Source organism: Caretta caretta, chromosome 21 (assembly GCF_965140235.1).
Source record: "Caretta caretta isolate rCarCar2 chromosome 21, rCarCar1.hap1, whole genome shotgun sequence".
NCBI classification, from domain to species: Eukaryota; Metazoa; Chordata; order Testudines; family Cheloniidae; genus Caretta; species Caretta caretta.
In genome coordinates, this window is record NC_134226.1 from 17,982,885 (window position 1) to 18,119,859 (window position 136,975).

The 136,975-nt window shown below is 48.4% G+C and overlaps 2 protein-coding genes across 2 annotated transcripts; one reads left to right on the forward strand and one right to left on the reverse strand.

The window, feature by feature from the left end:
- The first annotated feature begins 10,559 nt into the window (after nucleotides 1-10,559).
- On the forward strand, nucleotides 10,560-65,521 carry GNAI3 (G protein subunit alpha i3). Its single transcript, XM_048826670.2, has 9 exons — nucleotides 10,560-10,792; nucleotides 47,992-48,034; nucleotides 48,152-48,293; nucleotides 50,321-50,478; nucleotides 57,878-58,006; nucleotides 61,406-61,535; nucleotides 62,131-62,284; nucleotides 64,037-64,235; nucleotides 64,342-65,521. The coding sequence occupies exons 1-8, from the start codon at nucleotides 10,675-10,677 to the stop codon at nucleotides 64,225-64,227; spliced, it is 1,065 nt and encodes a 354-aa protein (XP_048682627.1). The 5' UTR covers nucleotides 10,560-10,674; the 3' UTR covers nucleotides 64,228-64,235; nucleotides 64,342-65,521.
- A 3,934-nt stretch (nucleotides 65,522-69,455) lies between these two features.
- On the reverse strand, nucleotides 69,456-89,679 carry GNAT2 (G protein subunit alpha transducin 2). The gene is made up of 8 exons (XM_048826671.1): nucleotides 89,450-89,679; nucleotides 84,740-84,782; nucleotides 80,780-80,921; nucleotides 79,560-79,717; nucleotides 77,857-77,985; nucleotides 77,407-77,536; nucleotides 70,164-70,317; nucleotides 69,456-69,646 (listed from the first exon to the last, which is right to left on the reverse strand). The coding sequence occupies exons 1-8, from the start codon at nucleotides 89,565-89,567 to the stop codon at nucleotides 69,456-69,458; spliced, it is 1,065 nt and encodes a 354-aa protein (XP_048682628.1). The 5' UTR covers nucleotides 89,568-89,679.
- Between the last annotated feature and the right edge of the window lie 47,296 nt (nucleotides 89,680-136,975).

Genomic DNA, 136,975 nt, shown 5'->3' on the forward strand with positions numbered 1-136,975 from the left:
TTACAGCTGGGGCAGCGAAGACAGAGAATTGGTGGCGTGGCAGCGAGCTCATAGCAAAGCCGGGAATGGGACTCAGGAGTCCTGCCTCCTCATCCATTCACCCAGCCGCCTGCACAGGACCCTGGGGGGCAGAGAGCTGCTATTGGCTGTGAGCTCTGGCCCTGGCTCCTCCTGGAGCAGTGGGACGCAGTGATGTTTCCTGGCAGGCTACTGGGCTCCCCTGAGACCACCCCAGTGAAATGTGCCAGGGGCTGTAGCCCCAGGACAGAGGAAGAATCATAGAATCTCAGGGTTGGAAGGGACCTCAGGAGTCATCTAGTCCCACCCCCTACTCAAAGCAGGACCAATCCCCCACTAAATCATCCCAGCCAGGGCTTTGTCAAGCCTGACCTTAAAGATATTTAAGGAAGGAGATTCCACCACCGCCCTAGGTAACGCATTCCAGTGTTTCACCACCCTCCTAGTGAAAAAGTTTTTCCTAATATCCAACCTAAACCTCCCCCACTGCAACTTGAGACCATTACTCCTCGTTCTGTCATCAGCTACCACTGAGAACAGTCTAGAGCCATCCTCTCTGGAACCACCTCTCAGGTAGTGGAAAGCAGCTATCAAATCCCCCCTCACTCTTCTCTTCTGCAGACTAAATAACCCCAGTTCCCTCAGCCTCTCCTCATAAGTCATGTGTTCCAGCCTCCTAATCATTTTTGTTGGCCTCCGCTGGACTCTCTCCAATTTATCCCCATCCTTCTTGTAGTGTGAGGCCCAAAACTGGACACAGTACTCCAGATGAGGCCTCACCAATGCCGAATAGAGGGGAACGATCACGTCCCTCGATCTGCTGGCAATGCCCCTACTTATACATCTCAAAATGCCATTGGCCTTCTTGGCAACAAGGGCACACTGTTGACTCCTATCCAGCTTCTCGTCCACTGTAACCCCTAGGTCCTTTTCTGCAGAGCTGCTGCCGAGCCATTCGGTCCCTAGTCGGTAGTGGTGCATGGGATTCTTCTGTCCTAAGTGCAGGAATCTGCCCTTGTCCTTGTTGAACCTCATCAGATTTCTTTTGGCCCAATCCTCTAATTTGTCTAGGTCCCTCTGTATCCTATCCCTACCCTCCAGTGTATCTACCTCTCCTCCCAGTTTAGTATCACCTGCAAACTTGCTGAAGGTGCAATTCACGCCATCCTCTAGATCGTTAATTAAGATATTGAACAAAACCGGCCCCAGGACCGACCCTTGGAGCACTCCGCTTGATACCGGCTGCCAACTAGACATGGAGCCAAGAGCTGCAACCCTTCAAGCAGATTCCCAAAGGGACTTAGGTGCTTCTGTAGGCCCGCACAGAGCTGCCCGAATCCCAGCACTCCCACAGTGAACGACCTGCTCAGATCCCTAGCAGGATTCTCAGACTAGGCATTCCCCATCTAGCTCACCTGCAGGCATTTGACCCGGACCCTTCTCCAGCCTAGCCGAGGGCCCATACCCCTGGGCTATACAGTCAGTCTCTGGCCCAGTGAACACCAAATTATTTATAGGAAGTGGAACAGCAGACAGCCGCCATCCAGTGTACCCTGAGGATTGGGGCACTCACCTGCCAACTGGCAGACCTAAGTTGGGCTCAAGTCCCGGCTCCCAATCAAGCAGAGACGAGACTCACCTCATGCCAGGTGAGTGCCTGGGCTGGAACGGGGTGGGGTCTCTGCTTGTTCCTAAGAAAGGCTTGACTTGCTGGCATGTTTAACTCCCGCAGGGGGCTCCCAGCTGGGGATCCAGAGCAGAGAGGGGCTCCTCAGTCAAGCACCCAAGGCCCAGATGAATGGGAAGTGTGAATCTTGGCTTAAACCCTGCCCCTCCCCTCTGCATGTCACCTCGGCTGGCTTAGGCAGCTCCCCACTCAGCGTGCTGGTTTCTGAGGCTCTCTCCCCACTCAGCGTGCTGGTTTCTGAGGCTCTCTCCCCACTCAGCGTGCTGGTTTCTGAGGCTCTCTCCCCAAGCATTCGTTGTTCAGGGAGCCTGGGGACTGTGACTGCACAGGACACCTAGGAGCTAGGTCCTGCCTTCGGAAGGGGAGTTTTGCAACTGACATCTGCACGCTTGGTAGCCAGTGTCCAGTAGCCACACACAAGGGATAATCAAGAGGGAAGGCAATGGTCTCTAGTGGTTAGAGCAGGGGAAACGCTGCCCTAGTTTCTCTGGGTGAGTCATGGCCCTCTGTGTCTTTGTAACAATGGGCAGTGCCCCTCCAGGGGCCTAGGCTGTAATAGCTGGGTCTCATTTCGGGCATTGGGTGATGCTGGTGGGCCGGGATACAGGCGCTTGGACAGTGGTCTGGGGGTCCCCTCTGGCCTGGACTGCCATGACCTCAGAGCTCTATGACTCATTTACACACCTCCCCAGAGTGGTGAGCAATTCAGTCAGTTGGTCTAGCACCCAGGAGTGACATGGGCACTAATGAGTGTGAAGTACTGTGAGACGCCCAGGAAACAGGCCTTGGTGTGAATGATTGTGACAGCGGATAGTGCAGACAGACAGAGACACAGGCAGAGGCAGCTCAGGCCTGGGGATGCAGGGCAGCTGTGTTCTAGCCATGGCTCTGCTACTGGCTCACTCTTCTGCTCCCTTCCCCCCCGCCATCCACGCTGTTTGAGGCAGGGGCTGTATGCGCTGCACCCAGCATGATGGGGCTGTGGCCTCGTTCAACTAGGGGGAAGCTTTTCTTGACCTGCTGCTCACAAACCGGGAAGAATTAGTAGGGGAAGCAAAAGTGGATGGGAATCTGGGAGGCAGTGACCATGAGTTGGTTGAGTTCAGGATCCTGACACAGGGAAGAAAGGTAAGCAGCAGGATACGGACCCTGGACTTCAGGAAAGCAGACTTCGACTCCCTAAGGGAACGGATGGGTAGGATGGGTAGGATCCCTTGGGGGACTAACATGAAGGGGAAAGGAGTCCAGGAGAGCTGGCTGTATTTCAAGGAATCCCTGTTGAGGTTACAGGGACAAACCATCCCGATGTGTCGAAAGAATAGTAAGTATGGCAGGCGACCAGCTTGGCTTAACGGTGAAATCCTAGCGGATCTTAAGCATAAAAAAGAAGCTTACAAGAAGTGGAAGGTTGGACATATGACCAGGGAAGAGTATAAAAATATTGCTCGGGCACGTAGGAATGAAATCAGGAGGGCCAAATCGCACCTGGAGCTGCAGCTAGCCAGAGATGTTAAGAGTAACAAGAAGGGTTTCTTCAGGTATGTTGGCAACAAGAAGAAAGCCAAGGAAAGTGTGGGCCCCTTAATGAATGAGGGAGGCAACCTAGTGACGGAGGATGTGGAAAAAGCTAATGTACTCAATGCTTTTTTTGCCTCTGTCTTCACGAACAAGGTCAGCTCCCAGACTGCTGTGCTGGGCATCACAACATGGGGAATAGATGGCCAGGCCTCTGTGGAGAAAGAGGTGGTTAGGGACTATTTAGAAAAGCTGGACGTGCACAAGTCTATGGGGCCGGACGAGTTGCATCCGAGAGTGCTAAAGGAACTGGTGGCTGTGATTGCAGAGCCATTGGCCATTATCTTTGAAAACTCGTGGCGAACGGGGGAAGTCCCGGATGACTGGAAAAAGGCTAATGTAGTGCCAATCTTTAAAAAAGGGAAGAAGGAGGATCCTGGGAACTACAGGCCAGTCAGCCTCACTTCAGTCCCCGGAAAAATCATGGAGCAGGTCCTCAAAGAATCAATCCTGAAGCACTTACATGAGAGGAAAGTGATCAGGAACAGTCAGCATGGATTCACCAAGGGAAGGTCGTGCCTGACTAATCTAATCGCCTTCTATGATGAGATTACTGGTTCTGTGGATGAAGGGAAAGCAGTGGATGTATTGTATCTTGACTTTAGCAAAGCTTTTGACACGGTCTCCCACAGTATTCTTGTCAGCAAGTTAAGGAAGTATGGGCTGGATGAATGCACTATAAGGTGGGTAGAAAGTTGGCTAGATTGTCGGGCTCAATGGGTAGTGATCAATGGCTTCATGTCTAGTTGGCAGCCAGTGTCAAGTGGGGTGCCCCAGGGGTCGGTCCTGGGGCCGGTTTTGTTCAATATCTTCATAAATGATCTGGAGGATGGTGTGGATTGCACTCTCAGCAAATTTGCGGATGATACTAAACTAGGAGGAGTGGTAGATATGCTGGAGGGCAGGGATAGGATACAGGGGGACCTAGACAAATTGGAGGATTGGGCCAAAAGAAATCTGATGAGGTTCAATAAGGATAAGTGCAGAGTCCTGCACTTAGGACGGAAGAACCCAATGCACAGCTACAGACTAGGGATCGAATGGCTAGGCAGCAGTTCTGCGGAAAAGGACCTAGGGGTGACAGTGGACGAGAAGCTGGATATGAGCCAGCAGTGTGCCCTTGTTGCCAAGAAGGCCAATGGCATTTTGGGATGTATAAGTAGGGGCATAGTGAGCAGATCGAGGGACGTGATCGTCCCCCTCTATTCGACATTGGTGAGGCCTCATCTGGAGTACTGTGTCCAGTTTTGGGCCCCACACTACAAGAAGGATGTGGATAAATTGGAGAGAGTCCAGCGAAGGGCAACAAAAATGATTAGGGGGTCTGGAACACATGAGTTATGAGGAGAGGCTGTGGGAACTGGGATTGTTTAGTCTACGGAAGAGAAGAATGAGGGGGGATTTGATAGCTGCTTTCAACTACCTGAAAGGGGGTTCCAAAGAGGATGGCTCTAGACTATTCTCAGTGGTGGAAGAGGACAGGTCAAGGAGTAATGGTCTCAAGTTGCAGTGGGGGAGGTTTAGGTTGGATATTAGGAAAAACTTTTTCACTAGGAGGGTGGTGAAACACTGGAATGCGTTGCCTAGGGAGGTGGTGGAATCTCCTTCCTTAGAAGTTTTTAAGGTCAGGCTTGACAAAGCCCTGGCTGGGATGATTTAATTGGGGATGGGTCCTGCTTTTGAGCAGGGGGTTGGACTAGATGACCTCCTGAGGTCCCTTCCAACCCTGATATTCTATGATGATTCTATGATGATTCAGGGCCTCCTGGTTTCACTGTATGACGAATAATAACTCCAGGGAGCTGCAGGGCTTGAGTTGTGACTGTGCTGCCTGCCAGCAGAAGCCCTCCATGCCCAGCTGGGGATCCCAGGGGAGGAAGATGTCTGAGGGACTCAGCTTTCATCTCCTGTTGTTGGCTGCAGCCTGGGCAAGTGGCCTTTTCAAAAACCAATCTTTGCCCATTTTTGCTCAGGGGCCTCACATGGGGGTGGGGGCAGCAGGCACCAAGGCCTCCTGCTCCCCTGAGCGCTTTCTCTTTCTGCCCAAATGGAGCCGGGCGCCTGGCCAGGAAATATCAAGAGGCAGCAAAGTTCCCCGACAGCCAATGCAAAGGAGCTTTTTCCCCCAAGCCAGCTACTGTCTGAGTCTCTGCATCCTTTACTCCCACAGGCGGGTGGGAGGGGACTGGCTCCATCTGTGGGGCCTGAATCCCACGTGTTCCACATACACCCCTGGAGCCTTTTGTTCTCCTCCCCAGGCTAGCCTTGCTGGGTCTCTCCGGTAGAAGGTGCCTCTGGCCCTGCTGGGGGTCAGGCTCTGAGACCCCTGGCTCAGTTCTGCCCCTTGGGGATCAGGCCCCCTGGCCAGAAATGCACTCAGCGAGCACTGTGTTTGCAGCCAGAAAGCTGAACCCCAACCGCCTTGTTCTGGCAGCTCTGCTCTTGGGATCCCTCCTGGGGAGTCTCCCTAGGGCCTGCAGGCCGAGCCACCCCACATACGAGTGAGTCCTTCCTGAATGGAGCATGGCTCTGGATGCACCAGCCCAGGCACTGTTCACATACACGTGTGATCTCCTGCACACACTCCCAGCACCTCCTGCACAGTCCGTCCTCCCCGCCTCCCCCTCATCTCCTGCAGGATCCTGCAGGTCTGACCTTTCAAGCTCTTCGGAGCCTCCCTGTGCACGTGGCTCACGCGCTCGTCCCTTGGAGCCTGGAGCCCCCAGCAACCGCTCCGCTCTGAAGAGCGCTTCCCACACCTGGGCAGGGCGGAGCAGCAGCCCTAGGAGAAAGCGCTTGTGTCATAAGCTGCTCTATGGGTAATGGAGAAACATGGCAAAGGGGCACGGGAGCCACGCCGGCACCAGGCTCTGCAGGTGCAAGGGAGCAGCTCGAATCTGGATGGAGTAGCTTCTCTTAGGATGCCTGTGGAGTTTGGGCCCTCTCCCCTTTCCTCCTCCCCTGGCTTTCCTAGCTGCTCTGCCAGCCTGCCTGAGCCCTGCGTGGCCACCGCTCGCTCTCCATCCCCATCTCGCCATGTGATGTTCCTGCCTTGGGGACTGGAGTTTTGCTCATTTCTAGATCAGGAGCAGCAGGAACAAGAGCCCCACCCTTCCTGTCCCCCAGCACCTCCCTGCCATGGAGTGAGGGGGAGTCCGGCCAGGACTGGGCCCCTCTGAATGGAGATTGCCGAGTGCCACAGGGAGTGTCCCTGAGCCCCCCAATACATTTCACTAGCCCACGGACTGGAGCCTACAATCCCGTGGCCAGTCCCCAAGCCCTGCAGCACGCACCGGCTGTGTCCGATTGAGTTCTGTGAGGCTGGAGAGGGTATAAACTAGGGCTGGCATTGCCCCCTCGGGTGTAAAATGCATTTGAAACCTACCTCCCAGTACCATGCCGGCTGCTGGCAGCTTTCTGAACCAGGGAGGAAATGGGAGTTAACCACTTCATTACTGAGCCAGCAGGGGCAAAAGGGATGTCAGGGCTGCCTCCTGGGCCACTTACCTCCACTTTGCTGAAGCACAGGGTGGGCCATCAGTCCTTCACACATGGTTGTTGCTGAATGTACTGCTTAACCCTTCCTGTGCTGACAAGGTGAAAACACAGGTTAAGTTCCTTCCCTCTCCCACCCTCCCCAACTCTCCTGCAGCCTCCGGCTCTCTCCTTCCGCTCTCTCCCTGGCTACCTTAGCCGAAGGTCTCCCGCAGCGCCCCACCTGGCACACGCATCCCCAGCCAATAGACCCCTCCTGGGCTGGAATTTTACTGGCCACGGCTAAACCGGCGAGCCTTTGGTTAAGCCTCTACACAAATGCCTGGTTATCAGAGGGGCTCCCATCTAGTTACACCAGGGGTGCACCACGCCCATTGTTGGTGCGCCCCTAAACGGCACCCCCCCCCCCCGGCCTCTGATGGAATCCAGAGACCAGCTTGGGGTTTTCTTCCTAGGGCACTGGGTGTTATGGAGAGTAACAGGCACAAGAGGAAAAAGAAAAGGAGTACTTGTGGCACCTTAGAGACTAACCAATTTATTTGAGCATAAGCTTTCGTGAGCTACAGCTCACATCGGATGAAGTGAGCTGTAGCTCACGAAAGCTCATGCTCAAATAAATTGGTTAGTCTCTAAGGTGCCACAAGTCCTCCTTTTCTTTTTGCGAATACAGACTAACACGGCTGTTACTCTGAAACCAGGCACAAGAGGGCGGCAGAATGCCCTTTATGGTGACTGCTCTTTCTTTGGTGAACAGATTGAGGAAGGCCAGTGGCAGTCACAATATTTCCTGTGTTTGGCGGCTGTTCTGGGAGCAGCTGCAAGTGTCCCCCCGTCTGGGGAAGAGACAGGGGCTGCGTTCCGTCCCCTAACGCGGAGCCGGGCGGGTTTATACGTCGGGACTGGGGAGGAGTTAGAAGTTCTTGCCATCCTAGCTTGGTGGGCAAACACCATCAGTGCTAGCTGTTGGCAAGGGGCATTGTGCTCCTTGCTTGGGGGAGCACGTGGCTCAGGGGTGGGTAATGAAGAGCCGTTCGCCTCAAGGTCACTGCCTGGATGCGTCCATTTGCAGTGACTCAGAGCGCTCTGTCGCAGGGTGGCTTTCTTCTCCAGGAGAGGGGAGTTTGGTGGGTCTCAGGCTGGCTCCCCACAGACAGGCGTCTTCATCAGAAAAGTTGGCACTAGGCTTGACACTAATGGGTGGCAACTTCAGCACAGCCACCAAGGACTTAATAGAGACTGAATACTCCTTTGGAGGGCATCCCTTGGGTTAGGGCTGAGACATGTGAGCACGGGGCACTGTGGAAGAGTAGCATGTCCTGGGGCATTGAGGATCCCATTGCCAGGGGCTTTCAGGCTGGGCACTAAATTCATACCAAAAATATAAGAGTCCATCCAAGATGTAACATCTGCAGCATGTTACCTGAACGCTCCACAAGTTTAAAAGTGGGAGAAGACAATTGTACCTTCTCTGGGCACATGGTCCCCACCGCCACCCCCAGTCCTCCAGATGCATTTGCAGCCTGCTCCCTCTTCACTGTTGGTAAGGATCTGGCTGTGAGGGGTACCCTATAGGAGCTTAGCTAGATTGCCACAAATGGGGCCCTGCATAGCAGCCAATGTGCCATCAGCCCCTGGTGCTGTAGGGAGGCTGGGCCCAGCACAAAAGCAAAAAAGCGGCCTATTGGCAGCCCCGGTGACAGCTGCTCTGGCCCTGCAGTAGTCTGTCCATCTCATGCCCCCTGATCCAGCTTGATTACTCCTTTCTGTCCATCCTTTTCAGGGCATGTAGAATCCTGCAATGGGGTAGCACTGTAAGTTAGGAGATGGGCCTTCTGGGTCTTCCCTTGCCCAGATTCTTCCCTGTTCATGGGGAGGGTTTATGTCTGCTTCACTCCCCCCACCTTGGGGTTGGTAGGGGAACCCAGGCTATGCCAGCCCTCTTCACCAGGTTCCAGTCCAGGGAGGCAGCTAAATCCTGTGCCCAAAGTGCTACTCTGCTACCTCCCTGGGTCGCTTCCTCACCAGTCCCGTTTCCCAATGATAAAACAATAACCATGAAATAACTGGTTTCCGAGTGTTAACCGTGTTAGTCTGTATCAGCAAAAACAAGGAGGAGTCCTTGTGGCACCTTAAAGACTAACAAATTTATCTGAGCATAAGCTTTCCTGGGCTAAAACCCACTTCATCAGATTCATGGAGTGAAAAATACAGTAGGGAGGTATAAATACACAGCTCATGAAAAGATGGGAGTTATCTTACCGAGTGGGGGGGGGGGGGGGTCAGTGCTAACGAGGCCAACTCAGGGTGGATGTGGCCCATTCCCAACTCACACCTTCTTGTCAACTGTTGAGAATGGGCCACATCCACCCTGATTGGCCTCGTTAGCACTGACCCCCCACTTGGTAAATTGGCTTGCACTAATCCTGGGCCATCTAGGCCCAGATCACCTGCTTAACCCCTTCCTTACCAGTGTGGGGTTTGTATACCCTTGTCACACACTCCAAAGGGAAACAATGAGCTGGGCAGACAAAGAGCAAGCAGCAGATGATGTTTTGTAGCTCAGAGCCCTACTTTGTGTTGAGTCCATGGCCCATGTTGGCCGCAGTGCTCGGTATGCAGGTGCCTGAGGTAAAAGGACTAATGCACATCCCTTGCCAGCTGAGTAGCTGGAGACTTCATACATTCCAAGGCCAGAAGGGACAACTGTGATTGTCTTATCTGACCTCCTGTATAACACAGGCCAGAGAACTGCCCCCAAATAATTCTAGAGCAGAGCTTTTAAAAAAAATAGCCCATCTCAATTTAAAAATGGGCAGTGATGGAGAATTGACCATGACCCTTGGTAAATTGTTCCACTGGTTAATTACTCTCACTGTTAAAATGTGTACCTTATTTCCAGTCTGAATTGTCTAGTTTCAACTTCCAGCCATCAGATAGTGTTAGACAGTAGTTCTCAAACTTTTGTACTGGCGATCCCTTTCACACAGCAAGCCTCTGAGTGCAACCCCCCTTATAAATTAAAAACACTTTTTTATATATTTAACACCATTATAAATGCTGGAGGCAAAGTGGGGTGTAGGGTGGAGGCTGACAGCTCATGACCCCCCATGTAATAACCTCACGACCCCCTGAGGGGTCCCGACTCCCAGTTTGAGAACTCCTGGTGTTAGACTTTTCTCTGCTATATTGAAGAGCCCATTATTTGTGCAGTTTTACACCTATCCCCTAGCGGTGGTGTAACCATTGTAATGAACTGAGGTGGGTGCATGTACTGGAGTGAGCTACATTTAATATTGCTGTCTGCGGGATGGAATCAGCACCCACACTATTTGCCATAAGCTCCATGCTGCCAGCCGTCAAGGGCAATTTGCTATTAGCGCGAGCAGCAGGGATTTGGGCTTTTGGAGCTGGGTTGTCACTGCCTGGTTCCAAGTGGGAGTGGCATGCAGCACAGAGCCACCGGTGAGTTCTCGGTGCCCGGAGTGTACAGTGGAAACCTAGTCCCACGAGAGACACCAGCCCACAGGGGATTGCAGCCCCCTGCTTCAATCCTTCGCCGTGCACACAGCCCCCCAGTGCAGACCGCGGGCCGGGCCAAACGATGCTCCCATGCAGCACATAAGACTACAAGTCCCAATATGCAACGCGGCGGGGGCGTCTCCGGACAGATCCCAGCATGCAACGCTCTAAACCCGTGGGCCGTGGCTGATGGTGCGCATGGAGAACTACATTTCCCAGAGTGCGCCGCGCCCCCAGCCGCGGCTCGCGGCAGGCGGCCCCGGAGCGGATATCCGGCGCCGCCTCACACAGCGCCGCTCTCGGGCCGCCGGGCTGAGGAGAGCGAGAGGCGCAGCCCGGAGCCCCCCGAGCGGTGCGGAGCGGCCCGGCCCGGCCCCGCCATGGGCTGCACGCTGAGCGCCGAGGACAAGGCGGCGGTGGAGCGGAGCAAGATGATCGACCGCAACCTGCGGGAGGACGGCGAGAAGGCGTCCAAGGAGGTGAAGCTGCTGCTGCTCGGTGAGGAGGGGCCGGCGGGGGGCTCGGGCCGGGCGCTGCCGCCGCGGCGGGGGAGGGGCGCGGTCCCGGGGATGGGGGGCGCCGCCGCCCCGCTCTCGGGCCGCGCACGGCGCTGGGCCCGCGGCCGAGCGAGCCCCCGGGGCGCGCTGTCCTGCCGCCCGCTCCCGGCCGGGGTCCCGGCTCCAGGGCTGGGGCGGGCGGCGGCGCGGGGCGGCGGGCCGGGGCGGGCTTTCTGGGCAGGCGGCGGGCTGGGCAGCTCGGCTCGCTGGGGGAGCGCGCGGGCTTGGGAAACAGGCTCTGCTCCGGGAGGTGGCTCTGCCCGCGCCCCGCGCCGGGGCCGAGCGGCTCCGTTTCACCGGCAAAGGTGCTCGTGCCCGGCAGCTGGTGGGGTCCCCAACCACGCTTGGTGCATCAGCCGAAACAGAGGCCGGCTCCTGTCGTGACGAAGGCTGTGTCCGCGCTAGTGCTTCTGTCCGCAAAACCTTGGTCAGGCGGGGTGTGAAAAACCCGCTCCCTGGCCGGCACAACTGTCACCGACAAAAGCAACGGTGTGGCCGGGAGAGCGTCTTCTGCCAACACAGCTAATGCTGCTCATGGGGGATGGTTTAATTATGCCGCCAGGAGAGCTCTCCCCCGCCGGCATAGAGCGGCTACATGAGAGATCTTGCTGTGGCACATCTGTGTCGCAGTAAAGTCCGTAGTGGAGACATGGCCAGCTGGTCTCCACAGTGCTTGCAGGAGTGAAGTATAATGTTTTCTTGTCACCAAAGTCAGCGCTCTGGACATGTGTAGGAAGCATATCCTCTGAGTAAGGAGATGCTATTTTTAAATATGGTCACTTTTGTGATGGTAACATTTTAAGGTGCTTCCATTCAGTATTTACTTATTGGAGATCGCTGATTTGTGTGTTTTCAATATAGTTCTTTGAATAGATAAATATTTTGGGGCTACAAATAAAGTGCCGTGTTCTGTCTGGTTTTTATTAACCCTATTGGAGGCTTGTGCATAGGGGTAAAAGGAAGCAAATGAAAATTAAAGATTGCCTATTAGGGGAAAATTGCTGAATAGTGAGCTGTAGCTCACGAAAGGTTATGCTCAAATAAATTTGTTAGTCTCTAAGGTGCCACAAGTACTCCTTTTCAAAGTGAAACAGCGGCAGTCCCATTCCTTGAGTCATTTAAAATGAGCTAAAGAATCAAGTGTGAGGAACAACCTTGCATTTATTGGGGTGGAAGGTAGATTAGCTGATTTCTATATTTCATAATCAGTTGCTTTGTGAAGTTTGCAGTTCCAGTTAGAGACATGATATAGCTCTGGTGTGTGTATTGATCTACTTAGCGTGTACTAAGTGAGCTTCTCTCATTTGTGTGGAAAATGTTACACTAAGATTTCTTTCAATGTGCTAGCGGTGTTAGACTGTATCAGCAAAAACAACGAGGAGTACTTGTGACACCTTAAGAGACAAATTTATTTGGGCATAAGCCCACGAAGGCTTATGTTTTTACTAAGATTTCTGGTTTCCTAATGGGAGGCAGCCATGGGAATCCTAAGAGCAACATGTGTATTGCTTAACTTATTTTTCACCTGTATGAACTGTGTGAGGCACTGAGGTTCGTGGTTCTTTGTGTGCATAGAACATTTTTTTTGATTGGCTGTATGTGGTGATAAGTCTTCCTCCTTGAGGGTTTGTTCCTTTGTTAGTAAGTAGGAGTTTCAAAATGGGATTAGTAACCTTTTTGATACTTTTCAGAGGAACAGCCGTGTTAGTCTGTATTCGCAAAAAGAAAAGGAGTACTTGTGGCACCTTAGAGACTAACCAATTTATTTGAGCATGAGCTTTCGTGAGCTACAGCTCACTTCATCAGATGATTCATTCATCTGATGAAGTGAGCTGTAGCTCACGAAAGCTCATGCTCAAATAAATTGGTTAGTCTCTAAGGTGCCACAAGTACTCCTTTTCTTTTTGATACTGTGTACGTGGGGTTTTTTATGTGCCATGGTGCTGGAATACAGCTTACACTAAAATACCAAGGAATTGGCAGTGATGTCAGCAGTTATGCCTGTACACAAGAGCCCTAAGTAATATACAGAAAAGCTGTCCAAATAATCAAAACACATAGCAATGTTCACACAGAGTGGAAGAGACTTTTGAAAAGCATGAATGGTGGTTATGCACCTAATTTCTGTTAAAAGAAAAGGAGTACTTGTGGCACCTTAGAGACTAACCAATTTATTTGAGCATGAGCTTTCGTGAGCTACAGCTCAATTTCTGTTGTCTTTCAGTGGCTGTTAATTGGCCTAACGGCAATTTGTGCTTTCAAAAATGTCTCTGTATAACTCATATTTTAAAAAAATCCGAGCTTAGTAAGGTCTCTGAATTAAAGGATTCTACAAAGATATTTGCTCTCTATGTATTTGGTAACATACAGCTAAAACAGATCAATCAATTGCTAGGATAAAATGCATGCTTTAGTCATTTCATTAAAATTTCAGAAAGCTAGATGAATCGCATGTGAATTTTAAACAGTTTGAGATAGCATTTTTCTTTAAAAAATTAATATAAAAATATCTAGGTTGAAGCAACGTAGCTCATTTCATTAAATTGTAAGAGACCTTTGGAGTGTTTAATAACTGGAGCAAGGCACTCGGTGCCGCTACAGAGTAGTTGAGAAGAAATGTTGCTTTATGTAAAGTCCAAACCCACTCTGTAATCATCTTTTTAAAATTCAGAAATACTTTGAATGAAGGTGAGAACACTCCATATACATCTTCCCAGCATCTCTTCAAATAAGTGGCCTAGTTTTGCTCTTCTCTGCAGAATTATGTAGGTTGGGAAAGCTCACATAGGCAAGGTCTAGTCATTTTCCCCTCCCTCAGTCTTTTAACAGAATCTTCAATATTATGACACTTCTAAATTACTACATTGTTCAAAATGTGGGTTACACCATATCTCAGGATTCTAAATGCATTTGACTTCTTCCCCGCCCCTTTTAAAAAGAGTGATTCTAGAATTTTTGGACTAGCCTTTTTTCAGCTACACTTCCTGTTACTACAGGCCCTTTTTGTTCCTCTGGGTTTCTACTTTTCTTTTCTTTTTTGCAGTTGCTTTGGTTTTGCCCTTCTTGAGAGCAGCCCAGAACTGGAAGAAAAATAGGGTTCTAGGTTGTCTGGTCTTGCTCACTAAGCCCTTTCACAGCTGAATTATATAGCCATATTTGCATTTCTGTAGCACCTTTCATACAAGGGTGTCCAATTACTTTACAAATAATGCTTGTTTCGCAACCCTGCCTGTTAGGTAGCAATGTGTTACACCAATTTTAGACATAAGGAAATGTGAGAAGAGTAGTGACTTGCTCAAGATCACACAAGACCTTGTCTGCACTAGGTAATTGTCCTCTTGCTGACTTACTATTAATGGGTCTTTTTGAACCAGTGCTGAAAATGGCTTTAAGTGGTGGTGGACACCAGTCTTCAGCAACATTATAGAAAACATTGTTGACATCTATTGTCGACAGCTGATCAGTCTCCTTGCATATGGGAGACTGTGGAGAACCTGTGGGAGAGTAGGGAATAGAATCAAGGAGTCCTTGCTCAGACCTCTGCTCTAGACAACACTCCCTCCTTTCTATTAGTTTGTAACCAGTTCCTCCAAGAAAATGCTACTGTGCAGGAACAGACATACAATTTAGCTGCCGTATAATTCTATCGGATTTTCCTGTGATGATGAGCAGCAAAGTGTGGGAGGGTATGGAAATTGTATGTTTTTTACCTACTCAGTTTAACTCCTACCATGTGCTGTAAGTAGGGCCCTTCATTTTCAGTTTTTGTTTTATTTAATTTTTCCTGGGAATTTATCAGTGTCTATTACCACAACAACAAAAACAGGTGAAAATGTGTGTGAAAAACTATTTATTTTTGGGGGAGTAAATATCAAGGTTTATTTTGGTGTATGGAAAGTATTCAGTAGATTAATGCTTTGAATTCCATTCATCAGTGTGGTTTGCTGCAGAACTAAAACAGAACAAAACCTGAGTTTAAGAAAACAATGTATCTCTAATCCACAAATAAAACTTTTTATTTGAATAAATAGTTTATTATTGTAGACTTAGAAGTATTAGCCTATAAATATTTACATTTAATAATTGGGTCACACCATTTGCAGCACATACACTCAACTTCATCCTTTTCTCATTTTGTGTTTTTAAAACTTTTGACTAATTCCTTGAGTTCTGAAACTTATTCCAATACAGATTTTTGTTTTCTTTCCATTTTAGTGTGTCAGATCTTTAAATCGTTACCTGCTAACAGCTTGAAATGTGGATGTGGTGAACATCAGATTCATCAGTATTTTCAGATGCGCACGCACTTCCGAGCTTGCGTGTGAGCCTGTTTGTTGTGTGTATCTTCTAAACTAATACATAGCCTTCCTTCAACAGGCAGCTTTGCATATACACACAGACGAATATATTATCGTAATACAGATATCTCATGCAATATATTATATGTTCCTAATAAAACAAGTTTATTATATTTGAATGACACAAGAGTATGGTGAAAATTGGAAAAAACTGAATACTTTTTGTAAAACCTGTGAAATTTTCAGTAAAAATGGGTTTATACTGAAAATGAAGGGGCTTAGCTGTAAGTTATGCCATACTGTACATTTCAACACTTTAAATTTACTGTATTGCTGCTTTTTTTAAAGAAAAAAAAGCATTCATGCAATATCAAGTGACAAATACATTACTGGCTGTAGAAGGCAGTTCCATTGTTGAATCCAGTCAGTATCACTTCTCTGAATGGAACATTCTGCTAGATGGCATCTTTGCCGACGCATCCCCTGTTTGAACTGTTCATACATAACATGCATTTTACCCGTCTTTTTTCCCCCTAATTCCGTGGTACTTGAACATAATTTAAAAACACATACAAAATAATTGAAACAGAAGCCCATCCTAAAAAACCCTGACCTACGTAACCAGTTAACCAAAGAGACATCCTACAAAACACCCCCCACCTTCTCTAGGGACCTGAGCCACCAGTTATTTCTTAGCCCTTCCCTGAACTCAAGATAACAGGCTTTGTGTTGTGCCATGAAGTTCAACAAGTTTGGGCTATTTCTAACCAAAGGGCTGGAGGATGAATTCCAAGGGTGAGGGCCATTCGTTGAAAATGCCTTGCCACTACTTCCATGTAAACTAGGAAGTCAAGTGCTTTAGTGCCACAGCTGATCAGCTCTGGACAGTGCCTCAAAAACAGGGTGTCTAGGGTTTCACAGCGCAAAATTCTCAAACTCCGCCTAAAACTGGAGGGCAGACAGTGGAAATTACAGTGCACTAATGTAACAAGGTCATCTAATACAAGTTGGGTTTCTATACAATACCTAAATCTCAACCCAGATTGTGAGGAGGCTTGTCTAAGGCATTCTGTTTCATGAAAGTTCTTCTTACACCTCCAGAACTTCGTTGAGTGACCCAGGGAATTGTCATGTCCCCTCCATATTCTCTCTTCCACCCTCTCCCGCCAAAAGAGCTGAAGTATTTACCTACAAAACATTTACTCAGTCATCACAGTGTGAAAGGCTTTAATCCTCTTGAGGTTGAGGAGAAAGCCCTGATCCATCAGGCTTTCTGCCAGTCAGAGTAAATCTGCTGTCAGAGACTTTATGGCATAAGAATAAAAAAAGTGGTGGTCTGTGAGCTTTGGAATGAGACTTGTGCCATGGTGCTTTGCAGTCTTCTCTCTTGCTTCTTGGGTCATCTGTAAACCATTTGTGTGGAAGAGCTAAGATGGACATTTCTGGGGTCATCATCATATTAATAGCTGAGGACAAACAATTTGTAAAGTACTGCTTAACCATTGGTAGATCGATATTTCCTGCCCCTCAGAAGCTTTCTGAGCATGCTTGCTCCATTAATCTTCGAGGCATAGCATCAAACAGGTTTTGTTCAACTAGAAAGGGGTGCCCCAAAGACAAGTCCTCTTCTCTGTAAGTTAAACAAATTGCTACCAAGTTAATCCCCTGACAGAAAGCATTTTATATTCCTTGTGTATGTAAGATTCAAAAGCAATCTCATAATGATTTTAAAAGTGTCTACAATTTAAATATTTACAGGTAGTTGGTATGCATTCTGTTCTATAGTGACTTTGCTATGTCCCATTTCATAAGTAGTACAATGGGGACATTCCTGTTGCATCCAACTTCCTCAATTTTTAATGTCATAACTTTCTGCTGTTTGCATCTGATTTCTAATCTTATTTCAGTGGTTAAACTGGTCACAACCCCCAGATTGGCTCGTGAAAGACAATCCGGGTGGGGAAGGTCACAAGCATGGAACGCTTCATTAGTCTGTGGCCATTACACTGGGCTGCTGTAAGAGTGCTCATGTAGCCATGTTATGCCGATGGGAGAGTGCTCTCCTGTTGATATAATAGCTACCACCGGTCATTGAGCTGGTTTTATGTCCACAGGAGAGCTTTTCCTGCCAACATAGCGCTGTGCACACGAGAGCTTATACCAGCAAAACATAGGTCACTCAGGGGTATGGTTTTTTCACACCCCTGAGTGACAAAAATTTTGCCAACATGAGCGCTAGCGTAAACATGGCCTAAAGCAAAGAAAATCTCCCTCCTTTTCACACCATGCCCTGGTACCTTTTAAAGATCAAGTCTTCTGTCTGCTCTTATAACAGACACAAATTATATAGGCTTAGCAATGCATTGATGATTTTGATACCATTTATTATAAAAATAGAGTAAAAAAATAAGGGGCTTGTGAATTTTTTTTACCTCAAATGAGGGGTTGCCAACCTGAAAAGATTGAGAATAACTGCTTTATTAGAAAGAAGAAAAGGAGTACTTGTGGCACCTTAGAGACTAACCAATTTATTTGAGCATGAGCTTTCGTGAGCTACAGCTCACTTCATCAGATGCATACCGTGGAAACTGCAGCAGACTTTATATATACACAGAGAATATGAAACAATACCTCCTCCCACCCCACTGTCCTGCTGGTAATAGCTTATCTAAAGTGATCAACAGGTGGGCCATTTCCAGCACAAATCCAGGTTTTCTCACCCTCCACCCCCCCCACACAAATTCACTCTCCTGCTGGTGCTAGCCCATCCAAAGTGACAACTCTTTACATAATCAAGTCGGGCTATTTCCTGCACAAATCCAGGTTTTCTCACATCCCCCCCACCCCCATACACACACAAACTCACTCTCCTGCTGGTAATAGCTCATCTAAACTGACCATTCTCCAAGTTTAAATCCAAGTTAAACCAGAACATTCGGGGGGGTGGGGGGTGTAGGAAAAAAAAGAGGAAACAGGCTACCTTGCATAATGACTTAGCCACTCCCAGTCTCTATTTAAGCCTAAATTAATAGTATCCAATTTGCAAATGAATTCCAATTCAGCAGTTTCTCGCTGGAGTCTGGATTTGAAGTTTTTTTGTTTTAAGATAGCGACCTTCATGTCTGTGATTGCGTGACCAGAGAGATTGAAGTGTTCTCCGACTGGTTTATGAATGTTATAATTCTTGACATCTGATTTGTGTCCATAGATAGGTTTCAGAGTAACAGCCTTTCTTTTTGCTTTATTTGATCTGGCTGTCAGAGTATGAGTGTATGTGACTACTACATATGGCATGTTTAGGTTACTTCAAGAATGAATATTTTTAATTTAGTTCTTATGTCATTCAATAGAAAAAAGCCTTTGTAAAAGGACATTAAGAGGAAGACTTTAGTCATATGATTGGGTAGATGTTTGAAGTGCTTCCAACTAAAAGATTGACTAGGGAATGCTGCAACATTTTAGTCCCTTTCATTCTCCTGCATATTTAAGTATGACAGCAGGGCTTGATGTAAACCTGTGTAGGTGAGAAAGAGGCAGCTAAAGCAGTTTACCTGGGAGATGTTTGTTTGCTCGCTCTTTTGTCAAACAATATGTTTAGTGCTTTTCATGACTATTATCAATAGGTGTTTTGTGCTCCATGTTGGTAACATGGGTTTAATGAGCTTTAAATGCTCCCAAGGCTGCAGTGTGAAGTGCTGCAAAAACAACTACAAAACAAAAAGGCAAGGATGATGGTGGTATTATGCATAGTTCAAGATATGTAGAAGTGGTCTCTAATGCTTTAGTTGTATTAAAAAAAATCTTTCTCTGGAGAAGAAATGAGACCCTGCTGAGATTTTGCGAGCTTATGGTTTTGCTGTTATCGACCAGGGACATAACTGTGCTCGTGCAAGCCCCTAGTATAGATGGATACAGCTAGTATTTGCACTGGTGGAGCTTATGCCAGTTGGCCACTGATGGCTGGAATTAGAGCAAACCCTGGTGTGGATAAGGCCCTGAAATCCCACGCACTTGAGTAATAAGGCTTTGAGCAATCTATCAGGTTTGTGAAGGCCATTCTTTACGTTTGGGCTTAATTTTGTGTGCTGAAGATGTGCTCCATTGTCAATATTCATGTGGAAACTAACAATTCTGCTATAAATCAAGTTTTATCTATTTTCTACTACTATCTGTTGGATTCAATCTTCTTGCTGCCCATACCTAATCATTATGGTGTGTTGCTAGTGATGGTTAGTAACAAGTTCATACTGCTTCAGTGATGAATGCTGCAATTTGAATAATGTTGCACATAGTTTTTGAATGCAGAGAGCCTTCCAGCATAATCAGATATCCTGTTTTTGCTGATATGCTCATAGGCTATAAAGGGAATAAGCAACTTTACTATGTTGCAGAACTTTAGAGTGATCCTCTGAGAATCATGGAAGACTATCTACATCGGAGATCCTGTCTAACTGTAAAGCTGAACTGGTTAGAACACAATTGTTCCTTAACCCCATTACAACATGGCCAACAAGTTGTAATGGAGCTAAGACCTTACTTTATTCCCGTAACCATGTTGAAACCTCTAGGCTACAACTTTTAGTGCTTTTATAGCTGAATCTGGAGATGGACAGTTCTGATCCAGTTCCGAGAATTGGTTAAAGCAGTTCCACAGAAGACTTAGATTTGAATTAGGGATAATACATCTTGTTTAGACACCCACCCACCCCAAAATAATTAGTTTCCTCTTCTGCAGTTTATCTAAAAATCTATTTATAATGTTAATTCCATATACCAATATTTCTTTGCCTGACCTTTAGTTAGAGAGTAGGTTCTCTAGTCCACCCTTGTATTTTCTAATTGCTAAATCAAGTTTCCTAATCTGTAATGTCCTGATATGTCTGTAGCCTTTTTTGAAAGGCTTCTGTGGATTTTACTTAAACATTATGAAAGGTCACAAGTTGTAATATTTTTCACCATGTATAAAGTGTAAATTTTATCTATATCTTTGAATTCAGCATTTTTCTGCTTCCCATTGGCCATCCTGTCTTAAAGTGACCTCATTTGTGAAATAGTATTACATGGAACTCTTAAATAAGTTTCTAGCCTGTTTTTATGCTGCCCTGGACAGATTGGCTCTTGTTCTATTTAGTTTATTTGGGTTTTTTTTGATTGGCAGGCATGACCATTGCGCTCAAATATAATACACAATAACTATGCCAAGTACTTCCCAGTTTTCCTACAGGGTACCCTCTCAAGTATAATGTCAAAAGCCTTGAGGCAGTTGTTACACATTCAGTCCCTTAAGTAAAAAGTAGGTTAATACAACAGTGCCATGAACATTTTAAATGCCCAAAAGTAACAGTATTTTGAATGTTAACTTTAATGTCTTTGATACATATACAGTGTAATGGTTCCATAACCTGGTTTGTGCAATTAAAATTGAGATGGATTGGATGACCTAATAGTATATTGCTATATTTAACTTCTGTGCCTAATATTAACTCTAATTACTTTGCTGCTGTGAATTTTCAATGTGTTATATGAACTTAAATTATTGTATTTAATTTCCTATCTTTGAAAAATCTGTTTCCTGCAGAAATAAATGCACATGATTATCTGCTTCAATAGTTAGTAATAGGGGAGATGCACAAACTGTTTGCATTGGGCCATCTTTTAACCTAACGCTTTTACAGAAGAGGAGGTGGTGTCTTGTTATCCCACAGGAGGTGGATGTAATATTTTTGCCTTTGGCTTCTGACTTAAGAGGCTATCTGACTTAGAGATATGTTGGTGTGATGAATGCATCCTGTTATATTGTGATTAACTTCCTTCCTTCGTAACAACCTCAGCTTTTAATGGAGCAGCATGGGTGTTAGTTTGACACAGTGGCCATCTGATTAGCCCTTTTTCTAAGGGTATGTCTACACTATAAAATTAGGTCGAATTTATAGAAGTTGGTTTCTAAGATATCATTTTTATATAATCGATTGTGTCCCCCCACACAATCCTCTAAGTGCATTAACTCGGCGGAGTGCTTCCACAGTACCGAGGCTAGCATCGACTTCCGGAATGTTGCACTGTGGGTAGCTGTTCCTGCAGTCTCCGCAGGAGTCAACTGGGGGGGGAGCTTTTCTTGACCTGCTGCTCACAAACTGGGAAGAATTAGTGGGGGAAGCAAAAGTGGACGAGAATTTGGGAGGCAGTGACCATGAGTTGGTTGAGTTCAGGATCCTGACACAAGGAAGAAAGGTAAGCAGCAGGATACGGACCCTGGACTTCAGGAAAGCAGACTTCGACTCCCTCGGGGAATGGATGGGTAGGATCCCCTGGGGGACTAACATGAAGGGGAAAGGAGTCCAGGAGAGCTGGCTGTATTTCAAGGAATCCCTGTTGAGGTTACAGGGACAAACCATCCCGATGTGTCGAAAGAATAGTAAGTATGGCAGGCGACCAGCTTGGCTTACCGGTGAAATCCTAGCAGATCTTAAGCATAAAAAAAAAGCTTACAAGAAGTGGAAGGTTGGACATATGACCAGGGAAGAGTATAAAAATATTGCTCGGGCATGTAGGAATGAAATCAGGAGGGCCAAATCGCACCTGGAGCTGCAGCTAACAAGAGATGTCAAGAGTAACAAGAAGGGTTTCTTCAGGTATGTTGGCAACAAGAAGAAAGCCAAGGAAAGTGTGGGCCCCTTAATGAATGAGGGAGGCAACCTAGTGACGGAGGATGTGGAAAAAGCTAATGTACTCAATGCTTTTTTTGCCTCTGTCTTCACGAACAAGGTCAGCTCCCAGACTGCTGCGCTGGGCATCACAGCATGGGGAGTAAATGGCCAGCCCTCTGTGGAGAAAGAGGTGGTTAAGGACTATTTAGAAAAGCTGGACGTGCACAAGTCCATGGGGCCAGACGAGTTGCATCCAAGAGTTCCAAAGGAATTGGCAGCTGTGATTGCAGAGCCATTGGCCATTATCTTTGAAAACTCGTGGCGAACGGGGGAAGTCCCGGATGACTGGAAAAAGGCTAATGTAGTGCCAATCTCTAAAAAAGGGAAGAAGGAGGATCCTGGGAACTACAGGCCAGTCAGCCTCACCTCAGTCCCCGGAAAAATCATGGAGTAGGTCCTCAAAGAATCAATCCTGAAGCACTTACATGAGAGGAACGTGATCAGGAACAGTCAGCATGGATTCACCAAGAGCAAGTCATGCCTGACTAATCTAATCGCCTTCTATGATGAGATTACTGGTTCTGTGGATGAAGGGAAAGCAGTGGATGTATTGTTTCTTGACTTTAGCAAAGCTTTTGACACTGTCTCCTACAGTATTCTTGTCAGCAAGTTAAAGAACTATGGGCTGGATGAATGCACTATAAGGTGGGTTGAAAGTTGGCTAGATTGTCGGGCTCAACGGGTAGTGATCAATGGCTCCATGTCTAGTTGGCAGCCGGTGTCAAGTGGAGTGCCCCAGGGGTCGGTCCTGCGGCCGGTTTTGTTCAATATCTTCATAAATGATCTGGAGGATGGTGTGGATTGCACTCTCAGCAAATTTGCGGATGATACTAAACTGGGAGGAGTGGTAGACACGCTGGAGGGGAGGGATAGGATACAGAGGGACCTAGACAAATTGGAGGATTGGGCCAAAAGAAATCTGATGAGGTTCAATAAGGATAAGTGCAGGGTCCTGCACTTAGGACGGAAGAACCCAATGCACAGCTACAGACTAGGGACCGAATGGCTAGGCAGCAGTTCTGCGGAAAAGGACCTAGGGGTGACAGTGGATGAGAAGCTGGATATGCGTCAGCAGTGTGCCCTTGTTGCCAAGAAGGCCAATGGCATTTTGGGATGTATAAGTAGGGGCATAGTGAGCAGATCAAGGGACGTGATTGTCCCCCTCTATTCGACATTGGTGAGGCCTCATCTGGAGTACTGTGTCCAGTTTTGGGCCCCACACTACAAGAAGGATGTGGAAAAATTGGAAAACATCCAGCGGAGGGCAACAAAAATGATTAGGGGTCTGGAACACATGACTTATGAGGAGAGGCTGAGGGAACTGGGATTGTTTAGTCTGCAGAAGAGAAGAATGAGGGGGGATTTGATAGCTGCTTTCAACTACCTGAGAGGTGGTTCCAGAGAGGATGGTTCTAGACTATTCTCAGTGGTAGAAGAGGACAGGACAAGGAGTAATGGTCTCAAGTTGCAGTGGGGGAGGTTTAGGTTGGATATTAGGAAAAACTTTTTCACTAGGAGGGTGGTGAAACACTGGAATGCATTACCTAGGGAGGTGGTAGAATCTCCTTCCTTAGAAGATTTTAAGGTCAGGCTTGACAAAGCCCTGGCTGGGATGGTTTAATTGGGGATTGGTCTTGCTTTGAGCAGGGGGTTGGACTAGATGACCTCCTGAGGTCCCTTCCAACCCTGATATTCTATGATTCCGCTGCTCATTGGAATTCTGGGTTGAGATCCCAATGCCTGATGGGGCAAAAAACTTTGTTGTGTGTGGTTCTGGGTACATGTCATCAGGCCCTCCATCACTCAGTGAAAGCAACGGCAGACAATCGTTTCGCACCTTTTTTCCTGAGTTACCTGTGCAGATGCCATACCACGGCAACCATGGAGCCCGCTCAGCTCACTGTCACCGTATGTCTCCTGGGTGCTGGCAGACGCGGTATTGCATTGCTTCATAGCAGTAGCAACTCATTGCCTTGTGGCAGCAGACGGTGCAATAGGCCTGAAAACCATCGTTGTCATGTCTGAAGTGCTCCTGGCTGCCTCGGTAAGGTCGGTCAGGAGCACCTGGGCAGACATGGGTGCAGGGACTAAATTAGGAGTGACTCGACCAGGTCATTCTCTTTAGTCCTGCAGGCAGTCCTATTGCACCATCTCCTGCTGGGCAGGCAGGAGATGAGGATGGCTAGCAGTCCTACTGCACCGTCTGCTGCCAGCCAAAGATCTAAAGGATAGACGGAGTGGATCAAAATAAGAAATAGACCAGATTTGTTTTGTATTCATTTGCTCCCACCTCCGTCCCTCCATGAAATCAACGGCTGACAATTGTTTTGGTGAGGTCTGTCAGGGGCACCTTGAAAACTTTAATGGAGATTCAGTCCTGCCTGAAATACCAGAGGGAGGGATAGCTTAGTGGGTTGAGCATTGGCCTGCTAAACCCAGGGTTTTGAGTTCAATCTTTGAGGGGGCCATTCTGTGTGACAGTTTTTGTTTCTCTTTGATGTAAAGCCACCCCCTTTGTTTGTTTTAATTCCCTGTAAGCCATGTCGTCAGTTGCCCCTCCCTCCGTCAGAAAATTGTTCCGTGCCTTTTTTCTGTGCAGATGCCATACCATGGCAAGGATGGAGCACGCTCAGATCACTTTGGCAATTAGGAGCACATTAAACACCATGTGCATTATCCAGCAGTATATGCTGTACCAGAACCTGGCAAAGCGAAACTGGGCGAGTAGGTGACGTCAGCGCGGTGACGAGAGTGATGAGGACATAGACACAGACTTCTCTCAAAGCACGGGCCCAGGCAATGTGGGCATCATGGTGCTAATGGGGCAGGTTCATGCGGTGGAGCCCTGATTCTGTGCCCGGGAAACAAGCACAGACTGGTGGGACCGCATAGTGTTGCAGTTCTGGGACGATTCCCAGTGGCTGCGAAACTTTCACATGCGTAAGGGCACTTTCATGGAACTTTGTGACTTGTTTTCTCCTGCCCTGAGGTGCAAGAATACCAAGATGAGAGCAGCCCTCACAGTTGAGAAGCGAGTGGGGATAGCCCTGTGGAAGCTTGCAACGACAGACAGCTACCAGTCAGTCAGGAATCAATTTGGAGTGGGCAAATCTACTGTTGGGGCTGCTGTGATGCAAGTAGCCAATGCAATCAAAGATCTGCTGATTTCAAGGGTAGTGACTGTCAAGGTTCCTCCCCCACTCTGAACTCTAGGGTACAGATGTGGGGACCTGCATGAAAAACCTCCTAAGCTTATCTTTACCAGCTTAGGTCAAAACTTCCCCAAGGTACAAAATATTACACCCGTTATCCTTGGAATGGCCGCTACCACCACCAAACTAATACTGGTTACTGGGGAAGAGCTGTTTGGACACATCTTTCCCCCCAAAATACTTCCCAAAACCTTGCACCCCACTTCCTGGACAAGGTTTGGTAAAAAGCCTCACCAATTTGCCTAGGTGACTACAGACCCAGACCCTTGGATCTTAAGAACAATGAACAATCCTCCCAACACTTGCACCCCCCCTCTCCTGGGAAATGTTGGATAAAAAGCCTCACCAATTTGCATAGGTGACCACAGACCCAAACCCTTGGATCTGAGAACAATGAAAAAGCATTCAGTTTTTTACAAGAAGACTTTTAATAAAAAATAGAAGTAAATAGAAATAAAGAAATCCCCCCTGTAAAATCAGGATGGTAGATATCTTACAGGGTAATTAGATTCCAAAACATAGAGAACCCCTCTAGGCAAAACCTTAAGTTACAAAAAAGATACACAGACAGAAATAGTTATTCTATTCAGCACAATGCTTTTCTCAGCCATTTAAAGAAATCATAATCTAACACATACCTAGCTAGATTACTTACTAAAAGTTCTAAGACTCCATTCCTGTTCTGTCCCTGGCAAAGACCAGCATACAGACAGACACAGACCCTTTGTTTCTCTCCCTCCTCCCAGCTTTTGAAAGTATCTTGTCTCCTCATTGGTCATTTTGGTCAGGTGCCAGCGAGGTTACCTTTAGCTTCTTAACCCTTTACAGGTGAGAGGAGCTTTCCCCTGGCCAGGAGGGATTTCAAAGGGGTTTACCCTTCCCTTTATATTTATGACAGTGACCCTGGGAAATGTGCAGGTCATAGGGAATCCCATTGCAGCAAAGCCATCCACTAACTGTGGTGGGGCCATAGACGGAATCCATATCCCTATCTTGGCACCGGAGCACCAAATTGGCGAGTACATAAACCGCAAGGGGTACTTTTCAGTAGTGCTGCAAGCACTGGTGGATCACAAGGGATGTTTCACCAACATCAACGTGGGATGACTAGGAAAGGTACATGTCGCTCGCATCTTTAGGAACGCGGGGCTCTTTGAGCAGTTGCAAGAAGGAGCTTATTTCCCAGACCAGAAAATAACCCTTGGGGATGTTGAAATGCCTATAGTTCTCCTTGGGGACCCAGCCTACACCTTAATTCCATGGCTCATAAAGCCGTACACAGGCAGCCTGGACAGTAGTCAGGAGCTGTTCAACTACAGGCTGAGCAAGTGCAGAATGGTGGTAGAATGTGCATTTGGACATTTAAAAGTGCGCTGGCGCAGTTTACTGACTCAGTTAGACCTCAGCGAAACCAGTATTCCCATTGTTATTACTGCTTGCTGTGCACTCCACGATATCTGTGAGAGTAAGGGGGAGACGTTTATGGCGGGGTGGGAGGTTGAGGCAAATCGCCTTGCCGCTGGTTACGCGCAGCTAGACACCAGGGTGGTTAAAAGAGCACAGGAGGGCGCGGGGTGCATCAGAGAAGCTTTGAAAACCAGTTTCATGACTGGCCAGGCTACGGTGTGAAAGTTCTGTTTGTTTGTTCTTGATGAAACCCCCCCGCCCCTTGGTTCACTCTACTTCCCTGTAAGCTAACCACCCTCCCCTCCTCCCTTCGATTACCACTTGCAGAGGCAATAAAGTCATTGTTGCTTCACATTCATGCATTCTTTATTAATTCATCACACAAATAGGGGGATGACTGCCAAGGTAGCCCGGGAGGGGTGGTGGAGGAGAGAAGCACTAGGAGGGGTGGTGGAGGAGGAAAGGACAAGGCCACACAGCACTTCAAAAGTTTAAAACTTATTGAATGCCAGCCTTCTGTTGCTTGGGCAGTCCTCTGGGGTGGAGTGGCTGGGTGGCTGGAGGGCCCCCCACCGCTTTCTTGGGTGTCTGGGTGAGGAGGCTATGGAACTTGGGGAGGAGGGTGGTTGGTTACACAGGGGCTGTAGCGGCGGTCCGTGCTCCTGCTGCCTTTCCTGCAGCGCAACCGTATGCTGGAGCATATTGATCCTCCAGAAGCCTCAGCACTGAATCCTGCCTCCTCTCATCATGCTGCTGCCACCTTTCAGCTTCAGCCTTCTCTTCATCCCGCTACTTACTCTCTTCAGCCTGCCACCTCTCCTCCCAGACATTTTGTGCTTTCCTGCACTCTGACATTGTCTGCCTCCACACATTCGTCTGTGCTCTGTCAGTGGGGGAGGACTGCATGAGCTCAGAGAACATTTCATCGCGAGTGCGTTTTTTTCGCCTTCTAATCTTCACTAGCCTCTGGGAAGGAGAGGATCCTGTGGTCCTTGAAACACATGCAATTGGTGGAGGGGAAAAAAAGGGACAGTGGTATTTAAAAAGACACATTTTATAGAACAATGGGTACACTCTCTCATGGTAAACCTTGCTGTTAACATTACATACATAGCACATGTGCTTTCATTCCAAGGTCGCATTTTACCTCCCCCACCATGTGGCTAGCCTCTCCCCTCCCCATGGCTAACAGCGGGGAACATTTCTGTTCAGCCACAGACAAACAGCCCAGCAGGAACGGGCACCTCTGAATGTCCCCTTAAGAAAAGCACCCTATTTCAACCAAGTGAGCATGAATGATATCACTCTCCTGAGGATAACAGAGATAAAGAACGGATGTTGTATGAACGCCAGCAAACATACCCTGCAATGCTTTGTTCTACAATGATTCCCGAGTACGTGCTACTGGCCTGGAGTGGCAAAGTGTCCTACCAGGGAATAAGGCTGCCCTCCCCAGAAACCTTTTGCAAAGGCTTTGGGAGTACATCCAGGAGAGCTGCGAATGCCAGGGCAAATTAATCATTAAACATGCTTGCTTTTAAACCATGTATATTATTTTAAAAGGTACACTCACTAGAGGTCCCTTCTCCGCCTGGCGGGTCCGGGAGGCAGCCCTGGGTGGGTTCGGGGGGTACTGGCTCCAGGTCCAGGGTGAGAAACAGTTCCTGCCTGTCGGGAAAACCAGTTTCTCCACTTGCTTACTGTGAGCTATCTACAACCTCGTCGTCATCATCATCTTCCTTGTCCCCAAAACCTGCTTCCATCTCCATTGAAGGAGTCAAACAACATAGCTGGGGTAGTGGTGGCTGAACCCCCTAGAATGGCATGCAGCTCATCATAGAAGTGGCATGTTTGGGGCTCTGACCTGGAGCGACTGTTTGCCTCTCTGGTTTTCTGGTAGGCTTGCCTCAGCTCCTTAAGTTTCACGCGACACTGCTTCAGGTCCCTGTTATGGCCTCTCTCCTTCATGCACTGGGAGATTTTGACAAATGTTTTGGCATTTCGAAAACTGGAACGGAGTTCTGATAGCACGGATTCCTCGCCCCATACAGCGATCAGATCCCGTACCTCCCGTTGGCTCCATGCTGGAGCTCTTTTGCGATTCTGGGACTCAGTCATGGTCACCTCTGCTGATGAGCTCTTCACTCCCCTGCAGCTTGCCACGCTGGCCAAACAGGAAATGAAATTCAAAAGTTCGCGGGCCTTTTCCTGTCTACCTGGCCAGTGCATCTGAGTTGAGAGTGCTGTCCAGAGCGGTCACAATGGAGCACTCTGGGATAGCTCCTGGAGGCCAATACCGTCTAATTGCATCCACAGTACCCCAAATTCGACCTGGCAAGGCCGATTTCAGCACTAATCCCCTTGTCAGGGGTGGAGTAAGGAAATTGATTTTAAGAGCCCTTTAAGTCGGGGGAAAAAAAGGGCTTCATTGTGTGGATGGGTGCGGGTTAAATCGATTAAATGCTGCTAAATTCGATCTCCACTCTTATTGTAGGCCAGGGCTAATTGACAGTAGGTCTGGCTATCTGACCTGCTTTGCTCTCTTCCTGATGGCCTCACTTCCTCTTCCCTCGACCTTGTCTGCTTTAGCTGCAGTCCTTAAGTAGCACATGGTTTCTAGTTCTGTCATGGAAGAGTTTATAGCAAGTCACACTGATTCTAAACGCTGTCATTGATTTAGAGAAAAGAATGCTGCTTCTAAACCTTCAAGTATTTTGGGGACTTAAACCTGGAAAGTAGTGTACTAGAAAGTGTAAGCCTTTCTGTGTGTGAAGGGAAGTATTCAAGTTCAGTTGCTGGGGAGAAACATCGAATAAGGGATGAGAAAGGGAGATAACATCCCTTTGGGTCTGAAGACTTGACTTAAGTCGCTCCCACTCCACAGTCATAACTTTTCTTCAGCTACTGTAGAAAGACGCACATTACTCTCCAGAGTTATTGGAAATCTTGTTACAGAAATATAAGGCTGACTTTGGTCTCCCTTAGCATACCAGAAGAAAGATTGTGCATTTCAGATCGTGCGTGTGGCCTGTGACCAAAGCAGGGGAATTTGACAAAATTTGAGGCAAATAAAATAAGCTGTTTCTCACCTATGGACCTTAGAGGAAAAATGATGCCATGAATTTTTTAAAAAGTCTAGCACTTGATCTCTTAACTCCAATACAACTAGGCCTTGACATTTCAGATTTATTTAGGAGCCCTTGATGAAATGGAATGCATAGGATTATTCATGCAAAAGTTTATTCATGGTGGAAATAGGAACCTATGAACATTTTGTCAACTTTCAGTGAACTTCACCAAATTTTCCAAAGGTTGCCACGTCTGCCCCTTTCTGGAATGGTCTGGCGCACTTTGCAAAGTTTGGCCACAGGAGTCCTGCAGAGATTATAAACCAAATATGGACTGTTGCTGCGGTAGAAACTGTGCTCGGACTCCTATAGAATTTAAAGACCTCCTAAGATCCCTTGCTTGGCTGTCATGGTGCCCACCCCTCACCCCTTGGTATTCCAGGTGTCTTTGCAGTTTCTAGGAGGAAGTGGTCTCAACAAGGACCAGATTTCTCTGTAGAAATTTTCCAACCCTGTCCAGCTTTTCCCACTCCCTTTCACAGCCCAGGTTAATGCAGTCTTGAGTTGGTTCCCAAACAAAGACTTTAGACTAATGATTGGTCACTGCTTCCAAAACAATAATGATGTTTACTGGGTAAAAAGTGCCAGTATCTAAAAGGCATATTTAATTTCTGGTCCAGGACAATGGGGTGGCTTCAAATTTTTTTTTTACTATTGCATTCATTTAATTTTCTGTACCCAGAATATTGAAACACCCAATCATCTAATTGCTATCCAAAGCTGTTTCTTGGCAGTTTACTGTTTGGCTGTCGCTTCCCAGTTAACTGATCAGTTTTGACTTCTTGTGAGGTTTGGATTTTTCTTCGTTTCAGGAAGGCATCTGGCTTCCTTTAAGGAAGTGAATGGTTGATAATGTCCCCTTTGCATAAATGCACTCACTGATGACATTACTAATGTGGAGCTCATCACAAAGCTGCAGTGTACAGTGCTCCCCACTGAAGCCAATGAGAGTTCTGTGCCTGGGCTTTTGTTTAGCCTCTATGGGTATATCTACGCTGCTATTAGATACCTGCACCTGGCCCGTGCCTGCTGGCTCAAGCTGTGGGCCTGTTTAATTGCAGTGTAGCTGTTCAGGCTTGGGCTGAAGCCAGTGGTCTGGGACTCTCCTACTTCACAGGGTCCAAGAACCTGGACATCTACACCGCAATTAAACGGTCTCTTAGCCTGAGCTCCGTGAGCCTGCCTGAGTCAGCTGGCATGGGACAGCCATGGGTTTTTAATTGCAGTATAGACATACCCTGTGGGATCTTAAATAACTGTTACAGAAATGTGTAACTAGGGATAGACTTGCTGTTCTACCCCTCAGCATAATGGTGAAAGAAGCCCTACAATACAAATTCTAATAGTTGACCATGCATGAAATATCCCTTTTAAAGACCTTGATGCAGGCTCTTGGGTTTTTTGTGGATAGGGGTGGAGTGGATGTCTGCCTGTGGGAGCACCTGAGATTTTGGCCTGGTTTCCATAGGGAGCTAAAGCAATTCTGTCACAGGCTTCCCGATTACCTGATAACCTAGCAGTGAGGACTCTGGTTCTAAACAAGTTACCCTTTGGTGTGAACCTATTGCTATGGTGGCTTTTTTCACATTGCTTGGTAATTTGAGTTCTGTCTCATTTTGAATCGTCTCTTCTTTGCACTTTTGCATGTATGCAAACAGAGCGCTGGGGTTCATTGTCCTCATACTGCTAATTTTGAAGAAGGGAATTGAGACTTCTGTTCTCCACGTAATTATAATGTCCCTGCTCTGAAATTGGTTAACCAGAGTCAGCTTAGATTTCTCATGCTGAAATGTGATCTTGTGGGTAGCTGTTCTAATCAAAGCAAAAGGAACAGCCTCACTTACATTTTTGCTCGTGAAAATGTCTAAATAATGCTTCTGAATTCCAATTATTTTTGAGCCCAGTAAAATACAGACTCTTATTTTCTGAGCTCTAAGCTTTTGAAAGCTTTATAATTTTTACCTCTGTTCGGGATCTGTCTCTGATCCCTAAGTAAGAGGATGCATGCAGAACCCACAAGAACATCAGATGTAATGTTATCCAATCACACTAGCCTACTCGAAAAACTGATATTTGGCAAGAGAAATCACAGTGGAAAAGTTTTTTCTGTTTGTATTTAAATTCCTACTTAGTAATCTAGAGGTGGTTGTCTTGTACTTTAGGGTTAAGTTTTCAAGTCATGTTTAAACAGAATATACATCATAATAACTGAAGCTGGCTGAAAGCAGTAAATAAAGGATAGTGATTAAACATCAAATTATTGAGTTGGTTGGGACAGTCTTGGTACAGAATTGGGTCCGCTTGTCAGTGATCTGGAAAAAGAAGGAAAATTGAAATGTGAGAAGGACGAGAGGACCAGGTGGCCTAAGATGTTTTCTCTAACTACTTTTTCGATTTAAATTTCTACCTTCTTAGAAGGAATCGGATAATGAGATGCTCTCTCATCTGATAGTTTGAGGACCACTTCTCCCCCCCCTCCCCTTTTGAGATACAATGGGGGCTGACTTGCGATGAGAGGGGAAGATTTAAACAAAAGGAAATAGACATTTTTTTAAAATGTCCTTATAGCCTATCCTGGAAGTTATTGATACCTGTTATTTCACTGACAAAGTGTCATAAAATTATGCTATCACATATTCAGCATTGACTGTGCTGCAGAAATAGATAGCTTTAAGATAAATTGAGGAAACTTCAATAGCAAACACAGCAATGGGAAATGTGTCATTTGAGAATGCACCTGAAAGTAGTCTGCATGAGAATTCCTGCCGCCAGAGCTTTGTGGTGGGGATAGTCTGTTTTTTTTACAAAACTGTATACAATGCAGCTCAAAATACATTGAAGCTATTCTTCAAATATCCCCTCCGTTTGTAAGGGGAATTTAGAGGATCACTGTCAAAATAAAATGAATTTGTGTGTCCCCCTGCGCCCAGTGTGGAAATTCCAAAAGGGAATATACAGAATATTGGAACCACTAAATTCTTAGGCCTAACCTTATTATTTTTCTTTATTGAAAGCATGAGAAGCAGTGGAAGAAGAGCACAGCAAAGTTCTCAGGGTGATAGACATTCCTGATGTCATCTCTGTTGAAATGCACACAGCTCAGAAATGATGGGCAGCCATTTTGGCAACTGAAGTACAGAGGGAAGAGAACCAGAGAGCTAGCTTACTAAATGGAAGATATTTTTGTAAGGAAAAAATCACATTGATTCTTAAAAGAGCATTACTAAAGTCATCTGTGAAAGCTGAAGTTTTTGAGTGTTTCATTAGCCTCATTGCTTTTCAGTCTTGGAGTATCTTTTGTGGCAGATGTCTGCTCATAATCTTGAAGAAAAGAAACTTGCTTTGAGACCTGATGTAAAGTCCTATTTCTGTTTCTGTTGTTTGCCTTAGCAGCAGGCTCCAGATAGATATCCTATACTGTCTGAGACTGAACCGGAAGTACCTCCGTATTTGATGTGTAAGTGATGAATGAGGCTGAGTCACATAAAATACTGTTTAAAATATTGAACTGCGTTTCATTACTTCTCGCCTTGGGTTGGGTCAAAGACAGAACAGCTGAAAACTCATTGCTGGTACTTTGCCTCAACAGCACAGAGCTGCTCTTGGTGAAATACATCTAAGGGTATGTCTACATGATGAAATTAGGTCTATTTTATAGAAGTCGATTTTTAGAAATTGATTTTATACAGTCGGTTGTGTGTGTCCTCACTAAGCGCATTAAGTCCTCAGTACCGTGGCTAGCATTGACTTACAGAGCGGTGCACTGTTCCTGCAGTCTCCACTGCCTATTGGATTTCTGGGTTAAGCTCCCAGTGCCTGATGGGGCAAAAATATTGTCGCGGGTGGTTTTGGGTACATGTCATCAGTCGCCTCTCCCTCCATGAAAGCAACGGCAGACAATCGTTTTGTGCCTTTTTTCCTGGGTTATCCATGCAGACACCATACCATAGCAAGCATGGAGCCTGCTCTGCTCACCACTGCTGTTGTGAGCATCGTAAACATCTTGCGCATTATCCTGGAGTATGTGCAGAACCGGGCTAAGAGACACCAGCACGAAGACGATTGATGAGGACATGGACACAGATGTTCCTGAAAGCACAGGCTGTGGCAATTGGGACATCATGGCGGCAGTGGGGCTGGTTGATACAGTGGAACACTGATTCTGGGCCCGGTAAACAAGCCCAGACTGGTGGGACTGCATAGTGTTGCAGGTATGGGATGATTCACAGTGGCTGCGAAACTTTCACATGCATAAGGCCACTTTCCTTGAACTTTGTGAGTTGCTTTCTCCCGCCCTGAAGCACAGGAATACCAAGATGAGAGCTGCCCTGACAGTTGAGAAGCGAGTGGGTATAGCCCTGTGGAACTTGCAACGCTTGACTGCTACCGGTCAGTCAGGAATCAGTTTGGAGTGGGGAAGTCTACTGTGGGGACTGCTGTGATCCAAGTAGCCAATGCAATCACTGATGATCTGCTATCAAGGGTAGTGACTCTGGGAAATGTGCAGGTCATACTGGATGGCTTTGCTGCAATGGGATTCCATAACTGTGGTGGGGCAATAAATGGAATACATATCCCTATCTTTGCACCGGATCACCTTGCCAATCAATACGTAAACTGCAAGGGGTACCTCTCAATGGACGTTTCACTGAAATCAACATGGGTATTGGCTCCAGGGTGATGAAAAGGTCCTGGCTGCTGGGGAGAACGGATTCACTGCTTGCCTGCTGCAGTCTCCTCCTCCTCCTCTTCCTCATGCACAAAATCCTCCTCCCTGTTGTGTGAGACTCCCCCCTTGCAAGTGTCCACGGACAGTGGTGGGGTAGTTGTAGGGTCGCCCCCTAGAATGCTATGCAGCTGATCACAGAAGCAGTTTGTATGGGGCTTGTACCCGGAGCGACCGTTTGCCTCCTTTGTCTTTTGATAGGCTTGCCTGAGCTCCTTAACTTTCATGCAGCACTGCTGTGTATCCCTGTTGTAGCCTGTCTCCACCATGCCCTGTGCGATTTTAGCATATATATTAGCATTTCTTCTTTTTGCTTGGAGTTCGGCCTGCACAGTTCTTCTCCTCATACAGCGATCAGATCAATTGTCTCCCTTTTGGTCCATGCTGGAGCTTGTTTGCAATTCTGGGGGGATTACATGGTCACCTGTGCTGCTGAGCTAGCCACACTGACCAACAGGAAATGAGATTCAAAATTTTCCAGTGTACCTGGCTAGTGCATTAAAGTTCAAAGTGCTGTCCAGAGCGGTCTCATTGGAGCACTCTGGGATAGCTCCCAGAGGCCAGTACTTTCTATTTGCATCTGCACTACCCTAAATTCGACCCAGCAAGATTGATTTTTAGTGCCACTCCCCTTGCCGGGGAGGAGTACAAAAAGTAGATTTTAAGAGCCCTTTACCTTGACAGAACAGCGTTGGTTGTGTAGATGTATTCATTTTAAATCAGCCTAACGCGGCTAAATTCGACCTAACCCTGTATTGTAACAAGTAGCATCTTCTGATCAGCTCTGAGCATTTTAGGGAGTTTACACTCTAACTTGGTATGGCCTCAGGCAGTAAATCTGAATTAAATCAACATATGTGCTCAACAGCAGAACTTGTACAGAACGCATGTACCTGAACTACCATATGGATTAAGGCCGTGGTTTTGTATTACAGAGGTGCCTAGAGGCTCTGTTGTGCAAGGCACTCTGTAAGTGCAAGCAATAGATGGGCCTCGGGAGTTTATAATCTAGATAAACTAGTCACCCGAAGAGTGGGAAAAGGAAGTGGTATGCCCATTTTTCAGGTGGGCAGCTGAGGCACAGAGATGAAGCAACTTGCCCATGGACACACGAGCTGTGTAGCAGAGCTGCAGATTGAACTAGATCTTTGGAAGCTCAGTGCCTTAACCTCGAGCCATTCTTTCTCTTGATAATTTTATACACCATTAATTGAAGCCTTAGGCACTGAATCAACCTACTGTCAAATACACTGAGGCATGAAGAAGCTGGTCTGTACCTACTGTGTTCAGCCACCCAGGGTTTTCAAGCAATACTAGGACAACTTGTTCAGTCCAAAACAATCTAAACTACAATTGAGAAATATAAACTTGAGTATAAAGTTACCCTGGCAGATAATGAGAAACATAATTTTGTAGTGAATTGCTATTGTATTGCCTATGGTAGACTTTAATAAAGCGATTGAATCCAGGGATAAATTTCAGTTTGTCCTGTTGCGAAGGGCACACATGGCAGAAAAAAATATATCTATTTTTTATCACCTAGAAAGACTGCAGGTATCGTCTCATTCAATTTCTGGCATAGTTATTGTCTTGTTATCCTGCTTCCAGGGTGACAGCTGTTTTCCCTGTTCAAGTTTGCACAATATTTCCATAACTAATGAATAGCTGCTTGTATTTGGCTATTGCATAAGTTTAGAAAATCAGGTAGTTGTATGTTTGCTCTTTCCATTTCTCTCTAACTAATCGCCATTTGTATCTTGAGACTTAACATTCTCATGAAGTACTCTTAGTTCTCTTCCATGCTAGCCCAACGTTTTATCCTGGTTTAAACAACTGTTCGGAATGATAAAGGAACTGGAAAAAGTTCAGCAAAGTTGAAACACATCTGTAAAATTCAATACAAAGTAATTTTTATCTATTATACAGAAGTTGTTATAACAAAGTCACCTCTCTAATCTTCAGAAGTCCAAGCTGCAGATATCCTGGTTTCTCTGGCAGCATGTGACATCAAGGACCATGAACAGACAGAATGTACAGAGTGAGTTTCAAACCTTGTTCGTGGTTCTCTCTGGGAGTTCAGGTTTCCTGACATCTTAAGGATGTAATAACTAAACTTGAATACAGCAGTTTCTCTATCAATGGCTGTCCTCCTTATCTCTATTTGAATCTAGCAAAAGATTTTTGGAACTTTATTCTGGAGAACATGCCTCCCAGAGGAGGCATTAGAAGCTTCTGCTATATCGATAGTGACAAGAACATATACCAAAGCCCAGATTTCACTTGACATAATTACCAAGATTCTAGAGACCAGATGCTCTGGCATACTCAAGCTAGAAGTGAACAGGAGGTCGGGTCATATAATCATCAGTCTTAAAATACTTAGAATCCCATGAGCCACAAGTCCAAACCTAGGAATGCTTCTCTTCAGCCTTCTGTGCATAATCAAATTCTACAGTTTACTGAGAGCTTCTTTTAGATGAGACCTTAAACTGATGTCCTCTTTGCTCTTAGTGAATATTAGAACCCTTGGCACTCTTTACTGAAGAGTAGTTTGCGCTCCAGAGTGTTTGTCTAAAACATACCTGTCACTCCACTTCTGTGCCCTTTGCTCTGAGAGTTGGTTACCACCTCCACTTGCCAGGGCCCTGCCTTTCAGCAGGGTGCGTATGTCACTCGTAAATAGGGTGACCAGACAGCAAGTGTGAAAAATCTGGTCGGTGCTCGGGGGTAATAGGCACCTATATAAAACAAACCCCCAAATATCAGGACGGTACCTGTAAAACTGGGACATCTGGTCACCCTACTTGTAAAGCACTGTGGGATGCTCCAGAATGAAAAGCAAAGTATCTAAGGGTATGTCTACACTATGAAATTAGGTTGTTTTTATAGAAGTAGATTTTTAGAAATCGATTTTATACAGTCGATTGTGTATGACCCCACTAAGCGCATGAAGTACCCGGAGTTCGTCTTCAATACCATGGCTAGGATCAACTTACAGAGCAGTGCACTGTGGGTAGCTATCCCACAGTTTCTGCAGTCCATTAGAATTCTGGGTTAAGCTTCCAATGCCTGATAGGGCAAAAACATTGTCACGGGTGGTTTTGGGTACATGTCGTCAGTCGCCCCTCCCTCCCTCCCTCCCTCCGTGAAAGCCTTTTTTCCTGGGTTACCCATGCAGACACCATACCATAGCAAGCATGGAGCCTGCTCTGCTCACCACTGCTGTTGTGAGCATCGTAAACATCTCGCGCATTATCCTGGAGTATGTGCAGAACCGGGCTAAGACGCCAGTACGAGGACGATTGTGATGAGGACATGGACACAGACATTCCTGAAAGCACAGGCTGTGGCAATTAGGACATCATGGCAGCAGTGGGGCTGGTTGATAGTGGAACACCGATTCTGGGCCTGGCAAACAAGCCCAGACTGGTGGGACCGGATAGTGTTGCAGGTATGGAATGATTCACAGTGGCTGCGAAACTTTCGCATGCGTAAGGCCACTTTCCTTGAACTTTGTGAGTTGCTTTCTCCCGCCCTGAAGTGCAGGAATACCAAGATGAGAGCTGCCCTGACAGTTGATAGCCCTGTGAAAGCTTGCAACGCCCAACTGCTACCGGTCAGTTGGGAATCAATTTGGAGTGGGGAAGTCTACTGTGGGGACTGCTGTGATCCAAGTAGCCAGTGCAATCACTGATGATGTGCTATCGAGGGTAGTGACTCTGGGAAATCATAGAATCATAGAATATCAGGGTTGGAAGGGACCTCAGGAGGTCATCTAGTCCAACCCCCTGCTCAAAAGCAGGACCCATCCCCAATTAAATCATCCCAGCCAGGGCTTTGTCAAGCCTGACCTTAAAAACTTCTAAGGAAGGAGATTCCACCACCTCCCTAGGCAACGCATTCCAGTGTTTCACCACCCTCCCAGTGAAAAAGTTTTTCCTAATATCCAACCTAAACCTCCCCCACTGCAACTTGAGACCATTACTCCTTGTCCTGTCCTCTTCCACCACTGAGAATAGTCTAGAACCATCCTCTCTGGAACCACCTCTCAGGTAGTTGAAAGCAGCTATCAAATCCCCCCACATTCTTCTCTTCTGCAGACTAAACAATCCCAGTTCCCTCAGCCTCTCCTCATAAGTCATGTGTTCCAGACCCCTAATCATTTTTGTTGCCCTCCGCTGGATGTTTTCCAATTTTTCCACATCCTTCTTGTAGTGTGGGGCCCAAAACTGGACACAGTACTCCAGATGAGGCCTCACCAATGTCGAATAGAGGGGGACAATCACGTCCCTTGATCTGCTCACTATGCCCCTACTTATACATCCCAAAATGCCATTGGCCTTCTTGGCAACAAGGGCACACTGCTGACGCATATCCAGCTTCTCATCCACTGTCACCCCTAGGTCCTTTTCCGCAGAACTGCTGCCTAGCCATTCGGTCCCTAGTCTGTAGCTGTGCATTGGGTTCTTCCGTCCTAAGTGCAGGACCCTGCACTTATCCTTATTGAACCTCATCAGATTTCTTTTGGCCCAATCCTCCAATTTGTCTAGGTCCCTCTGTATCCTATCCCTGCCCTCCAGCGTGTCTACCACTCCTCCCAGTTTAGAATCATCCGCAAATTTGCTGAGAGTGCAATCCACACCATCCTCCAGATCATTTATGAAGATATTGAACAAAACCAGCCCCAGGACCGACCCTTGGGGCACTCCACTTAACACCGGCTGCCAACTAGACATGGAGCCATTGATCACTACCCGTTGAGTCCGACAATCTAGCCAACTTTCAACCCGCCTTATAGTGCATTCATCCAGCCCATAGTTCTTTAACTTGCTGACAAGAATACTGTGGGAGACCGTGTCAAAAGCTTTGCTAAAGTCAAGATACAATACATCCACTGCTTTCCCTTCATCCACAGAACCAGTAATCTTATCATAGAAGGCGATTAGATTAGTCAGGCATGACCTTCCCTTGGTGAATCCATGTTGACTGTTCCTGATCACTTTTCTCTCATGTAAGTGCTTCAGGACTGATTCTTTGAGGACCTGCTCCATGATTTTTCCGGGGACTGAAGTGAGGCTGACTTGCCTGTAGTTCCCGGGATCCTCCTTCTTCCCTTTTTTAAAGATTGGCACTACATTAGCCTTTTCCCAGTCATCGGGGACTTCCCCAGTTCGCCACGAGTTTTCAAAGATAAAGGCCAATGGCTCTGCAATCACAGCCGCCAGTTCCTTTAGCACTCTTGGATGCAACTCGTCTGGCCCCATGGACTTGTGCACGTCCAGCTTTTCTAAATAGTCCCTAACCACCTCTTTCTCCACAGAGGGCTGGCCATCTATTCCCCATGTTGTGTTGCCCAGCGCAGCAGTCTGGGAGCTGAACTTGTTAGTGAAGACAGAGGCAAAAAAAGCATTGAGTACATTAGCTTTTTCCACATCCTCTGTCACTAGGTTGCCTCCCTCATTCATTAAGGGGCCCACACTTTCCTTGGCTTTCTTCTTGTTGCCAACATACCTGAAGAAACCCTTCTTGTTACTCTTAACATCTCTGGCTAGCTGCAGCTCCAGGTGCGATTTGGCCCTCCTAATTTCATTCCTACATGCCCGAGCAATATTTTTATACTCTTCCCTGGTCATATGTCCAACCTTCCACTTCTTGTAAGCTTCTTTTTTATGCTTAAGATCCACTAGGATTTCACCGTTAAGCCAAGCTGGTCGCCTGCCATATTTACTATTCTTTCAACGCATCGGGATGGTTTGTCCCTGTAACCTCAACAGGGATTCCTTGAAATACAGCCTGCTTTCCTGAAGTCCAGGGTCCGTATCCTGCTGTTTACCTTTCTTCCCTGTGTCAGGACCCTGTGTCAGGATCCTGAACTCAACCAACTCATGGTCACTGCCTCCCAGATTCCCATCCACTTTTGCTTCCCCTACTAATTCTTCCCGGTTTGTGAGCAGCAGGTCAAGAAAAGCTCCCCCCCAGTTGGCTCCTCTACAACTTGCACCAGGAAATTGTCCCCTATGCTTTCCAAAAACTTCCTGGATTGTCTATGCACCCCTGTATTGCTCTCCCAGCAGATATCAGGAAAATTTAAAGTCACCCATGAGAACCAGGGCATGCGATCTAGTAGCTTCCGCAAGCTGCCGGAAGAAAGTCTCATCCACCTCATCCCTCTGGTCCGGTGGTCTATAGCAGACTCCCACCACTACATCACTCCTGTTGCTCACACTTCTAAACTTAATCTAGAGACACTCAGGTTTTTCTGCAGTTTTGTACCGGAGCTCTGAGCAGTCATACTGATCCCTTACATACAGTGCTACTCCCCCACCTTTTCTGCCCTGCCTGTCCTTCCTGAACAGTTTATAACCATCCATGACAGTACTCCAGTCATGTGAGTTATCCCACCAAGTCTCTGTTATTCCAATCACGTCATAATTCCTTGACATCACCAGGGCCTCCAGTTCTCCCTGCTTGTTTCCAAGGCTTTGTGCATTCATATATAAGCACTTGAGATAACCTGCTGATCGCCCCTCATTCTCAGTATGAGGCAGGAGCCCTCCCCTCACAGACATTCCTGCCTGTGCTTCCTCCCGGTATCCCGCTTTCCCACTTACCTCAGGGCTTTGGTCTCCTTCCCCCGGTGAACCTAGTTTAAAGCCCTCCTCACTAGGTTAGCCAGCCTGCTTGCAAAGATGCTCTTCCCTCTCTTCGTAAGGTGGAGCCTATCTCTGCCCAGCACTCCTCCTTCATGGAACACCATCCCAAGGTCAAAGAATCCAAAGCCTTCTCTCCGACACCACCTGCGTAGGCATTCATTGACTTCCACGATTCGACGGTCCCTACCCAGGCCTTTTCCTTCCACGGGGAGGATGGACGAGAACACCACTTGCGCCTCAAACTCCTTTATCCTTCTTCCCAGAGCCAGGTAGTCCGCAGTGATCTGCTCAAGGTCATTCTTGGCAGTATCATTGGTGCCCACGTGGAGAAGCAGGAAGGGGTAGCAATCCGAGGGCTTGATGAGTCTCGGCAGTCTCTCCGTCACATCGCGAATCTTAGCCCCCGGCAAGCAGCAGACTTCTCGGTTTTCCCAGTCAGGGCGGCAGATAGATGACTCAGTCCCCCAGAGTAGAGAGTCCCCAACCACCACCACCCGCCTCCTTCTCTTGGGAGTGGTGGTCGTGGAACCCCCCATCTCAGGACAGCGCATCTCATGCCTTCCAACCAGCGGAGTCTCGTTCTGCTTTCTCCCCCCAGACATATCATCTGGTCCACTCTCCGCAACGGTACCTGTGGAGAGAACATGAAAGCGGTTAGTTACCTCTGTCCGCGTTGCAGGTGCAGGTCATACTGGATGGCTTTGCTGCAGTGGGGTTTCCTAACAGTGGTGGGGCGATAGACGGCACGCATATCCCTATCTTGGCACCGGACAACCTTGCCAACCAGTACGAAAACCGCAAGGGGTACTTTTCAGTGGTGCTGCAAGCACTGGTGGATCACAAGGGACGTTTCACTGACATCAACGTGGGATGGCCGGGAAAGGTGCATGACGCTCGCATCTTTAGGAACTCGGGGCTCTTCGAGCAGTTGCAAGAAGGGACTGACTTCCCAGACCAGAAAATTACTGTTGAGGATTGGCATTTCAGCCAATAGTTATCCTTGAGGACCCAGCCTACCCCTTGCTCCCATGGCTTATGAAGCCGTACACAGGCAGCCTGGACAGTAGTAAGGAGCAGTTCAACTATAGGCTGAGCAAGTGCAGAATGGTGGTAGAATGTCTCTTTGGACTTTTAAAAACTCACTGGCACTGTTTGCTGACTAGGTTAGACTTCAGCGCAACCAACATTCCCATTGTTATTGCAGCTTCCTGTGTGCTCCATAATATCTGTGAGAGTAAGGGGGAGACATTTATGGCGTGGTGGGAGGTTGAGGCAAATCGCCTGACAGCTGATTTTAAGCAGCCAGACACCAGGGCGATTAGAAGAGCACAGCTATGTGCGCATCAGAGAGACTTTGAAAACCAGTTTCATGACTGGCCAGGCTACAGTGTGACAGTCGTGTGTTTCTCCTTGCTGCAAACCCACCCGCTTTGTTGATTTTAGTTCCCTGTAAGCCAACCACCCTTCCCCCTTCGATCACAGCTGGCAAAGGAAATAAAGTAACTATTGTTTTGAAACCATGCATTTTTTCTTTCTTAATTAAAAAAAGGCAGCGAGATAACTGACAAGGTAGCCTGGGTGGGGTGGGTTGCAGGAGGAAGGAAAGACAAGGCCACATTGCTTATTGTAGCCACATTGCAAATCAAAACTGTTTGAATGACAGCCTTCTGTTGCTTGGGCCATCCTCTGGAGTAGAGTGGCTGGGTGCCTGGAGCCGCCCCCGTGTGTTCTTGGGCATCTGTGTGAGGAGGATATGGAACTTGGGGAGGAGGGCAGGTTTTTATACAATGGATGCAGCTGGGGGTCTGTGCTCTTGTTGGCTTTCCTGCAACTCCAGACGCTTCATCATGTCAGTTTGCTCCCCCATTAGCCTCAGCATCGCCTCTGTCTCCGCTCTTCGCGCTCACTTAATGCTTTCCTGGTCTCTGCCACTGAATGCCTCCATGCATTCAGGTGCGCCCTATCAGTGAAGGAGGACTACATGAGCTCGGAAAACATGTCATCGCGAGTGCGTTTTCTTTCTCCTTCTAATCTGTGATAACCTCAGGGATGGAGATGATAGGGGGAGCATAGATACATTTGCACCTGGGGGGAGATAAAAAGGGAGTGTAAAATTTAAGATGATACCTTTCTGAGAACAAAAAGGAGACTTTCACAGTGAATCAGGTAATTCACAGCAGACAGCACATGTGCTTTAGGTACAAGGTCGCATTTTGCCTTTTATATTGAGCGTCTGCCTGTATGGTGACACATAGCAAACAGCTGGGCAACAGAATTCGGTTTCCAGGCAGCCATGGTAAGCCTGTTGGTATGCAGGGTTGGCTTCTTATGCCTTCATATCATGTGGGAATGGTTTCGAACTGCAGCGCCATCCTTTCCCATAGCAAGCAATGCCGGTTGGGTTTCACGTTTAAAAGGAGGGGCTGCGGTTTTCAGGTGGATGTGCAGCACACCCCTCCCCCACCCCACTGCGTGGCTATTCCCCGGGATGGTCCCTTTTAGCCAAGCACAAACAACCCAGCATGAATGGGGTCCTTTTACTGTTCCCTTACAAAAATTCCCCTATTTCAACCAGGTGACCATGGTTTGTGCTGCAGTGATTCCAGACTACTTGCTACTGGCTTGGTGTGGTAAAGTGTCGTACCATAGAGGACGAAATAAGGCAGCCCTCCCCAGAAACCTTCTGCAAAGGCTTTCAGACTACCTCCAGGAAAGCTTCATGGAGATGTCCTTGGAGGATTCCCGCTCCATCCCCAGACACGTTAACAGACTTTTCCAGTAGCTGTACTGTCCGCGAATGCATCCCAATTCTTCTGGGCAAATCAAACATTAAATGCTATTGCTTTTAAACCCTGTACTGTAGTTACAAATGTGCATTCTCCAGAGGTGCCTTCTCTGGCTTCAGGGTCGGGGATCCCGCCTTGGGAGGGTATTGGCTCCAGGGTGATTCATAGATACTAAGGTCAGAAGGGACCATTATGATCATCTAGTCCGACCTCCTGCACAATGCAGGCCACAGAATCTCACCCACCCACGCCTGTGAAAAACTTCTCACCTATGTCTGAACTATTGAAGTCCTCAAATTGTGGTTTAAAGACTTCAAGGAGCAGAGAATCCTCCAGCAGTGACCCGTGCCCCATGCTACAGAGGTGAAAAACCTCCAGGGCAGATTGGAAGAGGCCCTGGAGGAAAATTTCTTCCCGACCCCAAATATAACGATCGGCTGAACCCTGAGCATATGGGCAAGATTCACCAGCCAGATACCCAGGAAAGAATTTTCTGTAGTAACTCAGATCCCACCCCATCTAGCATCCCATCACAGGCCATTGGGCCTATTTACCATGAATATTTAAAGATCAATTAATTACTAAAATCATGTTATCCCATCATACTATCTCCTCCATAAACTTATCAAGTTTAATCTTAAAGCCAGATAGATCTTTTGCCCCCACTGCTTCCCTTGGAAGGCTATTCCAAAACTTCACTCCTCTGATGGTTAGAAACCTTCGTCTAATTTCAAGTCTAAACTTCCCGATGGCCAGTTTATATCCATTTGTTCTTGTGTCCACATTGGTACTGAGCTTAAATAATTCCTCTCCCTCTCCGGTATTTATCCCTCTGATATATTTATAGAGAGCAATCATATCTCCCCTCAACCTTCTTTTAGTTAGGTTAAGCAAGTCAAGCTCCTTGAGTCTCCCTTCATGAGACAGGTTTTCCATTCCTCGGATCATCCTAGTAGCCCTTTTCTGTACCTGTTCCAGTTTGAATTCATCCTTCTTAAACATGGGAGACCAGATGATGAAAAGGTCCTGGCTGCTGGGGAGAAGGGATTCACCACTTGCCTGCTGCAGATTCTCCTCCTCCTCTTCCTCCTCCCTGTTGCGTGAGACTCCCCCCTTTGCAAGTGTCCACGGACAGTGGTGGGGTAGTGGTAGGGTCCCCCCCCTAGAATGCTATGCAGCTGATCATAGAAGCAGCTTGTATGGGGCTCATACACAGAGCTACCGTTTGCCTCCTTTGTCTTTTGATAGGCTTGCCTGAGCTCCTTAACTTTCATGCAGCAGTGCTGTGTGTCCCTGTTATAGCCTGTCTCCACCATGCCCTGTACGATTTTGGTATATATATTAGCATTTCTTTTTGATTGGAGTTCAGCCTGCCCGGTTCTTCTCCCCATACAGTGATCAGATCCACTGTCTCCCTTTTGGTCCATGCTGGAGCTCGTTTGCGATTCTGGGGGAACTGCATGGTCACCTGTGCTGCTGAGCTCGCCACACTGACCAACAGGAAATGAGATTCAAAATTTCCCGGGGCTTTTCTGATGTACCTGGCTAGCACTTCGGAGTTCAAAGTGCTGTCCAGAGCGGTCTCATTGGAGCACTCTGGGATATTGGCCTCCAGGAGCCACCATCGAATTGCGTCTGCACTACCCCAAATTCGACCCAGCAAGGTTGATTTTAGTGCTACTCCCCTTGCCGGGGAGGAATACAGAAATCAATTTTAAGAGTCCTTCAGGTCGACAGAACAGGGTTGGTTGTGTAGATGTATTCATTTTAAAATCGACCTAACGTGGCTAAATTCGACCTAACCCCGTAGTGTAGACCAGGGCTAAAAGTACTGCATTCTAGAGGCAAATAGTTAAGATGACTCTGGTCTGGGTCTGTGAACTTCTGGCAAGGTGGGGCTTCACCCCACTGTAATCAGCAAAATGATTCCATGTGAAGACAACTTCTTGAGGAGGGGTGTGCGCCAAATGGTACAGCTGGGAGGCCTGGTATCTAGCCAAGAAGATCATCTTGATGTAAACTTTCACTTCTCATCTTTGGAACCTTCTGTCCTAAAAGTTTCCCAGACTGCTCCCCTAAAATGGGGAAAAGCCTTCCTTGCTTGAGACTGCTCTAGGCAAAACAAGATTATGATCTGACATGTAAGGAATTCTTTAGTTCAGTCCTATCCTATAATTACAACAAACATAGTGTTACTGCTATTTTAGGTTAGGTTTCCATAAACTGCTGCAGAATAGAATCTGGATGAGGGCTCCAGTAGACTCTTCCACTTCCAGGAAGACAGGCCGCTGGGGCAGAAGATGGGGATGCTGGAACTTGCCACTAGGCTGGGTTTCTATCACATCTTGTTTATAATCCAGCATTTTGACGATTCAGAATTTGCAAACAAAGGGAATCTAGGCGTTGGTTTTAAGATCAGACAAAATGTTAATTAGCACGTTGGACTATTACAGTGGCTGTTTGCCATCTTCTTTCCCTTGGTGCAGTGGGTTTTTTCTGTTCTCCCCCACCTGCACTGCTAGGAATTATCCTCAAGACCAAGTGTAGTAAAGTCAGAGTACAGTCGTCTTGTTCATATTGGCTTCTGAACCACAGAAGATCACGCTGCTGGAAACATATGGCCCAGACTGGCGTGCAAAATGAAAGAGAATTCAAACATTTCAAACTTTGCTGTCTCATGTTCTGTATATAATGGGAAGGTGCAGGTATATTTGCCGTAGTGAAAATCTTGAACTTCCTTGGGGTGCCATCTGCACTTGGGGAACAGTATTGACTAATAGTTAGATGGCTAGAGCAAGAGCCTAGGAGTCAATTCTCTGCTGCCAATTCGGTGAGACACCTAGGTCATTACTTAACCTCTGTCCTAGGCTGTCTCGTCATTTAAAATAGTAAGATAGCGATCTACCTCGCTAGGTAGTAGTTTCGGCTTACTATTTATAAAGTTGTCACGGAGTCCCCGGGCGATGCTCTGGAACTGCTCACTACGAAGCCAGTCAGGACTCTGGGGAAGTCTCCTTTCTGTGAGCAGACTGTCTGCAGGACACACAGCTCACACAGCTTCCACCTTCCTGGGTCTGACCTCTGAGCATTCAGCATCCTCTGCCCCTCCATGCACTTCCCACAGCGAGTCCGCCCAGGCAGGGTCCTGGGGAAGCCAGAGGGTCCTGCACCCCAACTTTGCAGTCAGACGGGACTCTCAGCCAGCCAGTAAAACAGAGGTTTATTAGATGACAGGCACATGGTCTAACACAGAGCTTGTAGGTGCAGAGAACAGGGCCCCTCAGCTGGGTCCATTCTGGGAGACAGTGAGCCAGACAACCACGTCTGCACTTCACTCCTCGTCCCCAGCCAGCCCCAAACTGAAACTGTCTCCAGCCCCCACTCCTCTGGGCTTTCCCCTTTCCAGGGCCAGGAGGTCACCTGATCCCTTTGTTCTCCAACCCTTTAGCTCTCACCTTGCAGAGGGGAAGGGCCAGGCCATCAGTTGCCAGGAAACAGGGTGTTGGCCATTCTCTGTGTCCAGACCCCTGCACACACCTGCCCTCTAGGGCTCTGCAATGATCAAACACCCTTATCCCACCACCTAGATACTTAAGAACTGCCTAGGGGAAACTGAGGCACTCCCACAATATTCAGAGGAAACATTAAGAGCAGTCCTGCTTCGTCACAAAAGTGTTTTGAGATCATTGGCTGAATGGTATCTTAGCAGTTAAAAGTGTTAATGCCTGTTACTTACACTGCTCTGTATCCTTCAGATTCATGTGCGTAATGGGAACGCTGCCTTGGGAGATCATTAGTGTACTATTGCAGGAAGAGGTGATGGATCGGCCGGTGTACAAACTGAAGTACCTTCGGCCCCTTCCCCCCCCATTTTACAGTCCTATCTGCTTGGAAGATAGAATAAATGAGTAGTCAGAACTTTGGAAATTCAGAAGTATAACCTTCCTTGTTCTGTGATTAGATGATCACTTGGTTGTCAGCATTCATAAACTGAGAATATAAACTGAGCATTGTGTACTGGTGCCTAGTCTCTCTAGGGAGCCACTGTCAGAGGCGGGTCACTGCGGGGAATAGCTGATGTGGAGATCTTTAACTGATGAGTTTGCACAATTAAGTTCTTTACTTCAGTCCCAATCAACATCTAGATGTGGGGCTACATCTCACTTTGGCTCTTAGTTTTAACTTCAAATTAAAACTAACATGAGTTTATTTGTACTTTTCAGGTGCAGGAGAGTCTGGTAAAAGCACCATTGTGAAGCAGATGAAGTAAGTAGAAGCCCAGATATTTAAATTGGTATAAATTGCATTTTTGTATTGGACTGAATAAGAAATCAGCATTGTCCTCCTGGTTTAGCTTGTGATTATGGCTTGTTTTTGTTCCAGGATCATCCATGAAGATGGCTATTCAGAGGAAGAATGCAAACAGTATAAAGTGGTTGTCTACAGCAATACTATTCAGTCCATCATTGCAATAATAAGAGCCATGGGGAGGCTAAAGATAGACTTTGGGGAAGTTGCCAGAGCAGTGAGTATTTCACTCATTTCCTTTAGCTTGCTTCTATAATGTAGATTATGTTAATGAAGATCTGAAGTTCAGTCCATGGAACATGTGGTGGAAATATTTTTAAGCCACAAGATAGCAGTAGTGGAGTACATCTGAAAATCTGTAAAGTATTAGTAACACTCTGCCTGGAGTATCTTATTCTAGATACAGAAAGGAGCCCTTGACAGCTTTTGAACTTTTCTAATACAAAATACTTGGATTCAGATCAAGTTGCTACATTTTTAACAAGACCGTTACGGATTAATTTAAAATACTTGGCCTCCTGCGTCAGTGTTCAGTCGTACTTCAGAAAGTTACGCCCCTTTACATTTTTAATCTAAATCAGATGCTAGTGAGTTTTTTTTTCACAATTTAAAAATGATTAAGAGCATCACAAGGATAACTCTTTGACTTTCTCCTTTCCAAATCATATGGTTTCCTCCTCTGTGATATCATTAACATTTCCCCTCTCGGACTCCCTCCTATCTAGCAAACTTTCTGGCATTTCTTCATTCTTTCTTGATTTTTGTGGGTGGGGAAAGCAATAAGACCAAAGGAGGGAAATTCCCAGGAGACACTTGAAAAGGTGGCACAAATACAAAAGAGCAGGAAGTAAATAGTGTAATTGTGGGATTAAGCCCCCCAGGGTGTCCCTGTCCACAAACCTCTTTCCTGAGTCCAGTTGTGCTTTCAACCTGGGCTAGCTGGCATGGCTGGTAGTGAGGTTAGAGCCCTGGTTCTGCTTTCACTATAGCTGGTATTTTCACTATAGCTGCCCATTTTGCGGGGGTGACCCAGGCTAAAGCCACTCAAGTGCTGATAGAATTGTGGAAAGGCACTAGAGGACTGTGTGCGCAGAAGGACAGGTAGTTCCTCCCACAGCTTACTGAGAGCGAATCCTAGAGCAGCTCAGTGTACTGCAGCCATAGAGCCCTGGGATATGCCCCCAGCTGTCCTAGCGAGAGGCAGAGGAGTGCAGCACCAGTGAAGGCTCTGTAACTCGGGTAGGGATTTGCAGAGTGGTTGCATAAACTCAGGCCAGATACTGATCATTTGGGTTAACTCTGCAGTGACATACCCTTAGAGGTGGCACCCTGGGCATTACCCTACGGGCTACCTTGGTTGTTCATTATTTCCATGCCCTGCAGCAGCATTCTGAGGACTGATTTCAGGAGAAAGTAAGTATCAGGAGCAGACAGGCTCTTCAAGTTGGTGGACTTGCTGGGAGAGTAAAAGGGCCTTGCAACATTACCCCTTAAATAGAGCTGACACAAGTTGCATCATCACAGAAACCTCAAAGTAGGTCAGCCTATTTCTCAGTTGCAAATCTGGCTGATAATTTCCCTATTGAAAAGCGAGAGTCTATATTAAATTTTCTGACAAGTGTTTCATGTAATCTAATGCAAACAAACACTGGAATCCTGAGTGGTCCCGATCCTTCCTCCCTGTGAAATGTTTCCATTAGGAAATTGGAATTCCCCTTTCTTTTGACAGTCCTTATGGGAGATGGCAATTCTTCAAAGCTCTAAAACCTTTAATCACCCAGTATTTGCTTTTGGTGCTGGATTTTTCCCTGCTGGGGTATTGTACAGTATGGCCTCTAATAAACTGTAAATTGTAGTTTTAGACAGGAAAAGCTTTAATTCCTTCAGTAGCTTGTTGTACAGAACAGGTATTCTGAAAGCCAGCAGCACTTCTGAGGAGATGCGCCATGCACAAGATATAATGCTGAAGGTTCATATTGCCCCATGTACCTCATTAAACTAGCTAAACATTGCCTGACACCAGATGCTCTTGAGCAGTTTGCTTCTTGCTCGGTCCGTGTGTTTCTGGACGAAGGAGGAATATTGATAGACTGGGGAGGGGAATCTAGCTATGCCAGTCAGGAACCTATCACTGGTGCCACTGCAGGCATTTGTGGTTTAAGTGGCGGTTTAAGCCTCATTTTAGCTTGTAGTGGTGTTAACTGTGGAGTATGACTGAATCTTCCTTTCACCCTCTTCCTGCAGGACGATGCCCGTCAATTGTTTGTGTTGGCTGGAAGTGCTGAGGAAGGAGTGATGACTCCTGAGCTAGCTGGAGTGATTAAACGATTATGGCGAGATGCTGGGGTCCAGGCCTGCTTCAGCAGATCAAGAGAGTATCAACTTAATGACTCTGCATCCTAGTAAGAGACCGTTACTGCCCCCAGTGTTTTGTGTAGCGAGCACACCACTTACGACTGTGTTGTGGTCAGAGCAATGGGTATGTCCAGTGCTTAGGTGCTCCTTTAAAGGACAGTCAGAAAGCGTTTAATGGGAGTACAAGTCACACTTCAGGAAGTGTTTACCTAAGCTGGGTAGATTGGCAAAATGGGATATCCTAAGCCAGGAGGGGATTGGCTCTAAATACTTAGTCCTGCCTCAGGTCATCTAGTCCAGTCACCTGCTCTATTGAGGGCTCTTCAGTCCCACGTGTCGGATTCTGTGACTCCATGCTTTAGCTGATCAAAGTAGATCTTGTAATGAAAAGGAAAGGGATCAACTGCCTCCATTATAGAATTTATTGCGGTCTTCCCCTTATCACATGAAAAACTTATTTGTGTTTCTAATGTCATGAATAAATTAACTTGTCAATTTGCCTTCCCAGTGTAAAAGTAACTGGCTGTCTGTAAATGTCAGTGTAGTGAGACAAGTTGTAGCTTCTCTGGAAGGTGACTTGAGGTCTCCTCATATTAATGTAAGGATTAATATTTCCTGGAAACTAGACTCATAATTAAGCTACCAAATATGTAATGAACAACGTTTAACTGTGAGGTCCTAAAACCAGTATAGGAAAATCCGTTTTCTTGCCATTCTTCATTTTTAGTAATTTTCACCAGGTTTCTTCTGGTGGTGCACCAGATGGGAAACAATTTCAGGCAAAAGTGGTGGTTATGTATTTTAGCCCGGGCTGGCAGCCTCGATGCTTCCCGTTATGAGAATCTGTTTTCGGTTGCTTACAACTTTGCCAAACTTTAGCTGTTTGGGTTTGTTTTCCATGCTGGGTGTCTAGAATTTTTGGTGACCTTTTCTTTGGAAAGCTCTTGTCAGGGTTCCCTCCCCACTCTGAACTCTAGGGTATGGATGTGGGGACCCGCATGAAAGACCCCCTAGCTTATTTCTACCAGCTTAAGTTAAACTTCCCCCAGGCACAAATTCTTTCCCCTTGGGGGGTATGCTGCCACCACCAAGTGATTTAACAAAGAATCAGGGAAAGAACCACTTGGAGTTCTTATTCCCCCAAAATATCCTCCCAAGCCCTTAGACCTCCTTTTCTGGGGAGGCTTGAGAATAATATCCTAACCAATTGGTTACAACGTGATCACAGACCCAAACTCCTGGGTGTTAGGACATTAGAGAAATCAGTCGGGTTCTTAAAAGGATTTTATTTAAAAATCACTTCCGTAAAATCAGGATGGAAAATAACTTTACAGGGTAAAAAACGATTCAAAAACACAGCAGAACTTCCTCTAGGCTTAGTTTCAAAGTTACAAAAAACAGGAATAAACCTCCCTCCAGCAAAGGAAAAATTCACAAGCAGAACAAAAGATAATCTAACACGCCTTGCCTGGCTTTTACTCTCAATTTTTGTAATATGAGAGACTTTTAGGATGGTTTATAGGAGAAGAAGTTTTCTGACCTGATGCTTCTCTGCTTCCCAAGAGAACACACACAAACACAACCTTCCCCCGCCCAAGATTTGAAAGTATCTTCTTTCCCCATTGGTCCTTTTGGTCAGGTGCCAACCAGGTTATTTGAGCTTCTTAACCCCTTACAGGTAAGGAGGAATTCTAGGCTACCCTTAGCTGTATGGTTATGACAGCTCTACTGCCCCCCTGCTTTTTGCAGGGACTTGAAATTTGGCAGGGCTCTGGCCTTTGTGTCAGGGATGTGGCTTTTGCCAGCCCTGTGAAAATCCATCAAAAATCCACCAAATTATAAGCCTTTGAAAAATTGCAGTTTGCACATGCTCACTAGACTCCTTTTAGCAGCCAAATTCCCTGAAGATTCTGTCCATGCTGAGTAGAAGTTTCCCTGCAGTTGCAGTTTTGGGCTGCTGGGGATCATGTTTTGGTCCTGTGAGCAGGGAGCGCCTCTCTCTCTCCTGTGCTCTCATTGACCTCTTCAGGGTCAGCGTACCATGGAGGAAGCTGCCTGATTAAAGGCTAGAGCTGGATTTTTTGGGGCTGGGACGGCAGGGAAGTAGTTTGGGACAAAGAGGTGGGGTGGATGTGGACTTGGAATTAGAGTGAAGGGAAAGACAGATGATAAAGGCAAGGGGACTAAGTCGGTATGTTGGGGTCGGGACGGGGGAGACACTGAGATTGAGTCGCAGAGAGGGGTGATGATTAGAAGTGACTGGAACTGAGAGGGCGGGGAAGAAGTGTGTGTGGGTGTTGGGGGAAAGGGGATGACACTGATCTGATGAGGAGCCAGGTTGCTAGGGGTCAACTGGGATTGTCTGGGCAAAGAGAGGGACAAGGAGCTGGGAGGGTGATGACTACTTTGGGAGTAGACAAGAAGTCTGGGTAGGGAGATGGGCCGGGGGCCAGAAGGGGGAGACATATTGGCTGTGGAGCTGAGGTGTGGGGAGTAGTGGGATTGGCTGTGGTGGGGAAGAGACAGAACTAGAGGACAGGGCCAGGATGTGGTGGGAGGAGAGGAAACTAGCTGAAGAGTCTGTGCCCACTGGAGCACACTCCCCTCCTGAGCCTGGATTGGAACCGAAGGTTCCTGAGTCTCACCATTCATCTGCTATCAGTAAATATCTGGAAGCCCTCTAAATGGCAGCTTTCCATCCTTTTCTAGTGCTCGTCATCTTAGTGGATGACAATTTAGTCCAGCTATCAAGTGTCAGAAGTGGATCTAATGGTTCCAACCCCGCTGATGACCTCTGTGGGTGTCCGTATGATCCCACATGATGATGGAATTTTTGTTTTCATAAAAATTAAAAAACAAAAAAACCTAGGAAATTACACAGAAAAATTACAAGAAATGAATGCTAATGTTGCAAAGTTAATCACCCCAAAATTGGGAAACGCTGGAATTAAGATTACCTGTGCAAACTTAATCCAGTCTCATTGTGCATATGCATTATGATGCAATCTAATTATGTGATCACATGCCATTATTTTCTACACTTCAGCCTCATTCAGTTCACAGGATGAATCTGTCCAGCAAAAGGTGGGTGTTGTCTAATGCTCTCTGCTTCAGTGGTTGCAGAAGTTGGAAGATGTGTAGTGAATGAGGCAGGGGATTGCGGAAAGAGAAAGGATGGGCTCCTGCGTAAAGCAGTCGAATGCTGCCCTGGGGAACTGGATTGTATCCCCCCCCCCCCCCCCCGGTGCCAGAGTTCTTGTGGTGCTCAACAAATCACTTAACCCAGACTTTTCAGAGGTGGTTGCTAATTCCACGTTCCTATCTTGCCATTTGTGCTGTTGTGCTTCATGTACAATGGACTTTGTATTGTGTAAAGGCCCATTGAAGCAACAGCACTTTACCTGGTCGGGTGCCAGGCTGTTCACTGCCTCGGCTTCCCCTCAGTCATGCACCTGACCTTCCTAGGAAGGACTCGCTGCCACATCCAAATCTTTTTTTCAAGCAGTTTTATTCTTCATACGTAAAATGTAAGTGAAACAAAAGCAGATCCTCCACCCAGCTCCCAGGGGCTTTCCCCCTGGTGCTGAAAGAACACACCTTCCCTTCCTTCCCCCTGCTGCATGGCCTACTTCAGGAACCCTTCCTCCCTCCTGCAGCTCCTCTCCCTTCCTAGCTGGGCCTGATAGTTGAAGGGACATATTCAGTTTGACAAAAGTAATTAAAATCTGCCCTTCCCTTCGTTGGGGATGCTGGAGGTTGTGTTCAGTTTGGTGTATCTGTTTCTACCTTTACCTAACCACAACACCTCCCTAACTTCAGCTAACCACAGCAGGGAAGGCACAGCCTATTTCTGCATCCCGGGAATTCAGTCTCCTCTCTCAATGCCTGGGTCATCAGAACTTTGTCATGGGGCTGTTTTCCCTAACATCTTCAGTTCAGGAAGGACTGGCTCCCAAGAACCGCATAGGAAGGGATGAATGGATATTCTTTGGTTGAGAGTCAGAGGAGCTATAACTAGAGCAATAGCTAGGACTCCTGTGAAGGAGAACTCCTAGTCAGGCCCTAGAAGATAGTGTACCTCTCTGGTTCTCGTATCTTATGGGTGTTGGCCTTTTGGTACAGCCTTTCCAGAAAGCTTGTAGTTCAGTGGTCCTAAATACAGAACTGTCTGAATACTGTTATGGGGATTTCATGCCCTCTTATACCCTCTCCTCAGTATGGAGTCAAAAGGCAGTCATCTGTGTTCTCTGCTTTTCCCTAGAGATGTTAGTGACAACTCCTCCCTTAGCTCAGGTTGTGACTACTCAGTATCCTACAGCCTCTTCCATAATAAATGCTTTGTATGAATCTTTTAGAGCTTTTAGCTGTTTGGCCTAGTAACCATTCTTCCCAGTAGTTAAAGGAAACATGACTGCATTGTTAGGAAAATACCACCCTGGTGAACATGTGGAGGAGGGAGAGCCTATTGTAGCCACCAACTGAATCCTGTCCAACTCATTGACGACATCTGCCAAAATCTGCCTGTCTCCTGAGCAGCTCTGTGAGAAATCAATGTTCTGCTTTGTACTGCGAGGTTCCTCCTGAGTTTTGGATTCAGAGTAACCTGAAGCTGCCAGATTTTATTTGATTTCAAGTTGGAGGTATAAATCTCTGGACATGCGAGCGTTGGGGAGCTGCCCCAAAACTACTATGGGTTCTCCTGGGAAACCTCAATGGTCAGCCAAGTCCTTGGCTTAATTATGAAAATGTCACCCCCTCTGTAGCTGAAATCTTAATTTTAGGATTTCCACTTTTACAGGCGATAGTTGAAGCATGAAAACAAGCTTCCTCCACTAGAGAGGGTGTGGGGTAGGGAGCAAATGTTTGTGTCAAAAATGGTGAAAAAATTATCTAAGAAGGTGAGGGAAAACCCTGGGCGGCACTCAGCCAGGAAGGGAACATTGTTAAACCAGGTAGGATATAGGAAGACTCTCATGTTAGGATAAACACATCTGTTCTTTGAATGGTAGATAAATTTGTCTCGTCTTAGTTTGTCTTAACGTCTATCCACATAGTAGTGGGAAAACTGGATTATTAATATTAAGTCTCCTAGTGTGGTCTCTGCATCATTCTCTTGTCCCCCACTTTCTCTTCTTGCATTTCTGCTTTTTTTCAGGCTGACATCTTTTACATGGTCATGTTGTACAGAAGCTGTGCACACACAGATCTAGTAGCAGCTTGTAACTGATTAGGATTCTGCAGCTTCCCTATGTAGAAAGCACTTCTTTGCAGGACAGTGCTGTATGGGTGTGGCTGCAGCCACTTCCCACACAGAGTAAACCACATCTGTCAAGTCATGACAGATAAGGAAGTGTGATGAGGGAGCTTTTGTCGCAGATCTACAAGGCCTACGTGCGTATGGGGAAAACTGAAGAGCGAAGGCTTACTTCCTGGTGTCAGGAGGTTCCTTTTGATGCTGCCAGTGTTCTGATCATTTTAAAATGTATTTCTTCTGACCAGGGAGGGTCAGATGATTATTGGCCTGTAACGTTGTTCATTTCCACTTTTTCAAATGACTTGGTTAAGGTCTTTCATGGACTCTTACTATATTATTTTGTAGATTCTCTCTCCAATCAATTGGGCCAGGTTTGTTGTAAGAGTCACACTCCAAACACTAATGGAAAGAAGGTGCTTACTGGACTAAAGTAGCTTTGTGTTGTAAGCATGTGTGGGATTTCTCAATTCATTTGGTGGTAGATATTGACTGAAGTTATTTATCTCCTCCATCTGCTGTGGAAAGAGCTGATGAGAGAACTGAACCAGTTTTGCTTTCAATCGGTCTTGTGCTGAATCCTGACAACGTAGTGAGTAGATTACATGTGTGCTAATGGAGGAAGCCGAGCATCTGTTTAAATAATTCACTAGTTAGTCACATGCTTGTTATCAAAGCCAAGCTGTTAGTGCCAGCTCTTGAGGTAGCATTTGCATTCTTCTACCAACAGGACACAGCTTGTTTAGAGTTTAATACTTACTGCCAGTGCTGTTACTTAATTCATTTGGCTTTGCTGTCTGGTTTGTGTAGCTGCTTTTCCATTAGTGCGTTGTCGCTAAATTAGCTGTGTTCTGGTGTGTCTGACTAGAGCAGTTACATTTTCCTGTGGTGTTAAGCTAATCAGGACTAGAAATTCCAAGGATCTTTATTTCCTAACAGAAATATACTTTTATCACAAGACTAGTACAGGTAATACTACCTGCACCAAATGCAGTTACATAGTTTTTCTAAAAGCTCATTAAAAATATGCCAGGGCACAGAATAGGGTCTCTTGTAGACGGTTGAGAAGTTTACTCTTTGAATTAGTTGGCAACTTGTCTGTTATGCTAGTGAGTGGAAAGGACGACTGTGTAGAACCAACCCATGACAAATTATCCACTGGAAGGGTCTAGCCATAAAATGTGTCTACCAAGAGTCAGAGAACTGGCAGGGCTAGAAGTGGGGGCAAAGGCTAAAGCCTGCCAGTTCAAAACCTACAGTTGTTATAGATTACTCTCAGGTTGCCAAAGATAGAGGAGCTTGCTCTGAAATGGATGAAAGGCAGGAGCATGATTTGTGGGTCCAGACTAGAAGAGATGCACCCATTACATGCCTTGGAGCTCTAAAGGGGATGTTTGTTTGAAGCTGGGAGTTGAAGGTGGTCTCAGTGGATACGCTGCTGCAGAGTGGCTGTGATGCTGCAGAGGGGAAAGGATTCCTCCCAGCAGCCTCTGAGGTGCATAGCCCAGCTATATGGGCGGGGTGCTGGAGCGAAGAGTTGGGCCTTGGGCAGTTCAGAATTCTGGTCTCAGAGGGCCTGGAGGCACAGGAAGGCAGAAGTGTATCAGGTCACATGACAAGTATTTTTGCCCCATAAAAGCTAGAGATTGAGAGTTTGTTCTCCAGACATTGGTGGGTAAGGGTTCCCAAGTTGTCAGGGAAAAGATTCCTGCTTGCTTTTGCCTGAGTGGATGGCTGGATTTGTCATGCTTTGGACAGGGCTATGAACGTGGCTCACTGTTCTGCCACTTTCTGCCTTTTACCCTTTACAATGAGCAGAAACCTGGGCTTTATTCACTTCTCTTCTGGTACGTTAGTGTTTGTCTTTGGAGGCCTCCAGGTGAATTTCTTTAGCAAAAGGTATTAATTACAGAGGGAATTCTATGATCATTTTTCTGCTCTGTCTTCCACACTCTTATTCTATAGCCCAGCTTGCGTTTGACTAGCTGAGCACCATCTGTTACTGACTGACTGCTGTGTTAGGCTGGATAGTACATGGCTATAGGAAACTCTAGAATACAGGTATATGTTGGAGGTCTGGGATGTGCTAACGGAAATAATGCACTTCACCATGACTTTCTTCTGCGGTTTATAAAAGATTCATAGCAAGGAAGCAGACTAAAAAAAGCATGTCTTGGATTGTCTCTTTGGTTTAGTTACCTAAATGACTTGGATAGAATATCCCAGCAGACCTACATTCCAACTCAGCAAGATGTTCTGCGGACCAGAGTGAAGACTACAGGCATTGTGGAAACTCACTTCACCTTCAAGGACCTGTACTTCAAGTGAGTATGGTGCAGGCTGCTACAGGATGTCATTCCTCCCTGCAGATTGCACTGCTTTCTTCTACTGAGTGCTGTGGTGCTTGATGATGGTTGGTATCCAGTTTTCCCTCATGCACATATTGTGGAGCCTTGTTCTTATTCAGCACTTTCAAGTAAATTGTGACTATACTCCCTTGTCATTAATTACTCTGTTCTTCCTGAAATTACTCACTTGGGGTACCTCTGACTTTTTTATTTACATTCTTTTGTTCTTTTCAGCTGCTTTTCTGTTGGAATCGCAAACACAGGTACTGAATGCTTGTTTACAGGATCAAAAACTACTAAAAGGACACTGGCTACTGGTTTTAGTTTGCATTTAATCCCTTCATTTGATAAGATAAGTGCCCTTCCCTATAGCCTTGGTCTCCTGTCATTTGCAGTGCATTGTTTTCCTGTGTTCCTAAGAGAGCTGAAATTAATTTGGCTCTGACTGGCCTGCATGGCATTGTTAGCAAAACTCGAAATATTATAGTGCTGACTAACCCTGCTGCAAAGGAGCAGGGGGCATAGAATAGAATATCAGGGTTGGAAGGGGCTTCAGGAGGTCATCTAATCCAACCCCCTGCTCAAAGCAGGACCAACCCCAACTAAATCATCCCAGCCAGGGCTTTGCAAGCCTGACCTTGAAAACCTCTAAGGAAGGAGATTCCACCACCTCCCTAGGTAACCCATTCCAGTGCCTCACCACCCTCCTAGTGAAAAAGTTTTTCCTATCATCCAACCTAAATCTCCCCGCTGCAACTTGAGACCATTGCTCCTTGTTCTGTCATCTGCTACCACTGAGAACAGTCTAGATCCATCCTCTTTGGAACCCCCTTTCAGGTAGCTGAAAGCAGCTATCAAATCCCACCTCATTCTTTCCTTCTGGAAATTAAATAATCCCAATTCCCTCAGCCTCTCCTCATAAATCATGTGCTCCAGCCCCCTAGCATGCATAAGTGTGGCAAAAATGGCTGCCTTTATTGTGCAAGAGTCCAGGGGCTGGGACTTGCCCTCTATTGTAATACAAGTAAAACCCTTTGAAGGGGTACAGATACTGAGCCTAACCTTGACAGTGTCCCTTTAAGTATGATAAATCAGAGTTCCCTCTTTATCCTCCATACAAGCTGTTGTACGGGGGATAGGTAGGATTAGCACAGGCTTCCCCAGCTTCCTGCTTACTCTTCTAGCTAACCCTTGCTTTGGACTCTGAGCGTGTTCATTGACACATGAGCTAGAATCCTATGTGGTGGATGTTAGTGCTGTGTAACATTGTCATAGGAAGTTGCTGTGTTTGTATTATGGGCCAGGTTCTCTTTCCTGTCAGGAATGCTGTCCCCAAGTTTTAGTTACATAAGGTCTTTAAATAAGCATTAATTTTCCAGCTATGATTTTGATCCTTTTGTGTAACCAGGTTTGAAAGGGACATAGGAAAAATCTAAACATTTTTGTATGAAATCCGACTCATTGCACACTTCTTGAGGATACAGTGGCAGCTTGGCTTCTGAGCTGTCTAACCTGTGACTTGTGAACAGAAAATGCTTGCGTAGTTTGCATCAGAGCTATTTTTATGGCTGTTGGTGAGCTCGGGGGAAATTTGTCTTCCATCACTGTGTACTGGGATTAACATTGCTGTGCTGTGCAGTGCTCTGACTCCTGGGACACTGAGCTCAACGTAGAAGACAGGGTTAAAATAAACGTTTCTGTGAATAGGGAAGATAGGAAAAGTTTCCAGCTATCTGCTGTGCAACAGATAACAGATGTTGTCTAAGGCACTGCAACCCTTACCCAGCCTCCTGTTGGGGCCTACAAGCACGGCTATATCCCTCTCTGTATCCATATGAATGGGATATAGAAGTGAGAGTAGATACGTGATGAGGGTAGAAGGGCCCAGCCAAGATTTGGCTAAGAGGCGATTTCAGATCATGTGGGTTTGAGTAGAGATAGGTGTTATATTGCTAAATAGGCTTTTTTAATTAGATCATTAAGGCTGAGCATTCATATGTCCCTTTAGGAGACTGGCTTATATGGGGCTAATAAAGCCTGCTTAGGCTAACTGGGCATCCTCAAATAAATTGGTTAGTCTCTAAGGTGCCACAAGTACTCCTTTTCTTTTTGCAAATACAGACTAACACGGCTGTTCCTCTGAAACCTGGGCATCCATAGAAACTGAGACACAAGGCATCTCGTTTCAAAGGGATGGGCCTGCTTAGGGAAATGCTTAAATAGATTTTAAACACAAAGCAGCAGTCTTCTCTCTTGCAACCTAATGTATCTTTCTTTCATACTGCAATGAAGTCACAATGTTGAATCTGGGACTGCACTTCCCTACTGGGCTGAGATGTTCTAAAGGCATGACTGTGAATTCAGGATCAGCTTGGAGAAGTGGGGTTGAGAGGCACTGTTCTTTTTTCAGATATCTTTGCAATAACAGCAAAAGTAATGGAGATCTTTACTAACTAACCTGTATCTTTATACAAAATTCCCTCTTTCCTAGTGTGGTCCATTGGGACAGTGTGTTTTGAGTAAAAGCATGGAGCCACAATTCTGGCCCTTTTGATCAGAATCATTAAATTGTGTTCCTTTTGGCACACACTGAATAGTTCCTCTCTTTGTCTGACTGCCTGTTTGCTCTGATGATTGTCAACTTGGATTTTGGTTTTGTACCTCTTGGATATTGACTTGTATCTGACCCGATTTAATTAATGATTGCGGTCAGTCGGAAACCAGCAGGGAATACTGCCTTTCTTCAGAGTGCATTGTAACTTTCCAATAAACTTCCATATCTCTGTTTTCTAGCCAGAAATCTTCTAGCAAAATTTAGGAATTTTTTGCCCCAAACCTTCAAACTCCTGTAGCTCATTAATTATATATTAAACTGCTGCAACACCCAACTTCTTAAAAGTTCCATCAGCATCCCAGTAGGTACAGGTCATGTTACCTCAGAGAACCAAGCACAGGTAATTAGAAGAACTGACTTATGCAAAGCGGGTGCTTTGCATCCAGTGAAGCCAATGGGTTACTGCTGCTGGGAATGTGAGATAACAAACAAGGAAGAGTGCCAAGGTGAAGCAGCAGGCCCTATTCTTTCCATTCGAGATACTGTTGCAAACAAGCCCTTGAGGGTTATTTCCAACTGGGAGGCATAGAATCTTCATATTTTAAATTAAAACTTGAGTTTTAATTAGAAAAAATAATTAAAATCCCCTAAATTGGAGGATTTGAGTTTCTGGCCTTATTTATGGTAAGGCTTTGTGTATCTGCATTTCCCTTGCTATCAGCTTGCTGAAAGTGCTGTGAAAAGTTGTTCTTCTCCATTTCCTGTGAGTAGGAAGGTGAGTGCTGCATAACATCTGAGCCACTTTCCCTTCACTCTTCCAGGATGTTCGATGTTGGTGGCCAGCGATCAGAACGAAAGAAATGGATCCACTGCTTTGAAGGCGTGACAGCAATCATATTTTGTGTAGCCCTCAGTGATTATGACCTTGTCCTTGCAGAAGATGAAGAAATGGTATGTCACTGTTGTTACTAACACCTGGCTGCAGCCAGGGGATTGAGGTGGAAGTTAGCTTCAAGCTGCCCTACAGACTTCATATCCAGGTTTTATGGGACTCTAACCATAACTTGTTCTGTGTTAGTATTAACTGTGTTTGAGATGGTGATAGAAAGCAATCTCTCCCCTAAGTCATCTCGCAATAGCACTGTGCAGGGAATGGGCTTCTCAAGAGCTGCCTCTAGCCTATTCCTCTACAAGAGCACATAATAATAAACACTGCAGGAAGTGACAACCACTACAAATACATGCTTTCTTCAGAACCTGTGCCTCCCTGACAATGTCAGAGAGATTATGGGGTGGGGAAATGCTGAGGAAAATTAAGACATGAGGAGTTTCAATCTTCCCTGGACAGACCTCTGATCAGGGTCAAGCACAGTGCAGTATTACCTGACCTCTGTCTGACGCAGCACCACTAACATTTGTGTGGTTGCACAGCAGTGACTCTTCACGTTTTGAACACAAGTAGCTTTGTTCTAAAGCTCATCAAAGAAAAAACCCTCCTCCCAATTTACCCCTGGAATGATGCATTGTTCTTTTAATTACTTTTCAGAACCGAATGCATGAGAGTATGAAACTGTTTGACAGCATTTGTAACAACAAATGGTTTACAGACACCTCAATCATTCTCTTCCTGAACAAGAAAGACCTGTTTGAGGAAAAGATTAAGAGGAGCCCATTAACAATCTGCTACCCAGAGTACACAGGTGAGCTGGGCTAACAGAAATGAAGAATTAGAGTGAAGGTGCCTTCCAGAGCCAGGCAGTTAAAACTCTCAGGAAATCCAAGCTCACTTGAGTCTGTCTTTCCTTGTCATTCCCGTCCTCTGGACTTCATACACGGGCAAGGGGAGGGCTCTGTCTTGTGCTGGGACAGTACATGTCTAATGATTTAAAGGTGGTCAGAAGGGCTAGCCCACCTGGGCATGATCAGCACTGGTTCTCTCTTCTCAGAAGCTTTGGCTCCATGTGGAACCCTTGTCCACATTTTCATATGACTTGGAGTATGGATAGAACAGATGTCTGGCCTGTTCATGTGCTCCTCATAGCTAGGTCCCGATGCATCTCGCTGGTGGTGTAAGGATAACTGTGTTTCAGCTCAATGGAAATTCTGGAGACACAATAAAAGGAATCTCGGTGAATGCTAAAGCACTCATTTGCCCTAGCAACGAAAGTCCCCATTTCCTCCACTAGAGTACTCTTTGCAGCCACCTCCCTGTTCCAAATGGTGTGCAGGCAGTTCATTCTCCTGAATCTATCCCTCTATGCCTAGTCTTTTAAAGGTCAGACCCACATCTGCCCTCTAGTGTGATCTTCTTGGGGTTATGTCTAGTCATAGCCCAAATGATGGGGCCTCCATTCATGCCTGTCATTTGTTTCATCCCCTACTTCAATTTAAAAAAAGAAAAGGAGTACTTGTGGCACCTTAGAGACTAACCAATTTATTTGAGCATGAGCTTTCGTGAGCTACAGCTCACTTCATCAGATGTTTACCGTGGAAACTGCAGCAGACTTTATATACACACAGAGAATATGAAACAATACCTCCTCCCACCCCACTGTCCTGCTGGTAATAGCTTATCTAAAGTGATCAACAGGTGGGCCATTTCCAGCACAAATCCAGGTTTTCTCACCCTCCACCCCCCACACAAATTCACTCTCCTGCTGGTGCTAGCCCATCCAAAGTGACAACTCTTTGCATAATCAAGTCGGGCTATTTCCTGCATAGATCAAGGTTTTCTCACATCCCCCCCACCCCCATACACACACAAACTCACTCTCCTGCTGGTAATAGCTCATCTAAACTGACCACTCTCCAAGTTTAAATCCAAGTTAACAGCAGGAGAGTGAGTTTGTGTGTGTATGGGGGTGGGGGGGATGTGAGAAAACCTTGATCTATGCAGGAAATAGCCCGACTTGATTATGCAAAGAGTTGTCACTTTGGATGGGCTAGCACCAGCAGGAGAGTGAATTTGTGTGGGGGGTGGAGGGTGAGAAAACCTGGATTTGTGCTGGAAATGGCCCACCTGTTGATCACTTTAGATAAGCTATTACCAGCAGGACAGTGGGGTGGGAGGAGGTATTGTTTCATATTCTCTGTGTGTATATAAAGTCTGCTGCAGTTTCCACGGTAAACATCTGATGAAGTGAGCTGTAGCTCACGAAAGCTCATGCTCAAATAAATTGGTTAGTCTCTAAGGTGCCACAAGTACTCCTTTTCTTTTTGCGAATACAGACTAACACGGCTGTTCCTCTGAAATACTTCAATTTAGTAGTTTAATCTAGTGGGTGAAGCTGTACGGGTATTAAGTACTAGTGACCATTGTACTGAAGGGGCTAATGGTAAGACTGTAGCTTGCTAAAGCATATGGTTGCAAGAAGCTTAACTTCTGCTTGAAAGATTTGAATCAAGCTCTCTTCTGCAAGCTGCTGGGTAAAGTCAGGTGTCCTATTTTGCAGGCTCTAATACATACGAGGAGGCAGCTGCATACATTCAGTGTCAGTTTGAAGATCTGAACCGAAGAAAAGACACCAAGGAGATCTACACCCACTTCACCTGTGCCACTGACACAAAGAACGTGCAGTTTGTGTTTGATGCTGTTACAGATGTTATCATTAAAAACAACCTGAAGGAATGTGGACTCTATTAAGAAGGAAGGTAACAATGAGCTATCTAACTGCTGAGTTCTAGTAATATATTTACACTGACAACTCAATGTGGGGTTGCAATGTGCTTTTGCTAACACTTGGTGTTCTTCTTTCAGTTTTTAAAGATGTGGCGTTTTGAGAAGCAAACTTTCGTTGCTGCTTCATGGACAGCTGCAAGCATGAACAGGACCAGGGGAATGAAAACAGCATGCAAAATTCTTGCATTCCTTAGCACAATCTTCTGTATTAGGAACCTTTTTAATTGATATGGGATGTTGAAGTTAAAGTTCTCAAAATGGAACAACTGTTAAGTGTGATTTGATCATCTAGGCAGCAGTCAGATTGCATAATCTCAAATGTGTACAGCTGTTGTGAAATTGAGGTGCTGGATTCCAGAACTTCAGTGTGTAGCTTTTCTCTTTCTTTGATTAACAAGCCACCACTAGTCTGTTTTTAAGGTTTCTCCATCAAGAAAACTATATATAACTTTACTAAATTTTATTTCTTTATTTGCCAATGAATCTTGTTTTAAAAAAACAAAACAAAAAATCACTTAACTATGCACATGATGTGACCAGATCATGCAGAAAGTATTCCTCTTAGTAGGAACTCTTTGTTTTTAATGCTTGGTATGGTCAGTTTAATATTTCTGCAGCTATTTAAAAGATCCATAGAATTCTTATGACTTTAGCTTCAGCTGCTTCTGATGTGTAATTTGTTACCATCCTGCTACAAATACCATAAGGCTTTTAAAAGAGGGAGTGGAGGTTTCTGCAGCAGGATAACACGTCTTAACTTGTGGTTGGGGTTTACCTGGGCTATGCTGGTCACCAGATTACTGAGATTTGTACTGGGGTAGTAAGCTTTAAAGACGGCTTCTTGGGTGAAAATCTACCTAGGAATGCTTCCATCTGAAGGGACAAATTGCTAAATTCCAAACTGGATGGAGCATACATGCTGCTACAAAGCTACTAAATCAACCACTTAGATCCTTGTATGTTTGTTTTTTTTCTTGGTCTAAAGCAGTGGTGAACCTTGTAAAAGATGCCCCTTGTTCTGCATTTTACCATGGCCTTTTATGTTCAGAGACTTCTAAACTGTATTGACAGCATGCCTTTACTTTGTAAATGTGGTGCCAAATTCCTGTTTGCCATTTGTTTTTACTGTAGTAATGTTCTTAACAAGTCAATACATTCCTTTGCTGAAACCATTGCATTATGAGACTTTTCCCAATTTGTCATGTGTATGGTTTCAACCTGTTGTAGTTGTTGGCAGTATTAAAATGGTGAGGAAACAGTTTAGCCTTTTTCTCTAGTTTATTCCAGCTATTTCTGGAAATGTGGTCCCGTATTATGTGCTCTGTCCACATCTGTTTGTTCGCAAGAATGAGATGCGCAGCTAGTAGCGAATAGGGTGGGACTAAGCAGAGATCTACTAACTCTTGACTACAGGAACTCTAGACAGACTGGTGTCTTGCACAGTGCTGTCTTCCGCTGCCAGCAGCGTGGGCCTGGATTGAGATCAGCAGACATCCCATGTCACTCATCACATGTACAGGTTGATGGCAAGTCTCTAGCTGGAGTCCTTGTTCCTCACTTGAATGCAATGGGAAAACTAATGCCCAGCGCCAATCAACAATTGGTGGATGCATGCCAGCTTGAATGTTGGCTTGGAAGTATGGCACCACTACCCTGCTAGCACTTGAAACTCCTGGGAGAAGAACCTCAGCTGGTCCAAGTTATCATTACCCCACACTCTGTGCCTTGCATAACATCCCTAATAAGTGGCAGCATTCAGTAGTTGTTGTAAATGACTTGTTTTGATGGGGAAATCCCCTTCAGCTGTCAGCGTGTATCTCATACTTTCCTTTTAACCAGACCTTGTAGGATTCACTACAGCTTCACAGTGATGCCAGGAGTAGCTCACTCCATTCTTAAAACATACATTCATGCTGACCCCTCCCGTAACATCGTACGCCAACATTGTGCCACCTGAAGGAACTGTTGAGTTAGGGCCTGATCCTGCAAGGGGCTGTGCCTATAAATGCTTATTTCTTTTTTCTTTCAGTGAGACCAAGGGTGCTCAGCACTTTGCAGCCTCAGACTATTAAAGGTAAAGAGGGGTCAGGAGGGAACTTGGCTGGTTGTGTGGGTGCCATTTACAGCCAAAGCAGCAGCGACTGGAAGTTCCACAGCGTGGCCAGACTGTCACTTGGCTTGACTCTGTGGCCAGGGTGCACATGGCGCTCTTGGTGGTTGCAGTGGGAGGGGTGGGGGTGTGTGTGGGGGGAGGGGTGGGGGTGTGTGTGGGGGGATGTGCGCAGGGGTGGGGGTGGGGGTGGGGGGGTGTGTGCGCACGCACGCAGCTGTTACAAGACAAGGGCCAGTATGGAGAACGTAAATCAGCTGCGGCCTCTGAGCTCTACTGTGGTTCATGTTTTCAGAATCAAGAACTTACGCTCTGAGAAATCATCATTTTAAAACCGGCTAGCCCAGAACAAATGACAGCCAGCCATTCCATGCACATTTCTTTATTTTGGTTTTACTACACTTTCGTTGAAGCCATGTAAGTGATTCTCTGCAGTAAACATTGAGAAGATACAAGAAACCTTCTTGTCTACAGTAATAGCATAGACTTATTTACAAATGAGAGCAGATACAGCTCTAAATAGCAGAATGAGAATCTTTTCAAGTAACCATTTCCTCTTCATATCTGACCTGTTCTCCCCTCCCCCCTTCTAGATGTGAAATGTTTGCCAAACTCTAATAAATACAACACTGTCTCTTACTGTTCTGTGATTTTCTACAGTAGGCATCGATGAGACAGCATGTGCAAAAGTCTCAGCAGCCGCAGGTACCCTGTGAGCTGGGATCAGTACTCCTATGCTGTATGGATAGAGAGAACAGGTCTAGACTCATCAGCCTTCCAGGCTATCTAATACAGAGAGAAAGTTGGATACTAGAAATAGTCAATCAGCTGCTTAAGGCTGTAGGGACAAATTGCACCAGTTGCAGGGAACTGCAAATGTTAATTTGTCCAATGGAAGGTTTGAAAATTTCACATAATTCTTGGGGGCTTATTTACAACTGGTAAATTGGTTAGTTTCTAAAACATGAGGAAAGAGGGATTCGTTACATTTGAGTTAAAATTAAATCCATTCCATTGTCTGCTTTCAGCAATACCTTTCAGTCCACACCACTTATGGATTTTTTTGATGATTTCCACAAAATATAGTTGAAGGGTGGTTTTCTCTAGTATTCCACAAAGCATTTGCTTTCACCTCTTCTATTTTGGTTCATAATACATTTTTTACATGCAGCTGTGCAGAGATATGAAACTTCAGTATCAGTTATCCATTTGGTGTCCTGAAGACTACTTGCTCTTTGGGTTCAGATCACATTGGATCTCTTGTAAGCAGCAGTTTTAAAGTGCACACAGACTGCAGAGAAACTATTTTATTAAAAATGAGGAAATTACCCTGGAAATTACTGGGCTGCAGTAAGTTTAGCCTCGCTGGATGGCTTGTTCTTGGAGGCGTGCAGCCATGTGCTGGGCCGGTCTTAGAGTGTGGACTCTGAGTAATTTTTGCTTAGTCCTCTGGCTCTGCTCCTCAGAACAGTGATGCTAAGTGGAAGTCATTTTCTTTTCTTGAGGGAGGTGGCAGGGGAGAGAAAAGAAAGTTAAATACCTTTAGAACTTTAAAATTAGGAGGCCATTTTAAGATAATCAAAATGCAATGCATAAATGTCTGCAGAATATCAATATTGAGGGCCAGATTCTGATTTACGTGAACACCAGAGCTGTATAAACATGCCTTGATCTAAATAAGAATCTGGCTCAGACAGTAGCAAACAAAGTGTGAAAATACAATGGTGGTAGTAAAGTTTACAACAATTATTCTCAATCTAATCAACCACTACTATAAGAGCTGTATTCATTGGTGTTTGTAACCCCAATACAGCGATAAACCTTCCAAGCTACTGTCATCACACAATATCTTCCTTTATGCTTAAAGTGGGTGTGCCTGTATTCACAGACTGCTGTGTGCTCTGATTGGAAAGTTGTTTTGTTTTGCAGCGAACAATGCAGAGGTGAAACAAAGTGGTTTTTGTCCCTCTGCCCTTCTGCAAGCTACTTTGTGCCTGCAGAGAAGCTGGCTGGCTGCCTTTAATTTCCCTGCTTTCCTATTCATGTGCATGGAGAGTGAAAGCTCCAAGATTGCTCATTTTGCTCCCCAGGAAACTGTTGGAGGATGCTGGCTGGATGTTGTTTTGGAGGCAGGGGGTGGACGGAGAATGCTTGAGATTTTCTGGGCAGTTGGTACAAACGTACATCAGAAACTGAAAATAACATTAGTGTTTGTTTAAAAACAGCATGGTGGCTAGCTAAAAGGCTGTCTAAAGCAGAACACTCTGCATAACTCATCTCCTGGACCCTCTAGCCCACTTTGGCGTACTAGATTCAGCTAAAAACCCCCTTCTACACGCCGAGTAGGGAAATCAACTGCTACAGGGGCTGGCAGGGTTTAAGTAGTTTGTTTCATGGGCTCTTCAAAAGGGTGGCTAGTGCTCACAACCACCCTGCTGTTCCCATACTATGAAGGAGGAGGAGGATACTGCCCAGATGGGGGAGGGATGTCCCCATATGGAAAAAGTTGAGAACCAGTGGCTTAGTGGTAATATTGCTGCTTACAAGGGCAAAACAGAGTTTTCCAGAGCGTGCGGTGCACTATCACTACCAAAGTCACAGTCCATTTTGGTCTCTTTCACGGTCATAGGATTTTAAAAATAATAAATTTCACGGTGTCAGAAGGGCAGCTGCTGGTCAGGGGCCCAGCTCTGAAGGCAGCGCCACTCCCAACAGCAGCACAGAAGTAACGGTGGCAACGCCATATCATGACACTGTCACTTCTGCGCTGCTGATGGTGGCAGCTCTGCCTTCCAAGCTGGGCTCTTGGCCAGCAGCCACTGCTCTCCAGCCGCCCAACACTGTGAAATCTGGTCCCGCACCTACAATAGCCAGATTTCATGGGGGAGATCCGATTTCATGATCCATGACGTGTTTTTCACAGCTGTGAATTTGGTAGGGCCCTAACTATCGGTGAGGAGTCAGACCAATTGTCTCCTACCCCTCACAATGTCCGTTTGGTAGTAAAAGTGGCTAAATTGTGACTTACAATGGGCTTTTAGTTCTCTGCTTGAAGTTTACAGTACCTGCAAAAGTTGGAGTTCTAGAAGAGACCACAGTCCTTGAGGTTCTCTTTGATGATGACATCCGTGACTGCGTCAAACACGAATTTAACGTTCTGTGTGTCTGTGGCACAGGTCATATGACTGTAGATTTCTTTCACATCTTTTCGCATGTTGAGATCAAGGAACTGATTCTTGATGTAATTTCCTGCATCTTCAAATGTATTGGGACCTATTTCGGGGAAGGAAATAACTCTGCTGATAAGTGCTGCTGATTAGGAAGACTGTCCTAATTAGAAACTCCTCAAAGCCCATGGATCTGTGGCCAGCAGAGGAAATGTGATCCTTTGTCATGTTGTTTTGAGAGAATAAAATGCATGTTAAAGAACAGAACTGGAGTGACAGCCCTGGGCAATGACGTGTGCTTTCTACACAAAAGGTGAAGAGCGAGCAGACCTTTTTATTGGGGTGGGTCAGCCTTGTGTCAGAACCTCTTTGTTCCTACCAAATCACCCAAAGGTGGTAATGCTTAATACAGATCCTCTCCTTTTCCCAGCTGCAGAGACCTAGCTTGATCCTAATGACTTTTCCCAAGAGAATAATTTTCTATCCATTTGTGCCTTTTGTGATTTTTCTTCCCACTAATTACTCAGGTTTGATTTTTTTTTAAACTTGGGTGAGGATGATTTGGGCCTAAACACTACCATAAATGGAGGAGGGAGGGAGGTAGAGTTTTTAGACCAACTCACCATCGTAATCTGGGAAGCAAATGCTGAGGTGGACCTTCTTGATCTTTTCTTCAAAGAGGTCCTTCTTGTTGAGGAACAGAATAATGGAGGTGGCAGCAAAGAACTTGTGGTTGCATATACTGTTGAACAGATGCAGGGACTCATGCATGCGGTTCTGAAGACAGACAAAAAGACCATATCACTTGTAAAGAAATTTCAGAGGTGGGCTGTGTTGTAAAGACCCTGCTCATTCTGGTTTCAGAAAGTAGGGGCGGGCAGGTCCTTGCTTGGTCAAACACATTCTGAAAGTTCTCCCCCCACTCAAGTTTCTGTGGCTTAACATGTGCAAGTCCCGACTCCCACTTAAGCTTGTTTCTCACACAGGCTGAGGCTCTACAACAGCCATTGCCTGAGCTGCTGCTAATTGAACTTGCTTTTTGATCTCCATAGATTTTGCAGCTGTAAAGGTGAGGGCAGCACTCTACTGTTACAGTGGTGAAGCCTTTGCTGGTCATAAAGCTGTGATGTTTCCTGTCTGTCGTAGCCCAGATAAGGACTCTATGGCTAGGCAGAAGCTTTAGACCAACTGGATTTTAAACAAAGCAAATCGGCACCCTTCCATGGTGGCTTTTTTGCAGTTTCAACAGGACTTCAATTTTCAGATGATGCCATGACTGAAAATGTACAAGGGGGACAAATTCACTTGACTGTTAGCTCATTAGAGCAGAGGCTGTTCTGTGCAAGCACAATGGGGCCCAGGTCCATCACAAGGCCCTCCAGCTGCTACCATAATACTGCTAATAAAGCCCTCTTGAGACACAAGAAAGTGTTGAGAGATTCTGGTGCTGAACTTCAAGTTCTCCTGGCAGCGAGGAGAAAAGTACAGACTCAAATACAGCAGCTGGAAGCCAGCAGCCAAACCAACTGCATTCCAGCAAGTTGATTTACCTTTTGTCTTTTGCAAACTCTTCTGTTCTTTTGCTGTAATAAGCACAAGTGTTGCCAAAGAGAAAGTTGTGGGTGGTTTCTATGGGAGAATATTTATCAAAATGGCCAACGATAGGAAAGTCTTGAACTGCTTGGTTAGAGATGTTGGAGGATTCTTTTTGCCTTGAGAATCCTCACATTCCTGCTCCTCAAAGCCAGGTAGCTCGGTAGCCCTACTTCTTTCTATTGCCGCACCATAGGCGGCTGGCTGTTTTTATGGGTTCTCACAACAGTTACTGGGGAGTCCAGAATGAAGGACTTCTGTCACTCTGCACCCTCAATGTAAATCTCTCCTAATGTCAGAAAGCTAATGCCAGATTCCTAATTGCTGCAAGGCAGGCTCTGTGTGTGGGGAAGAATCAGATGTGAGAAGTCACTGTCTAAATAACTGAGCTGAGACCCCATTACTAAAATGATGGCCAGTTCTTGGAGTGCTGTGGGAGATGGCAGTGGATATGTGCTCTCTCTAATGAGCCATCGCCTATGGGTCTTCCTGCAGCAACCACAAGAGGAGTTGCAGGTGCTTTAGGATAGGCCAGCCCTGCAGAAATCATCCTCTGATCACTACAGTGCCCTTCACAAAGCAAGATTGTTCTCTTATCCTCTGGGTTTGCAAGTCAGCTGTGCTAGGAAGATCTTCCTTGAGAAAACTAGTACACGCTGGCCCGAATATCTGCTATGGCACTATCGCAAGCCACTTCCAACGCTACCCCCTGGTAGTATGAGCACCCCGCAAACAATGGATCACAACACACCCCAGAGGCAGAGAAGTCCTATCCCCACTGTATGGAGAAAACTGAGCCATAGGGTAGATTAGGTGACTTGCCAAAGGTCACACAAGGAACTTTGAGGTGAGAATTGAACCCAAGTTTCCCATGTCCTAGTCACTAGGCATTTCTTCCTCCTTCTCTTCTTGCTCCCAAGGGCTTGAACGTGCCCCTTGCTTGTCTAGAAGGGTACCAGAGTAGAGACTTGTTTCAGCATCTTGTGAAACAGTCTAAAATGCTGCCCCCTGGTTTGTCCCTTCTGAGTCGAACCTCCGAGAAGAAGAGAGGGAGGAGTTCAGTCTCCCCCATCCATAGTCTCTTGTCTGCTAAAAAGAGAACTCTCCACAAGTTGTAGACCATGTTCTCTGATTTGCAAATCTCCTCCAAAGCAGTTTGTTTTAATAACCTGCAGGGCCAGGGAGCCGTTCTGCATGAATCCATCCTGAGGGAGGAAGAGAAGCAGGTGTCCTGTTTGAAGGATAACCATCTGCATGCAGGAGGGCTACTGGTGTGTTAATGGGCTAGCTTCCCTCAGACGGCTGCTCATAGCAGGGGGAGAGAGTACCAGAGGCATCTTGTTACTGTTTTCTGCCTCCTCGTCGCCAGCTTTCTCTGCTCTTCACCCTCTGTGTGGTGTTTGAAGGAGAGGCTGAGCGCCCCTATGGAGCCAGCGCCCTGCCTGACTAGCAGCATCCGAAACATTCCCCACAGGCTGCACTGCTCTGATTTTTCCCTTGATGCTGTTTTTACGTGAAATGGGGGCTCTGGAGAGACTCTTGGTCAAGGAAGCTGGAGGCTGAGTGGCATGTAAGGGGAGCTGCTGTGAAAGTCCACCAGCCCTCGGTTTGGCCTGCAGGAACCAAATGACTGGCACTGCAGGAACAAGCCTGGATCCTAGAGTTCACTCTCCTCTTGTCTTCTCTTTAAGGAAGTCCCAGAGCAAGATGACCTGGACGGATGCTCTGTGGGATCCCAGCAGTCAGAGATGGATAAATCCCTCTCCCTGCCAGGGGGGGCATCAGATCACCAGTGTCTGATGGAGCTGGAGTATCAGACCCTGGGGTGAAGGAACTAGACCACAACTGAGGAGATGTGGGTTCTGTTCTGTGCTCTGCCCCACATGCCCTCCCTGTGTGAACATGGGCAGGTCTCAATCTCCCTGGTTCTTAGGCCCCAACCTGTGCAAGGGGGAGGATGATCTGTTATTTCCGCCATGCTGTTTGTCTGTTTGGATGGTCAATGCTTTGGGTCAGGGGCTGTCGCTACTGTTGGTCCATGCAGTGTGTAGCACCGTGGGGACCCTGGTCTTGGTTGGGGCTGCTAGGAGTTACTGAAATACAAATCATCCTAAGGGTGGTGGTGGTCTTATTTAGGAAGGCTCTCTGTTCTTGTTTCATCTGTTATAAACCAAAACCAGAATATGCTCCTCAGTCCTCTTTTGGCCCTGTTTGAGTGACAAATCTCAGGCATTGTTCCACAGTGAGGTGTCGATAGAGGACATTTGGAACAAATTCACAAACTAAACAGTAATAAGTTACCAGGATCAGATGGGATTCACCCATGGGATTCACCCAGGAGCTCGAATATGAAGCTACAGAGGTACTAACTGAGGTATGTAACCTAGGGCTTAAATCATCCTCTGTACCAGATGACTGGAGGATAGCTAACGTAACACCTATTTTAAAAAGGTTCCAGAGGCAATCCTGGCAATTACAGGCTGATAAAACTAACTTCAGTACTGAGCAAAGTGGTAGAAACTATAGTAAAGAGCAGAATTATCAAACACAGCTGAACACGATTTGTTGGGGAATAGTCACAGGTTTTTGTAAAGGGAAATCATGCCTCACCAATCTCTTAGAATTCTTTGAGGGAGTCAACAAGCATGTGGACAAAGGTGATCTAGAGGATATAGTGTACTTGGATTTTCAGAAAGCCTTTTGACCAGGTCCCTGACCAAAGGCTCTTAAGCAAACTAAGTAGTCGTGAGATGACAGGGAAGGTCCTCATAGAGCAGTAACTGGTTAAAAGACAGGAAATAAAGGGTAGGAACTGCTTGGCAACAAACTCATCGATTCCATGGCCAGGAGGGACCACTGTGATCGTCTAGTCTGACATCCTGTAGCGCACAGACCAGAGATCTGCCCCACATTGTTCCTAGAGCGGAGCTGTTAGACAAACAGCCCACCGGCGATTTACAAATGGTCAGTGATGGAGAATCCACCATGACCCTTAGTCAGTTGTGCCAATGGTTAATTACTTGCACTGTAAAAATTGTATGCCTTAGTTCCAGCCTGAATTTGTCAAGCTTCAACTTCCAGCCACTGGCTCATGGTAGGCCATTCACTGCTAGAGTGAAGAGCCCGTTATTAAATATTTGTTCCCCAAATTGGTATTTATAGACTGTAATCAAGTCACCCCTTTACCTTCTCTTTGTTAGGCTAAATAGAGCTCCTTGAGTCTGTCATTATAAGGCACATTTTCTAACCCTTCGGTCATTCTTGTGACTCTTCTCTGATCCCTCTCCAATTTATCAACATCCTCTTTGAATTGTGATCTCCAGAACTGGACACAACGTTCCAGCACTGGTCACATCAGTGCCAACTACAGAGGGAAAATCATTCCCAGGGTAATGAGGGTGCCCCTTGGAGAGGGGCTCCAGCTGCAGTTGGGAGCCAGGTTCAGAGTGGTGGGGTGGATCGGGCCCATCTGTGGCTGCCTTCCCCTGCATTGCTACACAAAGTGAGCAAGCAGTGGGTGAATGGACAATGATTTTTCCATCCATCAGTTATGTAACTGCACATATAAGCAGCAGAATTATGAATAGCTTTTCATGGTAAAACTGCCAACTGTTCTAAGGGATTTCTTCAGCTATGGGTGCACCTGTTTAGCTGCAGCTTGCTGCCTGGCTAGTTCTGCAAGCCATCACTGACTCTCTGCACTTACGTTCATTACAGGTGCATCACTTCCTGTGGGTTGGTTTGTCACTCAAACTTCAGTTCCTCCCTACACTGACATCTGACCTTCAGCAACCAGGGCAACCACTGACTGAGGGGAACCCTAGCCCTGTGAAGTCAATGGGAGCTTTGTCATTGACGTTAGCAAGGCCAGGATTTCACCTGTTCTGTCCCCACACAGGATGTGGTAATTCTCCTAGAGTTTCTCAAAGCTGCAGTCTTGGCCATGCTGTTTGGCTGTTGTCCTTTTTCTAGTTCCTACATAGCTACATACCTTTTAAAAACAAAAGAGGTCATCTAGTCTGACCTGCACAGGCCAGAGAACCCCACCCAGGGATTCCTGCACCCAGCCCCATAGCTTGTGGTTGAGCTATCGCAGAACTTGTAGGAAGAGATTTTGATTTAAAGACTCCAGGCTAGATCCACAAAGGAATTTAGATCCTCAAACCCCCACTCACTTGCTGATTAACCCTGCATGTACCTAAATTCCTCAGCTTCCACTGGTGGACATGTGCAAAGCCGCTAATTCCTGAGACCGCTGAGCTGCCTGGCCCGATCCTCAAGCGAGGTGTTACCCCCACCTGCCTCGCTTGCTGTGCCCAATCTTATGGTCATGCTCGGAGCACGCTAACCCACACAACATATGGTTCCGATTCACCCTGTATTCAGTCACTCAGTGGTTCGAGCACTCACCTGGAAGACGTAGGTTTGAATCCCCCTCTGCTTCATTCAGAGCAGGGACGTGAACTTGAGTCTCCCCGACCTCAGCTGAGTGCCCTGACTGTCAGGCTCTGGCATACTCTGGGGCGGGTGTCTCCGTTTCTTCTGGCGAAGCTGTTCTTTATGTGGAATAGTGAAATAGTCACTGATCCGGAGAGAGAGAGAGACGATAGCCCAGGGGTTAGTGCGCCCTCCTAGGAGACCCAGGGTCCCGTCCCTGCTCCAAGGGCAATTTAAATGTTTCAGACAAAGGAGAACAGCTTCAGCAGGAGAGGTCGAGAGAGACCTGCCCTGGAACACACCTCAGGGCATATAGCTGGGAGACGGATGACAAGGGTCCAAGTTCCTGCTCCGGATTAAAGTGGGGGTTCAAAGCTGGATCTCCCACATGCCAGGTGAGTGTTCTGCCTATTGGGGATGGCATCCCAACCCGTGGAGTTAGGTCACTGAGGCAATGCCAAGCCCCTGCTCTTCTACTGGCCAGCTTAGGTGGCTCCCTGCTCAGGTTGCTGGGTTCTGTCAATCCCATTCTTACCCAGCTCTCCTGATGCATCGTATAGGGAGCCTGGGCTCCTGACCCAGGGCTGAGGATTCCACTGAGCAGCTGTTAAGCACTGCAGCGCTTCGTCTCTAAGCCCCCCATGCCGGCATGTGCCCAGGTAGGTTGTCTTAACGGTTAAACATCCTGGCTGCTAAAAATGTGCACCTTCTGTCTAGTCTGCATGTGTCTAGCCGTTGGGTCTGTCAGCCTTTGCTAGATTAAAGATCCTCTGCCATTGGAAACCTCCTTGCTCAGGAGCTTCCGGGCTGGGATCAAGTCACCTCTTAACCTTCTCTCGAGCAAACTAAACACACTGAGCATCTTTAGTTTCTTGCTATGAAGCAGGTTTCCATGCTTGTGGCTCACGTCTGAGCCCTTCCCAATTTCTCCTCTGAACTTTCCACTTCCTAGTTCACTTCCTAGTTTACAGGTTCTGAAACCCATGTGCCAATTGCTCTGCAGCAGGGAGATAGGGCTGATTATAAAAATGCCAGGCCAGCCGTCCGGGGCCCTCCACTTGCTTTACAGATGTTCCATTGAATTCAGCCCTATGCTAACCCTGAGAGGTAGGGGCTATGATCTCTCACTGACAGAGGCGGAAGCTGCAGAACAATTGAGTGTGTGTTTCCAGAGGGGCCGAGCACCCGCCACACCTATTGAAATCGGCGAGGAGTGCGGGTACTTCTGAAAATCCAGGCATCCGAGATCTGCCCAAGGTCACACACGGAACAGAGCTGGGAACAGTATCCAGCTCTCATACCTCATGCTTCAACCACAAGCCCATCTTCCTTCTATTGATTTCTCATGCCCTCTTGAAGGCAAGCCATTGGGCAGCCCCACTGAAATATCCTTTGTCTTAACCAGCTACGGGATGTCACTGTGCTACTTGAATTGGTTTTAGTTGCCAGCTGCACTGGCTGGAAGAGGGGCATTTATTTTCAGACATGAGTTAATCTGATGTCAGGCAAGTGCTATTTTGCTTCCTGGATTTGCATCAGAGCAGCACAGTGTAAACCGCGAGCTGACGTTCAAGGCTCTTCATGGCTCTGTTGCCTGCCTGCACCTCCCTGTGTTCCGGGCAATGCAGGCACTTCACACCAAGCAAGTGTCTGTGCTGGGGAGATGCTATTTTCTTCAAATCTGGGTGGTGGCTCTCAGATGTCGCCCAGCTGAGCTGGGAGTTTTGTCCGTTTCCTGGTGCTCTGAAAATGGGGAGAGCAGCTGCCCAGCTGTGCTCTGGTGGCAGAGGACAGAGGCCTCAGTGCCATCAGCAGCTAGGGATTGAGAGAACATACCACTTCATCATCCTCTACCAGCACCATGTCGTAGGCGCTGAGGGCTCCACAGAAGATAATGCAGGTCACGCCTTCGAAGCAGTGGATCCACTTCTTGCGCTCTGACCGCTGTCCTCCCACGTCAAACATCCTGTGGAGGGAGTAATTCTGCTGTTGTTAGATAGCCCCTTCCCAACCAGAGCACCGAACACAGAGGCAGTCGCAGCACCCACCGCAGAAACCCAGCCCCTGCCCGGTAGGATGTGGCAGCTCTGTATATGAGTGCAGAGGGCCAGATCCTTAGCCGCTGTCAACTGACAGCGCAATGGCGCTCTGCGGATTTACACCAGCCAAGAAACGTGCCGTTTAGGAGAGGATGTAAGGAAGATTATCCCAGCTGGAATTTGGCCAGGATACCTGGGTCGGTGATGCCACCAAAGGGGAGAGGGTCACACGTGCGCCTATGCTCACCTGAAGTTAAGATCTTTGACGGCGAACTTGGTCTCTATGATCCCCGTGGTCTTCACTCGAGATCGTAGTACATCCTGTTCATTGGGCAGGTAATCCAGGGCTGTGATCCGATCCAGCTGATTCAGGTAGCTAGGTAGGAATGCAGAGAGCTGTTGGGAGCAGCCCTAAGGGATCGGGAATATAGCTATCGTGCGTGGGGAAGGAGGTCTGGGGTAAGGGGTTATCAGTGAGCTAGCAATCATAGGAGAGGACAGTGGGAAGGTCCAAGCAATTCTACTAGCCTGAGGGAGAGACTTCTTTCTAGCCCAACTGTAGAGCAAGAAAATCTCAGTTCATGACTAACCAGGGTCAAAACGTGCACATCCCTTCTCACCTGCATTGCAGGAGCACCTAGGAGGGTGGGCCATGACCCCCTTGTGCCAGGTGCTGAACACGCAGGGTCTGCTATGATCCAAAGAACTGACCATCTAACCCTGAGACAAGGGACAACCGACAGAGGCAGACAGGTGGACCCTGCTGGGGGGAGGTGATAGAGCAGCTCCGTTAATGCTGTGGTCTGGAAAGCCCGTAACCTTAAGTTCCAGCATCCACAGTTGCTCCTCCATCCTGCTGTTGAATGGGACGGTGCAGCTGCCGCACCCTGCGAGGAAGCTGCATGGCAGGCCGGGGTTTATTAGGGCAGAGAGTGGCCACATTTGGATCAGCAGCGTGAAAAATGACGTGTGTTCCCTGCAGCATTGCCTGCAATGTGCCCACGCCTCCGCTCTGCAGCCGTTGTGCCAGGCCTCGGCTCTGGGCCCTTGAGAACTATGTTTAACTAACCTGACGGGACAAGTTGCAATGGTGTTGACACCAGCCTGTGTCTAGTAACCACTGTCTTTGGTGGATTTACGCTACTGTGAGCAGAAGCAGCATTTGGCCCTGAGGCTCATTGGCCTCAGATAGTGCAGCCTGTATCGTGCATGAGACAGATTGGTGGCCTGACATACCCTGGCATGTGGCATCAATTAAGGGTACAGGAACTAGGCTGAATTCAGCATTGCTTGGTTGGCTGGGTTTAACAGGGTTTTTGCGCAGAGTCAAGTAATGGTGGTGACGAGGGGCAGGCAGCCCCCCTCCGGCAGGCAGTGATAGTCGCATGTCAGTGGTGTTTAGGGGCTTTGTCTGACACAATAGCACTATCCAGGCCATGGGGGATAATCCCCTGTGTTCTCTATCTCACCCGGAGCATTCTGGGCCAAGTGGGAGCACAGAGGACCTCACTTGTTACATAGTGAATTATGAGCGTGCATGCAACTCGATGCTTCAAAGCCATTCTGGTCTCTCTTGCTTGTCTTCTAACGCCCTTTAAGGGGCATGTACCCTTCCTTTGATGGACAAGGCTCTCCTTGGACTCAGTGCTAAAACTTCCACTGGCTTCAAAGGGAGCAGATTGGCCCCTTTACCTGGAATTTCTCCTTTCCTTCCCCTTGGCTGCTGGTGAAAAGCTGAGTCCAAGTTGCTTTACGTGGCAGTAGAGGGTGGTGGTACCTGCTCCATAAAGACATCAGTCCCTTCAGCATCAGCGAAGGGGACGATTCAAGGTACTAAGCTCCAGCGATGGATGAGCCCTCTGTGTCCCAATAAGTGCGTGCCCATCCCTGGAGGGTCTCGCTGTCTGGCAGGTGCTTTTCCTAATGATTGGGTCATAGGGACAGACTTACTAGGAAGCGGAGTCGTTGAGCTGGTACTCAGCTGCTCTGTCAAAACAGGCCTGGACTCCCGCATCTTTCCACAGCTTTTTTATACAGTCTACTAGCTCCGGGGGCATGGTGCCCTCCTCGATGGAATCTGCCAAATTGCACAGCTGCCGCCCATCATCCTGTAAGAGACAGAGCCGGTGAGCAGGCTGGGGCCAGAGATGGGTGTGAATGGCAGACCTGCTTTGGGCCCATCTGAACAGGGTCATGTTTTGTGGGATTTTAATCTGGATTTTGAAATTTAAATTCCCCACCCAACCCTGCTGATTTTCAAGAACAGCTTCCCCAGAGAATGTGGGGAAACATATCCAGAATCCTACCGGCCCAGGAGTGGGGAACTCAAGCTGCTCCCAGAATGCTTTCCTTAACCAGTAGACGGCAACACACCATAGCAGCGTGGTGCCTGAAACAACGGAAAACCAAACTCCTCGTTCCTCTGCGAATAATGAAAGGAGCAGGACACTCATCTCTAGACTCTCCTTCCCCACAGCTCCTCTCTCCCACACTTGGAGGTCTTGCCCTTCCTTTCCGATCTCCTCCCCTCCGAATCTCCTTCCTTAGAAGTTTTTAAGGTCAGGCTTGACAAAGCCCTGGCTGGGATGATTTAATTGGGGATTGGTCCTGCTTTTGAGCAGGGGGTTGGACTAGATGACCTCCTGAGGTCCCTTCCAACCCTGATATTCTATGATCTACATCACGAGGAAGTGGAACCAGACGACTGCCACTTGCCCACCGAGTGGCTTCTAGCAGGAGTGAATGAGACACACGGGCTCTGTCTACGCCACAGCCTCCCCATCCTGGTAGACAAACTTGAGCAAGCATGCTAAAAATAGCACTGTGGATGCTGCAGTTTAGGCTCGGACTAGCCCCCGACCTTAGACCCAGGGGGTCAGATGGGCTTGGACTTACACAGCTAGCCTGAGCATCCACACTGCTATTCTTCACACACTAGCTCGAGCGAACACCAGTGAACCAACCCCCACTTGTCCGTCCCGTCCCCGCCCCCTCGGGGGCTCAGAAGGAACAAACTTCCTCTCAGCAGCAGCTTCTCCCAGGACTCCTGCATGTCACTGGGAATTGCAGGCACTCGAGCAGACGAACACGTGGGGACCACCCACTCCTCCACCTCCCCCTGTCCAGGGGCCAATCAGATGTTCTAGTGGTGGCAGGGGCAGAGTACTGACCCCTCGCCCTGGTTCGGCATAATCTATCCCCAGCGTGGACATGGCTCGGATGATGGCCAGGATTGACTGCAGCACGTTGCCATAGATGATGGACTTGAATTCCAGGCACTCTTCTTCCGTGTAACCGTCTTGGTGGATAATCCTGTGGGGGGAGGGGAATAAAACACAGCTGTTAGCAGGGATCACCGCCTTGCTTCCCCTGCCAGTCCTCTCCCTGCAGCACAGATATTGGCCCCTTGCCCCCCAGCCCAAAGGAGAGGCAGTGCAGGGACCAAGGGTGATATCGTGGTGGGAGTCTGCTATAGACCACCGGACCAGGGGGATGAGGTGGACGAGGCTTTCTTCCGGCAACTCATGGAAGTTACTAGATCGCAGGCCCTGGTTCTCATGGGAGACTTCAATCACCCTGATATCTTCTGGGAGAGCAATACAACGGTGCACAGACAATCCAGGAAGTGTTTGGAAAGTGTAGGGGACAATTTCCTGGCGCAAGTGCTGGAGGAACCAAGTAGGGGCAGAGCTCTTCTTGACCTGCTGCTCACAAACTGGGAAGAATTAGTAGGGGAAGCAAAAGTGGATGGGAATCTGGGAGGCAGTGACCATGAGATGGTCGAGTTCAGGATCCTGACACAGGGAAGAAAGGAGAGCAGCAGAATACGGCCCCTGGACTTCAGAAAAGCAGACTTTGACTCCCTCAGGGAACTGATGGGCAGGATCCCCTGGGAGAATAACATGAGGGGGAAAGGAGTCCAGGAGAGCTGGCTGTATTTTAAAGAATCCTTTTTGAGGTTACAGGGACAAACCATCCCGATGTGTAGAAAGAATAGTAAATATGGCAGGCGACCAGCTTGGCTTAACAGTGAAATCCTTGCTGATCTTAAACCCAAAAAAGAAGCTTACAAGAAGTGGAAGATTGGACAAATGACCAGGGAAGAGTACACAAATATTGCTCAGGCATGCAGGAGTGAAATCAGGAAGACCAAATCACACCTGGAGTTGCAGCTAGCAAGAGATGTTAAGAGTAACAAGAAGGGTTTCTTCAGGTATGGTAGCAACAAGAAGAAAGTCAAGGAAAGTGTGGGCCCCTTACTGAATGAGGGAGGCAACCTAGTGACAGAGGTTGTGAAAAAAGCTAAGGTACTCAATGCTTTTTTTGCCTCTGTCTTCATGAACAAGGTCAGCTCCCAGACTACTGCACTGGACAGCACAGCATGGGGAGGAGGTGACCAGCCCGCTGTGGAGAAAGAAGTGGTTCGGGACTATTTAGAAAAGCTGGATGAGCACAAGTCCATGGGGCCAGATGCGCTACATCCGAGAGTGCTAAAGGAGTTGGCGGATGTGATTGCAGAGCCATTGGCCATTATCTTTGAAAACTCATGGCGATTGGGGGAGGTCCTGGACGACTGGAAAAAGGCTAATGTAGTGCCCATCTTTAAAAAAGGGAAGGAGGAGGATCCTGGGAACTACAGGCCAGTCAGCCTCACCTCAGTCCCTGGAAAAATCATGGAGCAGGTCCTCAAGGAATCAATTCTGAAGCACTTAGACGAGAGGAAAGTGATCAGGAACAGTCAGCATGGATTCACCAAGGGCAAGTCATGCCTAACTAATCTAATTGCCTTCTATGATGAGATAACTGGCTCTGTGGATGTGGGGAAAGCAGTGGACGTGTTGTTCCTTGACTTTAGCAAAGCTTTTGACACTGTCTACCACAGTATTCTTGCCAGCAAGTTAAAGAAGTATGGGCTGGATGAATGGATGGTAAGGTGGATAGAAAGTTGGCTAGATTGTCGGGCTCAATGGGTAGTGATTAATGGCTCCATGTCCAGTTGGCAGCTGGTATCAAGTGGAGTGCCCCAAGGGTCGGTCCTCGGGCCGGTTTTATTCAATATCTTCATAAATGATCTGGAGGATGGTGTGAATTGCACCCTCAGCAAGTTTGCAGATGACACTAAACTGGGAGGAGAGGTAGATACGCTGGAGGGTAGGGATATGATACAGAGGGCCCTAGACAAATTGGAGGATTGGGCCAAAAGAAATCTGATGAGGTTCAATAAGGACAAGTGCAGAGTCCTGCACTTAGGATGGAAGAATCCCATGCACCGCTACAGACTAGGGACCGAATGTCTAGGCAGCAGTTCTGCGGAAAAGGACCAAGGGGCGACAGTGGACAAGAAGCTGGATATGAGTCAACAGTGTGCCCTTGTTGCCAAGAAGGCCAATGGCATTTTGGGATGTATAAGTAGGGGCATTGCCAGCAGATCGAGGGACGTGATTGTTCCCCTCTATTCGACATTGGTGAGGCCTCATCTGGAGTACTGTGTCCAGTTTTGGGCCCCACACTACAAGAAGGATGTGGAAAAATTGGAAAGACTAGCAGAGGGCAACAAAAATGATTAGGGGACTGGAACACATGACTTATGAGGAGAGGCTGAGGGAGCTGGGATTGTTTAGCCTGCAGAAGAGAAGAATGAGGGGGGATTTGATAGCTGCTTTCAACTACCTGAAAGGGGGTTCCAAAGAGGATGGATCTAGATTGTTCTCAGTGGTAGCTGATGACAGAACAAGGAGTAATGGTCTCAAGTTGCAGTGGGGGAGGTTTAGGTTGGATATTAGGAAAAACTTTTCCACTAGGAGGTTGGTGAAACACTGGAATGCATTACCTAGGGAGGTGGTCAAATCTCCTTCATTTGAGGTTTTTAAGGTCAGACTTGACAAAGCCCTGGCTGGGATGATTTAGTTGGGAATTGGTCCTGCTTTGAGCAGGGGGTTGGACTAGATGACCTCCTGAGGTCCCTTCCAACCCTGATATTCTATGACTGAAATGTGCCAGCTTGGCCCCTGCTTACTCCTAGGCTGGAATGCCTGCTGTTTTCCTGGCATAGCTGACTTTCCCCTTGGTGCAGAGCTGAGGAACCACACCGCTGAACACTATGTGGGAGGGAAGCAGCTTGAGTGGCATCTGCTAGCAGTTTCTCACAATGTGTTGCCCCATGCAGGGGAGAAAGGGAGTTCCTTACACCCTATCTGCCTCTGTGCTGGCATGCAGCCTAGCTCACAATTGGGCCAGTTGTGATCTACACAGGTGCCTTGCAGCCAAGCCCAGATGCAATGAGAGAACTCTCTCCATCGGCTGGCTCCATGAAGACCAGGGTACCAGCTTTGAAAGGAAAGCGGTCTGAGACCCATGGCATGGATTAGCTCACTGGCTCCTGGACTGACCACACATGGCTCTGCCCATGATAGAGCCTCAGATTCATAGGGGAAGGTCAGATCGCATGGGACCTTCTGCAGCTGGACTCTGCTGATGCATAGAGCTCACTTGCTCCCTGTGTAACTCCGTGATGGTTTGTGTTCCCTGCCCCCCACCCCTCCCGGGGCTAACGTCAGTGACACAGCATAGCAAGGAACAACGCACAAAGGGGGTGTGGTGGTTTCCTCCTCCTTTGTGCCTGGAGACTTGCAACCTGGTGTTTGGTATGGCTGGCCATGAACTTGCCACCAGTACCCCACATGCCAACAGTTCACATGGGATGTTCCCATACTCCAGCCACTCCCTGGGATGTTCCACAGGGCACAGGTGCGGAGATGCTAGATCTGCTGTCTGTCTCTGCCGATTTCCTTGTCTTGAGGTGTGTGGGAGGAATGAAACTTCCACCCCCACCCATCACTTGTAACTGAGATGGCACATGAAGAGACCCCAGCTGCTGATCAGTTCGTGCCTCGAAGCAGAAGAACTGGGCACCTTTTCCTGCTTGCCAGCATAACTGCAGATGCTATTTTTGAGTTGGTTAATCCATTTTTATTAATCTTGCTAAGCTTTGGCCAGCTGGGAGGCAGCCTGGCCCAGCAGCAGTGTAGGGGTTAATCACACTATATTCATGCTCAGATTAGGCTCCTACAAGGAAACTGCCTTGGGCTATGTTCTGGGCAGCTGACCCTCAGCCCTACCATGGTACTCACTTCATCTGTTTGACGATTGTGCTCTTGCCTGACTCCCCGGCACCTGGAAAAGAGCCCGAGGAAACGTTTGAGTGCCAGCATTCAGAAAGAGAGAGACGCGTGCGCCTTCAAGGGGACAGCAGCTCTGGAGCACTCAGATCCTTGGGTACTGGGACCAGCGTAAGGACCTGGATCCGCAGCGCTCAGATCCAGCATCTATCCTGCACTTCACTCCTGTCCCCCCTGCACCTTTCTCTGAGGCTGGCCCCTTGGACAGTGCAGCACGAAAGGATTTCTCCAGTGCAGGGTTATTTAGTGGCATATTAATGTGGATCAAACAGGTCAGTTGATCCAGGCCCTGGGCTCCCAAGAGCTCATCAAGAGCCCAGCCCAGGGAAAGGCCTTGTTTTGAGGGAGTGGTCAAAATGGGTGTCTAGGAACCAGGGATTGAATCTGCTTTTGCAGAACCAGCTGGACTCTCCCCTTCAGCGCCCCCCGCCCCCCGAGGTGCTCAGCTCCTCTCGCTGTGCACTGATGCGTGTCTGCCCTGAGCGGGATGAGCTGGGCTCTGGGAAGGGGGAGGCGCACGTGGGACGGCCGTGCTTCCTGCACTGCCACTGTTCCCCGGCATTGAGCCAGTCCTTGGAAGGCTCCGTGCCAGCCAGCCGCAAGTCACGAAGGCCTCACTGTGTGGAAGCTGGGCCAGGTGCTTCTAGCCCAAACCTGTCTCCCTGCCCAGGGTTCAAACTATCTGGTGCCCCGCAGGGTAGGGGATGAGGAAAGAACTGGGCAGGTGTGGTCTAGAGATGAGAAGGCTGAGGGGGGAACATAACATATGTAAAGGTGGTTACGTAGGGGCCGGTGATCTATTGCTTTCTATGGCCACCGAGGGCAGGACAAGTAGCAATCCGCTTACTTAGCAGCCAGGGAGGCTGAGGTTGGATTTTTTAGGAATAACTTTCTACCTGCAAGGCAAGTTCAGCGCTGGAACAGGTGGGCTCGGGAGGCCGGGGGGCTTGAAAATAGGTTATAGCCATTGGGGTGGGCCTGCCTCAGCATGGGAGGATGGACTAGGTGCCCTGTTGAGGTCCCTTCCAGCCCTGTAGTTAAGGGTATCTAGCCTCCACTACTTGGCTGCCCTAACTCTCCTGTCCCAGCTCTTGCCTGGATGCTTGGTATTCAGATCCTTCACTACTCTCACACCTCCAGGATACATCTGCCAGAGCAATACCCTGCAGCTTCCATCATCCTTCCACACCCCCTTGCCTAAGTCTGCAAGCGTCCCCCTCCATCTACCTAACCCCCCTGCAGACCATGTGATGCATTGTCACTGAGCCCTCTGCTCTGGCTCCTGTCCCACCTGCTCCTCTCAGTACTGAGCCGTGCTGGTCTGGTGGATCAGGGGAACCTTCCAGCCTCCATCCACCCCTGCAGTCAGCAGGGCCTGAACAGTTTTCTCAGGCCTAGGGAGACCCCCCTGTGCCTTGCTCATGCCCCCTTTTTATTCCTCAGAGGCTCCCCCCTGGCTTGACTCATTTCCCTGGCCCAGGAAGGCTGGAGATCCCTCCCTCCAGAGCCCATGAGCAGTGCTCAAAGGCTAGCTGCTGGGGGGGGCACTCAAGAGCTATGTCCCCTGCTGCTGTTGGCACAAAGGACCTGTCATTGCTACGGGGTCAGGGGACCTAGTTACTCCATAAGCCCCCCATCAGTGGAACCCTATACAGCAAGCCAGGCCCGTGTCTCTGTCATGCTGGGACCATCATACTGTGCCCCAGCAGGGTAGAAAGGACCATGTCGGGCAGCCTGAACTCAGCCTGGAGCTGGGATTCCCTGCATGGTAAGGGCCTCAGCCCTTGGGCATATCAGCCCAGCCCCACGCTTTGCTTTTCTTAACCTCCCCCTCCTCTCTCCTGCCTCCATTCTCATCGCCTGCCCTTCAGTTCTCGGCTGCAAGCGCCGGGCATCGCCTCATCTTATCGTTTTAAGCAGCTTATTCCAAACCAGGAAGCTGCTTAGAATTAGGGCCTAATCACACTGATCCCAGCCTCCCTGCCGTCACCTGGATGAACCTTGTGGTGCTGCACAGAGTCAGGTGCAGGCTTCCTGCCCCTGCAGTGCGAGCAGCAAGGCAGCCGCGTTGTAACCTAGAACTCCAGGGAGCATTCGCCCCAGGAGCTGCAGAGGGTGGCTCTGGGCTGAGACGGCCCTGCTGGCCTCACTTTTCTTCTAGGAGCTGGGTGGGAGGCTGGGTTTCCAGCAGGGGCTTCTACCCTCAATCTCAGTTCTCCGCTTAGGTGCCATCTTTCCTAAACCCTCACCAGTCACCCTCTGGAGCAATGGTTTATTCTGCTGCCTTCACACTGGCACGGTTCTGACGCAGGCTTGGAGTTCTCTCCAGGCACGGGGGGCGAGCATAGGAATCACAGAGGGTGGCTTAGGGCACCCTGGGGTGCAGACCAGGACTGACCCCCCAGTGATGAGTTCCTGGGTGGAATGGTGCAACCTGATGGCCCCTCAGACCATTGTGTGCATCTAGTCTGAGCTGCTGCCACGCCCAGGCCAGAGACCTCAGCCAGACATTGCCACATTGATCCCATCTCTTCATTGTGAGCAGGAGCCTTTCTTTCAGGAGGAGACATCTGATCTTGATTGGAAGAGGGTGGTGGTGAATTACCCTCGCTGATTGTGACACTAAGCAGAGATGGGTTGGAGGAGCCTGTCACTGGGGGGTTTCCCCCCACCCATGACCATCCAGTGGCCTAACCTTCACCCTAGCACCTGCTCCCTACCTTCTGCATCTCCTGTGTCCCCTCCCTGGGACCTATCCATCCCTTACACCTCCCCCACAGCTGCATTGAAGAAGACACTTGGGCCCCTGCTGTGACCAAGCAGGGCCCCTTCTAGCTGACTTTATGTGCACACTTGTAAGATTTGGGTGCCCCAGACTTTGCCATGTGCCAGAGTGAGCAGCAGCTTCACTGGGCAGCACAGGCCCAAAGGAAGCTGTGCTCTGAGCTGGAGCCTAGGGGAAAGGAGAGGGGATGCTGTAGGAGAACAAGAGCAGGCTGGAGAATCCCGCTCCATCACTGCTTTAGAAGGACTAAACCGTGCGTGCTCTCGGCATCTCCTAGCAGGCTCCCTTCCCTCAGCAGTGCTGGGCTGACAGTGAGACCTGCCCCAGTATTCTGCTGTTTGCAGTACTCCGCTCATGGTCTAGTGCCTGTAAAAGGGCTGAGAGAGGCGCCCAGCCCAGCAGTAGGATCACCCCATTCGCTTCAGCTTGCAGCTCGGAGATCAGCAGGATTGTGAAGCCTCCAGCTGGTGACTCGGTAATGCAGACTCGGAGCACAGGCCCTTCTGCCACTGGGATATTTGGCTAAATTGAGGCTTTTAGTAATCGGGTAAAATCAGTGTGTTCAGAAATAAAGTCCAGCCCTTTCTATTCACGCTGCTTATGAAGTTTTCTACCAACAAGCAGGTAACAGACCCAGTCGCCATCACCCTCTGCCTTTCTCTAGGCCAGAGATCTCAAAGCACTTCATCAGCGTCTAACGAGCTGCGGTTTGATCCTGCCCTGCTCACCAGAGTAGCTTTGCTGCCCGATCCAGCCCTTGCACCTCCCCCACAGAATGCGGGGGGGGGGGGTAGGGATAATACCCCCACCCTGCTTCACAGACCGGGAATCTGTGGGCCAAACAGGGAGGCTGCAGCAGAGCTGGGGCTGGAACCCAGGTGTCCTGATCCTCTGCCCTATGCTTCAGCCACTAAACTCTCACGTGAAGTGAAACATGACATGTATGTCTTTGCTTGTCATTTTTGGCCAGAACAATGACTCTCTGATCAATTCCCTTTTCACACATGGCCCTTGGTGAGTCACCAAATCAATCCAAAGCGCGCCCCCCCCCCCCCCCAATGCTGAAAGACCCAGGTATGTAGTTACCAAGTGGTGACACCAGCCACAGCATTCCTATTTCCACCCCTACCGCCCCTTCTGGAAAATCACAAATAGATTTTAATCCCTACTGAGGTGCTGCCCCCTTCACCCAGGCTTCTCTCAAGAGGGTGTTTGTGACCTCTTGTCACATCCGATTGGCTGAGAAATCTCTGTATCCCAGCTAATCGCTTCAGTTAGGAAGTCATCAAGCTAATGAGAGCCCATCTGGTGCTACTTAGGAACGGATCCTCCTCTCAGTTGGAAAAAAATGAGAAAAACAACAACAAAAAACCCAGGGTGACCATATCTCTGAACCCATCATGGACTGAAACAGCCAGACCAAGCCCTCCTGCCCTGGTCCTGCACTGCATTTCATGCTTCCTCTTCTCTTTCTTCTGTCTCCCATCCCTTGGCCACCAGCAGATACTGCCATTTTCTAATCCCTTCACATAAACTGATTGTCCTCAGGCCCAGCAACAATAACCCCAGTTTCTCCTTTCTTGCCCCACCTCCCCTAGCTTGGCATCACTACGTCTCATCTCGGGGTTGCCTTCTTCCCAGGCACTGCTTAGCCAACAGAGAACTACAGGTTAACCTCCCCCTCGTACCCTGCATTCATCCCGAATCACCAGAATCCCCTGCTGGGCCATTCTCTGCAGACTGCACATTTATTACATGCATGGAGACCAGCTCTGAGTGGTACAGAACCACTTCTCTGCCCGCTCATTTATGGATCCACCTCTAGGAGCTGAGGGTGCCCCAGGCAAGCTGCAGCGTTGCCCAGCTCCCATGCTTACCTAACAACAGCAGTTTGACTGTCTTTGCCTCCTTGTCTCCATCTTCCTGGAGTTTCTTCTCCAGCTCCTTGGACCTTTTGGCAAGTTCTTTATCTTCAGCGCTCGCTCCACTCCCCATCTCAGCGTCTTCCTCCTCTAGCTCCTCTAACTCCTCGAGCTCCTCTGTCTCTTCCAGCTCTTCACCCTAGGTCACTCACCCTTTACGGGGTGGGGAGAGAGAGAGAGAGAAAAAATATATCTCTTTGCCCAACCCCGCACAGCACCAGAGAAGGGCCGCACGCCGCAGGCTGGCTCTGGAGTTCCACGCCGGACAGCTGCTGGCCAGAGACTGCTATGAAGGCAGCCTGGGAGCCCTTCACCTTGCCCCTCTCCCTTAATTCCCCATGGATGACCCACTTTCTGTCCTACGGATTGGGGACTTTTTATCTCACCATGTGACCTGGGAAATCCAATTAAATGAGCCCAAGATGGCAAAGATTAATGCCTGGGAACAGAGAACACTGGACGAGGCTGCAGGTGGGGCGGAGAGGTTCATTATGTAAGGGGGGAAGGGAGAGCGACCCCCATCCTGCAAGCACACGAGGGAAGGAATCCCGCTGCTGCAGGGGCCCTGCGGTGTGTGACTGGGGGGCCCCAGGCCAGACCTATAGAGCTGGAGAGCTCTAGATGAAAAATGTCAGCCGGGGCCTGCTGGGTAAACCAGCCTTCTCCTCGCTGTTGCTCCAGATCTGGAAGAGGCTGTTCAGCAGCCAAGGGGAACAGCCAGCACCCTAGCAGCTGGGGCCCTAGTACCACGGCGATGGGTGCGTTAGAAATTCATCGATCGTTGGCTAACTAGTAGTTTGCACACTTTATAGCTTCTATCAGCTGAGCTCCTTGCCCACCCCAGAGGCTCCTGGCTCCCCTCCATTCCCCCCCACAGGTTCTTTGGGTGCCATTCTCCTATTTCAGGGACTCCTCCCCCATGCCAGCAGCTCTGTGTGTCCCCCTCATTCCCCTTTCCTCCCACGTCCTCCATTCCCCACTTTCCCACCATGGCAGGGACTCTGTGTCCCCATTCGCTCTCCAACATATGCCAGTAGCTCTGTGTGCCCCACCTCCCCCATACCAGGGTCCTCCATTTCCCGCCCCCAGCCAAGGGCTCTGTGTGCAGTCCCATGCCCCTTCAGTCCCCCAGTCTTATTTCTATCTAGGAGATAAATAATTCAAGGGGTCACATGTTAAAATTCCTTGGGAGGATGGGTAGAGCTGAGCTAGCTAGCAGGGGTTGTGCTAGAAGGTGGCAACACCAACTGGTTCTTTGATCTATAGATGATGGCAGAAGTGGTTGAAACTGCTGGGTCTGCTAACCAGATGAAAGGGTTCCAGGTGTTCCCTATTTTTCCCCTTCCGGTTGCTGAGTTTTCACCAAAATCCACACTGTTCTGCCCATGAAATTCCATTCCCTGAAATTCTGGAATTGGTCGGATGCAGCATTCAAATGTTATCACGTTGGAAACGTACTAACAGCCAGACAAACACCAAGAGCTTCTCTACACAGGTTGGTCCCCGTCCGTCCCCCCCGCCCCACACACACACATTAACTATTGTTTTGGATTAAAATGGCCAGTGTCCGTCTGACACAATCTGTCTTTTCTTTTCTTTTTCTTTTTAATTATCTGGCCACTTTTTGCAAATTGGCTAATCCATTTTGCAAGTGGATTGAGTCCATTTTGAGATGAGTTAGTCCAGCACAGGTCTGTGTGGACATATCTGTATTTTGAATGAACAGTTCTGCCTCTGGCAGTCCTCCCACTACTATCCCACACTTCACTGTTTTGCATCTGGATTGGCCTGTCTTTTTACCTCCGTACCTTCTACTACTCTGGCATTGACTGGGTGTCCCCTCCCAGTTTAAACACTGGCATGCCATCACCTGTGCCCTGTCAGTGTACACACGGCCAGAGTCACGTACCCCTCTCAGTGGTGCAGGAGCCATGCCACATGCACCCCCCAGGGAGCCGTGCAGAGATCATGGATTTCCTTGTGAGCTGGGGAGATGGCCTAGTCCTGCCTTAGCAGCTACCGTCAGACTACCCAGATATACAAGTCTGTATCGAATCCAGGGACGGACAGGGGTCACTCCCAGGACAAGTTCACAGGCAAGGACAACCAGGCCTCTGGAATGCTCCCAGCCCCTGCCCCTCCTATCACAAGCTGGACCCGATTTTTGCCAGGCGGAGGCGTCCTCTTGTTCTGTGGACAGCACTGGAGGCCCCCAAGAGGCCGTGTCCTGAGGTAGGGTGGCCTCCCACGGAGCCAGAGGGGGAGGAGCCAGGCCAGGCCTGACCCTCCTGCTGGAAGCTAAGGGGCGGGACAGGAAGTATAAAAGGTGGGTATGGGGCCACTAGCTCAGTGGAGCCTGAGCCGAATGTCCCAAGCCTGCTGCAGACCCTGGGCCCAGCTCCCCAGCTGAGGAGCACCCTGACCCCGGAGGAAGCTGAGAGTGGCGAGGAGCGCACGGGAATGCCGACAGCCCAGTACCCCCGCTGAGATAGAGGACCCCATGCCTACGGAACCCCCCTCCCAGACTCCAGTAGGAAGTAGCCCAGGGAAACCAGACGTTGGTCCAGTTTTGCTGTCAGAACCTGAGTCAGCGTGTTGCCGTGGGATCCCTGCTGACCCTCTGCCACTGTTGGGCCCAGGGCTGGGACTGGGTGGAGTAGGGTGGGCCCAGGTCTCCCTACCCCCTGCTGCTAACCCAACCCCTGAGGTTGCAGCCTCCCCACCTTAGGTCAAGAGACCTGCATTTGTCTGCCATACGCCTGAGCCAGGATGTTGCTCTTCCCTGCCTCAGGGCCTAAACCCAGAGACTGTTTGGTGCTCCAACTTGCCTGAGGGTCAGAATCACCCCAACCACTTTGCTGCCCTGCTCTGCCTCGCCAAAGGGGCCTCTGGCCCTGGCGCTTGACCTGCTAATCCCCTGAGAGTGGGTGGTGCCCCAGGGAGTAGTGAGGCGGAGTGGCCTCCCGCTGAGTCAGAGGGGGAGAAACGACAACTAACCCACTACGGGCCGGCCAGGATCCCAACCAGGACCCTGATGTGGAAGAGGTTTCCCTGGAGAGCCAGGATCTCTTCTCCAGACAAAAGCCTGAGGCAGCTCCTGAGGAAGAGACAGCTCCTGAAACCCAGATGGGCACCCAGCCTGCCAGTGCTGGGGTGGGGAGCTCTGCCAGTCCCTATTGTGGCCTATATAACAACACAGCTGTATGTGGGGATATATGATGGGGTGTATAGATGCCCACATGGATGAGGAAGGCTGCAGAGAGTCTCCCTGTGTGGCAGGTCTATTGATCCTGTGTGGTAGGGAGAAGACTTTTAAAAGGGAGGAAACTGCAGCCAGCTGGGGAGGGGGAGCAGGGTTAGATCAGCTGACCTGAATGGCTGGAGTGACTCCTGAAGCCGCGGGGGGTGGGGAATGACCATCCGGGATATTTCCATCCCCAGCCCTGTGGGGAGTTCAGCGAACTCCTGGGCAGTGACCCAGCCAGAAGGACTCCTAGAAAAGCACTATGCTGACAGCCCTGGAGTAAGACGGCATTGCTGGGCTCTTCCTCTTTGACTTGGCTCAGGGAAGAAGTTATTCTTGGGGGTGCTGGATCATTTATCTTCCTTTTGATTCCCCCATTAGAAAAGACATAAGAAGGCCTGCAAAAGATGGGGGTCCCCCTTGCAAGGACTAAGGAGCTGGGGCCTAGATGTAAGCCACACAGTGTAGGTAATTGGGTGGGGCCAGGGACTCCCACCATCAGGGAGAAAAGCCTTGGAGGGCTCATTTACAAGTGGTTGAGCATGTGGGTGTTCAGTCGGCCCCGCTGAGAAAGGCAGGAGTACAGAGGCTCTGAAGCTGCAAAGGTCCTTACAGGAACCTCCTGGGCGTGGATCTAGAACGGCCGTTAAAACGGGTCATAGACAATCAGCAGCAACTCGCCACACAGCACCAGCAACACCTGGTGCAGCTGCTGATAAGTGAATTAGCCACACGCCAACAGGAGCAGCCACAGAGCCTGGTGCAACAAAAGCTACCAGCGCTCCAGCCCCCGGGCCGAGGGGGTGTTGGCTGAGCTGGGCACTGACAATGCCCGAGCGTTTCTCACTGCTTTTGAGCGGGTGGCATCCACCACAGGGTGGGTGGTGGAGCACTGGGCCATGCTAGTGGAGCCCCATGTGTCAGGACCGGTTCAAACCACCTACTGGGAACTTGACTTGGTAGCAGCCCAAGACTGTGAGGGCAGTTCTGGGAGGCGGCGTAACCTCCAGGTGCATGCCCACGAACCATAGCCCAGAAGTTAGAAGATCTTTGCTGGTGGTAGCTGAAGCCGGAATCCCGTATGGGGGTCTGGGTGGTGGAGTTTGTGCTTGCAGAACAATTCACCCAGACTCTTCCTACAGGAGGATGGGCCTGGCTGTTAGCGCATAGGCATGAGACTTTGAAGGATGCCATGAACTCTATGGAGAGCTATCTAGCTCAATGGTTCCCGAACTTTTCCCGTTGCATCCCCTGCCTCCCCTCCCGGCTTTACCAGGAATGGCCTGAAGGCAGAAAGGGAATGAGGGCAGAGCTGGGCTGGGGGGTGGAGAGGGAATGAGAGCCGGGCTGCGGGTGGAGTGGAGCTGTGGCTGGGGGCAGAGCTGGGCTGGGGTGGAGAGGGAATGAGGCAGAAATGCTGTGGGGCTGGGGTGACGCTCCTTCCCTGCCCCCTGGGGTTGGCAGATCCCCTTTGACTTCGGGATCCAGGGAAAAGACCATGTTTGCCATGTGCTTTGGACTGCACCAATGATTTTCCAACAATGCCGTTTGGGTGGCGGGGCAGGGGCGACCTTTCAGAGATGAATGGATCATGTACTCCTTCCACATGAGCAGTCCGCTGTGGCTTATTTGGCAGAGAGAGTCGCATATAGCCCAGTTTGGGACAGCTATCTCCACCATGTTTCCGCAGTACTACAGTTGATCGCCAAAGCCATCCTGACTGCTGACCTGGCTAAGTGTCAGCTGGTCGGGGGGCAGGGGACAGGTCACCAGACTCCCAAAGCCACAGGGGGATGCCCATCCAGGAGATCTTCACCCCCAGCCCTACGGGGAATGCAGCAAACTCCCAGGGCAGTGATCCAGCCAGAAGTACTCCTAGAACAGTGCCACGCAGACAGCCCTGGAGTAAGATGGCACTGCTGGGCTTTTCCATGTGACGTGGCCCTGGGAAGAAGTTATTCTCGGGGTGCTGGAACTTTTATTTTCCTTTTGATTCCTTCATTGGAAGAGACCCCAGAAGAGCCGCAAAGGACAGGGTTCCTCTTGCAAGGACTAAGAAACAATCACCGGAACATAAGACAGACAACTGGGCGTGGCCAGGGACTCCCACCACTGGGGAGAAAAATTAGGAGGCTCTTACAGGGGGTGAAACAACTCTTTGTTCCAGGACCCAGCGGCTGCGACCGTTCTGGGCAGTTGTGAGTTAGGAGCCTGAACCTGCTCAGATTTTATCTGCCTCTCCTTCCCCTGCTCATAATGGCATGATCCATGGTGGAGAATTTAAGCCCTGAAGTGTGTGTTTCTCTGAAATGTAAATCTCGATTGGCCAAGCCAGCACTCCCCATCCCCTGTCCCTCTCCCACCTGTGCAGCCGCTGCTCCCCACCCCGGCTTACACGCCACTGGGGTTAAAAATCTAATGCATTGTAATGCAGGCTTGTTTATTGAAACAGCAAATGTGGAAAGAGAGAAATAAAACGGCCCTTTGCTTCTGACTTTGAGCGATGCTCTGAGCTTTCCGCAACTGTAGCGTTTGATGAAGTATATCTCCCAAAGTGAGACAGTTCAAAATTCATAGAGATGACAGGGCACTGGGCTAGCTCAGATTCGCTGCATTGTTAACTCCTTGGTTCAGAATAATTCCTGCAGAAGTCTGTTTATTTTGCAGTGCGTTTTGTGCTGGTCGTTAGCTGTTAGAGACGCTAAAGCAAAGAGTGCTTTTTGGTGCGCACATTACCAGGCAACACAGCCTTCTCAGGGCTGCCTGCATAAGTAGCAACTTATGCAGGGGACCATTCTAGTGACTAGCAACGCTGCATATCGCGCTGGCCTACCTAGTGCCTTCTCTGTCTCTTGGTAGCACACCTCAGGGTAACGTCCTCCAAGGTAGGGACAGGCTTCAAAAATGTAATTAGTAACCTGCTGCCCAGCTGATCTAGCAGAGAAAGGTCTAACCCAGGGATCTCAAACTCAAATTGCCACGAGGGCCACATGAGGATTGGTACGTTGGTCCAAGGGCTGTATCGCCGACACCTTTTTCATACAAAGATACAAAAGCCCCTCCCTCTGCCCCCAGCGCCGCCTCCATTCCAACCCCTTCCCCAAAGTCTCCGTCCCCTCCCTGCCCCTATTCCAACCCCTTCCTCAAATCCCCACCCTGGCCCCGCCTCTTCTCCACCTCCTCCCCTGAGCATGCCACAGCTGTTTGGTGGCGGGAAGCACTGGGAGGTAGGCAGAGGAGCGGGGACGCGGTGCACTTGCGGAGGTGTGGGGTGAGGGGAGCTATGGCAGGCCACAGGAAAGACCTCTGCAGGCCGCATGCAGCCTGCGGGTCAAGTGTTTGTGACCCCTGGTCTAACCTGACCCAAGGGCTGGAAGTTGAAGCTAAACAAATTCAGATCAGAAATAAGTCATACGTTTTTAACAGGGAGGGTAATTAGCCATTGGAACAACTGACCAAAGGTCACAGTGGATTCTCCATCACTGACCATTTTAAATCAAGATGGGATGTCTTCTAACAGATCGGCTCTAGGAATTCTTTTGGGGCAGTTCTTTGTCCTGTGTTCTACAGGGGTCAGGCTGGATGATCAGTGGCTCCTTCTGGCCTTGGAATCTATGAATCTGTGAATCAGATGCACGTGAAGTTACTAACCTGTCCCCTACTGCCACCCCTTAGCCTTACTATCCAACCCCACAGCCTACCAGCGACCCAGGATTGGTATGGGGTCCTATCGGACGGCAAGGGGAGGTGGCAAACGTCTTACCATCTCCAAGCTCGCCCCAGGCTGGGAGAGGCGACAGGAGTGGTGAGACAGCAATGTTTTCTCATTGTTGCCATGGAGACTGGAATTAGTACAATAACTACTTTTCCTGTTTCGCAGCTCCCACACCTGGCGCCCCTCCACGCCCCCCGAACACCAGCCAGGAGCGTTTTCAACCTCTAACTGCCCAACAAATCTTCAGGGCAGCAAAAGGAAGACGAGAGATGAGATGTTTGGGGACCTTGTGTCTGCATCTCAGAAGAGGGTTAAGAAGGCACAGATGTAGAGAGAAGGTCTCCTCACAGAGAAGGACAGAGAATTGCCAAGGGGCAGCTGTGAGAGAGACAGGGACATGCAGGAACAGCTCCTGGAACTGACACAGAAGCAGATGGTCCTGCTGGAGAACGCTTCGGTGCAGAGTTCGCATCTCAACCCAGTCATGTCCTGGAGCCCACACCAGCAATGCATGCTGGGAATAGTAGTACCAAGTTCCAGCTAGAGTCAGTTCCTTCCCCATGACAAGGAAAACAGTGGATCCTGGTTTCCTCCCTTGACATTCTGCACTGCAAGGTAAGAACAACGGTCATGCTCTGCACCCATAGATGTTGGTGCCCTGAACAGCACAAATGCGTGCACTCGACACCTTAGAAATGTGTGCGAGGTGTGCACTGCTATGTACTTTGCACTGTCTCGTGTTTTATGTTTCACTGGTTTTATGGTTGCACTGTTCTGCCCAATAGAGATTTTTATTATCTGCACTGTTTGAAGTTCACAGAAGTTTCTTATTGACACAGGTTCAGTCCATGTGTATAAAACTACACCTATGGCACAGTCATAAAATCGATGCACAAAGCCTAATAAAAGCCTGACAAATGTCCATTTCGTAAAGTCATTATGCCCAGCCTGACAGAGTGCGTCATCGATGTTCATGTCACCATTTCACCCTGGGCCCTGATACTTTTCTGTAATTGGCAGAGGCTACTTCTCCAGCTGTTCCTAACGTTCCGAAAGTCTCTGCCTCTCCACCATTGGTGAAGCTCCACACTGGGCTTCACACAGAGATTGTGCCAGACACAGCAACCAGCCATCCCACCAGGCAGATACTGCTCAGTAGCCTCCATCTATTGCCAGCAGACTCCTCTGTCTCCCTTTCTGCTTGCCAAACACACACACCATTGTCATGCCGCAGCTGCTCCAGAGAGAGTTAGACAGCTCTTTTCTTCTGTCCAGGTGCACGGGAAAAGGGGTTGTCAGCCAGGGAAGCAGAGGGTGAGCTTGGTCTCCCAGAATGACAGGGGAATCACAGAACCATTGATGTCCAGAGTGGTCCTGGGCGCAAAGTTCTCTTTCTCATTACAGGAAACAGGTTAAAGGCACCATGGCCCTTTCCAGACCACCACACGTTAATATTGGCAAACCTGCCGTGGTGATCAGCCAAGGCCTTGGAGCAATCCCCCTTTCTGTTGGTGAACTCTGAGGCCTTGTGTGGGGCTCAAAGAATGGGCACAGGTGGGTCCCATCTATGGTGCCAATACAACTTTGGGAACCCCAGCTGTGCAAATCCACCCATTACCTCCTGTGCGTTGCCGAGCTGTCTGAGCCAGGCATCAGCATGCTCTTTCAGCAGCACACACCTCAGTGTGCCCAACCGTGAGAAGAACCCTGATGGTTGATCTGCTAACCCCAAATTGGTGAGCTACTGACCAGGGATGGCAAGCTTCCCAATGGCAATGGCCACACACTTTTTCACACCACGGTGAGCTCTCGTGTTGGTTTGCCACCAGTGCAACTCCAGCTTGAGCTTCTGCACAGATCTCTTGGAAAGTAGCCTTTGCCATCCTGAAATTCTGCTGCCCTTGGTGGTCATCCCAGATCTGCAGCACTGTCCCATCCCGCAGTCAGGGCTAGTTGGCCAAGCCCAGAAACAGCAGTTCCCTGAGTGAAGCTGCTCCAGGAAAAGGTCAGACACAAGTAGCTGCTTGACTTCATCCTCCTCTTCCTCCCCTTCCCAAACTGGGAAACGCCACTGTGCTGCTGAGCCAAAGCCAAACCATCTGGCTCTGCAGCTGCAAATACAAGTGCAACAGCTGCTGTATATTAACAACTGCCAGGATCACCATGTCCAGCACAGTCCCCTCCAGGCTGGTTGACAGCAGTTTGAAAATGGTGCTGGCTCACGAAAGACAAGTGAATCATGGGGACAGGAGGGGAATCCTGGGACTTTACTTGTTTGACCCCCAAGTCCCAGAATTCCAGTGGCTTCCAGTGGGTATCCCAAAATGCACTGTGAGAAAAATCCCAGAATTCATAGACCCTGGGAGCAGGACAATGTATGGTGAGATACCTGCCCAGAATGCTGTGCGCTTATTCTGAAAAAACTCAGTACTATGTGGGCACACTGATTCCAAAGGAAGTAGGCTAAAACCGGCCATGTGGACCCAGTTATTTTGGAATAGTTACTCTGTGAACATTTATACACAAACATATGTTCTGCAAAAGACACCCTGTGCAGACGACAGCTTGTGAACTGTGGGTACTCCTCGCTTTATTTGGCCAATTAGAAACTCCCTCTGCTTGTCTGACTGCATGCAATGGGGCAACCTGGAACTAGGCTGACCAGATAGCAAGTATGAAAAATCGGGACATGGGATGGGGGTAATAGGCACCTATATAAGCAAAAGCCCCAAATATTGGGACTGTCCCTCTAAAATCGGGACATCTGGTCACCATACCTGGAACTCACCTACTAATCAACCTGCCCCATCCAAAAGGGAGCCGATGGGAGCTCCCCCCACCCAACTAGCTACTTTTGAATGGATTAGGACAATGCACATCCATGTGAAATCCACTTGCTGTGGGCCCTTGGCACATGATTTAATTGGGGATTGGTCCTGCTTTGAGCAGGGGGTTGGACTAGATGACCTCCTGAGGTCCCTTCCAACCCTGATATTCTATGATTCTATGACCTGCAGAGCTTTCACCCAGCATCGGAGAGAAGTGCTCCATTTCCAGGAGCCACTCCACAGGTGCAGGGCTTAGAGTGGATGTAGTTTCCAGTGCGAGCGCCCTGTTCTCTGCTTGACCTCAAGCCTGGCCTCTCAACTTCTGTTGGGCAAGATGAAGCCCGCTGGCTTTTGTGATTTCTGACCCGTGCCTGCTGCGGGGTGCAGGCAGGGAAGGGAGGAAGCCAAGTTTGGGTCCATGCTAGCTGGGGTCTGCAGGGCTCGGGTGTCAGGCTGTGATGCCATGGAGTGTTCTGCTCTGCAGGAATGGGGAGGCACGCCAAGGGTTCATAGATCTGGTTTCTGTGCTGGCTTCATGGTTTCTGTCCTCCCAGCAGTACGGGGTGGGAGTGAGGAAAAAGGGAACTGGATCTCCTTTTGTTTTCTTCCTTGTGGCACTGGCTGCTCTGAAGGACGAGGCAGGTAATGAGTGCTCTTAATCCCTCGATGCCAGGAGAAGGACTACCGCTGATTAATCAGGCTCTTCTATCCTGCCACTTAAGCTCTTTAAAGTGTTAGCTTTGCTAACCAAATCCTCCTCCTCCTCCTCCTCCTCCTCCTCTCTGTGCTGCAGCCAAGTCCCTCCCCTCCTGCATCTTGGTGGGCCTGTCTCTAAAAGGATCAGGAGATCTCTGCTCCCAGCCTTTAGGTGATGCTTGCCGGGTGGGTGCCAGTAAAGCTCACAGCAAACTGCCCTCCCTCACCCGCACAGTGTTACAACATCTTTCTTATCCTCTCTCCTGAGCCACTTGCTCTCTGCACATTTCTCCTGCTGATGCTGCAGATTAATCTGGTGAGTTCCCAGCTGCTCCCCTCTGGTGCATTCCCAGGCTATTGCCTGGCCCCTGCTCCCCAGTGAAGTTGGTATTCTCCTAGCGAGCTGGTCTGACACCTTGGCCAATGCCCCAGTGTCGCTACTCAAGCTTAGAAGCCCTGGGGCTCACTCTAGAGGCTAGCGCAGGACACTCCGACAGATCCTTTCCCTCGTCTCTCCAAACCGCGTGTGCCAGATGGTAGATCCGTGGGGAGCTGTTGGGAGAAGTGAACAAAAGGAGAGAGGATGCCATGAGAAGAATTTAAATTTGTGTCCCATCCTGGCCATTTTGTGCTCCATTGTTTGCTACTGGTTCCTAGGGTTGGATGACAGCCACCATCTTGGCTGGCACCAGGGACTGCCAGAGCTGAAAGCCTGAAGCTGTATCAGAGCCACATCCCCAGGGATTCAGACACAGGGGGGACCCATAACACGCTGACCAATGGATTGTGCTTGCTTTCTCCAGGCCTAGTGACAGGGCAGCCTCTGTCATGGATTTCTGCCTATGGAGCCAACTTCTATCTCTAGTAGTTATCTGGCCCCCGTGCTATTCTGGGACCGCTGGGACCATCCAGTCTGACCTCCTTTGTAACACCGGCCAGAGACCTGCCCCCAAATAGAGCCCACATTTAAGAAAAACATTCCATCCTGAGTTAAAAATTGTCATTGGTGGAGAAAGCATCACAACCCCTAGGAGGCAGGGCAGGGCTGTTATCCTATTGAACAGAGGGAGCAGAGGCCCAGAGGGAGCAAGGGACTTGCCCAAGGTCACACAGGGCATCTGTGGCAGAGCAGAGAATTGTCCTTTGGTCTCCTATGCTAATGCCCTAACCACTGGCCCATCTTACCTTGTCTGCCCCTCGTGCTCTGCCAAAGCACAAGCAGGGGATTCCAAGGAATAGTTTGAAGCTTGTTTTATTTTCAGTCAGACCTTTCTTGAGTTACACTGACTAGAATCACCATGTGGGAGTGCATTTCCTGTGTGTAATGTACATGCTTTGCTTGGCCAAAAAAGTAATTAAGTCCAAGATATTCACAAGTGACTAGTGATGCTGAGTTTCAGAGTAACAGCCATGTTAGTCTGTATTCGCAAAAAGAAAAGGAGTACTTGTGGCACCTTAGAGACTAACCAATTTATTTGAGCATAAGCTTTCGTGAGCTTATGCTCAAATAAATTGGTTAGTCTCTAAGGTGCCACAAGTACTCCTTTTCTTTTTAGTGATGCTGAGTGTCTCAAATTTTTAGTGCCCAGTTTAAGATGCCTTTAAGATGCTCAGCCAAATACCTAGCCTCTGCAAATCACGTCACTTCAAGGGGGTCTCATGGTGGGTGCCAGATATTGCTTCTGGAAACCTGGGCCTAAATAAAGCCAATCTGTATTGGCACAGCAGGATTTCCCTTTTGCATTCCAGCCCATTCATATTGAAACTGTCAACTCCGGTACTTTCGACCCAAAGTTTAGGTTTTTCTTTAGAGCTGGTTGGGACTTTTCTGTGAAAATTATTTTCCAATGGAAAATGCAGTTTCCACAAAGTCAACATTTTCCGTGAGAAAAATTCTCAATTTTGCCAAAAATTTCCATATTTTTTGGTAGGGGAAATTTAAATGGAAATATTTCATTTTGGGTTGGTTGAACCCAAATCAGAATATTTTGTTTTATTGCACTGACCCAACAATTTTGTTTCATATCCGTTGAATACAACATTAAACTTCACTTTCCTAGCACTGCAATGCCTTATGGGATTTGTAGTTCAGCCCTCAAGTCTCTCCTATGGGCTGAGCTCCCTAGAGGACTACATTTCCCATAATGCATTATGATCTTCCCTCTGACAAAACTCTGTGTGGTGCATCATGGGAGTTGTAGTCCAGCCAGGGATCCTGACCTATAGGGGAAAATGAGGGCATCTGGCTCCCAAACTGTAACTCCCATGAGACAAATGTGCCACAATGGGAAAATGCTATTTAATGTTGAAAAGACATTAAATGAAGTATTTCGGGTGATTTCAACAAGCCCAAAGGAAACATTTTGATTTTTGGAATGTCAGAATGTTTCATTACAATTGAAAATGTCAAAACAAATTTTTTTATTGTATTTTTTTTCTGTCCGATGAAAAATTTCAACTTTTTTGTCCCAATTTGGAATGAAAACAAATGTTGAGCTGTTGGAATTTCCCGAGGCATTGCAATGCTCAATTTTGCTTACCTCTAGTTGTGTTTAAAACAGCAGAAGAGGGGTAATGACTGGAAACCAAACAGAAATGTTCTGTTTTTCCATGGGTTTTAGTAGAACGAGCTTCCCCAGAAGCGTTGGCAGAATTGTCAGCACCTGTGATGTTTTCCTGGGGCTCACCATACATTTTCCTTTTCCTTTGCGTACTTTTCCCCTTATCCAGAATACTAATAATGCGTTGTTCTTACCTAATGCTTTTCAGGAGTAGATCTCAAAGCACTTTACTAAGGAGGTTGGTATCATTATCCCTATTTTACAGATGGGGAAACTGAGGCACAGAGCAAGGAAGCAACTCATCCAAGATCACCCAGCAGGCCAGTGGCAAAGCTGGGAATAGAACCTAGGTCTTCTGCATGCCATCCTGCCTCCCCACCAGCTGCTAGTACTTTCACGGGGATTGAAGGCAGGCAGGCCCTTAACTAACGCTAGCCACACACTGTTCGCCAAGGCCCATTGAAATCAATGGAAAGATTCTACACAGGCTTCAGTGGGTTTGGAATCAGTCCGACCCCCAGTATGCAGGGAGATGGAAGAGACGGAGACTGAGGGGGGCACAGCAGGGAAATGTGGGAGCCAAGAGAGACTGGGAGGCAGTGGGGTCATGGGAAGGGAGGGAGGAGCTTACTAGGGGAGGGGTGCAAAAAGGGCTAGAATGGCAGCTCCCCCCCCACAGAGGGGCTAGCGGGGGTTCAGCAAGGGGATAAGCCCTGCATTTTTGTGTGACCATTTTCACCCTGAAATGATCAGATTGGAGTTGGGAGGGTTAAAAATCAGAAGGCTGCTGGAAAAAACAATATAGCTTTTGCTTTTTCCCCCTCATTGTCACCATTCAGGTTAAGATTTTTGTCACTGTTATTTTTAGTAAAAGTAAAAGACACGTCAAGGCAATAACCTGTCTCTGACTTACTGAAAATAACCAGAACAAAATGGGGCTGACGGTGGGATGAGAGCCCAAGCCCTGTTGCGGGAGGGGGGCAGGGTCCAGCACCCACCACCACTGTAGCTGGGAGCTCCGGGGTCCCCCTGCCACCCATGGTGGCTTGGAGCTGCAGAGGCTCCCAGTGGTGACTCAAAGCTTGGGGGCCGGAAGCTGGGAGCTCTGGGTCCCCCTGCCACCCACAGTGACTGAGAGCTGCAGGGGCCTCTCACCTGCCTGTCACGGTCAGAGCTTCAGGGCATGGGCAGCACATAATGCAGGCTAGGGGAGGTTAAGCCTCCCCAAACCTCTCGCCGCCAGGAGGGGGGCAATGGCAGATTACCCCCTGGGGCCCATGCCCAGGGCCCAGGCCAATTTGCAGCCCCCGGAAAAATCTCCCTCAACCAGAGCCTTGGGGCTGGGGGAGTTCTTGCTCCCAGCTGCGGAGCTTTTCTGGTCATGGGGCCGCAGCAGGGGGGCGGGAGAAGCGAGTGGGGGACAGGGCCTCAGGGGAAGAGGTGGAATGGGGTGGGGTCATGGGAGGGGCTGTGGGCAGAATGCAGGAGGGGCTCGAGGCTGGGAGTTCTGGCCAGGGCCAAGAGCTTCATGGTCCCAACCCAGGCTAAGAGATTGACCCTGGCCGGGGCCGAGCTCTCAGTCCCCCGCCCTCCATGGTCCTGACCAAGCTCTTAGGCCCCCCCGCCCAAGGCCATGTGGTTGGGATGAGAGCAGCAAGTGGGGGCAGGGCCTCAAACCAAAGAGGCAGGGCAGTACAGACCCCTGGGGGACACCACTATTTACCTCTCTCCATTCTGAAAACTGACCATTTGTTTCCTATCTTTTAACCAGTTACCCATCCATGAGAGGACCTTCCCTCTTATCCCATGACAGCTGACTTTGCTTAAGAGCCTGTGGTGAGGGACCTTTACACAGGCTTTCTGAAAATCTAAGTACACTACATCCACTGGATCCCCCTGTGATGTTATCTGATTAAAATATGACCATATAGACCAGGGGTCTCCAAACTTTTTGAATCGCGCACCCCCAGGGCCAGCTCTGGGGAAGCAAAAAAAAAAAGAAGAGCTGCTGCCAGCGGGCCGCCGAGGACGGAGCGGGGAGAGCCGAGCTGCCACCGAAGAATCAAAGGCCCTTCGGCGGCACTTCTCCTGCTGCGCACCCCCAAGGATGGTCTTGTGCGCCCCCGAGGCCACTGATGTACATCATTGTTGCAACCACTGTTATATATTTGCAGCAAATATTGTACAAAGGTTGTTGAGTGAGGTGTCTATGAAAAGGTTATGATTTGCCGGTTATGATTATGCTATCTGTATGCAGGTATTGTTTTTGTACGTAAAGTTATAAGTATTGGCTCTATACCTGGATTTCAAATGTTTGCTCCTGGGGTAATGCGCACAAGGTAATGCCCAGCATATCTTGGAGGGACTATTCAAATTGAGTGCTCATCAAGAAACACCTAGTTGACAATGGACCATGGGAGACACCCATCTACACTGAGTGCTGTCTGGTGTGTAGGTAATGGCTTCCTGCAATGACTGAGGTGAAATGCATGAACATGGGACTTGCTCAGGTGACTCCAAACGCCATCTTGTTGCTGTGATTTTTCCACAGTAAGAACAATGGGATGCCCTCCACATGGCAAAAGCTATAAAAGGCCCTGAAAACACCTCCATTGGGTCTTCAATCCTGCATCTTACCTCTGGAGGAGCTTTGCTACAAACTGAAGCTCTGAACAAAGGACTAATGACCCATCCAAACTGGATGTAGTCCCGAGACTTGACGTAAGGCAGCAATTTATTCCATCACTGCTACAAGCCTGAACCAAGAACTTTGCCATTACTCTATGTAATTGATTAACCAATTTTAACTCTCACCTTTCTTTCTTTCTTTTTATAAACAAACCTTTAGATTTTAGATACTAGGATTGGCATCAGTGTGATTTTTGGCTAAGATCTAAGCTATATATTGACCTGGGTGTGTGGCTGGTCCTTTGGGATCAGAACCTATTATTTGATGAGACTGGTTGTAAAGAACCACTCATCTCTGAATCCAGTGATTTAAGAATTGGAATGCCTGAGGAAACTGCCTTTGTTTTCTTGTTAGCCAGTGTGGTGAAACAGGAGTTTACTTTTGTGGCTGGTTTGGTATTGTGATGGGTTGGGTCACAGAGACCCCCTGGGACTGCCACCTGATGTGCCTAGACTACCTCTGAGCCCGTTTTCCCTGTCAGCTTGGGACTTCAGTGCCCTGCCTGGTTGAGCCAGACACACTGGCCTGCTGCAAACACAGACCCAGGTCTGAACCATGTCCCCTAAAGCTGCAGACTTAACTGAAAACAGCTTAAGAAGTGCTCCTGTCTCCAGCACCCAGACCCCTAACTCCCAGTGGGATCCAAACCCCATATAAATCTGTATTACTCTGTATAAAGCTTATACAGGGTGAACTCATAAATTGTTCACCCTCTATAACACCGATAGAGAGAGATGCACAGCTGTTTACTCCCCCAGGAATTAATTACTTACTCTGGGTTAATTTTTATAAGCAAAAGTGATTTTATTAAATATAATAAGTAGAATTTAAGTAGTTTCAAGTAATAATAGACAGAACAAAGTTACCAAGCAAAATAAAACAAAACTGGCAAGTCTAAGCCTAATACATTAAGAAACTGGTTACACATAAAATCTCACCCTCAGAGATTTTCCAATAAGTTTCTTTCACAGACTGGACTCCTTCCTAGTCTGGGCCCAACCTTTCGCCTGGTACAGTCCTTGTTCCAGCTCAGGTGGTAGCTAGGGGATTTCTCATGACTCCAGCCCCCTTTGTTCTGTTCCATCCCCTTTTATAGCTTGGGCACACAGCGAGAATCTTTTGTCTCTCTGGGTCCTCGCCCCTCCTAAATGGAAAAGCACCAAGTTTAAGATGGATTTCAGTACCAGATGACATGGTCACATGTCCTATGAGACCCCAAGCCTTCATTCTTCCTCGTCTGACTCACAGGAAGGCTTGCAAGTAAGCAGAGCCATCCACAGTCAGTTGTCCTGGCTGATGGGAGCCATCAAGATTCCAAACCACCATTAATGGCCCACACTTTGCATAATTACTATAGGACCTCAGAATTATATTTCATATTTCTCATTTCAGATACAAGAATGATGCATTTATACAAATAGGATGACCACACTCAGTAGATTATAAGCTTCGTTATGATACCTTACAAGAAACCTTTTGCATGAAGCATATTCCAGTTACATTATATTCACATTCATTAGCATATTTTCATAAAATCATATGGCGTACAACGTCACCGGTATATCTTATAAAAGAATAACCACCAGTTTTGGGTTGTGTTTGCCCTATTTCTCAGCAGTTTGTCCTGAATTTGGTATCCTCAGTTGTGACCCACTAAGGAACGGTTACACCCCCTTGTCCACATGCTTGTTGACCCCCTCAAAGAATTCTAGTAGATTGGTGAGGCATGATTTCCCTTTACAAAAACGATGTTGACTCTTTCCCAACAAATCATGTTCATCTATGTGTCTGATAAATCTGTTCTTTACTAGAGTTTCAATCATATCATAGAATCATAGAATATCAGAGTTGGAAGGGACCTCAGGAGGTCATCTAGTCCAACCCCCTGCTCAAAGCAGGACCGATCCCCAATTAAATCATCCCAGCCAGGGCTTTGTCAAGCCTGACCTTAAAAACTACTAAGGAAGGAGATTCCACCACCTCCCTAGGTAACGCATTCCAGTGTTTCACCACCCTCCTAGTGAAAAAGTTTTTCCTAATATCCAACCTAAATCTCCCCCACTGCAACTTGTTCTGTCATCTGCTACCACTGAGAACAGTCTAGCTCCATCCTCTTTGTAACCCCCTTTCAGGAAGTTGAAAGCAGCTATCAAATCCCCCCACATTCTTCTCTTCTGTAGACTAAACATCCCCAGTTCCCTCAGCCTCTCCTCATAACTCATGTGTTCCAGTCCCCTAATCATTTTTGTTGCCCTCCGCTGGACTCTTTCCAATTTTTCCACAATCAATTTGCCCGGTACTGAAGTCAGGCTTACTGCCCTGTAATTGCCAGGATCACCTCTGCAGCCTTTTAAAAAAATTGTTATCACACTAGCAATCCTCCAGCCATCTGGTACAGAAGCTGACTTCAATGATAGGTTACAGACCACTGTTAGTAGTTCTGCAATTTCACATTTGAGTTCCTTCAGAACTTTTGGGTGAATCCCATCTGGTCCTGGTGACTTATTACTGTTAATCAATTTGTTCCAATACCTCCTCTAATACATCTCAATTTGGGACAGTTCCTCAGATTTGTTACCTAAAAAGAATGGCTCAGGTCTGGGAAGCTCCCTCACATCCTCTGCCATGAAGACTGGTGCAAAGAATTCATTTAGTTTCTCTGTAACATCCTTATTGTCCTTGAGTGCTCCTTTAGCACCTCGACCGTCCAGTGGCCCCATGGGTTGTTTAGCAGGGTTCCTGCTTCTGATGTACTTAAAAAAAAATTGCTGTTACTTTTTGAGTCTTTGGCTAACTGTTCTTCGAATTCTTTTTTGGCCTTTGTGACAAGGTGTGAATACCCCCATAGGCGCCGACTTCCCCTCTGCCCCATGGGTGCTTGACCCCCCCTCCCCTGCCCACCCCATCACCACCCTTGCCCACCCCATTCCCCCAAGTCTCTGCTCTGCCTCTTTATTGCCTCCTCCCCCAAGCGCGCCGCATCCCCACTCCTCCCCCTCCCTCCCGGAAAGTCCTAAGCGCTGCCAAACAGCTGTTAGACGGTGGGTGGGAAGCGTTGGGAGGGGGAGGAGCAGGGAAGCTTGGCTGCCTGTGGGTGCAGAGCACCCATTAATTTTTTCCCGTGGGTGCTCCAGCCCCGCAGCACCCATGGAGTCGGGGCCTATGCATACCCCACACTAGGCGAGAAAGGGCTATTCCCACACTATGGGCGGAGGAAGTCCCACCCCTCAGACCCTGCTGGGCATGTTCCAAATACTGTGCTAGTATAAAGGAGAGCAGCTCAGCTCAGTCTGGGCTGACTGCTGAGGAGGAAGGATGGTTGGTGGAGGCTACAGCCCTTGCCTGTGGGAGCCAGAGAAGCCAAGGGCCAGACCAGAGACCTGTTTCCTTCAGCTGACTGGCTGGGATCGGAGTCCAGGGGAGTTAGTTGTGCTGAGGTGCCTAGCGATCCTGATATCATATGGACTACGACTTCAGGAAACAGGGTGGGAAATGGCCCGGGGAGGGGGAGTGGGTTGTACCCCCTCAAAACAGAGTTAGTGTGTTGTGGTAGGATCCCTGCTGACTGGGTGGTGAACATCCCCCCACTGTCAGAGCCCTGGGCCAGAACCAGTGGAGCAGGGAGGGCCCAGGTCCCCCTACCCTGGCCATCGCCTCTGTGGGTGGTGGCCCTTGATTCTGGCAGTTGGCCATACAGCCCCGCACTCGAGGGCTGCTATACTGGAGCAAACAGCTGCAGCTGGAGACCCCCTTCCACACCCCACCCCCCTGTGGCCTGAAATGCCCCCCATGGCCTCGGACCCTCTTCCCCCCTGCGGACTGAGTCTCCCTGCCTCTTGCTGTGGACCAAGCCCTCTGCCCTTCTTTCCCCCACAGCCTAAGCCCCACTCCCTCCTCTGCAGCCAGAGCCCTGAGACTCTCTGCCCCACCCCCCATGGCCAGCCCCAAGACCCTTTGCTCCCTGTAGCCTGAGCCCCAAGATCCCCTCCCCACTCCATGGCTGGAGCCCTGAGCCCCCCTGGCCAGATGAGCCCTGGGCCAGCAGGAACCCTGAGCCTCCCTACCACCTGCTTGGAGGACCCCTGGGCTGTCTGGAGCCCCTACAGCCATGTCTCCCCTCTAGAGACCCCAAGCTGCTCGGTGAAAATTCAAAAGCTCTTCTCTTCTCTCTTCTGGAAGAAGAACTTGAGGTTTTGCTATGCCCCAGGCAGGCTCCGGGAAGCTGAGGAGGTGGTATTTGCTACTCAGCTTCCTGGGTTCCTCAGTAATCTCTGGAGTCCAAGAGGAAGATTACTAATGAACCCAGGAAGCTGAATAGCACATACCATCTCCTCAGCAGTCCCAGAACCTGACTAGTGCATAATAAAAAGCAAAAATTTCCCCTGCCAAACCTGTAACTGGGGTCCTGCGGCAGCAGCTTCGCTGGGGGAGGCAGAGCCTCCCTGGCCTATTATACCCGCTGCCTATGACTGTACCTTTTAATTTCTTTTTCACTAACTTCCTCACTTTGTGTAGTTCCCCTTTCTGAAATTAAATGCTACAGCGTTGAGCTGCTGTGATGTTTTCCCCACCACAGGGATGTTAAATTTAATTATATGATGGGTTTCAGAGTAGCAGCCGTGTTAGTCTGTATTCGCAAAAAGAAAAGGAGGACTTGTGGCACCTTAGAGACTAACCAATTTATTTGAGCATGAGCTTTCGTGAGCTACAGCTCACTTCATCGGATGCATACTGTAGAAACTGCAGAAGACATTATATACACAGAGACTATGAAACGATATCTCCTCCCACCCCACTCTCCTGCTGGTAATAGCTCATCTAAAGTGATCACTCTCCTTACAATGTGTATGATAATCAAGTTGGGCCATTTCCAGCACAAATCCAGGTTTTCTCACCCTCAGCCCCCCCCACGCACAAACCCACTCTCCTGCTGGTAATAGTTCATCCAAAATGACCACTCTCCCTACAATGTGCATGATAATCAAGGTGGGCCATTTCCAGCACAAATCCAGGTTTTCTCACCCCCCCCCCCCAAACTCACTCTCCTGCTGGTAATAGCTCATTCAAACTGACCACTCTCCTTACAATGTGTATGATAATCAAGGTGGGCCATTTCCAGCATAAATCCAAGTTTAACCAGAACGTCTGGGGGGGGGGGGTGTAGGAACATACAAGGGGAAATAGGCTACCTTGCATAATGACTTAGCCACTCCCAGTCTCTATTTAAGCCTAAATTAATAGTATCCAATTTGCAAATGAATTCCAATTCAGCAGTTTCTCGCTGGAGTCTGGATTTGAAGTTTTTTTGTTTTAAGATAGCGACCTTCATGTCTGTGATTGCGTGACCAGAGAGATTGAAGTGTTCTCCGACTGGTTTATGAATGTTTTAATTCTTGACATCTGATTTGTGTCCATTTATTCTTTTACGTAGAGACTGTCTTACATAGAGACTTATATGATGGTCACTGTTACCAAGCGGTCCAGCTATAGTCACCTCTTGGACCAGATCCTGTGCTCCACTTAGGACTAAATCAAGAATTGCCTCTCCTCTGGTGGGTTTGAGGACTCGCTGCTCCAAGAAGCAGTCATTTAAGGTTATCTCTGCATCCCGTCCTGAGATGACGTACCTAGTCAATATAGGGATAGTTGAAATCCCCCCATTATTATTGAGTTTTTTTTTTTTAATTTTAATAGCCTCTCTAATCTCCCTGAGCATTTCACAGTCACTAACACCATCCTGGTCAGGTGGTTGGTAATATATCCCTACCGCTATATTCTTATTATTCAAGCATGGAATTACTACCCATAGAGATTCTATGGTACAGTTTGGTTCATTTAAGATTTTTACTTCATTTGATTCTACGCTTTCTTTCACATATAGTGCCCCTCCCCCACCAGCATGACCGGTTCTGTCCTTCTGCTATATTTTATACCCTGGTATTACTGTGTCCCATTATTATCCACCAAGTTTCTGTGGTGCCTATTATATCAATCTCCTCATTTAATATGAAGCAGTCAAGTTCACACATCTTAGTATTTAGACTTCTAGTATTGGTATACAAGCTGTCTGCCATCATGTGATGTAATTGAATGGGACTCTCTTTCATTTGATTGTTTCTCATCAGATCCTACCCGTATTTTATCATCTTCCGTTCTCTCCTCCTTACTAGGACATAGAGAATCTCCATTAATAGATCCTCCCCGAAGGGATGTCTCTGTAGGAATCGCATGCGACCTTGACTAGATCTGAAAGAGGCTGGACACAGCAATAATTTTTCTGTTTTTCAATGTATTCACTCTGCATTTTTATCTCCATCTAATTCCTCTGAGTTTTACCCCCTGGTGCCTCTTGAAATCATTCCCGTTTCTCCCTCTGATGACCTCGTTCGGCTATCTGCAGACGAGCACAGCTCCTTCACCTTTCTTAGCCAAGATCTGCTAATTTAGCTCTTTAATCTTTCCTCATAAATTAATTCCTCCAGCTCCTGATGAGTTTTTGTTGCTTCTCTGTTTTCCCCCCCTCACCCCTTCCCGCATGCCCAGGTCTGTTTGGTATTACCATGTCCAGACATTCATCCAGTGTTCTGGGTGTTGTCACATCAAGCTGTATATAGTGGGGCCGCTCTCAGTCTGTTCATTGGTACTTATAGGGCCCTGTCACCTGAGGGCCTCACAGTCCCCTGTGGGGGAGAGCAGCGATATTACCCCCATTTTAATGGGGCAAGGGACTGAGAGCCAGAGAGACTAAGGCCCAACTCCTCAAAGGGATTAAGGCGCTGACAGGCACTGACTTTCTCATTTCCCCAGGGATGTTCGACCCCCGCTCTGCCCCAGGCCCCACCCCATCCTCCCTTCTTCCCCCACCTCCCCCAAGCGTGTCCCACCCTTGCTGCACCCCCTCGCCCCAGCACCTCCTGCCTGCCACTGAGCAGCTGATCCACAGCGGGCGGGAGGCAAGGGGAAGGAGCTTATCGGCAGGGTCCACGGAGCACCCATGGGGAAAAATAGTGGGTGCTCCAGGGCTGGAGCACCCACAGAGTCAGCGCCTATGGGCACTGACGTCATTGGGTGTTAGAAGCCTAAATACCTTAGTGACTTGGCCACAGAAGGAGTCTGGAGCAGAGCAGGGAATTAAGCTCCAGATCCCTCAAGTCGCTGCCCTACACATTGGACCATCCTTCCTCATTGCTAGGGCCCTACCAAATTCATGACCATGAAAAATGCATCGCGGACTGTGAAATCCACACTCTCCTGTGAAATCTGGTCTTTTGTGTGCTTTTACCCTATGCTATGGGCAGTGTTTCTCAAACTGGGGGTCCCGACCCAAAAGGGGGTTGGCAAGGCTACTGTAGGGGGGTTGTGGTGTTGCACCCAGGCCTGCCACTAGCAGCATCGCTGAAGTCAGGGTGGAAAAACCGTCCTAGGCCACCTTTACTTCTGCGCTGCTGCTGGCGGCCGCGCTGCCTTCACAGCTGGGTGCCCCGCCAGCAGCCACCGCCCTCCAGGCTCCCGGCTCTGAAGGCAGCGCAGAAATAAGGGTGGCTGCCCTAAATACAAAGGGAAGGGTAAACCCCTTTAAAATCCCTCCTGGCCAGAGGAAAAATCCTCTCACCTGTAAAGGGTAAAGAAGCTAGGATAACCTCGCTGGCACCTGACCAAAATGACCAACGAGGAGACAAGATACTTTCAAAAGCTGGGAGGAGGGAGAGAAACAAAGGGTCTGGGTCTGTCTGTCTGTCTGCTGCTTTTGCCGGGGACAGAACAGGAATGGCGTCTTAAAACTTAGTAAGTAAGCTAGCTAGAGGTGCGTTAGATTATGATTTCTTTAAATGGCTGAGAAATTAAGCTGTGCTGAATAGAATAGATATTCCTGTCTGTGTGTCTTTTTGTAACTTAAGGTTTTGCCTAGAGGGATTCTCTGTTTTGAATCTAATTACCCTGTAAGGTATTTACCATCCTGATTTTACAGAGGTGATTCTTTTTTACTTTATTAAAATCCTTCTTTTCAGAAACTGAATGCTTTTTCATTGTTCTTAAGATCCAAGGGTTTGGGTTTTTGGTCACCTATGCAAATTGGTGAGGATTTTTACCAAACCTTCCCCAGGAAGTGGGGTGCAAGGGTTGGGAGGATTTTGGGGGGGAAAGACGTTTCCAAACAATGCTTTCCTAATAAAAATAAATCCAGATAAACGTTTGGTGGTGGCAGTGACAGTCCAAGGGCAAAGGGTAAAATAGTTTGTACCTTGAGGATGCTTTAACCTAAGCTGGTAAAAGTAACCTTAGGAGGTTTTCATGCAGGTCCCCACATCTGTACCCTAGAGTTCAGAGTGGGGAAGGAACCTTGAGAGTGGCAATATTGCAATGTCCCTACAATAGCCTTCTGACCCCCTTCTGGGTCGGGGCTCCCAGTTTGCAAAACGCTGACTTGCGTATGTCCATGTCCTTTGTGTAATCTGTGTGTGTTTAATTTTGTTAGTGGCATCATAGTGCCTTAAGAAATCAATTAGGGCCAAGATTTTCACCAGGGACGAGCAATACTGAGTGTATCCATTTTTCATCGTCTCCCAAGTCCCAGGCAGGTGCCCTAAACCCTGGGCCATCCTTCCTCTCTGAGGTCATGCACCCTGCCTTCACGTCGATCCAAGCACAATGCATCCCCTGCTGAAGTCAGTGGAAGTGGGTAGCGCTTGCAGGATTGGGCCCTAAATTAAAATTAGAGTTAAGGGCAGATTGTAAATAGCATTCAGTATCTCAGCCATTTTGGATCATTATTAATTTTTAGTCTCCCTCATTTACCTACAGTATTCCTTCCCCTCCTGCCCCAAGTATAAAAGCCCTTCTTATTCCCTTTCACTTTCCTGGCAGCATTAGCATTTTCCTAATGCTGATGTTGCTTCATCATTTGCTAAAGTCCTTAACTGCCCCTCAAAAGCCTCAGCTGACTCTATTTTCTTGGCTGATTGTCTCCCATCTATTCCATTTCTAGCATGTTTTATTGAATGGCCCATCGCTGATCAGTCCCTGGCAATGCCGTGCTGGCTGCTTCTGGTTCCTTGACTCCTTTTGCAGAGGGCTCATAGTCTGTTGCATCTTCATCCAGCAGGTAAAATCCTAAAAAGTGTAGCACACCTTCAGCTCCCAGTGGGGTGATGGGGCATGACAAGGGGTTGGCACTGTGGCCTCTGGCTCCCTTCAGGGTTGAGACTTGTAGATTCCTCGATCAACTGCAACTGAAAATCAGATTGATACTGATCAGGCAGGGACCTGAGTGGAGCTACACCGGCCTCCTGCCACTCTCCAGGGTCAGAAGAGGAAGTCTACCAGTTTCATGCTAAAGAGCTGATCAGGGCTCGAATGCCAGAGACATCTTAAAGTAAGAGGGGTGGGGGACAAGTGTCCCAGCCAGGAGGTGTGGACTCTCCATAAGGATCCCTGGTCTGGTTTAACCTGTTCCTCCCCACTGTTCAGATAGAACTAAATAGGCTTCATTAGGAGCCTTTGTTATTTTAAGTGCTGGAGTGAGAGCTGAAATCACTTGTGGTGGGGCAGTGTTTCTGCTGAGCCTGCTAAAAGCTGCCAAGCACTAAGAGATTGACCTGCAGATGTCACAGCAGAGAGGCAGTTGACAGCTAAGGTAACTGACAGTCGACCTGCGGGAGCGGCAAGCAGCCAGCTGCTGGGGGATGGTAAGCGGGTGGCCAGCAGAGAGAACCGCAGCGGGCGGCGTGGCCAGCAGAAAGGAACCATGGCTGGTGGGGCAGCCAGCCACAGCAAGTGCTCAGATGGTGGAGCAAGCAAGGTGCTTTCTTCCTTGGGTGGGAGGTGAACCCACACAGCTGGACCTCTGAGCCCTGGGTCATCACTGACCAAGGGCAACCACTGTGAGTGGGGTGGGGTGTGGTGAGGGAGCAGAGAGGGGCACAGAAAAGGAACTGTTGGTTGTAGGACTCAAGAACACGAGGCGGAAGCTCTGCCCCACGCACTCTGGGGTGGGCATCATGCTCAGTTTTATAATTATGAATCCTGCTTGTGGCATTTTCCCTAATTAATGTCGGGTGACTTCCCTCTTTTTATTAAAAGTTTCTTTTCTACACTCAGACTCTGTGCTTGCGAATGGGGAAGTATGGCCTCTCAAAGACGCCTGAGGGTGGGGTGTAATTTTCCGAGGTTACTGAGTGGGGCTCGAGCCAGTTCTGTGTTGTATTGTTGAAAAAGAACCCTAGATACTGAATCTGGCCCTGGTTGCTGCCGGCTCCCCCTGGCAGAAGGGTTACACTTCCACACTGGTGGATGTCAGTGACTCCTTCCCTGAGGATACCCATGTAGATACCCTGGCTCTTAGCTCTTTAGCATGAAACTGGTAGACTTCCTCTTCTGACCCTGGAGAGTGGCAGGAGGCCGGTGTAGCTCCACTCAGGTCCCTGCCTGATCAGTATCAATCTGATTTTCAGTTGCAGTTGATCGAGGAATCTACAAGTCTCAACCCTGAAGGGAGCCTGGGCCAGGATGGACTCCTGTCCTCCAGGCTGCTGTGCCGTCATACCCTAATGTGGCCCGGCTGGTGGCGAAGGCATGGGAAACCCTCATGCACCTGACCTGGTCTCAAAGGCCCTTGAAAGAAAGTACATTTTCCCCTACAATGCCACAGCTCCATCGCCCACTGAAGAGCTTCTTTAAGACACAGGGTAAGTCATTTCCCTCCTTCTCCCTGTGCAGTCTGACTGCTGGAGTTCTCAGTTCCCGAAAGTTTTCTTTCCTGAAATCAAACCCCCCTCCTGCGGCTGCCTTAGGTGAGCCTGTTCTGTACGGTGACAAATTCAGGTACCTCTCAGTCACAGGTACCAACCTGCCTTATTCTTCCCACTCAGGCATCCTAACAGGGTGAAGTAGAGCTGAGGTGTTGGCTTAGGGTCTCCACTCTGTGTCATAAAGTTGTCTTCCATGTAACTTAGAAGCCACTTTGATCATCCATGTTTTGCAAGTTTCCTACCTAGCAGACAGCTAGGTAATTAACCCCTTGTGACTGTAGTAAGGTAGCTAGTGCTGGCCTAGGAATACTTTGCTGCTATTTCCCCCCATTCCTGGGGCTCTGGGGCAAAAGCCCATTATACTTGCTTCTTTATTCCTTGTCTGAGTCCAGGGCATTTCATTGTCATGCTCTCCATTTCTGAACAGCATCTTTTGATACTTTCGATATACAGCATCACTCCTCCGCCCTTCCATCGTACACTTCTGGATGAGAACATAGAACCACAGAACTGTAGGGTTAGAAGGGACATCAAGCTATCATCTAGTCCATCCCCCAGCACTTGAACAGATGTCAGGAATGCCTGAAATGTCTGCATTGTGACGCTCGTCGTGCTCTTTGCAGGTTTTCCATGCTGCTTGCGTTGTCCTTTGACAGCCTCCTTTCCAGCCTAGGAGCTGCAACTTCTATCCTGATCTTAAGCTTTTATTTTGTCTTCTGTTGGAATACGTGGTCGAGGAAAGAAGGAACCAATTTGGATGTTGGTGGAATGATAGAGCAGAGAAAGTCCCAGTCCCAGTCAGCATGGCCTTTCCCTCAAGAGATAGGGACTGGCCTCCTTTGCCTTCTTGTTACAATGTTATCAGAAAGGAATCTGAAAATCTGGAGCCCATCTTCCTCTCCCCTGTGTCCCAGCCTCCCAAACAACCTCTTCTATGGGCCATGATTAAGGCTGCGAGTTTGTCACGGAAATCACAGATTTCGCGACTTCTGCTTCATCATCTGGCAGCCCCTGGGCCAGTCACACCACCCGCTGCTGGGGCAGTCTCGGGCAACTGCCCCCCAAGCACAGCGGCAGCCGCAGCAGGAGGAGTTTGGGTGGGGGGCTCAGGGCTGGGTTGGGGTGCAGGAGGGGGTAAGGACTCTGGGCAGCACTTACCTTGAGGGGCCTCCCTAGAAGCAGCTACATGTCCCTCCCTCAGCTCCTGCCTCCGCCCACAGGCACCACACACACAGCTCCCATTGGCTGTGGTTCCTGGCCAATGGGAGCTGCGGAGCTGGCAGTGTGTGGAGCTAGGAGCGTGGGGAGGGACATGTCGCCGCTTCAGAGAAGCTGGGTAGGGAGCCTGCCAGACCCACCAACTCCCCCCGGCCTTCCCCTAGCACCAGCAGGGGTCCTGGGCTGCACCCCCCGAGCACTCATGGCACCCCCCAGGTTGCCCCCCTGGAGCACTTGTGGTGCCCCCCGGGCCAGTCCTCCCCAGCACCTGCGACCTCCCCCATGCACCCGCAGCGCTTCCCGGGCTGCCCCCAGCACTCACAGCCCCTCCACAAGCACCTGCGGCTCTCTGAAGATTTGGTCGGGGTAGATAGTAAAAGTCATGAACAGATCACTGGCTGTGAATTTTTGTTTACTGCCTGTGACCTGTCCATGACTTTTACTAAAAATATCTGTGACTAAAACGGAGCCTTAGCCATGATCCAAAACACATTGATGCCAAGGGGCTTTGGGTTATGGCCCATAGCTCTTTCCCTCAGCTCCCCTGCAAGGGAATATGAGCTGAAGTGAGCCCCTCGTTTCACCGGTGACTCGGCATTGCCCCTGTCCCTGAGGGGTGGTGTCACAAGAATACTGGCATGGTGGTGCCAAGAGCTATGTCTACATGAAATTGTAACCTCCATTTTGCATTGCAACCACCATCTTGGACTGTGACTTTCATTTCCTAATGTAACCTCCATGTTGGATTAGAACCTCCAAGTGGCATTAGGCGCTTGACACCTGGTTGAATGACTTTGACTGAAAAGCCATCAAGGAGCACTGTAAGGCCATCAGCTTTGATTGTCTCTCAAGTACCAGCCCATTGCCAGGGACAATGAACTCTCTTCACAGAAGCCTGACTGGGGGAAGGAGCTAGAATTTCCCAGCAGGGAAAAGGAAGAGAGTGTGCTAAGACAACAAAGAGTCCTTGTGACACCTTAGAGACTAACAAATTTATTTGGGCATAAGCTTTCGTGGGCTAGAACCCACTTCATCAGATGCATCTCTAAGGTGCCACAAAGACTCCTTGCTGTTTTTGCTGATACAGACTAACACGGCTACCACTCTGAAAAGTGTGCTAAGAGGGGCCATGCTGAGTCAGGGAGCTTTCTGCTGCCACATGCCAGAAGACCAAGCTGGAGGAGGCAGGAGGGACTCTGCCTAGACAGAGATGCTGACCAGACCTCACAAGTGAAAAGAGTGTGTGTGTGTGTACATACTGTTTGTTGTTTGGCAAAGATCTGTAACTCTCAAGTGCTTTCCTAAGAATAAAAGTGACTGGTTAAAAAATTTCTTTACTAATCCCTTTGTTTCTTGATGGTCTGCCAGGTTGTCTCTGAAGGGGTTCATCGAGAAGCTCAGAGAGCCCACACCAGGTGGATTCTGACAGAGCATGGGGGCTTGGGAAGGCTGGGTTGTGGGGGTTTAAGGCAGCTGGGCTGTAGAGCCCCATGTCTGAAGATAAGGAGGAGCCACACTTGAGTGTGTCTTAGAGACCTAGGCTAGGAACCATGACCCAGCTCTACCCCGACCTGGGGGCCTTAGAAGCACTAAGATCCAGCAGGTTTCAGAGCAGCAGCCATGTTAGTCTGTATTTGCAAAAAGAAAAGGAGGACTTGTGGCACCTTAGAGACTAACAAACGCATCCAATGAAGTGAGCTGTAGCTCACGAAAGCTTATGCTCAAATAAATTTGTTAGCCTCTAAGGTGCCACAAGTCCTCCTATTCTTTTTAAGATCCAGCAGGTGAATCTGCTCACAAGAAGCTGGTATCCACCCACAGACAGGGCCTGGCCAGGTTGTGGCAGTTTGTTCTCTCTCTTGCTGTGTGTTAAACAGGAAACAAAGGCCCTGTTGTGAAGGACTCTAGAAGGGACAATGCAATGAGCAGCCAGAGATTCCCAAGCACCCTGGGAAGCATGCAAGTCTGTAAACACTTCTAATAAACCTGCTGCTAATGGAATCCATAATGGAGCAGTGCCAATAGATGTAACCAATTAAAATACCAGACCCTTCACCCCATTCAAGCTGAGCTAAGGTCGCTGGGGACATATGCCCTTCTGGGACTGGCCTGGGGCAACCCACACCACCTCCAGCATGGGATGGCAAGAGGAGGGACTGGCTCAGTTGGGAGTCCCTGGGGAGATGCATTGAGGTTGGCTGGCAGATGAGGAGGGACTGCCACACCGTTAGGGGGTAGCGGTGAGGGTCTGCACAGAGACCCTAGGAGAGGAAGCCTCCCTGCAGATTCAGCATCTCCCACTCTCATCTGAGGAGCTGCCGCCTCACACATCCCAAGGTTTTGCCACCCTAGGCAAACACTCCTCCTGGCCTCGCTCTCCCTCTGGGTATTTGCTGCCATGGGTAATGGCCAGTTCAGCCCGTGTGGTAGAGAAGACCCCATCGCTCTGGCAGCAGGAGCTGCAGCCAGTCATAGGCTCCCCCCTTGCTTTCCCTGGCTGTTAACCCTTTAATATCTGCCGATCACACTTCCTCCATGAGAACCTTCCAACCTCCCTGGCCCTATCACCACAGAAGGTCCCATTGCCAGTGGGCACAGATTCATGCTGCCTGCCCACCTCACACAGCTGCTGGGTCCCCCTGCATGGCAGACTGCCAGTTCATCCCCACCCTTAGCCTGACCTCTTGATGCCAGCTGCCCATCCATGGGCTCCCTTCGCAAAAGAGGGGTTGGGAACCGGCCCCAGGTGCCCAGCAGGGGCATGGCAGGCTGAGTGGCTGCTCAAAAGGCCATGGGAATGTGCCTTTTTCTCAGTGAAAATCTGGCTGGAAACGGACTAGTTTTTGAATGGCTCAAGTCAGGATGCGGCGGGGGGAGGATGGGTGGCGGTTCTGCACAGAGTCCATGGGGAGATGCCTCGAGGTTGGCTGGCAGGTGCTTGGAACTCTGGGTGCCTGGAGCCCTGAACCCCAGCCTGGGTGGGGATCTGACTGGGAGAAAATAGGCAGGGAAAAGCACCTTGCCCCACTTCCAGATCCTGCCTGAGGAGAGGGGCATTAACTCTTCTGCTTTCCCCAGTAGCTGCAGACCAGCCATGCCAAGGTAAGTCCTGACCGATCTTGTCATCCTCCTTCACCAGCTGGATCCCACAATGGCCACAGCAGGCTGTGACCGGCCTGCTATGTGTGTGCAGGGCCCATCTGGAGAGGAGCAGAATGGCTGAGCCCAGGGGTCGATGCAGCATTGCTGCCCCCTCCCCACCGGCAGTCACAGGTGCTCTATGGGGACTGCATGCACTAGTGACCTTTCTTTCCCAGAGAGGGAGGCGATGGTGCAGCATGTTCCACCTCTGCCCTGCCCTGAGCTCCCTGCCACTCTTTGATGTGTGTGCCATGTTCGCTCAGCTGGCCACTTTGCATGGCTTATTTATAGCCCCAAGGTTTGCAGCTACCTGAAAATGATCATCTTTAATGATCCCCTTGTAGGTTTCCCCTAGAAACACTCCAAGGGTGGGTGCATGGCAGGAAGGAGCCAGCAGGCCGAGTGTGTAGAATTCCCTTTGCTTGGAGGCTTTCTAAAAATAGCCCCTTTGCTAGCCACGGATTAGGGTGACTTTGCAGAGCAATCGCCTGGGAAATGTCCCTAAGCCCTGGGCTGAAATCCACACCCAGGCATGACAGCTGCTCTGCATCCCAGGGGCTTTTCGGGAGGCTCCAGCTAAAGCACTGGAGAGGAGACACAGGGGTGTGAGGGGGAGGCAAAAGGTGCAAGAGGGGGTGGGGCAAGAGCAGAAGTGGCCCAAGTGAATGAGGTTTAAAGAAGAGCCATGCGGGGAGGTTTAAAGAAGTGTCTCAAGGGGAACTGGTGGGGCTGGCTCAGGGGGACGTGGCTGCTTTGGTTGCTAGGTTGGTAATTCAAATGCAGCCTGGGGCAGTCATGCCTGAAAGACATTGCCTTCTGGTGGCCTCAGTGAAATGCATTAGTGTGTCTGCACCCGTCTCCTGGCAGGCAGGTGCCCACCCCTCCAGTGCTGCATCCAGACCCCTGGCTGGCAGGCTCAGACTTCAGAGACTGAAACCCCCCACCTCCTTTCCCCGTGTGAGCCCTGCTGGGCAGGGTGAGGTGCGCTGCTGAGGGGGGGCCTTGTCTGTGGAAACTGGCCTCCTCCCACCCCCCAGCTCAGGAGTTATAAAGCTGCTGGCCAATCCCCCTCACTCAGCCCTTGTGGGATTAACAGGAAGCCCTGGGGAGCTGCTGAGAAGCCTGGGGAGGAGGAGAGAAAGGGAGGGGTTGAACTGTGGGGGAGGGAGAGAGAGAGAAATGAAGGGGGATGGTGCAGGCTGATCCCACCCCCACAACCCATGGTTGGTACAGACACCAAGGGGCAGCCTCATTCAGCCGGAAGGATCCTTTCCTTGGGGCACTTGGCTGAAGCGGCTCAGTTGTAGGCTGGAGCACAGCCCCCGGCCTGGTGTGGGAGCTAAGGGCTGCCTTCACCTCGGGGGCCAGCCTGCCCTGGACTCATGGCCCCAGCAGCCTGCTCCTTTCAGGCTGGGAGCCTGCTGCCCAGGGGCCTTTCTGTTGGACGGCTTTGCCCTCAGCCGGGACTGGTAGCTAAGAAAGGACCTCCTGCTGTGCACAAGCACTCTCACATGCTCCCAGCCTTGCACAAATGTGTACACACGCACGCACGCACGCCCCTTGTGTGCCACAGGCCATGTGCTATGCTTGCAGTGGGGCTGGGCTGGTATGAGCGAGGGGCAGAATTTAACCCCGGCACTTTCCCACTACCCCTCCACTTCCAATGCTGAGATGTGGATCCCAGGCCCCAAAGCGAAAGAGAGTGTGAGGAACTGCGGGGTGAATGGGGCAGAGCGAACTAGAGACCTAAAACGAGGGACAGTGAAAACTAGGGGGACAAGCAGAGACATGAATCACTGACCCTTGCCTTAACTCTTCACTGTAACGCTCTTCCCCTTTGCTTACAGACCCCTTCACTCTGGCTTCGGCCTAGGGATTTGTTTTTCTGTTTCCACAACAGACCCTTATTATTAGCACATGTTTAACTGACCTAGAATCTTTCCTATGCACGTCCGTCCGTCCCTCCCTCTCCTGGGTGCTGCTTACTGCTGGGCATTTGAAGCATTTCCTTTGCCTGACAGCATCCCTATGAGGTTGAGGCACACAGATAGAATCAGGATTTGGAGGGCCTGAGAGAGCATCTAGTCCAGGCCCCTGTGCTGAGGTAGGGCCAAGTAAACCTAGACAGTCCCTGGCAGGTGTGTGTCCTTCCTGTTCTTAAAAACTTCCAGTGATGGGGATTCCACAGCTTCCCTTGGGAGCCTGCTCCAGCACTTAACTCCCCTGAGAGTGAGACAGTTTTCCCTAATATCTAACCTCAATCTCCTTGGCTGCAGATAAAGTCCATTACTATTTGTCCTGTCTTCAGTGGACAAAGAGAACAATTGATTACCAGCCTCTTTATAATAGCCCTTAGTATTTGAAGACTGTTATCAGGTCCCCCCTCCCATCTTCTTTTCTCAAGACTACATGGACCCAGATTTTTATCTTTCCTCATATGCCAGTTTCCTAAACCTTTTACTATTTTGATTGCTTGCCTCTGGACTTTCCAGTTTATCCATGTTTCAAAGCTGTGGCTCCCAGAACTGGACACAGGACTCCAGCTGAGGTCTCCCTGGAGCGGGACAATTACCTCTTGTGTCTTACGTATAAAGAAAAGGAGTACTTGTGGCACCTTAGAGACTAACCAATTTATTTGAGCATGAGCTTTCGAAGTGAGCTGTAGCTCACGAAAGCTCATGCTCAAATAAATTGGTTAGTCTCTAAGGTGCCACAAGTACTCCTTTTCTTTTTGCGAATACAGACTAACACGGCTGTTCCTCTGAAACCTGTCTTACGTATGACACTCCTGTTCATACACCCCAGAATATTTGCCTTTTTCACAACTGCATCACATTCAGGTTGTGATCCACTATAACCCCCAGACCCTCGGTGATATAGATAGCCCTACCAAACCATCTAGAAGATTTAATCCACCTTTGTAATCCACCTCCTGGTGGCACGTCAGGTTTTTAATAACAGCAATGAGTCTGGTAGCACCTTGTTGTTTTGTGAATTCAGACTAACACGGCTGCCCCCTGATACTTGACAGTTTTTTAATGGTGCATTAAAACACCATACAGTTCTCTAGGATGAGAGGAAAGCAAATCCTGTATGGAAATATTTTAGAGTAGTGGGCTGAGAATCAGGTGACCTGAGCTCTGTGGCTTTCTTTCTGGCTCGCTCAAAGTCACGCAGCAGGTCAATGGCAAAGTTGGTCCATCTTTCTGTGCCTCAGTTTCCCCGTCTCTAATAAGGAACATGATTACCCAGTTTTGTTGCTTTGTGACGTTTACCTGTTGTATGCTACATCAGTGCTGGATTCATTTTTTACATAATGCCACAGGCATGTGCAGCTCCTTGAAAACAGGGTTAGCATTGCAGTGGGATTGATGGCCCTGAGCTTAGGATGGTGCCTGGGGACTCTGCAGACCCAGCGTCAATTCCTTGGTCTGCACAGAATCCCTTCAGGACCTTGACCAAATCACTTCCTAGGGTAAGTCTATGCTCCGGCAGCACAGCTGTGCTTCCCCCCAGGGCCGTCCCTAGCAGTTTTGCTGCCCTACACAGCCCCTCCCCGGCGGGCTAGCCCCAGGCCTCCCTGCGGGGGAAACCATCCCCCAGCACTCACCGGCAGTGTGGCTGGGAGCCAGCGGAGTGGAGCGGACTAGGGCTGGGTCACTCCACCTCCCGCTGCCCAGTGAGTGCAGGGTTGGACCCGACCCCTGCTGCAGTCCTCAGAGGAAGGGGTGGAGTGGGGGTGGGGCTGGGGCTGGGGCAGAGCAGGCGTGGGAAGAGGCGGGGTTGGGGCGGAGCAGGGGCAGGGCCATAGGGAAGAGCCGGAGTAGGGGCTGGAGCAGCACACAGCTGCACAGGGCACCGGGAAATTTGGTACCCCACATTTCCTGATGCCCTAAGCAGCTGCGTACTTTGCGTATGGGTAAGGATGGCCCTGCTCCCCACATAAACGGAAGTGTTTTTCCTGTTGATGTAGGTAATCCACTGTGACCCAGCAACTGCCTGTTGGAATAGGGGATGCATAAGATTGTACAGGGATCCCCATGGCCAGATATCTGCCTAATAGTTCACCAAAGGGTGGCATGAGAGCCAGTAGTCCAGGGGCATCAAATGAAATGTCAGTGTGGAGAAGAGTTAAGGCATTGTGCCTGTACTGAACACTATGTTGTTAAGGTCCTGGTGTTAAGGCAGGTCACCAGGAGGTGACGTAGCTCGGAGACATTCCTTTCAGGCAGGAGGTAACTGGTACCTAACTCCCTGTCCGGCCACATGTGCATCGTCTGCTTCACACCAAATGGCTGTTTGCACACTGAGCCCAGTGCCAAGTGAGAGATTGCAAAATTGACAAGAGAGGAAATCTACAGGTAGAACCAAACAGCAGGGGATGTTCTGCTCATGAATGAAGCAGAAGGATTGTTATGGTATAGCTCGGAGTGCAAAGAGACATTGAGTCCTTCACCTAGGAGGCAAACTACCAGCGTGCCTGTCTCCTGAAAGAAGTCTATAAAGCAACTGGCTGTAAAGTGCTGGAAGGATTTTTGGTGAGCAATATGTTATTAGACAGGAGCGCATCTTGTTAATTAACACCCATTCTAGAGCATAGACTTATGATTTTATTTTATCTGTATCCATTTGTTTCCAATGCTACTACTTGACTCTCCGAGCTTTGTTAAATAAACTTACACTTGGTTTCACTATAAACAAATCCAAGCACTTTGTGTTCAGCAGGGTGGTGACCTGCGGTGGACCTGGTGCGTTGGGGTGTTCTCTGTCTTTGGAAGCAGCAGATCAGTGAATTCTGCGAGCACTGGGATGGGACACTCCAGGTAGACACTTGGAGGACTTGAGGGCTGGTGTGTACCTGTTGCTAATCTGCGGAGTGACAGTAGGACCTGCGTGGCCTAGAGGGCTGGGCTTGTGTTGGCCGTGGCCTGTGAGGTTGACTCCCGGCAGGCACAGACACGGCTTCCTCATACTAAGGGCAGGTGGTGGCGAGGTACCTCATAGCTTTGAGTACCCCCAAGAGGTTTCACATCCACCTCTCCAAGAGGCAGCAGCTAGATTAAGAGAAAAATTCTTCCATTGACCTAGTGTCTACAGCACGTGTTAGGTCGACATAACTATGTCTCACAAGGCATGAAATTTTTTACAGCTCTGAGCAACACAGCTAGGGTGACCCAAGTTTTAGGTGTAGATCAGGCCTTAGCTTCTCTGTGCCTCAGTTCTCCCTCTGAGAACTGCCCGGCTGCACAGGAGAAATCCATGAAAGGTGTGAGGGGCTCAGAGGTGTAGTGATGGGGGCCAGATAAATACCTATGATCCCTAGGAAATAGTTATCCAGGATAGAATTTATTAGGACAAGAGCCCAGGAATCTTTCATCACACGTGTGGTGGACAGAGCCCTGGCTCTGTGTCTCAGCTGAAAGACGGCCCTGCCAGCGGCACGGCGCCTGTGAGCGCTTCCCTGGAGCACTGATTCAGCGGGGAATTCGCAGCTATACAGGCGTCCCCATTACCTTGCTATGAATCATGTGACTTGGACTCTTATAACAGGCCCAACAGCAAGGTGGCATCCAGCCCCCCCAGGAGAGAATTGCCTGGTAATAGGTTAGAGTGAAGGAGAACGAACCCCTGCCGGTTCAGAGATCAGGTGACGTGGGGCTGCCCCCTGGAGCCCATTTCATGCATGGCTCTAATCTCCTGAGCAAAGTCATCAGTGCATGAACTGCAATTCTGGGCAGAGCTGGCAGCTGCTGGGAGATGCTGCCAGGCAATCAGCTCGACACCTGGAGCTTCTGGCAGCTGGGACCAGCCCTCTGCACCCCAGAGAACAGCACATGGGGCTGGAACCCCCTGTTAAACCAATGCAGGCTTATTCCCTCCAATTGCTTTAAATGCCTCATGGCAGGCTGGGGACCAATCTGGTAGATCAGAGCAGGTGCTTGGCTCAGCGGGTGGTTTGGGCTCTTTTAGTTTCTCCCCACCTGCCAGCTCCCCCTTGCTCTTCTCTGACCGCCCTGCTGTTTGTCAGTATCGTCTAGGTGATGTGGAGCCTGCAGCTGAACCTGTGATCCTGAGCAGAGTCTCCCCCTGGGACCGCCTCCTCCTTGCTCTGGGCTGGAGGTTTCTGTGGGTGCAGCCCCAGGGAGCAGCACTAAAAACCCGTCAAGGGTGCAGGTCACAGTATCCTCCGTGCAGGGGAGGGATGGATCATGGCAGCCCCACTGAGGGGCGTTGGATCACTCAGGAGGCCAGGCTGTCTGACCAGCTGTGGAGGTGGATGGTGCTGCCTTTCCCTTTGGGGGAGGCTACTGGTGATCAGCTAGCTAGTCCTGTCCATGCTCTAGCACAGGTTCCCACCTTGATCCCACCCCCAGGGACCCTAGCCAGCCTCCAGAAGAAGATCCTGGAGTTTTTCTGGCCAGGAGTGTACTGGGTTTCTCTCTGTGGGTGTCCTGAGCCTCCCCCTGGTCCTATATTCACAGTCAGGAGCATCCGTTCAGCTGTTCAGCCCTGCAGAGACTCCTTTATGGTGCTCATAGTCCGGCATGGAGGGTACTCCGATACGACTGGCAGCTCTTTTATCTCCACCCGACAGGTCTTCCCTGGCACCTATCTGAGCTGCTGTTTCTCTGCCAGGACCTGGAAGCTACTCTCAGTGACCACCGAGGGGGAAGGTCTCCTACAAGAAACCCTACACAGCCCACACCTTTGTGAGCAATGGGTAGTGTCCCCCTGGGTGCTCTGGAGGCTGGTCCTGGCTGGTGCCACCAGAATCAAAGACCTCCTGGACTACGGTGGGACTGGGTAGAGCCCGTGGTGCTCGGCCAGCACATGGGCATGCCCTCTTTGTGCATCCGCGTTGTGTGGCTGGGAGGTGAGGGCAGCCTTGTCATAGATATTAAGGTCAGAAGGGACCATCATGATCACTAGTCTGACCTCCTGCACAACACAGGCCACAGAATTTCACCTACCCACTCCTGCGATAAACCTCTCACCTATGTCTGAGCTACTGAAGTCCTCAAATCATGGTTCAAAGACTTCAAGGTGCAGAGAATCCTCCAGCAAGTGACCCGTGCCCCATGCTACAGAAGAAGGCGAAAAACCCCCAGGGCCTCTTCCAATCTGCCCTGGAGGAAAATTCCTTCCCAACCCCAAATATGGCAATCGGCTGAACCCTGAGCATATGGGCAAGATTCACCAGCCAGATACCTAGGAAAGAATTCTCTGTAGTAACTCAGATCCCACCCCATCTAACATCCCATCACAGGCCATTAGGCCTATTTACCATGAATATTTAAAGATCAATTAATTGCCAAAATCATGTTATCCCATCATACCATCTCCTCCATAAACTTATCGAATTTTATCTTGAAGCCAGATAGGTCTTTTGCCCCCACTGCTTCCCTTGGAAGGCTATTCCAGAACTTCACTCCTCTGATGGTTAGAAACTTTTGTCTAATTTCAAGTCTAAACTTCCCAATGGCCAGTTTATATCCATTTGTTCTTGTGTCCACATTGGTACTGAGCTTAAATAATTCCTCTTCCTCTCCGGTATTTATCCCTCTGATATATTTATAGAGAGCAATCATATCTCCTCTCAACCTTCTTTTGGTTAGGCTAAACAAGCCAAGCTCCTTGAGTCTCCCTTCATGAGACAGGTTTTCCATTCCTCGGATCATCCTAATAGCCCTTCTCTGTACCTGTTCCAGTTTGAATTCATCCTTCTTAAACATGGGAGACCAGAACTGAGTCGAAAGAATAGTAAATATGGGAGACCAATGAGTCGAAAGAATAGTAAATATGGCAGGCGACCAGCTTGGCTTAATGGTGAAATCTTAGCGGATCTTAAACATAAAAAAGAAGCTTACAAAAAGTGGAAGGTTGGACATATGACCAGGGAAGAGTATAAAAATATTGCTCGGGCATGTAGGAATGTTATCAGGAGGGCCAAATCGCACCTGGAGCTGCAGCTAGCCAGAGATGTCAAGAGTAACAAGAAGGGTTTCTTCAGGTATGTTGGCAACAAGAAGAAAGCCAAGGAATGTGTGGGCCCCTTACTGAATGAGGGAGGCAAACTAGTGACAGAGGATGTGGAAAAAGCTAATGTACTCAATGCTTTTTTTGCCTCTGTTTTCACTAACAAGGTCAGCTCCCAGACTGCTACGCTGGGCATCACAAAATGGGGAAGAGATGGACAGCCCTCTGTGGAGATAGAGGTGGTTAGGGACTATTTAGAAAAGCTGGACGTGCACAAGTCCATGGGGCCGGACGAGTTGCATCCGAGAGTGCTGAAGGAACCGGCGGCTGTGATTGCAGAGCCATTGGCCATTATCTTTGAAAACTCGTGGCGAACCGGGGAAGTCCCGGATGACTGGAAAAAGGCTAATGTAGTGCCAATCTTTAAAAAAGGGAAGAAGGAGGATCCTGGGAACTACAGGCCAGTCAGCCTCACTTCAGTCCCTGGAAAAATCATGGAGCAGGTCCTCAAAGAATCAATCCTGAAGCACTTGCATGAGAGGAAAGTGATCAGGAACAGCCAGCATGGATTCACCAAGGGAAGGTCATGCCTGACTAATCTAATCGCCTTCTATGATGAGATTACTGGTTCTGTGGATGAAGGGAAAGCAGTGGATGTATTGTTTCTTGACTTTAGCAAAGCTTTTGACACGGTCTCCCACAGTATTCTTGTCAGCAAGTTAAGGAAGTATGGGCTGGATGAATGCACTACAAGGTGGGTAGAAAGCTGGCTAGATTGTCGGGCTCAACGGGTAGTTATCAATGGCTCCATGTCTAGTTGGCAGCCGGTATCAAGTGGAGTGCCCCAAGGGTCGGTCCTGGGGCCGGTTTTGTTCAATATCTTCATAAATGATCTGGAGGGTGGTGTGGATTGCACTCTCAGGAAATTTGCGGATGATACTAAACTGGGAGGAGTGGTAGATACGCTGGAGGGGAGGGATAGGATACAGAAGGACCTAGACAAATTGGAGGATTGGGCCAAAAGAAATCTGATGAGGTTCAATAAGGATAAGTGCAGGGTCCTGCACTTAGGACGGAAGAACCCAATGCACAGCTACAGACTAGGGACCGAATGGCTAGGCAGCAGTTCTGCGGAAAAGGACCTAGGGGTGACAGTGGACGAGAAGCTGGATATGAGTCAGCAGTGTGCCCTTGTTGCCAAGAAGGCCAATGGCATTTTGGGATGTATAAGTAGGGGCATAGTGAGCAGATCGAGGGACGTGATCGTTCCCCTCTATTCGACATTGGTGAGGCCTCATCTGGAATACTGTGTCCAGTTTTGGGCCCCACACTTCAAGAAGGATGTGGATAAATTGGAGAGAGTCCAGCGAAGGGCAACAAAAATGATTAGGGGTCTGGAACACATGAGTTATGAGGAGAGGCTGAGGGAGCTGGGATTGTTTAGCCTGCAGAAGAGAAGAATGAGGGGGGATTTGATAGCTGCTTTCAACTACCTGAAAGGGGGTTCCAAAGAGGATGGCTCTAGACTGTTCTCAATGGTAGCAGATGACAGAACGAGGAGTAATGGTCTCAAGCTGCAGTGGGGGAGGTTTAGATTGGATATTAGGAAAAACTTTTTCACTAAGAGGGTGGTGAAACACTGGAATGCGGTACCTAGGGAGGTGGTAGAATCTCCTTCCTTAGAGGTTTTTAAGGTCAGGCTTGACAAAGCCCTGGCTGGGATGATTTAACTGGGAATTGGTCCTACTTCGAGCAGGGGGTTGGACTAGATGACCTTCTGGGGTCCCTTCCAACCCTTATATTCTATGATTCTATGATTCTATGAACTGCACACAGTATTCCAGGTGAGGTCTCACCAGTGCCCCGTATAATGGTACTAACACCTCCCTATTTCTACTGGAAATACCTCCCCTGATGCATCCCAAGACCGCATTAGCTTTTTCACAGCCATATCACATTGGCTGCTCATAGTCATCCTGTGATCAACCAATACTCCAAGGACCTTCTCCTCCTCCGTTACTTCTAACTGATGTGTCCCCAGCTTATAACTAAAATTCTTATTATTAATCCCTAAATGCATAACCTTACACTTCTCACTATTAAATTTCATCCTATTACTATTATTCCAGTTTACAAGGTCATCCAGATCCTCCTGTATGATATCCCAGTCCTTCTCTAAATTGGCAATACCTCCCAGCTTTGTATCATCTGCAAACTTTATTAGCACACTCCCACTTTTTGTGCTGAGGTCAGTAATAAAAAGATTAAATAAGATTGGTCCCAAAACCGATCCCTGAGGAACGCCACTGGTAACCTCCCTCCAGCCTGACAGTTCACCTTTCAGAATGACCTGCTGTAGTCTCCCTTTTAACCAATTCCTTATCTACCTTTCAATTTTCATATTGATCCCCATCTTATCCAATTTAACGAATAATTCCCCATTTGGCACGGTATCAGACGTCTTACTGAAATCTAGGTAAATTAGATCCACTGCGTTTCCTTTGTCTAAAAAATCTGTTACTTTCTCAAAGAAGGAGATCAGGTTGGTTTGGCACGATCTACCTTTTGTAAAACCATGTTGTATTTTGTCCCATTTACCATTGACCTCAATGTCCTTAACTACTTTCTCCTTCAAAATTTTTTCCAAGACCTTGCATACTACAGATGTCAAACTAACAGGCCTGTAGTTACCCGGATCACGTTTTTTCCCTTTCTTAAAAATAGGAACTATGTTAGCAATTCTCCAGTCATACGGTACAACAGATTCATTAAAAATTCTTGCTAATGGGCTTGCAATTTCATGTGCCAATTCCTTTAATATTCATGGATGAAGATTATCTGGGCCCCCCGATTTAGTCCCATTAAGCTGTTCGAGTTTTGCTTCTACCTCAGTTATGGTAATATCTATCTCCATATCCTCATTCCCATTTGTCATGCTACCATTATCCCTAAGATCCTCATTAGCCTTATTAAAGACGGAGGCAAAGTATTTGTTTAGATATTGGGCCATGCCTAGATTATCCTTGACCTCCACTCCATCCTCAGTGTTTAGCGATCCCACTTCTTTTTTCTTTGTTTTCTTCTTATTTATATGACTGTAGAACCTTTTACTATTGGTTTTAATTCCCTTTGCAAGGTCCAACTCTACATGGCTTTTGGCCTTTCTCACTTTATCCCTATGTGTTCTGACCTCAATAAGGTAGCTTTCCTTGCTGATCCCTCCCATCTTCCACTCCCTGTATGCGTTCTGCTTTTTCTTAATCACCTCTCTGAGATGCTTGCTCATCCAGCGTGGTCTACAACTCCTGCCTATGAATTTTTTCCCTTTCTTGGGATGCAGGCTTCCGACAGCTTCTGCAGCTGTGACTTGAAGTAATTCCAGGCCTCCTCTGCCTTTAGATCCATAAGTTCTTCAGTCCAATCCACTTTCCTAACTAATTTCCTTAATTTTTGAAAGTCAGCCCTTTTGAAATCAAAAACCCTAGTGGCAGATTTATTTTTGTTTATCCTTCCGTTCAGTTTGAACTGAATTAGCTCATGCTCACTTGAACCAAGATTGTCCCCTACAACCATTTCTTCTATGAGGTCCTCACTACTCACCAAAACCAAATCTAAAATGGCATCCCCTCTTGTCGGTTCAGCAACTACTTGATGAAAGAATCCATCAGCTATCGCATCTAGGAAAATCTGAGCCCTATTATTATTACTAGCACTCGTCCTCCAGTCTATATCTGGGAAGTTAAAGTCTCCCATGATCACGCAGTTCCCATTAGTATTTACTTCATTAAAAACATTAAAGAGGGCTCTATCCATATCCAAATTAGATCCCGGCGGTCTATAGCACACCCCAAGCACTATCCCAGGGGAGGCTCTAATAGTTTTCTTCCCCAATGTGATTTTTGCCCAGATGGACTCTGTCTTATCCATTCCATCGCTTCTTATTTCTTTACATTCTACCTCATCATTGATCTACAATGCTACTCCACCACCTTTACCTTTATTTCGGTCTTTCCTAAACAGCACATCCCCTTCAATACCCGTACTCCAGTCGTGACGACTATTCCACCATGTTTCTGTTCTGCCTAGAATAGCTGGTTTCACTTCCTGCATCAGTAGCTCTAGTTCCTCCATTTTGTTCCTAGGCTCCTCGCATTGGTGTACAAACATCTTAATTTTTGCTGTTTGGCCTCGCTCACATTCTGTACCCTATTAGGCACGGTCATTCTACAGCCAGTATGACCAATTAGACTGGTATCCACACTGCCCTTCCTCCTTATATCCATTCTCCTACCCATGGCTGTATCCTTTCTTACTTTGTTTTCTTCCCTCTCAATGTTAAATCCGGCATGGAGATTACCTGGACATCTCCCAACCATCTCCCCCAAATTCCTAGTTTACAGCTCTCTTAATCAGTTGTGCCAGCCTCCATCCTAGAATTCTATTTCCTTCCCTACTCAGATGAAGTCCATCCCAAGAGAACTGTCCTCTGTCCATGAATGCCTCCCAGTGGCCATACATCCCAAAGCCCTCCTTATAGCACCACTGCCTTAGCCATCTGTTGATAGTCATAATCTTGTCACACCTTTGTTGCCCTTCTCTTGGAACAGGCAGAATCCCCTGCTTCACTCACTGTTCTTGAGCGTGTCCTGCAGGAGGGTGCTCCCCACCCACCCCAGCCCACTTGAGCTCCTCATCAGACCCCTGCCCTGTGTGAGACACAGGCCCATTGATTGTTCACTACTGTGTCAGCAACTCTGTCAGGCCTGACATACTCACTACACCTAACACACTGTTGCCACGATATATACCCAAAAGGTGGCATGTCGTATGTCATTGAAAAACTCATATCTCACTAATCACTAATATTCTTGCCTGATGTCTGTAAGGGGGATGTACAAAGGGTTATGGATATGTGCTAGGATTATGTTCTTAAAACGTGTTTGGCAAGCAATGCATGAACTTAGGCTGCCTTAGACAAAAGAATGTGTACTTGCTTGTATAACCAGCCTGGTCTCAGGCAGAGACAATGAAGGTACATTTACATATAAGGTAAACAAAGCTATCAAGCAGGGGTGGAGCCAACACAGCATTTACACCCCAGAAGGAGCAAGAAACTGTATCTGGGGATACATTTCAGAATAATCCATTTCAAAGGTTTACTGGGCTCTAAAGACAGGGGGTCTGACCCTCAAATGATACATATTGAATCAACAGATTGTATACAACAGTACTGTGTGATAGAAGTGTATTGCCTGAGATCTTTTAGGAAAGCCTGTAATACACTAGTCTGCATTAACACTATAGGAAGAATTATGGATACTCATCGATATAACACTTTAAAGTTGGTGACCAGACATAGGGTTTTCTCCCAGATAGGAGAGAAGGCAGCTACCTGTCTGCAGTGTAAATTAAGCCTTATGGAATCAAAACAATGGAAGCCCTATTTACATATGAATCAACAGGTGGATGGGAAGCCCACAGGAACAGAAGAACAGCAGGATGTCCTCCTGCTTCTTGGAACAGGGTCAATGAGCTTTTGGAGGTGTAAGCAGAAACAGAGAGCCATTCAGGTATCCATCTCTTGGGGGATTCCAGGGGCTGGAGTTCTTGAGATCACAGAACGTCTGAGCCTTCAACCAAGGGGAAGGATTGTAACACGCTGAAATTAAGTTTTAGTCTTAGAAGTCTATTTTTACTTTTGTTTGCTTGTGAACCCTTCTGTCTTTATTCCCTACACTTGGTATCACATAATCCTATATCCTGCTGTTAAATGAACTTGTTTTACTTTTACTATAAACCAGTTCAGGCTGTGATTGAAATCAGAGTGTTTGTCAAGCCCCAGTTAAATTATATTGTTTCTTTACAGGAGCAGCGAACTGAATAACTCCTAGGAGTGCTACAGGTGAGGGCTGGACACTGTAGGGAGACGTCTCTGGGGAACTCAAGAGCTGGGGGTCATTGTCTGTTACCTGGCAGGCAAGGCTTGGACTGGCAGAGCCCTGAAGAGTTTGCTGGCCAGGCAGCCTGCTGGGGCGTCAGGAGTTAGAGAGACAATATCCTTTATTGGCCCAACTTCTGCTGGTGGGAGAGACAAGCCTTTGAGCTACACAGAGCTCTTGTTCCGATCAGAAAGTTGGCACACAGCAGAACTCCCACTTGCTGAGGCTGAGAGGGGTAACACTGTAACTCCAAGCCTGGGAACCCTAGCAGACTGTTACACTGGCAGATGGCATTGGGAAATTCGGGAGCAGGAGGATGTTGGGGTCACTAAAATGATTAGGGGTTTGGAATGGGTCCCATGTGAAGAGAGATTAAAGAGGCTAGGACTTTTCAGCTTGGAAAAGAGGAAACTAAGGGGGGATATGATAGAGGTCTATAAAATCATGAGTGGTGTGGAGAAAGTGAATAAGGAAAAGTTATTTACTTGTTCCCATAATATAAGAACTAGGGGCCACCAAATGAAATTAATGGGCAGCAGGTTTAAAATAAATAAAAGGAAGTTCTTCTTCACACAGCGCACAGTCAACCTGTGGAACTCCTTGCCTGAGGAGGTTGTGAAGACTAGGACTATAACAGGGTTTAAAAGAGAACTGGATAAATTCATGGAGGTTAAATCCATAAATGGCTATTAACCAGGATGGGTAAGGAATGGTGTCCCTAGCCTCTGCTTGTCAGAGGGTGGAGATGGATGGCAGGAGAGAGATCACTAGATCATTACCTGTTAGGTTCACTCCCTCTGGGGCACCTGGCATTGACCACTGTCGGTAGACAGGCTACTGGGCTGGATGGACCTTTGGTCTGACCCACTATGGCCATTCTTATGTTCACCCTGCCAGGAGTCACCAAGGCAGGTGGGAGTCGGGGTGTGATCTACATGCCTGTAGGCTGGCTGTTGGTGTCAGAGCTGTGAGCCATGGCAGAGTAGCATTTAAGGCACCTAGAGTTGCAGGGCAGGTGGTGACACAACCCCTTACTGGTCTGGGTTGAATTCCAAAGCATCACACCCCGCAAGCTTCTGCAGTTGCCCCGACACACTCCCTGAGTTGACTGAATGCCATCCAGCTGGTCTGTCTCCGAAGTGCACCCAGAGAACATCCTTACGTGCTCATGCTTCATACCATCCACTACCTTTCCCGTGTCTCACCCTGACACCGAGTGGCAAGAGGAGCTGCCATCTGCAGAGGGTGGAAGCTCTAGTGTGACAGTCTAAACTCCACCCTAATTCCACAGCCCATCGGGGGGCATTAGCTGGTGGCTCCTCCATGGAGCCGTGAGCATGGGCATATGTCTGGCATGGTTCACAGAATCCCCTGACACCCGTCCCTTCTGCAGCAGGAGAGAGACCCTGGTGCACACCTATGCAGAGTGTGCCATGCTGCAACCCCTCCTCTGGCTGCTCCAGGACCTCACGGAGAATCTGGCTGCACTTTTTCCCGCCCTGCCTCATCCATGCACACCCCATCCGTGGCCCCACAAAGTTGCAAGACCACCTCGTCTACCTCCTCCTGGTGCTGGCCAAGATGGCCACCCATCACTTCAGGAGGAGGAAGCTGGATGGGGGGTGACCGCGGCCTGTTTCCAGGCCCTTGTCCAGTCATGCCTCTTCTGGGTGGCGTCCGCTGACACCTTTGAGTAGTGGTTGGCGCTCTCGGGTAGATAAGGGGTGGGGCGTCACCAGCCAGTGAGATGTAAGAATAAAGAGATGTGAAGTGAGAGCCGTGCTGCAATAGCGTGTGAACCTTATTTGATTGCACAATTGTGAAAGCGTACTTGTGTTTTAAGACTTGGTGTAAGTAGCGACATAGTTATACCAAGACTGCGGAGAATGGGGTGTGGGTGTGTGCACGTACGATGTTCCTCGCCTGGGGTGCCATTTAGTCTAGGGCCGGTCCCGGCCGCTCTAGTCATATTGATACTGATGAAGTCATATCCATTTACCCTAGCTGAGGATCTGGCTCCAGGTCTGGGAGCTGGGCTGGAGTAAATCCATGAAGGGTTTTAAACAACAGGGGCCCAAAATTGCTGCCTGGTGAAACTCTAATAAAGTCAGTGGTGTCAACCCTGAGAGAAGAATGGCAACTCTGAATAGGGCCCTGCAATGATGTGGGGAAGGGGCATTTGGGGAGGCCAAGAATTACTCATGGGGCGGGGTGCTGAAAATTGCAAGAGCTGCTACTAATGTCTGTAGTGTAATGAGCTCACTGGTGTGTCCCCGCTGTTTTCTGCTGGATGGCTTCAGAACTGCTCAGCTGGGGGTCATAAGCACTATACTGCTAACAGCTAATGGAGATTCTCCTTTAGCTCCCCTGCTTAGCGTTACAGCTAAAGTTCCAGGCACAGACAAAGCTACAGCTGAAGGGGTGGGAGCGGGTCCTGCCTGCAGTGAACGGGCCTCGGGCTGTAGACCAGAGCCTCCCCTGGCAGGACTCCAGGGCCGGCAGAGCCCCCGGCTGGGGCCGCCTGGCTCCATTCCTGGGTTTACGCAGAGCCCGCTTTCTTCTCCCACGCCGCGGGGCTCATCGCTGCTTCCCAGCCAGCCTGACCCCGCTAGCCTCCGGCCCGCCGGCGGCGACAGGGCAGGATCAGCATGGCCTCGGGCAGGGCGAGGGGCTGGGGGCTTCTGTACCAGTGTCCACCGCGCTCCCCCCGCTGGACTCCGCTCCG

Excerpts from the sequence above, each read along its gene's own strand:
- GNAI3 (XM_048826670.2), top strand. The coding sequence starts at position 10,675 with ATGGGCTGCACGCTGAGCGCCGAGGACAAGGCGGCGGTGGAGCGGAGC. Across the intron at positions 48,294-50,320 it reads TTGGGGAAGTTGCCAGAGCA|GACGATGCCCGTCAATTGTT; the intron begins GTGAGTATTTCA and ends CTCTTCCTGCAG. Across the intron at positions 61,536-62,130 it reads TTGCAGAAGATGAAGAAATG|AACCGAATGCATGAGAGTAT; the intron begins GTATGTCACTGT and ends ATTACTTTTCAG.
- GNAT2 (XM_048826671.1), bottom strand. The coding sequence starts at position 89,567 with ATGGGGAGTGGAGCGAGCGCTGAAGATAAAGAACTTGCCAAAAGGTCC. Across the intron at positions 80,922-84,739 it reads ACAATCGTCAAACAGATGAA|GATTATCCACCAAGACGGTT; the intron begins GTGAGTACCATG and ends CTCCCCCCACAG. Across the intron at positions 70,318-77,406 it reads TGGTAGAGGATGATGAAGTG|AACCGCATGCATGAGTCCCT; the intron begins GTATGTTCTCTC and ends GTCTGTCTTCAG.